At 49.4% G+C, this 116647-nt stretch overlaps 6 protein-coding genes and 1 non-coding gene across 12 annotated transcripts; 4 read left to right on the top strand and 3 right to left on the bottom strand.

The window, feature by feature from the left end:
• The first annotated feature begins 15496 nt into the window (after positions 1–15496).
• Positions 15497–35748, top strand: CWC25 (CWC25 spliceosome associated protein homolog). The gene is made up of 10 exons (XM_043904372.1): positions 15497–15688; positions 18569–18741; positions 24119–24355; positions 26516–26585; positions 27441–27568; positions 28368–28431; positions 29503–29714; positions 30107–30205; positions 33626–33787; positions 34270–35748. Exons 1-10 carry the CDS (start codon positions 15671–15673, stop codon positions 34382–34384), a joined length of 1278 nt encoding a protein of 425 aa, XP_043760307.1. The 5' UTR covers positions 15497–15670; the 3' UTR covers positions 34385–35748.
• An 889-nt stretch (positions 35749–36637) lies between these two features.
• Positions 36638–63078, top strand: PIP4K2B (phosphatidylinositol-5-phosphate 4-kinase type 2 beta). Of its 2 annotated transcripts, none has more exons than XM_043904364.1 (10): positions 36638–36960; positions 46557–46654; positions 49666–49762; positions 51826–51978; positions 53081–53227; positions 54267–54305; positions 54857–54970; positions 57595–57853; positions 58348–58451; positions 58969–63078. In XM_043904364.1, exons 1-10 carry the CDS (start codon positions 36802–36804, stop codon positions 59047–59049), a joined length of 1251 nt encoding a protein of 416 aa, XP_043760299.1. In that variant the 5' UTR covers positions 36638–36801; the 3' UTR covers positions 59050–63078. The 2 variants fall into 2 exon arrangements, with proteins under 2 accessions (XP_043760299.1, XP_043760300.1); XM_043904365.1 differs by lacking the exon at positions 36638–36960 and adding an exon at positions 43362–46469.
• Positions 63079–64387: 1309 nt separating this feature from the next.
• PSMB3 (proteasome 20S subunit beta 3) lies at positions 64388–73297 on the bottom strand. Its single transcript, XM_043904371.1, has 6 exons — positions 73138–73297; positions 72623–72807; positions 70052–70159; positions 67137–67314; positions 65389–65483; positions 64388–64483 (listed from the first exon to the last, which is right to left on the bottom strand). The coding sequence occupies exons 1-6, from the start codon at positions 73138–73140 to the stop codon at positions 64435–64437; spliced, it is 618 nt and encodes a 205-aa protein (XP_043760306.1). The 5' UTR covers positions 73141–73297; the 3' UTR covers positions 64388–64434.
• Positions 73298–74070: 773 nt separating this feature from the next.
• Positions 74071–74144, top strand: TRNAN-GUU. Its single transcript has one exon. It is a non-coding gene; the product is annotated as a tRNA-Asn (tRNA).
• A 3507-nt stretch (positions 74145–77651) lies between these two features.
• PCGF2 (polycomb group ring finger 2) lies at positions 77652–88927 on the top strand. 5 transcript variants are annotated; one of them, XM_043904366.1, is made up of 10 exons: positions 77652–77804; positions 83823–83957; positions 84523–84619; positions 84913–84968; positions 85050–85100; positions 85280–85418; positions 85593–85647; positions 85735–85833; positions 86715–86795; positions 87233–88927. In XM_043904366.1, exons 2-10 carry the CDS (start codon positions 83846–83848, stop codon positions 87608–87610), a joined length of 1068 nt encoding a protein of 355 aa, XP_043760301.1. In that variant the 5' UTR covers positions 77652–77804; positions 83823–83845; the 3' UTR covers positions 87611–88927. The 5 variants fall into 5 exon arrangements, with proteins under 5 accessions (XP_043760301.1, XP_043760304.1, XP_043760303.1 ...); XM_043904369.1 differs by having other exon boundaries at positions 77656–77804; positions 85310–85418; XM_043904368.1 differs by having other exon boundaries at positions 77658–77804; positions 85738–85833.
• A 486-nt stretch (positions 88928–89413) lies between these two features.
• CISD3 (CDGSH iron sulfur domain 3) lies at positions 89414–92519 on the bottom strand. Its single transcript, XM_043904363.1, has 4 exons — positions 92292–92519; positions 91926–91961; positions 91221–91340; positions 89414–89747 (listed from the first exon to the last, which is right to left on the bottom strand). The coding sequence occupies exons 1-4, from the start codon at positions 92337–92339 to the stop codon at positions 89568–89570; spliced, it is 384 nt and encodes a 127-aa protein (XP_043760298.1). The 5' UTR covers positions 92340–92519; the 3' UTR covers positions 89414–89567.
• Positions 92520–95256: 2737 nt separating this feature from the next.
• MLLT6 (MLLT6, PHD finger containing) lies at positions 95257–115682 on the bottom strand. The gene is made up of 20 exons (XM_043904362.1): positions 115317–115682; positions 114016–114095; positions 113478–113532; positions 113115–113224; positions 112061–112164; positions 111711–111804; positions 109100–109276; positions 108094–108189; positions 105406–105625; positions 104250–104864; positions 103614–103795; positions 103272–103380; positions 102021–102087; positions 101662–101807; positions 100984–101181; positions 100792–100880; positions 99313–99662; positions 98844–98934; positions 97325–97681; positions 95257–96911 (listed from the first exon to the last, which is right to left on the bottom strand). The coding sequence occupies exons 1-20, from the start codon at positions 115423–115425 to the stop codon at positions 96870–96872; spliced, it is 3291 nt and encodes a 1096-aa protein (XP_043760297.1). The 5' UTR covers positions 115426–115682; the 3' UTR covers positions 95257–96869.
• Positions 115683–116647: the final 965 nt, after the last annotated feature.

Below are 116647 nucleotides of genomic sequence, written 5' to 3'. Positions count from 1 at the left end.
AGTAGTTGTGGCTCATGGGCTTAGCTGATTTGCAGCACATGGGATCTTCCTGGATCAGGGATCGAATCCTGCATTGGCAGGTGGATTCTTTAACACTGAGCCACCAGGGAAGCCCTATATTGATTTTTAACTGTGTATAAATGTGGCCCGTGTCTTGAGCTGGAATTTCTTGGGAGCAACAGCTTTACTGTGCTTGCTCTCTGTAATGGCCAGGAGTCCTCTCTATTCTCACAGTCACTCATTTGCTAGTGTAATCACAATAGAGAATGCCTATTACATGCTAGATGCACACTGGATGCTCCTTATAGGATGGCAATTGTTGGGCAAACAACAGACTTTGCGACCCTATGGACTGTCCATGGGATTCCAAGAGTCAGACACAGCGACTAAACAACCACCACCATGGACTGTAGCCCACCAGGCTCCTCTGCCCATCGGATTCTCCAGGCAAGAATACTGGAATGTGTTGACATGCCCTCCTCCAGGCTCTTCTGCCCAGTAGAGGTCAAAGCACAGTTATATATGGTTTTGAGACTGAGGGATGTTAACATTATTGACAGTTTACACAATCCAGATCTACAGGTACAATGCAAGCAGTGGGTGAGTCATAGGATTAAGAAGGAAGGTTATCTCCTGAGGAGTTATGACCCTTGATGAGATTAAGAAGGAATGTTATCTCTCTAAGGAGGTCTAGTTAATGCAGATGCACAATACCCACTAAAGGGGAGGCAACAGGACCAAATAGACAAAGAAAATTTTTATGTTTAAATTTTTCTTGTCTTCTTGTTTTGTTGTTTGTTGGCCATGCTGCATGCAGCATGTATTTATGGGATCTTAGTTCCCCAACTAAGGATCAAATCCGTACCTCCTGCTGTGGAAGCAGAGTCTTAACCACTGGACTGCCAGAGAAATCCCCCAATTTTTCTTGTCTTGTTATAAAATATGAGTTTTATTTCATCACCATGAATATTCATATATAACTTTTTGTATGGATATATGTTTTCATTAAACCTCTGTGTATATATTGAAGAGTGGAATGCTGTGTCATATGGTAACTATGTTTAACCTTTTGAGTAACTGCTAGACTGTTTTCCAAAAGGTTGATTTTCCTTTACAGCTATGAGAACTAATAAGTGAATTTAGCAAGGTTGTAAAATATAAGGTTAATATACAAAAATTATGTTTTTATATATGAAAAAAAAGTTTCTCTTACTCACAGACTCAGTTCTAACCACCAAATGTGTGAGAGTTTTTCTCACATCAAGTAACTCTCTGGGTCTCTGTAGATATCAACTGGGTGTCCAACATTCAATTTTTTTCCCTTTTTTTTTTTTCACTGTAACCATTCTAGTGGGGCTGACATGGTTTCTCCCTGTATTTTATTTTATTTTTTTATTTCACCACACAGCATGTGGGACGTTAGTTTTGTAGCCAGGGATTGAACCCACATCCCCTGCATTGGAAGCATGGAGTCTTAACCACTGGACCACCAGGGAAGTCCCCAGGATTCAATTTAATTCAGTTCTGATACTTTCTATCTAGAGTCAGCATCCAATCCACAGGATGAAGGACTCAGTCTCATTAGAGTGTCGCCCCACCCCCGAAACTTCAGATATCAAATGCAAGTCCAGGTTGTCACCTGTACTTCTGACCAACCAGCCATATATCATTCTTTCCCATACTACTTCTTCAGCACCAACCACCGTTTGCTGGAACAGCTCACAGAACTCAGGAAAACAGTTTACTTACTAAGTGTTAGTTGCTTACTTATGTCCAATTCCTTGCGACCCCATCGACTGTAGCCCACCAGGCTCCTCTGTCCATGGGATTCTCCAGGCAAGAATACTGGAGTGCGTAACCATTACCTTCTCCAGGGGATCTTCCCGACCCAGGGATCGAACCAGGGTCTCCTGCATTGCAGGCAGATTTTTTACCATTTAAACCAGCAGGGGAGCCTCTTACTAAATTACCAGTTTATTATTGGCTCAGATGGCAAAGAATACAACTGCAATGTGGGAGACCTGAGTTCAATCCCTAGGTTGGGAAGATTCCCTGGAGGAAGGCATGGCAACCCACTCCAGTATTCTTGCCTGGAGAATCCCCACGGACAGAGGAGCCTGGCAGACTAGAGTCCATGGTGTCACAAAGAGTCGGACATGACTGAGCAACTAAGCACATAAAAGGACACAACTGAGAAACAGCCAAATGGAAGAGAAGCATAAGGAAGGTATGTGGGAAGGAGCGCTAGGCTTCCATGACCTTTCTGGATGGGCTGCCCTCCCAGTATCTCCACGTGTTCACCAACCAGGAAGCTCTGGAATCCTTTCAGTTAATAGTTTATTTTAAATGGACACTTCATTATATAGGTCTGTACACTGCTGATTAACTCAAACTCCAGTCTTTTTCCTCTCCCCTGCAGTCAGCAGGTGGAGCTAAAATATCCAACCCTCTAGTCTCAAGGTCGTTTCCCCTGGCAACCAGCTGTCCTGTAGTAATAGGCGGGTTGAAAGAGGCTTGTTATGAATAACGGAAGATGCCCCTTTCATCTTTGTTGCTGTTATCCCTTAGGCAATTAGAAGTGGATTAAGAGTTCCTGCCAAGAGATGAATACCAAATATTTGTATTTCTTATTACATCACAATATCACAATTTTGTTGTTGTTCAGTCGCTCAATCTTGTCCGACTCTTTGTGACCCCATCCGTGGACTGTAGCGCTCCAGGCTTCCCTGCCCTTCACCATGTTCACCCTGCCCTTCACAAATGTATACCAATATTGGGCTTCCCAGGTGGCGCTAGTGGTAAAGAACTTGCCTGCCAAGGCAGGTTAGTAGTAAGAGACAAGGATTTTATCTCTGGGTCAGGAAGATACCCTGAAGGAGGGCACGGCAACCCACTCCAGTGTTCTTGCCTGGAGAACCCCATGGACAGAGGAGACTGGCGGGCTACAGTCCATAGGGTCACAAAGAGCTGGACGACTGCAGCGACTTAGCACACACCCACCCATTGAATCACTGTGTTGTGCACCAGCAACTTACATAGTGTTACAGGTCTATTATACTTCAAAAACAAACAAATGAACAGACTAGTAAAAAAGAGATCAAATTTGTGGTTACCGGAGGTAGCCTGTGGTGGGTAGGGTGGGAGAACTCGATGAAGGTAGTCAAAAGGTATGAACTCCCAGTTATAAAATAAACAAGTACCAGGGATGTACTGTGGTTGTTCAATCGCTTAGTCATGTCCGACTCTTTCCGACCCCATGGACTGCAGCACACCCGGCTCTTCTGTCCTTCACCATCGCCGGGAGTTTTTTCAAATTTATGTCCATTGAGTCGGTGATGCCATCTAAACATCTCATTGTCTGCTGCCCCACTCTCCTTTCCCTTCAGTCTCTCCCAGCATCAGGGTTCTTTTCCAGTGGGTTGGCTCTTTGCATCAAGTGGCCACTGTACTGGAGTTTCAGCCTCAGCATCAGCCCTTCCAATAAATATTCAGGGCTGATTTCCTTTAGAACTAGCTGGTTTGATCATCTTGCCATCCATGGGATTCTCAAGAGTCTTCTCCAGCACCACAATTCAAAAGCATCAATTCTTTGGTGCTCAGCCTTCTTTATGGTCCAACTCTTACATCCATACATGACTACTGGGAAAATCCTAGCTTTGACTATATGCACCTTTATCAGCTTCCCTGGTGGCTCAGATGGTCAAGAATCTGCCTGCAATGCAGGAGTTTGATCCCTGGGTCAGGAAGATCCCCTGGAAAAGGGGATGGCTGCCCACTCCAGCATTCTTGTCTGGGGAATGGACAGGGCAGCCTGGTGGGCTACAGTTCATGGGTTGCAAAGAGTTGGACATAACTGAGCGAACTTCACCTTTGTCGGCAAAGTGATGTCTCTACTTTTTAATATGCTGTCTAGTTTTGTCATAGCTTTCCTTCTCAGGAGCAGCATCTTTTAATTTCATGGCTGTAGTCACCATCTGCAGTAATTGTGGAGCCCAAGAAAATAAAATCTGTCCCTGATTCCACTTACTCCTCTTCTATTTGCCATAATGTGATGGGACTGGATGCCATGATCTTCGTTTTTTTAACGTTGCGTTTCAAGCCAGCTTTTTCACTCTCCTCTTTCACCTTCATCAAGAAGCTCTTTAGTCCCTCTTCACTTTCTGCCATTAGAGTGGTATCAGCTTTGTATTTGAAGTTGTTGAGATTTCTCCCCACAGTCTTGATTCCAGCTTGTGATTCATCCAGCCCAGCATTTTGCATGACGTATTCTGCATATAGGGCTTCCCTGCTGGCTCAGATGGTAAAGAATCTGCCTGCAATTCAGGAGACCCGGGTTCGACCCCTGGGTTGCGACGATCCCCTGGAGAAGAGAATGGCAACCCACTCCAGTATTCTTGCCTGGAGAATTCCATGGACAGAGAAGCCTGGCGAACTACAGCCCATGAGGTCATAAAGAATCAGACATGATTGAGTGACTAACACACACACATTCTGCATATAAGTTAAACAAGCAGGGTGACAATATACAGCCTTGTCATACTTCTTTCCAAATTTTGAACCGTGAGTTGTTCCCTGTTCATTTTTAACCATTGCTTCTTGATTGGCATACAGGTTTCTCAGGAGACAGGTAAGGTGGTCTGATACTCCCATCTCTTTAAGAATTTTCTGGAATTTGTTGTGATCCACTCAAAGGCTTTAGTATAGTCAATGAAACAGAAGTAGATGTTTTTCTGGAATTCCCTTGCTTTTTCCATGATCCAACAAATGTTAGCAATTTGATCTCTGGTTTCTCTGCCTTTTCTAAACTTAGTCTGTACATCTGGAAGTTCTGGGTTCACATATTGTTGAAGCCTAGCTTGAAGGATTTTGAGCATAATCTTGCTAGCATGTGAAATGAGCGTAACTGATGGTAGTTTAACATGATTAATATAATTAATACTGTCAGATGTTATCTATGAAACTTCTTAGGAGAGTAAATCCTTAGAGTTATCATCACAGGGAAAATTTTCCTTTTTCTTTTATTTTGCCTCTATATCAGACAATAGATGTTGGCAAAAAAAGAATAAAGGTGAAAAAATGCATTCATGAGAAAGGCAAATTGTGCTCAGTTAATGAAGGATATAGAGGTAAATACATCCTATAAATATTTGTTGTGAATTTACTATGTGCCAGCAGTGAGATCACACCTTAGTTGGGAAGACAGAAAATAAATAAATGCATAAATAATCCAACATCAGGTCATGATACAGGGCATAACCGGGGCAGAGGCGTCCCCAGGCCAACAACTTCATTTAGCACTCAGCGACGGCAGCAGGAATGTGCTCATTCAAGTTCTTTGCCAGGTTTGGGAAGCATGCTTGGACCTACAGCCCCAAACCTGCTTTTCCAGCACTTAGCAGGGACATCTTGCCTCACTGAGTGGGTATTGTGATGATTTCTTTTTGTGTGACAATCACTGAAGCACACATAGAGAAGAGAGCACATATTAAAAGTGTGCAGGTCAATGAACATCCCACCCTGAGCGCACCCGGGTAACTAGCATGCAGCATTCCTCCCCAGGTGCCCTTGTGGTCCCTCTGCTGCTAATGCTGACTAGTGTTCTGACACAAACACTATAGCTTTGTTGTGCATGTTTATGAACTTTATATATAATGGGAATATACAGCACATGAACAGTACATACATTCTGGTTCATTTACTCATTATCACATCTGTGAGATATACTCAAGTTGTTGTCTCCATCAGTATTGTGATTTTTTTTTTTTGGTCATCTTTTATTGTCTGACTATGTCACAAGTTTATTTACGCATTCTATTAATGGACAAATGAATCATTTCCACTATTCTTTTTTTTTTGCATACACTATTCTTTTTATAAAAATATTTATTGGAGTTTAGGGAGTGTAATTGACTTACAATATCGTGTTGATTTCAGGTGTATAGCAAAATGACTCAGACATATACAAATATTCATTCTTTTTTAGATTCTTTTCTCAATATAGGTTATCAGAATACTGAGTGGAGTCCCCTATGCAATAGAGTTGGTTGTCTGTCTTAAATATGCTAGTGTGTGTGTGTTCCTCCCAAGCTACTGATTTATCCCTCCCCCCACCCCATGTTTCCCCTTTGGTATCTGTTTTCAATATCTGTAAGTCTCCCACTATTCTTTTTTTTTTTTTTTAATAAATCAGTAATTTTTCTAGTTGCACTGGGTCTTTGTTGCTGTGCCTGGGCTTTCTCTAGTTGCAGAGAGCAGAACCACTCTCTACTTGTGATGTGTGGACTTCTCACTGCAGTGGCTTTTCTTGTATCGGAGCACAGGTTCCAGGGTGCATGAGCTTCAGCATTTGCAGCGTGAGGGCTCAATAGATGTGCCACATGGGCCCAGTTGCTCCAAGGCATGTGGAATCCTCCTGGACCAGGGATCGAACCCATGTCCCCTGCGTTAGCAGGTATATTCTCATCCACTGTACAGCAGGGAAGTCCAGCTCTCACACCTCACATTTGAGGCAGTAAAGTGAAAAATTTCATGTTCATATTATACATTCAGATAAAAGGAATTCTTTTTTTTGTTTGTTTGTTTGTCCAGCCATGTCAAGTCATAACCTCTGGGCTCCCAGGAAATTCCTTCATTATTCTTTTAATATTTTTTTTTCTAAAAAAAGAGAATATGAGTGAAATACAAACATCCCAGACAACCAAAAAAATAAAAAAGTAAAATAGCATCACAAAAAATAAAAACTTAGGAATAATTTAACAAAAGATATGTAAGATCTCTATTCTGAAAATTACAAAGTACTGCTGAAATTAAAGAACACTCAAATAAATAAAAGAATATACCATGTTAAAAAAAACACATATTGAAGACTCAGTAGGGATAGGGGATGTCAATTCTCCAAATCCATAGATTCAGCACAATCTCACTCAAATCGCAGCACTTTTAAGTTGTCAAGCTGATTCTAAAATTTATAAGGAAACATAAAAGTCCTAGAATAGCCAAAGCTATCTTCAAAGAAAGGAGCAAAATTGAATGACTTAACATGGCCTGCTTCCCATACTCTATAAAAAGCATGGTAATCAAGACAGATGGTACTGGCATAAGGATTGACAAATAGATCAGTGGTGGAGAATCGAGAGTGTAGAAATAGATTCCACTTATTTGATCATTTGATTTTAACCAAGGCACCAAAATAATCCAATGGGGAGAAAAAGTCTTTTCACAAATAGGTGCCAGAATAACTGGATATCCATATGGAAGAAGATGAATCTCATACCATACACAAAAATAAATTCCAGAGATGGCTCATTACTACCTAGGGTAGACCCAAAATGGAGTGATGTGAGCTAGTTAAGACTAGAGTTGACTATGATTTCAGTGATATCCAGTAGTGTGTACTATTCAAGTCTCTCTAGAATACAGGAAGACTCCTTCTTAATAACCACAGAACCAGCCAAATGCGATTGGCCAATGGCCCAGCACAGAAAATGCAGATTGGTGAACTGGAGACTATTATTGTGTTCTGTGCTGCTGCCGCTGCTTAGTCACTCGGTTGTGTCCAACTCTTTGTGACCCTTTGGACTGTAGCCTATCAGGCCCCTCTATCCATGGAATGGAATTTTCCAGGCAAGAATACTGGACCGGGTATTTCCTACTCCAGGGGATCTTCCCAACTCAGAAATAGCATCCACATCTTCTGTATCTCCTGCATTACAGGTGGATACTTTACCTGCCAAGTTATCAGTGAAGGCCTTTATGCTCTGTGATTCCTGTTAAAAAACAAAATTCAGAACTTCTCTAGTGGTCCAGTGGTTAAGAATCTACCTGCCAATGCAGGGGACACACATTGAATCCCTGCTCCAGGAAGATTCCACATGCTGTGGGGCACCTAAGACTGTGACCATAACTACTGAAGCTGGCATGCCCGATAGCCTGTGCTCTGCAATGAGAAGCCACTGCAGTGAGAAGCCTGAACATCACAACTAAAGAGTAGACCCCACTTATCACAACTAGAGAAAGCGCTAGAAAGTCCTGCAACTAGAGTACAGCAACGAAGACCCAGTGCAGCCAAATGTAAATAAATTTATTAAAAATAAATGTGTGGATCACAACAAACTGTGGAAAATTCTTAAAGAGATGGGAATACCAGACCACCTGACCTGCCTCCTGAGAAATCTGTATACAGATCAAGAAGCAACAGTTAGAACTGGACATGGAACAACAGATTGTTTCCAAATCGGGAAAGGGGTACATCGGGAAAGGCTGTATACTGTTACCCTGCTTATTTAATTTATATGCAGAATACATCAAGCGAAATGCTGGATGAAGCACAAGCACAAGCTGAAATCAAGATTGTGGGAAAAAATATCAATAACTTCAGATATACAGAAGACAACACACTAATGGTAGAAAGCAAAGAAAAACTAAAGAGCCTCTTGATAAAAGTGAAAGAGGAGAGTGAAAAAGTTGACTTAAAACTCAACATTCAGAAAACTAAGATCATGGCATCTGGTTCCATCACTTCATAGCAAATAGATGGGGAAACAATGGGAACAGTGACAGACTTTATTTTCTTGGGCTTCAGTATCACTGCAGATGGTGACTGCAGCCATGAAATTAAAAGACACTTGCTCCTTGAAAGAAAAGCTATGATCAACCTAGACAGCATATTCAAAAGCGTAGACATTAGTTTGCCAACAAAGGTCCATCTAGTCAAGGCTATGGTTTTTCCAGTAATGATGTATGGATGTGAGAGTTGGACTATAAAGAAAGCTGAGCACCTAAGAATTGATGCTTATGAACTGTGGTGCCAGAGGAGACTCTTGAGAGTCCCTTGGACTGCACGGAGATCCAACCAGTCCATCCTAAAGGAGATCAGTCCTGAATATTCATTGGAAGGACTGATATTGAAGCTGAAACTCTAATACTTTGGCCACCTGATGCGAAGAACTGACTCATTGGAAAAGACCCTGATGCTGGGAAAGATTGAAGGTGGGAGGAGAAGGGAATGACAGAGGATGAGATGGTTGGATGGCATCACCGACTCGATGGACATGAGTTTGAGTAAGCTCCAGGAGTTGGTGATGGACAGGGAAGCCTGGTGTGCTGTAGTCCGTGGGGTTGCAAAGAGTTGGACATGACTGAGCGACTGAACTGAACTGAACTAGCCCATAGTAATCTTCCCTTAAGTTGCTGAATGGAGGAAGTAAGGAAGGAAGAAAGGAATGTTTCCTAATTTGGATGAAACTTTTTGACTTAACCCCACCTCAATAGATCCTTCTTCTACCACTTTCTGCAAAAATTAATGTTTAAGCAGACCATTTGATCAGGGCCTATACTTGTTAACCTGATTTAGTAGCTGTGGGGCTATTTGTGGTTATTTGACTGTAGGACTGACTGGCACAAGATCCAAAGGAGCATCATTTGGGCATTCATCTCTGGAGTAGCTGAGGAGTAGCAAAGATCTGACTCTACCTTGGGAAGAGCATTTATCAGTTTGCAGACTATGGCTATAGTACAATTTGTCCAGTGTCTGACATCCAGTGAATGGAAAAATGAACAAATTCATAAATAATGAGTAACTAGATGAAAGGCAACACAGATTGGTCGTGGCAATTAACTTCTTAATTCACCTCTGCTATCTCCCCTCTGCTCACTGAGAAAACAGCTGTATTACAGCGTTTGTGCATAACCTTTATGTTTCTTGGCTTAAGACCACTTCATTTATTTATTTATCCTTGAAAAATAACTGTATTCTAAAGCAGTGGTTTTCTAACTCTAGTGTGCACATGAATCACATGAAGAACTTTCTAGAATCTGAGAATCTCATCCCTGGAAAGTCTGATTCAATGGTTCAAGGGTAAAGTCCAGGAATCTGTCATGTTTAAGAGCACCTTCCATGTATTCTATTATAGTCTCAGGTCACACTTTGAGAAACACTGGAGAAAAGAAATTGGCTCATGCAGTTTCTGCAATTTCAGTTATTTCTACCTCAAAAATAGCCCTGTCTTGTTTTCAAGTACTTTCCACCACAAAACTGTGGCACTGTGGTCTTTTAGAATCATTTTCTTCCTGCTAACATTTGTTATCAATCAGCCCTAGAAGATAAGTTACTATGGATATTGGTAACTTTGTCGGTAGAATTGTTATTTATTAAACACCTACTATCTAACAGATACCATGCAATATGTTTTACAAATTTTATTGCTTCTAATTCTTACAACTTTGCCGGGTAGGTGGTATCGCTCTTATTTTACAGATGAGGAAAAATCCTCAGAGAAGTTGTGTAACTTGTCCAAGGTTATGTAACATACCTGACAGACTTGAGATTGAAATTCAAGTCAAAGCCATAGTTTTTATTTATTTATTTTTTCACCAATGCAAAAGAATTTAATGAAAAATTTGAAATTCAGGTGAGAAGGTGGAGACTTGAGGCAGTCCTGGAAGCAACGGGAAACAAGTTTTTAGTCTTAGTCATGGCCTTGGTGTCAAGGCAAATAAAGCCATAGTTTTTAAAAGCATGTTTTTGTTCAGTTGCTCAGCCATGTCCAACTCTTGGCGACCCCATGCAGCACGCCAGTCTTCCCTGTTCTTCACCAACTCCCGAGTTTGCTCAAACTCATGTCCATTGAGTTGGTGATGCCCTCCAACCATTTCATCCTCTGTTGTACCCTGCTCCTGCCTTCTATCTTTCCCAGCATCAGGGTCTTTTCCAATGAGTCAGCTCTTCGCATCAGGTGGCCAAAGTGTTGGAGCTTCAGTTTCAGCATCAGCCCCTCCAATGAATATTCAGGATTGACTGGTTTGATCTCCTTGCAGCCCAAGGGACTCTCAAGTGTCTTCTCCAACACCACAGTTGAAAAGCATCAATTCTTCAGCACTCATCCTTCTTTATGGTCCAACTCTTACATCCATACATGACTATGGAAAAGCCATAGCTTTGACTAGACAAAATTTTGTTGGCAAAGTAATGTCTCTGCTTTTTAATATGCTGTCTAGGTTGATCACAGCTTTTCTTCCAAGGAGCTGCAGTCACTTAAATGCAGTCTTTTAATTGGCTGCAGTCACTGTCCACCGTGATTTTGAAGCCCAAGAAAATAAAGTCTGTCACTGTTTCCATTGTTTTCCCACCTATTTGCCATGAAGTGATGGGACTGGATGCCATGATCTTAGTTTTTTAAATGTTGAGTTTTAAGTCAGTTTTTTCACTCTCTTCTTTCACTTTCATCAAGAGCCTCTTTAGCTTTTCTTTGCTTTCTGCCATTAGTGTGGTGTCATCTGCATATCTGAAGTTATTGATTTTTCTCCCCGCCCATCCAGCCCAGCATTTCGCATGATGTACTCTGCATATAAGTAAAATAAGCAGGGTGACAATATACAGCCTTGACGTACTCTTTTCCCGATTTGGAACCAGTCCGTTGTTCCGTGTCCGGTTCTAGTTATTGCTTCTTGACCTGCACACAGGTTTTTCAGGAGGGAGGTAAACATATAACCCCATCATTTTTTAACTTTTAAAGCATATAACTCCCTTATTATTATGTGAAATTGTTAATATTAACAATTATTTCTATGAATTCATGCCCTATGCAAAACACCTTAGTCTATGGTGATTTCTGAACACAGGGCCTTTAAGGATCATCCATCCATTCATGTATTCACTTAACAATATTAAACAGGACTTCCCAGGTGGTGCAGTCTAAAGAATCTGCCTGCCAGTGTAGAAGATGCAAGAGACTTGGGTTCGATCCCTGAGTTGAGAAGATCCCCTGGAGCAGGAAATGGCAACCCACTTCATTATTCTTGCCTGGAAAATTCCATGGACAGTGGAGCCTGGTGGGCTACAGTCTAGGGATGTGCAAAGAGTTGGACACGACTGGGCACACACACACACACACACACACACACACACGTGCGCAACTACTATGTGCCAGAAAGTGTGTCATGCATAAGGGATACAAAGTGAAGGTCTTTAGCATTATGGAACTTGCATGGATGCAGACATATATATAGGCAATTTTAATACAGAGTCAGTGATCTATGAATTTAATATATTTCTCAATAATAACATTAAAAACATCATTTCTGGAACTGGACAAGTTGACTAGAAAATTAAAATTGTAAGAAGAACCATGAAACTCTAGGAAAAGAAGAGTAGCGAGGGTGCAGTGGGCCTGTATCATTAAAACAAAGCTCTCAGGGCAGTTTGATAAGAACACATGAATAAATGGATTAATGGAGTGGAGTGGAGAATTCAGAAACAGACTCAGATAAAAATGGGAATATGGTATATGTGCATACGCATGTATTTCTCACCAGTGGGGAAAATATAAGATTACTCTGTAGAGATGTTGAGATGAATGTGTAGCCAACCAGAAAGACAATTAAAAAAATTCCAAATGGGTTGAAGGCTAAAAACATTATTTAGTATAAAACTATAATGATACATAAAGGAAACTTGAGATAAATGAAATGCTGATTGAGGAGGATATAAGGATGGTGGGAGACTTTTATTGCATTGATTTTTTTTTTTTTTTGACAGCACCATATGGTATGTGGTATCTTAGTTTCCTCACAAGGGATAGAACCCATGCCCCTGGAATGGGAGCACAGATTCTTAGCCACTGGACCACCAGGGAAGTCTGTACCATGCTGAATTTTCTATCTTTTAAAACATATTTACAGGGCCTCCTTGGTGGCTCAGTGGTAAAGACTCTTCCTACCAATGCAGGAGACATGGGTTCGATCCCTGGGCCAAGAAGATCCCACATGCCTTGGAGCAACTAAGCCCATGGGCCAGAACTACTCTGCTCTAGAGCCTGGAGTCGTAACTACTGAGCCTATGTGCCACAACTATTGAAGCCCATGTACTTTAGAGCTGTGCTCCACAACAAGAGAAGCTGTTGTAATGAAAAGTCTGCACACCACAATGAGAGAATAGCCCAGCACAGCCAAAAGTAAGTAAATAAATAAATCTTAAAAAAAATATTTACAATTTAAAAATGTTTTTGTTTAGAGTATTTGGCTAGGGAAATAAAAATTTAGCTGTAGTGTAGTGAGTGAGAGGTAGGAAGTCTTATGAAGCTGGAGGAGTCAGAAGAGTCAAGTCATGAAAGAACTGCTCATTGTGGCTTGTGAGATCTTAGTTCCCCAACCAGGGACTGAACCTAGGATCTTGGCAGTGAAAGTGTGGAGTCCTAACCACCAGACAACCAGGGAATTCCCAGGACTTGACATTTTTAAAATGTGGGTTTTATAGTATGAATAATGGGGAGCTGTGAAACTTTTTAAAGCAGTGGGTTGATAAAATCATATGTTTTAGAGAGACACAGCCTGCACCCACATAGAAAGCAAGATATCTCTAAATCTTGACCTGTCCAGGTGGAAATGCCTAATAGCCAGGCTTAAAACCCTGGAGCTTGAAAGGGAGCTATGACTGGAGATAATGAATTTGGGATCATTAGCATATTTTAATAGATGAGGTCACAAAAGGAGAACACTGTGAAAAGGCCTAAGACAGAACTTAAGAGGCGGAATGAGGAAGAAAAAAAAATGTTCCCTGAGAAGGATCTAGAGAATGAAAATTTGGACAGTAATGGGAAGAAATTAAGTAAAAAGTATTTCAGTAAGGAGAGAGTAGTCCTAAATACCAAATGTTAAAGGTAGTCCAGATGAGGGTGAAATGTGGTTTTTGATTTAAATACGAGGAGGGGCGTATTATTGAAGGTCATGGGAAGAATAGTTGACTGGAGAGTTCAGGTTAAGCCAAAGTTGAAGCGGAAGCATCTTGCCTCCACAGTGGAGGCAACTTGTTTTAAGTTTGCTAAAGACAAGAGAGGAGATTGGAGCAGCTGAGGGAAAGACATGAACTTTTTTCTTTTTAAAGGATCAACTAAGGATATCTAAAATGGTGATGACAATAAGCCAATACTTAGGGAGTTAGAGGAGAGAGTGAGAAATTGAGTAATACTTAAAATGTTTGGTGTCACTTTCAGGGGCTCCAAAGAGCTCCTAACCATAGTCCTTTATGTCTCAGCACAGAAAGAATGCAGCCAGAGGCAAACTGATACACAAGAAGTGATTTATTAGAATAGGATGCTTGTGAGGCTTACAAGCAGGAGGGCAAGGTGGTGTTGTGTCCAGGCTACAGTTTTATAAGGAAAGGAAAAGTGGGGAGGGGGAGAAGACCTTTGTCTTTCTTCAGTAGACATCATGCTTCTACTATCAGTTCCTACTCCAGGTTGGGCAGGGGAGTTTTCTTGTTCCTACGTGATCAAGCTAGGTCCACAAATTATTGTTTTTTATGTGAGCAGAGAGTCGTGACCTAGCAACTGGGCAGGATATGGATCTCATGCCATTATTCATTGTTTTATGGGCATGTGTCCTGCTTCTGTTGCATGGTTTATTGCTAAGCAAGCCTGCTTTCTTCAAGTCGCTCAGTCATTCTCCAACTCTTCGCGACCCCGTGGACTATACACTCCATGGAATTCTCCAGGCCAGAATACTTAAGTGGGTAGCCTTTCCCATCTCCAGGGGTTCTTCCCAACCCAGGTATGGAACCCAGGTCTCCCACATTGCAGGCGGATTCTTTACCAGCTGAGCCACAAGGGAAGCCTGCTTTTTTTTTTTTTTAGTAAGCATTAACTTAGAAGGGTCTCCCATCGTTTTTCTACTTACAATCCCCTAGTGGCATTAACTATTTAATCAAGTACTTTATCAATACCAGATGTGAGGGGTGGGATCTCAGCAGATGAACCTCCATGCCTTAGATTAGGAGGGATGCCTCTTCCACCATAAACGAAGGGAAAGGAAAGGGTGATGCAGGGAAGCTGATGGAATTTCGGTTGGCTGGTTTCTGTTTAACTCCGTAAAATAAGCCTGGGGAAAGGGGGGAAAGGGAGGTGGCTGTTAGTCGAGGTTTGAGGAGAGTGCTGATTTAAAAAGACGTTTTACAAACTCCGGGTGGCCTAGGCTGGTCCACGCTGGGGCTCGGGAGTGAGATCCAGAAGGGAGCTCCCAAGGATGCCACAGTGCACTGCCATGGCAACAGAACCGCCAGGTGAGGCCCAGGCTCAATTAGAACACCCAAACAGCGCGTGCGTGCGAAGTCGCTTCAGTAGCCGGGGCTCCTCTGCCTACGGGATTCTACAGGAAAGAATACTGGAGTGGGTTGCCATGCCCTCTTCCAGGGGGATCTTCCTGGCTCAGAGATGGAATCTGCCTCTCCATGTCTCCTTCACTGGCCAGTTGGGTTCTTTACTACTAGCGCCACCTTGGAAGCACGACCCCACAGAGCTTCCTCTTATTAACACACCATTTGGAAAGCCACGGGGAAGAGCCAACTCGAGCTGACCGAAAGTAAACCACAAATCCCGCGATATCATGGGCCGTATCCCGTGAGACTGCTCGCGAAGCTACCGCCACGTAACGCGACAGCTAGGTGTTTTTTTTTTTTTTTTTTTTGCGACAGCTAGTATTAAACGTCACTGTCCTGCGACGCTGTCTCTGTAATAGGACGTCCTCCCGGAAGTGGGCTCTGGATCGGGCAGTGAAAGTGGTAGCCGGTTGCCCCCGGGACCGGATCTCGGGAGGTCGTTGTTGAACTATTTCTCCAAGTTTCTCTCCTATCCTTCCTGCGTCTTCTAGATCCGCGGAGTGAGGAAACATCTCCACCATCATGGGAGGCGGAGACCTGGTAAGTGAGGGAGCCAAGGGCTGGGGGAGGACCGAGGCCCGAGACCAAGTGGGGCTGGGGACGGCTGTGGCGGTGAGTATTCTTGATAACGCAGCTGTGCTTTCGGTGAGAGGGAGCTGTAGCCCTGGACAGGGGGCGGATCACGGAGGCCTTGGAGGGACGGGGCGGAGACTTGGAAAGGTGTGTGAGGTGGGTCGCCAAGGATGGCAGGTGGTGTTTGTTGGCAGGAAACCCTTCTGGCTGGAAATTCTGGGGAGCTTTGGGACGGTTGGAACCGTGGCTAGGAAAGGAGGCAGGTATGGAGGACGTGTCACGCAGATTTTGTTTTGTGTATTTTGTCTTGGGGTACCTCGCCTTTCCTGAACTAGGAATTCAGTCTTGTCCTGCGCTGTAGTTGTGATGACTTGTGCCCCATTCTCCTCATCCCTGAGCCGTGTTCTGGGATCACAGATCTTCCTCATGTTGACCTTTCTGACTTTCAGTCCTTTGGTGCAGCATTCTGATCTGTAGTGGCAGAGCTTTCTTCTGCGTTCATTGTCGTTCAGTCGCTCAGTTCAGTTCAGTCGCTCAGTCGTGTCCAATTCTTTGTGACCCCATGGACTGCAGGACGCCAGGCTTGCTGTCCTTCACTGTCTCCAGAGTTTGCTCAAACTCATGTCCATTGAGTCAGTGATGCCGTCCAACCATCTCATCCTCTGTAATCCTCTTCTGCTTTCAGTCTTTCCCAGCATCAGGGTCTTTCCCAGTGAGTCGGCTCTTTGCATCAGGTGACCAAAGTATTGGAGCTTCAGCTTCAACATCAGTCCTTCCAATGAGTATTCAGGATTGATTTCCTTTAGGATTGACTGGTTTGATCACTTTGCAGTCCAAGTGACTCTCAAGAGTCTTCTCCAACACCGCAGTTCGAAAGCATCAGTTCTTTGATGTTCAACCTACTTTATAGTTCAACTCTCACATCCATATATGATTAGTGGAAAAACCATAGCTTTGACTATATGGACCTTTGTCAGCAAAGTGATGTCTCTGTTTTTTAATATGCTGTCTATGTTTGTCATGGCTTTTCTTCCAAAGAGCAAGTGTCTTTTAATTTCATGGCTTCAGTCACTGTCCGCAGTGATTATAAGTTATGTGGCTAGTTCTCATAACCTGTATAGCCACCAAATGGGAAAATATACCCATAAGAATGTGGTTCAATATCAGAAAAATGCTAATCTCCTGAAAGTGTAGCTAATTGAATCAGCAAATAGATCCGTTTAGCCATTTGTCTAGTAGCTATATTAGAGTTTGTCAGATGTTATCAATTAGAATGACTTCCAAGATACCATCAAGGTTCGTCAGATTTAGTGTCTTCAAGTAGCTGCATTTAGGGACAGGAAAGCTCGAATCCAAAGTTTCTCAGCCTCACCACTATTGACATTTCGGGCTGGATAATTGTTGTGTGTGTAGTCCTGTGCATGTAGGATGTTTAGCAACATCCCTGGCCTCTGGCTAGTGGCACCTTTCTCCCCGAGTTGTGACAACCAAAAGTGTCTACAGACATTCCCGAATGATCCTTGAGACGCAGTCACCTGTATTGAAGGCAAGTGAGAAAGGACCATTAGGACAAGGTGGAGGGTGGGGGAGGAAGGGTTGAATAATCTGATGAGGGGAAAGTGAAAGGTTGCTGCTGTGAGCCATGTGTTATGCCGGAATTTGTGACCTCCGGAGGAGAGGATTTTGAACTGGGATCAGAGATGGGGCTTGAGTACTTGGAGCTTTTTGTGTACCAAAGTTTTATTAAAGTATAACAGAGATAGGGAAAGCTTCTGACATAGATGTCAGAAGGGGACAGAGTGCCCCCTTGCTAGTTTTTAACAAGGTGTTTTATGTCTGTTAGAAAGCTTTTAATCAGATAAGAGAGATACCTCAAGATTGAGGAAATTTCACCAGGCCTTTCCAATCCTGATCCTCTCCAATTCATTCTTTACGTGCTAAGCTGGTCATGCATTTTAGCTGCATATGAATGTTTAATATTTTCTACTGCCAACAGGATAATTCAGTCCCTTAACATGGTTAATAAGGCCCTTAACCTGTTACTTTCTTTATTGGCTTCATCTTGAGTCCCCTTCCCATCAGGTTACTCTCCTATCTCCAGCCATGCTGAATTATTTGTATTCTGTTCTTTTTCACCTCTGGGCCTGCAGCTGTGTGTGCTGTTACCTCTCTTTGGAAATCTACTCCTCTCATCCCTGCTTCCTACATCACTGGGATAATTTATAATTGTCCTTAGATGTCACTTCCTCCAGAAAACCTTCCCTGGTTGGGAAGCTGAACCAATGCAGTGACTCATGGGGAGGAAGGCAGAAGTGAAGCACTCCTTGAGGGTGAAAGGGAAGATCAGAGTCAGGGGGAGACTCTTGGGAAGGAAGGTTGAAAGAGGTACTAGGTGTGGTTGTAAACCATGCAAGTTCAAGGCAAGTTCAGTGGACTCAAGGAAAAGAAGGTTGTATTCTTAAGAATGTGTCCAATGCCAAAGACACTTGAGTTCTTTCACCTTTCAGAGTCTATATCTTCCCACCTCTCTGCCTCATTCCTGTATTGTCATCGCCAACCCTCACTTCAGGCATGGCCTGTGGAAGTTAGACTCATACATTTCAGGATAGAAGTAGTTGAAGGGAATCTCGGAGGGGCCTGTTCTATTCTGAAATTTTATATACTTGAACAACCTCTCCTCCGCCTGCCACATGTGAGAGATTGTTGGGTGCCAACCTCGCCGTTGTTAGAGACATCTTGCCCTTACATGGCTGCCTTGGCATGAACAGGGTGGGGTGAGGCAGGCCAGTTATACTCACCACACACCTACTCCCTGTCTTGTTTTCTCCCTCCTTTCATTTGCCACAGAATCTGAAGAAGAGCTGGCACCCTCAGACCCTCCGCAATGTGGAGAAAGTGTGGAAGGCTGAGCAGAAGCATGAGGCTGAGCGGAAGAAGATTGAGGAGCTTCAGCGTGAGCTGCGGGAGGAGAGGGCCCGGGAGGAGATGCAGCGCTATGCGGAGGATGTCGGGGCTGTCAAGTAAGCAAGGCGCTGGGGCCATTTGGGCTGGGGGTGTCTTGGTGTGTGGGGAATTGCAGGCCTGTGGGTGCATCGTCCAGTTGTTGCATAATAGCTGCATAAGAGAATGAGTTTGGAGTCAGTCTGAACTGGGTTCTAAGGCTGACTTTGTATGGACTAGCCCAGCTATGTATCTGGGAGCAAGTTTGGGAGCCTCAGTGACCTCAATAGAACCAGGGGGGAGGTGAGAGTACCCAACTCCTAAGGCTTTTAGAGGATCAGATGAGATGACATGTAAAGGCCTTAGTGTAGGCCAAGTTCATGGTACACAATTGACAAGTAACTGTGACTGAGGATGACTGCCTCTGCCCTGCTTACTATGTTGAGGCCACATTCCTGCTTTTGTTAATGTGTGTACTGCAGGCTCATTTTAGGGAGGCAGTGAGGTCCCATGGAAGGAGATAGATGTTGTGTCTGTCAGTGAAAGCTTTGTGACTGTGGACAGTCTCATTCAGCTTCCTCTTGTATAATATCCGATAGAAGTAACAGATGATGTACCCTACCAGCCTCCAAAAGAGGTGATAGGAGTAAATGTGTTCTGAGAAAAATAAAAAGCATAAAATATGCAGTGCATTCCTAAATCAGAATTGAGTAAAAACTCTACAATAAAATTGAGTAGTCTGTACTGTTCCTTGTTCGTATCCTGTGGACAAGTCTCCAGGGTGACATGTGACATACTTTACACTATATTGGATATATAAGACTTTTCCTTAGTAATTTCATGACAGGAGGATTAATGACATTTGAGTGTGTGTGTGTGTGTGTGAGAGAGAGAGAGAGAAGAGACACAGACCAAGAGAGAGACTTAGTTTCAGTTCATGGAAATGGTATTACGGAATTTAGGCAGGATAACAATTACATTCTTTCAGGAAAATGGATTGGGAGAATGCCATTCTGACTTAAGTATGAGTTTAAAATATTTGGAATATTTTAAAATAAAAGGAGTTTTGGAATTTTTAAAGTACAACACAATATATTTAGGCCATTAATATATAAAATGAGCTAAGAGAATAAAATTCTGTACTTTTTTTTTTAACCATAGGCACACATTAAATTATTTTACCTTTCATACTTTTTATAAATTACATCCTTTATAATTTAAACTAAATCAGTTTCACACATTTGGACTAGTTCCTGGGCAGCTTATAAGACATTCTTATATGTGACCTTTTAGATTTTGTGAACCCTTGATTTTAAAACAAATGTCAACTTTAGACAGAATATCTGTTAGTCAGAAGAGTTTACTTCCCAACTAACCAAAAGTAAAACATTATTTTGAAATTTTTATTCAGACAAATGTTACAGATTATGCACCTGATATGTCAGAAATTTTGGGCTTTGCAGAGTCTGATGAGGTCAGAGTATAGATGAGCAGCTTCAGATTGGGAGTCCAGTGTTTACCATGTTGCTGACCCTCACGCCCTCTTATCTGCTGTGAACGGGAGGAAGGTGTTTTATATTCTTTTGATTTTTTGCCCCACCCCCATCACCCATATCCTCCAATATCATGAAACTCAAAGGTCAACATGTAGGTCCCTTTTCTCCGTTTTTCCTTGCAGACGTAGCTAGACGATCTGCTTGTCCAGCGGGCTGGCTTATGTGGTTCTTTGCAGTGCAGTGCCATTCATGTATCCAGTAAAAACCGTTTCCTGTTTAACAGCTCACGTCTATGGTTCAGATGATCTTTTTTATGTTTACTATGCTTCTCTCCTAGAACAAAGGAAAAAACCTTAATATCTACATTATCCTTGACCTTCATCCAGATTCCTCTTTGCAGTGGAGTGTTGCTTTAGTTTTCTCTGATATTATTAGAAAACTGTGTTTTCCATGCACGGTCTACACCAGCATTTCTCAGCCCTTGCACTTCGGTGTGTCCTTGGGAGATTAGATAAATGAAGATGGGAGTGATTCCCACTCAGCCAATTTCCTAAGAATAGCAGGGGTTGTCTGGGGCAAGGGCATCTGTAGATTTTAAGAGTTCCCTGGGAATTCCCTGGCCGCCCAGTGGTTAGGACACCTCTCACTTCTCGGCTTTCACTGCCGAGGGCTCAGGTTTGGTCTCTGGTTAGGGAACTAAAATCTCACAAGCCACTTGCATGGCAAAAACAAAAAATCTCCCTGGGTGAGCCTTGTGGGCAGCCTCAAGAACCTGTTCTATATCGTTAATGATAGCAACAGCAAAAATCTGTAGATTATTTCATTTTTATATGACTTTTACTCTATATCTTTTCTTATTTAAAAACTCAGAGAGAGGATCTCATTTAAAAGCAATGAGCATTGGCAGTTACTAGCTCCATTTTATTTAAACATTTTATTTACCTGTTTATTTTTGGTTAGGTCTTCATTGCTGCCCAAGGGCTTTCTGTCATTGCCGTGTGTGGGCTTCCCATTGCAGTGGCTTCTGTTGTTGGGGAGCACAGGCTGAGGCACGTGGACTCAGCAGTAGTGTACACGGGCTAGTTGCCCCGTGACGTGTGGGGTCTCAGTGTCCGGACCAGGGATCTAACTCATGTCCCCTGTATTGGGAAACTAGGTCCATTTTAGACGTGAGGATGTGGAAGTGTGAAGAAATAACTTGCATGGTTACCGGGCTGTTTAGTGGTGGAACCAGGCCAAGTCCAGTGGCACTGGATTTCTGTGATTACAACATGGTTTCTTACCAGAGGGCCTGAGGAGGACTCATATTAGTTGAGTCCTTTTTTAAAAAAAAATTTTTAATTAATGAATTGATTTATTGTTGGCTGTGCTGGGTCATTGTGGCTCCATGGACTTCTCTCTGGTTGTGGGGAGCGGGGGCTACTCTCGAGCTGTGCTGCTTGGGCTTCTCACTGTGGTGGCTTCTCATTGCTGAGCATGGTCTCCAGAGCTCAGGCTCCAGGAGTTGCAGCGGGAGGGCTCAGTGATTACCGCCCCCTGCCTCTAGAGCACAGCTTCAACAGCTGCGGCACATGGGCTTAGTGGCTCCGTGGCATGCGGAATCTTCCCAGATCAGGGATTGAACCTATGCCTGCTGCATTGGCAGGTGGATTCTTTACCACTGAGCCAACCAGGGAAGCCCTAGTTGAGTCCTTTTAAAAGCTGGAGCCCTGAAAATACTACTTCATAGAAGTATCTGTCTTCATTTTTCCTTATTTCTTCTGGACAGGTTTTGCTGTTTTGCCTTCAGGCTCCCAGCCCTCCTACCTTTTCATATCATCTCTTCTCTTTCTGTCACTTAGCTTCTTTTCCCTCATCTCATAACTGCTCCTGCTCCCCAAGGCGCAATGCTCTTCTCCCTTTATTCTCTAAAGGTGCCTCCAGGGACTTCCCTGGTGGTCCAGTGGTGGAGAACCTGCCTCCCAGTGTGGGGGACGTGGGTTCAGGCCCTGGTCAGGGAACTAAGATCACACATGCCACTGGGCAACTAAGCCCGTGCGTCACAAGATAGAAGCCCTCAAGCCACAATGAAGGCTCAGCACAGCCAATAAATGAAAACATAAAATAAAATTGTTTTTTTAAAAAAGAGTGCCTTCATTCCTCTGGTACCAGTGTCAGCTTCATGCTGATGACTCCCACGTGTATCTCTGCATATTCAGGTGTTTCTGCTTCACGTGCCCCACAGTCACCTCGTCACAATAGCTCTCAGCAGCACCGTTTGGTAATTTGTCGACCTCTGTGCCTTATTGGGTACCCTGTGAGCAGCTCAGCTGCCTGAATCTTTGTCATCTGTCCAGTGTTACTCCTCTGCCTGGCACACAGGAAGTATGCTGAGTCAGTGTTTACAAATGAATAAAAATGAGCCTTTAGTCCCCGCTTCCCAGTCCATGTTCATGTCAGGCATGTATAGGCATGATCCTTTCAGTCATCTTTGACATGTCCTTTCATTTTATTTATTTATTTTAAGATATGTTTATTTGTTTCATTTGGTTGCATCAGGTCTTAGTTGTGGCACATGGGCTCTTTCGCTGCGGGCACACAGGCTTCCCTCTGGTTATGCTGCAAGGCACTCCAGAGCTCACGGGCTCAGTAGTTGTGGCACAAGGGCTTCGTTGCTCTGAGGATATGGGATCTTAGTTCCCCAGGGATCAAATCTGCGTTCCCCCTGCATTGCATGGGTGATTCTTAACCACTGGACCACCAGGGAAGTCCATCAAACCAAACCAATAATTTTAATAAGAGAAGAGGTATCTAAAAGGTTAGACCCTCTATTATTGGTTTAAATTATTTTTATTAAAATGTGCAAACATGGGACTGCTCTGGTGGTTCAGTGGCTAAGATTCCAAACTCTCTATGCAGGGGGCCCAGGTTCATCCCCTGGTCAGGGAACTAGATCCCACGTGTGGCAACTAAGACCTGGTGCAGCGAAATAAATAAAAGTAAATATTTGAAACATTTTTTTTAAATGTGCAAAGATATAGCTAGAAAGATATTATTTATGCTTATAGTTACATAATCTTAAAAATCAATATACAAAAAATGTCATATTCAAAAATCATTGAAACTAATGTTATAGATAGTACTATTTTGATGAAACTACTTTGCTGCTTGCAATGTGAATGTGATATTGGTTGTCCCAATACATACTCTTATGAGTTCAGCACACCTTTATTGTTTGTTGCATGGAGACCCAATTTTCTCACCACTTTTTCTTTTAGAACCGCAGGGAAATATTTGGCATGATACTGTGACATAATTTGGCTTCCCTCTTTTGGCTTGAAAACGTAACTTGTTATGGCTGATCTTTTCTCATTATCTTCTTGAATGTGGTATTACCACTGGTGCCAGTGTGCCAGTAAGTTCCAAAACGTGATAAACACCACTGCGTGTGTGGTCACTGGAATTGTTCTTGGTGATGAGCTGATCCAGAATGTGCACATTAGCTGTTTCAGATGATCCTCGACATGAAGGCACTACACAAAGACTTCGTAAAGGAGACTTGAGAAGCCCTGAGCGAAGATCCACGCCCCAGGTTGAGGAACGTTCTGTCCTCACAGGTTGCTTTAGTTGTGTGGAAATGATCTCTCCTATAAAATGTAAACTCCATGACAGCAAGTACCATTTCTTCCCAAGTGCCTCATGGACTGTGGTGTTTAGCCTTTGCTGAAGAGCCTGTAGAATGAGTCCTATTCTGACCAGCCACACTTTTTTTTTTCTTTAATGTTTGGTCATGCCTTGCAACCTGTGGGATCCTAATTCCCTGACTAGGGATCGAACCCACGACGTAGACAGTAAGAGCATGGAGTCCCAACCACTGAACCGCCAGGGAATTCCCCTAGCTGTGCTTATCTATCGCTTGTGTTCAGGTTTGCAGGAGTCTACATTTTCTTTGACTATTTCTTTTTTTTTTCCCTTGAACTAGGAAAAAGGAGGAAAAATTGGACTGGATGTACCAGGGTCCTGGTGGGATGGTGAACCGTGATGAGTACTTGCTGGGGCGTCCTATTGACAAATATGTTTTTGAAAAGATGGAGGAGAAGGAGGCAGGCTGTTCTTCGGAGACAGGACTCCTCCCAGGCTCTATCTTTGCCCCGTCAGGTGCCAATTCCCTTCTGGACATGGCCAGCAAAATCCGAGAGGACCCGCTTTTCATCATCAGGTACTGATGAGGGTCTGGGAAGGGGGTTTTGTAGAGATGCTCAGCCTAGATGTTATCTTGCCTCTTGCTTTATAGTTGGGAAGAGATTGGTAAATGTACCAGACCAGACCAGATTTATCCATTTACCCTTAGTCATTAAATAATAAGAGGTAGAAGCAAGGTTAGAAAGACTGGCAGCTTCTTAGAAATTTGGGGGTATGTATAGAGTTCTTTTCCCCTCCCCTCTCCCCCTCCCTTTGTTTATTTGTTTTCATAGCAGAACCCTTTAAAAAGAAACTTTATAATCTTACTTGAAATCTTAATACAGAACAGATCAAAGTAAAGCTGCCTTTTGGGTGTTAAATAAAATCATGTAGTGTGTGTTTTTTTTTTTTTAATTTGCATAAATTTTATTTCAAGGATATGAGATTGAACATTGAAAATGTTTATTTCTTATTTATATATCTTTATATGTACATATTTTCTCCCATTTTGTAGTAAAATATGCATAACATAAAATTTACCATCTTAACTCTTTTAAAGTGTACAGTTCAGTGGCAGTAGGTACATTCACATTGTTGTGCAATCATTACCCCCACTCATCCTTCTCCAGAGCTTTTTCATCTTTGCAGCTGAAACCTTATATTCATTAAATAATAAGTCCCCATTCCCTCCTCTTCCCAGTTCCTGGCAACCACTTCTACTTTCTGTCTTTATGAGAATACTCTAATTGCTTGTATAAGTGGAATCATATGGTATTTATTTTTTTGTTGACTGGCCTATTTCACTGAGCATGTCATCAAGGTTTATCCATGTTAGCATGTGTCAGAATTTCTGTTTTAAAAATTGTGGTAAAATGCACATGATGTACAATTTCCCATTTAAACCATTTTATGTATACAATTCAGTAGTAGGGCATTTGAATTATTATTCAGTCAATCTCCAGAAGTTTTTCATCTCTTTGTTTTTTGGTTTTTGGTGAGGCTTACTGGATCTTCCCCAACCAGGGGTTGAGCCCAGGCCACTGAAGTGAAAGCCCGGAATCTTAACCTCTAGGCCACCAGGAAAATCCTCATCTTACAAAACTGAAAATCTATACCCATTAAACAACTTTCCATTTCCCCTCCCCCACAGTCCCTGGGAACCACTATTGTGCTTTCCATTCCTATTGTTGGACTAGTCTCAGCCTCATAGAAGTGAAATCGTTCAGTATTTGCTTTTTTGTGAGTGGCTTATTTCACTTCGTACAATGTCTTCAAGGTTCACCCAGGTTGTATCAGAATTTCCTTCTTTCCTAAGACTGAATGATAGTTGCATGTTTATACCACATTTTTTAATCCATTCATCTCTCATGCCCATTTGGATTATTTCCCCCTTTTAGCTATTATGAATAATACTGCTATGAACATTGGTGTATAAATATGCATATTATTTTATAAACTCCTTTTTTCCACCTAATCATACATGTGGGGCATATTTTTTTATTGCTGACCACGCTTTTATAACATCAGTTTTAATATCTATATTGTATGGATATACCATAATTTATTTTATTACTATTCTCCTATTGAATCCCTAACTTGTTTCCAGGCTTTCATTGTTCTAATATGAACAACTTTTTAGTGACCTTCTTTGATTATATCCCTTCAATAATAAATTCTTGAGGAAGCATTTGTAAGATTAAAGAGTTTGTGAGTAGGTACAGGCTGTGATAAATGTTGCCAAATTGTCCTCCAGGAAAATTGACCTGTTTATCCTCCTATGAATATATGAGAATAAGACTTCTTGAAAGACGAATCCATTCTCTTTACTTTTCAGTGTGTTATCATGCTAAACAGTGGAGGTAGTATTGAAATGCTGCATACGTTTGATACACAAGATGACATACATTTACTTGACCAGTTAGGAAGCCTTGAGCATGAAGCTTAACAAGCAACAGACCAAACTTACTTTCTTGCACAACAGGGAGCCAGTATGGACTTTACCCATAATATGCAATCCCTCATGCAGACTTGGGGAAGATTTCTGGCTTTCACACCGTCATGCAGATTGCAGCATAGGGCTTGTCTGCCTGCATTTAGAAAAAAATTGCTGCATAGAGTTACGGAGAGTAGAATGAATGACTTAATTCCCTTTCTGAAGAAATAATCATAATTTTTATAACTTCTTCTCTTTCTTTAGGAAGAAAGAGGAGGAGAAAAAAAGAGAAGTATTGAATAATCCTGTGAAAATGAAGAAAATCAAAGAATTGGTAAGTAGTGCATTATGTAAGCATTAAGAACTACTTAACATGAGAACTCCTCTCCATTTATTCTTTTTTTTTTCCTTCTCTCCATTTATTCTTATGAGAGGGAAAACAGAATGGCTTTAAATGTCTTTGTCTTTTAGAGACTGTCTCCTGGTGATTTTATGCAATCTTATATCAAGCTTAGTTATGCTTGATTTTCTCTTTTATGTCTTTTGGTTGGAAATGCAGCATGTGATGTCATTCTTCCAGAAAAAGAAGGGTTTTGGGATATGCCTGTGGAAAGCATGATTGTACACTGTGTTTAGGAGATCAGGTGTTATCCCATTCATCATTAGGGCCCATTCATCATTCACATATTATGTGGCTGTTTCTTTTTTCTTTTTTAACTTTTTATTTATATTGGAGTGTAGCTGACTGTTGTGATAGTGTCAGGTTGACCACAAAGGACTCAGACTTATATACACATGTATCCATTCTCCCCTAAACTCCCTTTATGTGCATGTTTCTTGGATCAGTTGGTAAGAAAAGTTTAAAAATTGATCTTGCAGTCCCTAATTACTTTTAGTGCAGTTGGATTCTTTTGACAGAAAAGAAATTCCTAGGCAGTGGTTCTGGGGACTGTTTCAAAACACAGATTCCCAGCCCCACCCACCAGAAAGTCCATTCTGTAGTCTAGTGGGTGTTTCTGCACAACCAGGGTCAAGACCCTCCACTGTTGTCAACAGAGGGCAGCTGATTGATCATGTCCCCGAATCCCTGTAGACCCAGCGACCTGGAGTCAGGCAGTTTGCGCATGACCCTCAGAGAGACTGATAGGTCTGGATAATCTTGCGCTGTTATGTTCTGGGTATTTTCTAGTTGCAAATGAGTCTGGAAAAAAAGGAGAAGAAGAAGAAGAAGGAGAAGAAAAAGAAGCACAAGAAACATAAGCACAGAAGCTCAGGCAGCGATCGTTGCAGCAGCGAGGATGAGCGCAGCCGGGGGAGGTGAGAGCACTGCGCGGCCTCCTGCACCACTGAGTCGCTCACTCTCATTCCTTCCACAGAAGTGGACGAGCGCCTGCTCTGGGCCGAGAACCGCTAGGTTCTGGGGGCTCGGTGGAGGGCACTTGCACACTCTGGCTCTCTGCCCATGGAGTTGCCAGATAGCATTAGAGTTCCTAGAGGTGCTGGCAAGATCCCCAGCAGGACTGGCTGCAGCCGTGTCAGTCCTAAATCAGATGTCCTGGATGCGACTTTCAGCTCTTTTTATTTTTATTTATTTATTTACTTTTTGGCCGCACCGCATGGCATATGGGATCTTAGTTCCTCGATGAGGGATGGGACCTGCGCTTCTTGCATTGGAAGCTCGTAATCTCAACCGCTGAACTGCCAGAGCAGTCCCTCATTTCAGCTCTTGATTCCACCAAGACTGAAGTGGGTTCTATGGAGGCTTTTTCTTTTTTTTTTTTAAATGCATTAATGGGCCCATCTGGGCCTGTTCTGTGTCTTCTCTGAGGGAGCCGCCAGCGCTGTCGCTGCTGACTCAGAGTCCCTAGAATAGCAGCACGAGGTGAGAGGAGAATGTGCTCGGGCGCTGGGGCTGAAAAGTGAGGCCCACGGTTTTTCACAGGAAAAACATGACTGTGCTGATGCATCTTCCAGCAAAGATAGAGAAACATACTCCCACATGAGAGCCGGGAGGTGGGAGAGGTCACATTTGAAACAGGAAGCACATTTCAGCACAGAGCTGTAAACTGGACCTTTAGGCGTCTTCTTTTTCAATAGTATGTGTTTAATCTCTTAGATCTCAAAAGAAGATGGCAAATTCTTCCCCTGTTTTGTCCAAAGTCCCTGGATATGGCTTACAGGTAAGGATATGGCTTCTCAAAGGGAGTGACTGTGGGACCATGGAACGTGCCAACCTGGCAGCCTTTTTGGATATAGAGCATTTTTTTTTAAACTTTTTATTTCATTTTGGAGTATAGCTGATGTCATGATAGTTTCAGGTGTATAGCAGAGGGACTCAGCCATATATATACATGTGTCCATTCTCCTCCAAACTCCCCTCCCATCCAAGCTGCCACATAACATTGAGCAGAGTTCCCAATGCTATATACAGTAGGCCCTTACTGGTTATCCATTTTAAATGTAGCAGTGTGTACCTGTCCATCCCAAACTCCCTAACTATTCCTTCCCCCAATCTTTCCCCCTGGCAACCATAAGTTCATTCTCTAAGTCTGTGAGTCTGTTTCTGTTTTGTAAACAGTTTCATTTCTATCATTTTTAGATTCTGCATATCAGGGATGTCATACATATTTCTCCTTTGACTGACTTTTATTTCACTCAGTATGACAGTCTCTAAGTCCATTCATGTTGCTGCAAGGACATAGAGCATTTTTAGCAGCCAGTCAGACACACAGAAAGAAGGGACTTTGGGCAGCAGAGACTGGGATTGCTGGGGAACAGGCCTCTTCCCTACTCCTGAGCCTTTCACTAAGCTGAAGTCCCTCTGAGTAGAGGGGCTAAACCACCAATGGGCATTTAGGCATCCCCCCTTCCTTCTGCAGGTAATTTACATGAAATGCATACATTTTAAGTGTACGGATTGACGATTTTTTGATAAATGTACATCCCTCTGGACTCCTTTTTTCCCCTCAGGTCCTGTCCTCCATGTTCTGCGTCCTACTCCCCCTCAGGCTATAGAGAAGAGCCAGGCCAATTTAATATATCGCTTGGGCGATATATCCTTTTAGGTCATTCTGAGGATGACTTTCCTTAGTGTATGTAGCTCTCAGTGATAACCGTATGATGGGATTGGTGTACCCAGTGGGCCCCTTATTGGACCTCAGTGTTTATTCTTTTTCTTGTTTCACTGCATCTTCTCCTGAGCTGCTGGATCTTCCTACATACAGCTTTCCTTCCTTTCCTTGATGATACAGGTCAGGAACTCCGACCATAGTCAGGGACTGCAGGGTTCTCTGATGGCTGAACGAAAGGGAGCGCATGGATTAAAGAATTATTCCAGGTCCAGGAGCTCCTCTTCCTCACCTCCCAGACATACCAGCAAGAAGAGCACCAGGGAAGCAGGGTCCCGGGATAGGAGGTCCCGATCCCCTGGCAGAAGGTCTCGATCCCCAAGGCCAAGCAAACCGTGAGTGTGGGAATTCAGTGGGCAATAACCTGTGAATGTGGGGGGCCTGGTCACAGCTGGGGTTTGCTTTTGGCCATATCTGTTCATCAACTCTTCCAAATGTCTTTGCTTTGTTACTATTGTTCCTTTTTTTTTTTTTCAATGTAAAGCTCAAATTTATAGAACTACATACACATATACTATTTGTATGTGTGGAATCTCTGGAGTGAGAGTAATACCAAATCTTACGTATCCTTATGCCTTTGTTTTTCTTCCAGTTCTTCCCTCTATTTTCTTCAATTTGGCTTATGATTCTGAAGCTGTTAGCTTTTCTTCCATCTTTTGAAGGACATGATAGAAGCCCCTATATTGAAAAAGCTTTTCTCCTCTCTGCCCTCTGTATCTTGTTACAGGCACAACTCTAAGGTAAATAGGAAAGACAGAGGCCGAAGTAAGAGCCCATCTCCTAAAAAGGAGGTTTACCAAAGGCGGCATGCTCCTGGGTACACCAGGTGAGTCCAGAGCCCAGGAGGTCCACTTCAGACTCCCAGGCCTGAGTCTAGGAGTGGCTCAGACCAGGGCAAGAGGATAATCTGTATCACCTTTTTTGTCTACCCCTTTCTTATTCCACTTGTTAACTTTTAACCATCCACCCCCACCCCTTACTCCATGTGAGTCACATTGAAAGGACAAAGTAAATAGTTTTGAACTATTGAACTGATGACCAATTCATTAAGTGATTCTCTGTCAACATCTGTAAACCACGGTTATTCTCACAGAGATTTCCACAGGAAGCTTTTCTTAAGAGTGCTCCTTTCTTGAGGCATCAGCTGAAAGGGAAGCAGGGTGGTCTTGAGAGCAAATGCCCTAAGATCAACTCTGCATTTGAGTTAGGTATGGCTTGGGTCTGACAGACAATGGATGTACAGTCTTGGGACCTGAGTGGAGTTGGCTGTGCCCTTGAGAGGCTGTCCCAAAGGGTCTCAATTGCTCTTAGAAGTTATTAGATGAGGGAATTCCCTAGTGGTCCAGTGGTTAGGACTCTGCACTTTCACTGCTGAGGGCTTGGGTTCAATTCCTGGTGAAGGAACTAAGATTTGGCAAAAAAAAAAAAAGAGTTGGGCAACTTTTGTGTACTTCCTTTAACTGCCTCCCCAGTTGGCTGCATATTCGAATCACCTGAAAAGCTTAAAGAAAACCCAAAATCCCATTCCCTGGTGGCTGCTATGATATAATTTCTGGGAGGATGAGATGGTTAGTTAGGATCAGCGACTCAATGGACATGAATTACCTCAGTAATTCCAGTACACAACCAGCACTGAAAAATCACTGAGTTCATAACAACCTCTTTCAATCACTATGGTATTAGAAGAGATGCAGACCCTAAGGTCCCTTTTAACTCTTAATTGCCTGATTCCCTAAGTTTAAGGTTTAATTTTGACTGGCAACTTTCCAAAATATTACATACTTCCCTGCCTTCCAGAGAAGGAGGGTATACTGCATGGTATTTAATCTATTGTTGGTATCGCTGGGTCAGTTCTTCAGCTGTGCTCTAATCCATGCTCTTCTTAGGGGTACATGCTCATGACTATGTGTTGGTTTTTTTTTTTTTTAATATATTTTTAAGACTCTTGGTCAGTGCCAGGTCTGCTTTTTCAGATCCTGCTTTGTTTTTCTCTCTCTTTTGCCATCTGCCATCACTTGAATTTGTCTCATTTTGTCAACCTTTTCTTAGTGCTGTTAGAATTTTTGTTGAATTTTGTGATTTAGAATGAGTTAGAATAAACAGGTTCCTACTGTATAGGACCAATAGACCGATATTTCAATAAAATTTAAATAAAAAAGTGAGTTAGAGCCCTCAAGATCTCAGTCTTCCAGGAATGGAAACACAGAAACTTCAAAGGATGGATTTTGTGATCTCCTCTTTTTCGTTTGGTGTTCCACGTAGTTGAACACCAAAGATGTAACCAAGATTTGGGTACTGAAAAACGAAAGAAAGATTACAACTGTAAAACCTTTCTTAGCACTATTTATATTGTTTCTCAGATTCTGAGTCATTGGATATTTCCTCAAGGGTCTGAGGGTTCTGCAAGAATTTAAAATTTTTTGAGTTCTCTTTTGAATGTTTTGTTTTAATTAGTGATCTGAAACACCTTTCTTGTCAATTGAAAAGATGAAGCTTCTCCCTTTTCTCCACATCTTTACCAACCTTTATTTGTGGTCCTTTTGATGCTAGCCATTCTTCAGGTGTGAGGTGATATCACGTTGTGGTTTTGATCTGTTTTTCTCTGATGTTTAGCAGTGCTGAGCATCTTTTCATGTGCATGTTAACCATCTGTATATCTTCTTTGGAAAAATGTCTCTGCAGGTCTTCTACTCATTTTTTAGTTGGGTTGTGTGTTCTGCTATTGAGTTGTTTGAGCGTTTATTTAATTTGGATATTAACTCTTTGTCAGTCATGTTATTTGCAAATATATTTTTTCCCATTCAGTAAATTTTTTTGTTTTGTTGATAGTTTCTTTTGCTGTTCAAAAGCTTTCAGGTTTGATCTGGTCCCATTTGTTTATTTTTGCTTTTGTTTCCTTTGCCTGAGCAGACAGATTAAAAAAAAAAATTGCTATGACTTATATGTCAAAGAATGTTCTACCTGTTTCTTCTAGGAGTTTTATGGTTTCTGGTTTTATATTTGGGTCTTTAATCCATTTTGAGTTTATTTTTATATGTGGTGTGATAAAATGTTCTGATTTTATTCTTTTACATGTAGCTGTCTGGTGTGGTTCTCCTGTGTGGTTCAGTTTCTCTAGAAACTACCAGAGTCTACCCTCTAGAGGGTCTCCTGTAGATGTTTGGGAGAGCAGGCCCTGACTTCCCCTGAGTCAGGCATAAGGATCCCGGGATGTCTTAATTGTTCCTTATATAGACTTTAAATTAGCCCCTTTGTTTTCATCCTCGTGCACCACACTCCAAAGTATTAAAGCCTACAGTACCTGAAGCTCTCCTGGGTTTTACAATGTGAATTGCCTCTGATCAGTATCAGGCACTTATGATTCAGTTTCCTCTAATTTGTTAAAGTGGTTACCACTCCTTCATCCTCTTGTATCTTCTGACAGTTTGTTCACATATGTCTTATCTAGAGTTATTTCCTCTTCCATTTTCTTTTTAGTTAGTGGGGTTTTTGAAGGGGAGTCTTCCTTTCGATAGATAACTTAATGTCAGATTTTTAGTATCTTAAGTTTATTTCTCAAAATTGGGCTCCCACTCCCTTATGGGACTCTGAAATTATTTTTCCTTTTAAAGGGGGATCTGTATATCACACCAATTTGAGAAACAATAGATTTGGATGTCTTATATTGGTAAATAGTGATTGAGCTGGTTCATCACCTCCTCTTCTTGCTCTTCATTTGCAGTGAGTGCTAGGAAGGAAGACCTATCTATTACTGTCTAAGACTAAGTTAAATTCTTCAGGCAACTTGCTTCTAGCTTAGTCCTGAATGATATACTCATGAGCTATGTCCATGAATTTCTAAGCATCTCCAGTGGGTAGGTGGTAGATGTCATCCATCACATGGATAAACTTGGTTCCCTGTTCTTCTATAAGTTGTTAAACAAACAATTGGAATATAATTGCCATAGATGGAGGCTCCTGATTAGTTCTTATTATGTATTTATTGTTTCAGAATAATTACTCTAGAGATTATTGAATGAGAGTATGGATTCCTTCACTAAAAGTTGTTGAAATTTGAATGAAACCACCTGATGAAGTTGTTAGGAAGGAAGGAAACTTGCTGAGTGTGGCACTGGGCTGGGCATTTCCAAGGGAAGAGAGCTATGGGCTGGAGAACCTGGGTCCTACCTGGTTTCTCTTCCTGTGGTATTTCTATTTTTTTGTCTGGGAGAGAAGTAGGCCCTAGGGTGATTTTTGTGTTCAACAGAAAGCTCTCATCAGAGGAGCTGGAGCGAAAAAGGCAAGAGATGATGGAAAACGCCAAGTGGCGGGAGGAAGAGAGGCTGAACATCCTCAAGAGGCATGCCAAGGATGACGAGCGGGAGCAGAGGCTGGAGAAGCTAGACTCCCGGGATGGGAGGTTTATCCAGTGAGTGCATCTTTTCCCTGCCTAACAGCTTTCATGGCAGTGGTCCCAAGGAGGCAATCAGAAAACTGCTTCATTCACTGTGTTCCCAGTGTTTCTGTGTCTGTGTGGAGCTCAGCCCCCAGACACCTTTGTTGCGCTTCTCAACTTCTGGCCAGACAGTGGGATGTTTTTGATTTGAGGGGAGGAGAAATGAATTGGTATTTTACTGAATCTTCTTGGCCTTCTAAGAATTCATGGCTCAGGAAGCCTTTTTCAAATGAGGCTTGGACTTATTTTCCAGAACAGATAAATTTTCCCTTACAAATTTGTAAAAAAATTGAGTTCCAGATGGAGCTACTCAAAAGTTATCTATGTAGACTTAAAGAGAGCTTGTATTTCTACAGCTGCTTTATGGCTAACAACCTGTTTCTTCTAAGTCTGCCAGGTAGTTGACCAGTTAACAAATGCTTGTTACTTAACTTTCCCCTGTCTTCTCTTTCCAGCCGCATGAAGCTAGAGAGCGCATCTACCTCCTCTCTGGAAGATCGGGTGAAGCGGAATATTTACTCTCTCCAGAGAACCTCAGTAGCTCTGGAGAAGAACTTTATGAAAAGATGAAAGCCATCCCCTCTCTTGCTGGTTTTCCTGAAATTTCCAGGGAGGCTGCTGATCCCTTAAAAATTCTCTTTATAAGAGTTCAAATGGCTTCTTTCACAGATGTCAAACCACCACTGTTCAAAGTGACTTTCCTCCACGGATTCCAGAAACAGCTCAGTTCTTTTGAGAACCAGTGTGACTTGCTCTGTGGGACCCTTGGTAACTTTTGCTGGGTGCAGAGTAGGTTTTTCAATGGGTAGGCACTGGGACATTTAGGTGTGAGCACTCATCTTGCTCTGGAGGGAGCCTCCCTATGCCTCTTCCCTCCACCTGTGTGAACAGACTTAACCCTACCACCTCAGAATAGACTGGACCTTTCAGAAACCTCTCTCCTCTGAATCACCCAGAAAGATTGTTCTTACCAAGGTAAATGAATACTTAACTTGATTTAGTAGATGATGTGACAGAATGATGTCAGATTAGGGCAGAGCCAAGGCGTCGACAAAGAATCTGGGAGGGAAAACAATGCAAAAAAAAAAAACCCTAAATGAACTGTTAAACTATTTGGACTATCAAACTGTAAAATATAGTGTGTGTATATGTATAAATTATAATTTTTACATGCTTTTGGAAAAAAAGAAGTTAGCTTTGTGAGACTATCTTGTTTGGTAAGTGACTTTACTATGTAATAGAACCTCATTGTATCTTGTTATCCAGTAACACAGTAAGGCAGGTCAGCTTTTCTTTCCTCTGCAAATCTGGCAAATTTTGGAAGGGCCCAGGATTTGTTGATAGGATCTAGGTTATCTGTCCTTTTTACACTGCTTATAGTCTCTGATGTGGGCAGTGCAGAAATGAAGTCAAATCATTTTAGGAGTCAGGACCAAACTCTCAGTATGCACCCTGGCTCTTAAAAGAAAGTATAGTGGAAGCTGTTTATTTCATGCCTTCCCTTTTATCATGTAGTAATCTTATTTCAAAGTCTAGGTTTACAGGAGTTGTTTGGTATTATTTTTTAGTCAGGTATTAAAAAAAAACAAAAAAATCCAAACTCATAGGCTCAATCTCCTGTCTTCACCCCTTTCCTGTCTCCTACCAGAAGCCCTCATTTGACTCAGGAGTCCTAGGTACTCTTGATCCACACATTAGTTGGGCTAGTTCCTTGTTCTGCTAATTCCTAATTCTTAAACGAATTTGGATTTATATTTTTTGAGCACTTATGCTGCCAGACACTGTTATGCTTAAAACCCAGCCTTTCCCCAGAGAGAAAGTAACATACACTTGTTACTCAATTTAACACCTTATCCCGCTTCCCTATACTAGGGTTAATTATGTCTTTTATTACTTGGTAATAAAAACTACATTTATTTTTGTAACTGTGTAAAGAGCCACCTGTGCTGAGTACCGAATTCCCATACAGAACTATGTTGATCCACGATTTGTGTCCAACATAAAACGGAGAGCCTTAGTCCGAGAGGAATTATGAAGAAAGCGTGGGCAGCTTACTCAAAGATTTCACCGAGTGAGCCAGAGAGTAAGACGATTATAATTCCCTGCCGTATGATAGGTGTCTTAAGGTGCCAGCCTGCCCCTGAACCGGACGCTTTGGCGGGAGGCCGGCCGCCGGTGGGTGAGAGCGGGACCCATTCATAAAACCCGAGGCTTCCGGCTGGCTCCTCTCATTGGCCCTGGGGGGAGAGGGCGTGTCCCGCGGGTGGACCGCGCCCCCGGTCCCAGGGGAGTGGGAAAGATCCACGCAGGGGTGGGGCGAGGGGGCGTTTCTTGCTTTTCCCGGCAGGACTTCCTTTTGCCCTCGCTGTGTTCCTCCTCTCTCCCCCGGGGTGGGGATGGTACGTCCCACCCTCCTCGCATTCCCGCCCCTCCTCCCCTCCGGACCCGCGGTGCCGCCGCCATCTTGGCACGTCAGGTTGAGGAAAGACCCAAACCCTAGCTTTGGGGGGCCTGATCAGGGAGATGCTCCCGCAGTAGTCTGCGAGACCTACCGAGCCCTCCTCCCCTCCCTGCTAGGGCGCGGGGCTCTGAGGCGCGCGGAGGCCGGCTTGGCTCCTGTCAGGCCCGGGGAGGAGGAGCAGGCTGGGCGGCCCGCTACCTCCCCGGGACGGGCGGTACCACCCAGGCAGGGAGGAAAGGGCCTGGTGACGGCGGGGCAGCAGCACAGCCCGGGGCGGGGTGCAGAGCGGGCCGGCCGGCTCCCTGGGGCGGGGCGGGGCGGGGCGGGCCGGGGCGGGCCGGGAAGGGCGGAGCGTGGGGCGGACGGAACCACCGGGGCGGGGTGGGGAGGTAACGGGACGGGCGCGACCATGGCGCGGTGAGGGAGCGGGGGGTGGGGATCGGTCCGGGGGAGGCCTGGGACCGCTGGCTCGTGCGCCGTCTCGGCCGCCCCCCCTTTCACTGCCGCCGCCGCCGCCGCCCCGGGCATGTCGTCCAACTGCACCAGCACCACGGCGGTGGCGGTGGCGCCACTCAGCGCCAGCAAGACCAAGACCAAGAAGAAGCATTTCGTGTGCCAGAAAGTGAAGCTATTCCGGGCCAGCGAGCCGATCCTCAGCGTCCTGATGTGGGGGGTGAACCACACGGTAACCAGCCCCTCCGAGCGCGGCCCCGCGCGTGCTCACGCCCCCCGCAGCCCCAGGGCCCTCGCTCGGCAGGCCCAGCCAGTGACGCCTGCCACCCCTAGCCAAGCCAGTTGCACGCCCACCCCACCCTTGCACGCTGTCCCGGCCGGGTGTGCCTCCCCACGCGCCACGCGAGGCCTGGTGTCACCGACGGTGGCGTGCCGTCGCGTCCTCCCCTTCCCTCCAGCCTCTCAAGCTTCATGCATCTGGCTTCGGGCAGCCCCCGGAGCGCAGAGAGAAGGCCTGGGTGGGATGAAAGGGCTTTCATCCCCACTTCCTTTCCTCTCACCTCATCCCGTTAGTTGCATTTGTTTTCCTCCTTGTTCCTTGTAATGGGCTGCCTAGCTCGCTGTCCAGTTGAGAGGCAAGTGGCATTAGTCTGCTGAGTATTCCTCTGTGGTCGTTTGGTTGATGTGGCTGCTCAGAGTTTCCCCATCCTCCAGACCTCCTTACCACCGACTGGAAATCTTCCCTGTGTTTCCTCTTTTTCTTCTTGAAGATGTATCCACGGAGAAGCACAGGCTTCCTTGGACCATGGACACTTCACTGGGGTCTTCCTGGGTTAGGGGGAAGGGAGAGTGTAACCATCTGAGAGGAATGAGGCCTGCTTATGAGGACCGTTCATAGTGGAGGACCTGGATGCTGTGGGGTTCATGTCAAAGGTGTTGACTTCCTAGGTGGTGTGCTTTCTGTTGTATGTAACGATGATTAGGATAAGAGGTTCCCTGGATCCTTGGGTAGCTTTGGGATTGTCCAGTAGCTCCTGTTAGGAAGTTGGAACCCTGCACAGTGTTTGAGCTGGAGGACTTTGTGTCCTGTTTGTTTGGGAGTCTTTCTTTCTCTTCCAACTACTTGCTTCTTGCATTCTGACCATTTCATTGAGTCCCTACACCAGAAATGAGGAGAAGGAAGTAGAAAGACTTGAAATGCCACTTCACCAGCTAAAAGTTTGGAATGAGCAGAATGAAGCTAATGGCTTGAGTTTTCTGTGGATATCCATCCGTTCTTTAGGCTCCCTGACTTCTCGGAGCACTTGAAATTGCCCACAAGACCAAGTGATGACAAAGGGATGCAGGGCTAGCAGGACTTTTTGCTTTGCTTTACTGGAAGAGCCTCAGGTTGGAGTTTGATGAACCACAGCCCCGGCCAGGGTTTTACCTCTAATACTGAAATGCATGAGTATGTTGAGGTCTAATGAAGACAACCAACAGGTTTCCTGGTGTTGGCCAAGTTACTGTTTTCAGAGACCTCACTGAGGTGAAGGTCCTGGCTAGGGTGGGGAGAACCCTGGGTCTCTGTGGTCTAGCTTTATGCCTAGACCTCTGGGAGCTGTTGTTGTTAAGTGGTCGCTAAGTGTTAAGTCGCTAAGTGGTGTCCAACTCTGCGATCTCACAGACTGTAGCCCGCCAGGCTCCTCTGTCCTCCACTGTCTCCCAGAGTTTGCTCAAATTCATGTCCATTGAGTCAGTGATGCTATCTAATCACCTTATCGTCTGCTGCCCCCTTCTCCTTTTGCCTTCAGCCTTTCCTAGCGTCAGGGTCTTTTCCAATGAGTCAACTCTTCACATGGAGCTTCAGCATCAGTCCTTGCAATGAATATTCAGGGTTGATTTATTTCCTTTAGAATTGACCAATTTGATCTTCTCTGGGAGCTGCTTTGATCCAATAGTCCAGCAGAGTTTGTTCTGTCTGCTTCCTGCTGCCTTAGGGGTCATCTGACAATATTGCAAGGGAAAGTGGGTCATTAAAATGTGAACCCTATGTCCTTGCCTGGAAATCAATCTTTGGTTTTGTTGTGGAGCTTGCTTCTCACTAGAAGGCATCCTGTCTCTGTGGAGAACTGGTAGTGGTCTGAGAGTCAGGAATATTACTGCTAGTTGGAAGGGATTTGAGTCCCTTATTTTATACATCAAGAAATGAAAGCCCTGAGTGGAGAATTAGTTCACCTGTGGTCTTTTGCAGAGCAAAAAAATGCAGCTCATTGTCCACACCATGGGCTGTGTTGGCTGATGATGTGCTTGAATGAGAGGTCTTGTTTGATTTGCCTCCTGTTCCTTGTCCTGCCTCTCAGCCAAGTTCCAGGACAGATGAGAATCATGGTCTCGTTAGAGAACCTGAATGTATGCTCAGATGTGTGTGCCTGTATCTGCCAGTTCCCCGAGTGTGTGTGGTACTTGGTTTCCCAGAGGCAGGCAGTGAAACTCTGCTAATGAAGAGGTATCTATGGTTCTCTTTGACTAGGCAGTCACCCTCTTTCTTTGCTAACTTTTAAGAAAGTTTGTTTGAGAGCTATCTGGGAAGGCATTGACTTTAAGCAAGACCCAAGCCTCTGGATATACTGAGCAAGCACCTCAGGGGAAATGTACTGGGCACCACTGTCCTTGACAGGCCCAGCTTTGAAGATCAGTTAGTCAAGAGTTTTATTGCTTCCTTTTGACCTGCAATAAGGTGTAGGATTTCGTGGGTCCCCATGTGAAATGGAGCATCTCCCCAAAAGACTATAAAATCTTGCAGTTCTCAAGGGAGTCAGGACCACTTTCTTTTGGTGGATTGATAACCTTTCTTGGAGTTTACCTTCCTTCAGAGCCCACTGCTGCAACTTTTTGCAATCTAAGTTTTTAGAAAAAAAATATCACCTTTTGTTTGTTTCTTTAGTTTCTCACCCATTTACGCATTTAGGCATTGATGGTCTCTGGCTGATGGTGTATGGTAGATGAAGGATGTATATGTCTTTATCTATAGCACAAGTCAGTTACATATTCTCCCTGAGGTGGTTGATTTACTTCTGGGTAGAAAAAGAGGCCTTTGAACTCAGTATTGAAACAGGACCTCCTGTCATGCACAAGAGATGCAGCCCCTAGACTTTATGGAGGAAACAGGAAGAAAAGATCGGAAGACTTTGGATCTGTTAGAGGAGAACTAGTAAAGAGAGAGAAACCAGTGTTTTAGTGGATGAAATACAGTTCAGGGAGCCTGGAGTTAGGGACAAGATGGCCTGAGAGAAGTATGTAGAGACCAGAGGAGGCAGACATGGCTTGATAACCTTTTGGCCGTTTTAGGAACTGGGTCTGTATGAAGCCTCACCCCAGTGATCAGAAGGAATAGGAGGGGTTGATGGTAATTATCTTTAACCATTTGGGAAACTGCCAGACTGATTCTTCAAAGTGACTGTACCATTTTACATTTCTGCCAGTAGTGTATGTGAGTTCTAATTTCTCCAAATCCTGTCAACCCTTGTTATTGTCTTTTTTACTACAGCCATCTTAGTAGATTTGAAGTAGTATCTCGTTGTGATTTCGTTTTCCTTTCCTAGATAGTTAATGATGTTGAATATCTTTTCATGTGCTTATTGGCCAGTTGTATATTTTCACTGGAGACATATCTGTTAAGATCCTTTGCCAATTACTTTTTTGCCCATTTTAAAATTGGGCTATTTATTTTTTTATAATTAACTTGTAAGAGTTCTTTACATATTATAGATTCAAGTCCCTTGTCAGATACATGATTTGCAAATGTTTTATCCCATGCTTTGGATTATCTTTTTTACTTTTTTGATGGTATCTTTTGAAGCTCAAGTTAATTTTGATGAAGTCCAATTTATCTGTTTTTCCTTGGTTTTGATGAAGTCCAATTTATTTTTCTTTGCTTACTTGTACTTTTGGTGTCTTATCTAAGAATGCTTTGGCTAACCCAAGATCATGAACATTTACTCCTATATTTTTTTCTGAGAAAAACTCAGTCTTCTAAGAAAAACTCTTTTAGTTCTAACTCTTACGTTTAGATCTCTAATCCATTTTAAGTTAATTTTTGTGAATGGTGTGAGGAGCAGATTTATTCTTAAGTTTGCTCAGTTCTCCCCCACATTCTTCCCCCATTCTGTCCACACATTTTCTTTGCTTAATGCAGACCTAGAACCTCCTTTCCTTGCCTTTTTCTTTTCTCCTGCTACTTTAAAAATCTTCAGTAAATATTTCTCCTCTATAAAGCCTTTGGATGGATTTGTCCTTCAGCACACCTTCCCACCTCACAGAGAGCACTGAGACTCAGAAACAGGAGCAGGAAAACCGAGGTGTAAAAAGGAGACATAAACCCAGGGATGGATTTGTTGGCCCTTGTGGCTCTCTGTTCTTTTTTTTTCCTGGAGTTTTGGTCTCACGTGGACGTCCTTGGTCTCGGGAATGCGTTTCCCAGCATGTCAGGTTTTCTGATGGTGACAGGTAACAAATGATTGCCAGCGGTGGCCAGCCCACTGCCGAGCCACCCACAGAACCCTGGCACATGTCAGGAAGCTTCCTGGGTAGCAATTCCTATGAAGGTCAAACAGGGAAGTTGGAGGCTTCTGGAATCAGAAGTTTACCAGATTAGAACTAGCGACTGAATTTTCATGTCCAGTCGGATCAGCATAGAGTGAACTCACTGCTCCTAAGTTGTTTCTCACACAGCTTGTTTTAGCCTCCTCATTGTTTATGCTGATGGCTCATGGAGTTGATCATGTGGATAATCCCAGAACCGCTTACATGGTGTGAGATACAACAGATTTACCACCCTAATATATTCTGTTTATCATACTACTCAAATGAGTTTGCATTCCGCAAGCGCACTTCTGCTGGAGGTGAAGGAGGTTGACCCAGAAGTGTGCTAGATAGTAAAGAAAGGCCGATCTTCCTGAAACAGTGCTTTAGTCATAGCCTTTCACACTTCAAAGCTTTTTGTCATTCTCCTTTGTCTACCAAGTGAAGTTTATTCTTCCCTCCTGGGCTTTTAAGACTCTTTACATTCTGGTCATAGCCTCAGTAGCTAACCTTAATCTTCTTTTCCATCCTCCAGACCATGAACCTTTGGCGTGGTCACACCAGCTTTGCCATCTCTTTTTCCTAGTGTTAGTCATCTTCCAGTCCCCTTTTCTCTAGCCATCTGTCCTTCCATCCAGCATTTACTGTGTAACTGCTATGTGCCAGCCATTGTGCTAGGGACATAAAAATGAGTAACATAGTCTCTTCTTTCTCAGGGCTCAGAGTCTAGTGGAGAAATCAAACATGTAAACAAGTAATTCCCCAAGTGAATGTGATAGGATATAAAGATGAACAGAGGAACAAGTGAGTAGTTCAACCTGGGAAAGACAGGGAAGCTTTCACAGAAGTGTTATTTAGCCATATCTTGGATGATTCTCTTAGCTTTCTTCCTTCTTCTGTTTTTGCTGGTATAGTCTATTACCTGAACTATTATGTGTGTGTGTGTGTATGTGTTCAGTCATGTCCAACTCTGCAACCCTATGGATTGTAGCCCACCAGGCTCCTCTGTCCGTGGGGTTTTCCAGGCAAGATTACTGGAGTGGGTTGCCATTTCCTATTCCAGGGGACCTTCTCGTCCCAGGGATCAAACCTGTGTCTCTTGTGTTTCCTGTGTTTGCAGGCAGATTCACTAGCGTCACCTGGTAACTAGTCTAATAGCTTTATAAATGGTCTTGCTGTTTCTTACCTTTGCATTTTCCAAGCCTTACTTGATTCCAGAATTACCTTTCTATATCACCCATCTGATCATGTGAATTCCTGGACTTATGAGAGGTCTTCCCATTGCCTACACAGTTAAGTTCAAGTTACTATATAGTGGACAAACTAAGTTCAAATTCAGGCTGTGTGCCTTAGTATAGCTTTGGAGTAGTAATTCTCTCTCTGAGCATCATTTTCCTTTTCTATAAAATGAGCATAACACTTCCCTTGAAGATGATTAGGACAGAGGAAAGGGATGGAAAACACTACCTTAGTCCAGGTAGCTGCCCATAGAAAGGATTGCACAGCATAGTGTCAACGCCCAGGTTTTGGCACCAGCAGGCCTAGGAGCAAATCCTGACTCTGCACATACTGTCTGTGTGACCTTGAACGAGGTACCGTGAATCTTTTGCAAAAGGCAACATCAGATTAATAATATTTCATGTGACTATTAAGTATTAGAAATACAGAATAGAATATATGTATGTGAGATATATGATACGTAATAATATAGAGAACTGACCATTTATAGACATGCCATAAATAGAAGCAGCTGTTATTTACTAATTGATAATACCGAGGCTGTTCACCTGTCTTTCCTGTACTATTTCTCTACTTCTTAGTACCTGTTCTATCCTGCCACTCTTCCCCTTGCCCTCCCCCGTACCAAAAATGAGCGATATACTTTTATACCACTGAGGCTTATAGTTCCCACAGCTGGGATTCCCTTCCTTGGGTTTTGTGTTTTCTTCTTTTTTTTTGGCGAACTACCTCTTAGGCCTTTCTCATTTGCATTTCGCTATAGCTTCTAGCAACCAGCTCTTCCATTCCCAGGCAGACTCAGTCTTTTTTTTTTTTTTTATTGGCCATGCTGTACTGCTTGCAGGACCTCAGTTCCCTGACCAGGAATTGAACCTGGGCCATGGCAGTGAAAGCCTGGAATTCCAACCACTGGGCCACCAGGGAACTCCCAGAATCACTCTTTTCTTAGTCTGCTGTTTCGTCTCCTTTTACCCATAACTCTATAGCACTCGTCACATTTTATTTGTTATTTGTTGTCTGTCTTCCCAGCTAAGCAGAGACCATATCTTTTCGTTTTTGTATCTGCAGCTTCTGGGACAGTACTGGCACATAGTAAGGCTACATTGAGAGAAGTAAACTGAATACAGTTTAGCCGAGTCTGAGCCAGATCCGGAAAGACCTTAAGTGCCAGGCTAAGGAGTTAAAACTTTACCCTGAGGTTGGTGAGGAGCCATGGAAGATTTTTAAGCAGGGTGTAACGTGATCTTGTTGTAGGTTCTTCCAGTGTCAAGTGCTCTTGGCAATACCAGGAGGGGCATTAGGTTCCGTTCTAGCCTGATGTGTGAGGGCTGGGACTGACCGTATTTTCACCCTCCTCTGAAACTCTGCTGCTGTGTTTGCCATCCCTGTGTTCTGACTTACTTAAATGCTCCTTGACTTCAAGTTTTACTGTATCGTGGGTTTGTCTCATCTCCCCAGTGAGAGGAGAAGCCTCCCACTTTTCTGTGCGCAGTGCTCACAATGCTCCCTTGCTTCACACACTCTTCTCCCTAACATGAAGTGAAGCATGTAGTAGGTATTTCAGCAAGTGCTTGTTCAATTGAAATTGAATAGAACTCTCTGGGGATATAAAATTTAGCACAACTAAAAAAAAAAAAATAGTACAGCTAATCCCTAGAGTGAATCATCTATCTACATGTGGCCCAATGGAAATGAGGGTGAGTCTACATAGTTCAGCTGTATAGATTATTCAGCAATATATTATCTGTTAGAAATTTCCTGCTGTTGGGTTGTATAATGGAGAATAGAGATGAACTGAGAACTAAAAACTGACCAACTTACAACTGTTCAAACTATGCCACACTTTTGAGTTACACAGAAAATTAATAGTGAACAGCTCTTGTTAGAATAATTCATCATGGCTAAGAGGCAGTTGACCCCTCGAAAGTGGGTGTTTTAGTCTTTCCTAGTTCTCCCAGTAACAAGCTCTGACCATGGCATAGAGTCTGGATTTTAGCCTAACCCAGATTCAATCAGTAGCAGATACTGGAACCTTTTAGTATAAAATCATACTCTTCGGGCCAGTGGTAAGTTTTTTCTAGGATGAAGGTATAAGCTAGAAAAGGAAGAATTGCATAAGAGCCATGAACTTCTTTAAATCTCAGAGCCAGACTTAATATGCCAGGAAAAAGGAAGTGGCACAGCTACCATGAATTGTTTCTGTTGGCAGGGAGACAAGAAGTGGAATGGTTGCCTCTGTAGGCATCCACTTAACAATCAGGTTGTCTTGTGAGCACTCCCTGGAAAGGTAACTGCAGGGTTGTTTTGTGTATGTCTGTGGTGGTTTAGCCAGTGCTGGGCATCTCAGACCTGGATGCTGGAAATTTTAAGCATACGATTTGATCAATTTTGACAAATGTATGTACTGATGGAATCATCACCCTAAACAACACATAGAACATTTCTAACACCCTGGAATTTGCAGCTTATCTGTCCCTTTACAGTCAACCACACGACTGCCCAACCCAGGCTATGTTTTACTGGATTCTCTCACTATAGATTCTAGAATTTCGTATAAATGGAATCATATAAGATGTACTTTTATATCTGTGCCAGTCAGTTTTGCCAGCAGTTTATTGAGGCTCTTGCACCACTGCCAACTTAACACTACCACCCTACGGCCCCTCCCCATACACATATTCTTCGTTTCCCCAGGAGTAAATTGGGTTTTTCACCAGCTCTAGGAAGGAATGGTTTCCCCCGCCCAGTTGCTGCATTAATGTGAACTTCCTCCATCCTCTGACATTTCTAAATAAAAAAGCTTTGGAACATGAAAGGGGCAGCAAATTAAATGGTATTTCCCCCCATTTATGCTCCTGGAGGAGTCCTAATGACTAGGTTATTCCCTCACTGCCGCATGGGGCCTCATTGAGATAATAGGATTTGCAAGGAAAGTATCCGGGAGACCCAAGATTGTACTCCCCCTGCCCCCTATCCATTAAGTCAGGACTAAGGTTTCCTCTCTAAATCCTGAATGCATTAGTGCAACTGGGTTGAGGGTCAAATGTCAAATACTCTGCTGTGATGGGAGAGGACATCTGTGGCTAATTAGGCCACTAATTGGCTAAACGGGTGGGGAAGGGCAGGAGCTGCCTTCTCAGCTCTGCACCAGTGGGAGGCCAGTTCCCTGTGCAGCCTGCGGCTCTCTGAAGGGAATGAAAGACAATGAGAAGGTTTGTTTGCAGTGGGGGCAAGGCACCCCTCCCATGTCGCCCCCAGTTCTGCCCAAGGCAGGACGTGGCTTTAGGAACTGGCCTGATGAAAGCAGTTAATTAGAAGAGTAAGAGTGAGCCAGTAGCCAGATGTCTACCTCTTCTGCTCACTTTAAATTTAATTCTTTACTTTGGAGGTAAGACTTATACACCCATGTAAACCCACCCAGCCTTTTTCTTGCCCCAGGCTGCTGTCTTGAGTGACCTTTAATTTGTATGAAGATGTTCAAAGGCCTCAGTGAACACTCAACGTATGTTGGGTGATATTTATTCACTGATCCATTTTTTTTCCATTTGATAAATACTTACATAGTACCCACTATATGCAAATCATGGTGCCAAGTAGCTTGTGTGGAGCCTCCAAGGGTCAGGTGGATGATCTTTGCGTAAAAGGATCAGTGATATGATCTTGCCTACTTATAGTCAAATAGGCTTGTGAGGTTTATGAGCATTAAATACAATGTGAGGGAGGCTGTGAGATGGCCAGAAGAGGGATACAAACAAAGCTTCAGGAATTCTGAGATGGGAAAGAACTTTTATAGTCTGGAGAATCATGAAAAGCTTCATAGAGGAGGTGGGCCTTATCAGGTAGGGAGAGTTACAATAGATAGAGATGAAGTTGGGAACATATTAAATATTTGAAGAGAAGAACAGAAAGACAAGAAGGGAATCCGCGGACATGTCTTTGGTGAGATGGTGGCATCCATGGTGTAGCATGTTATCTTTCTGAGGCAGGTGGCCTGGCTGAGAACCTCATTTTCCTCTTGCTTTGCAGATCAATGAGCTGAGCAATGTTCCTGTCCCTGTCATGCTAATGCCAGATGACTTCAAAGCCTACAGCAAGATCAAGGTGGACAATCATCTCTTCAATAAGTAAGTGGCCTACTGAGTGGGTCTTGCAGGCAGTTCTTTCCCTCAAGGCAGAGAGGTTCCCAAAACCTCACCATCATGGGGCAAGCAAGCACCTAGCATGGTGTGAAAGCAACACCTGGATCACAGAGCTGAAAAACTGGCTGGGAAAACGTGTTCATTATGTGCCTCTCCCCCTTGTGCTGTCCTGTCATCTCAGTCCTCCATCAGCCTACCTTCAGTGTCCCTCAGGACTTGTGGCTCGGCGCAGGGTGATTCATCTAGAGCCAGTTTAGGTAACAGTGAGCTGCTCAGGAGCTGAGGTGTCTAGTACGAGGCCGACAGCAGTGGCCCTATCTTAATCTTAGTCTGAGGCAAGAAACTGCCAGGCATGTTCCTGACCTGGGATGCAGCCAAGCTCCTTTCTTTCCAACTAGTGTGTGAACAACAGGCTGAGCATGGTGCCCAGGGGTGCTATCTAAAATGGTTCTTCCCAATTTTGCTCATTGTGGCTTCTTGGATTAACACTGGTGTCTCAGACTTTGGTGGAGCAGCCATTTCCCTTGGCACAGTTTGGGACCTCCTCTAAGCCTTGTAGAGGCACTTTCATCTTCTGTGGGTCACCCAAGAAATATGTGTTATTCACACTCTCTTCCTTTCTGCATTTGAATCTTGGTTCCACTCTCCATTGTCCCACAGTCCCCACCACCTGAATTCTGTCACCCCACCATTCCCAGACTGTTAGCCCAGAAGAGAAGCTTGATTTGAAAACATCTATTAGTGGCTTCTCTCTGCCATAGTAAGTAATAACATCATATTCCAGAAGCTGTCTGTCTTCATAGCTGCTACTTGCTAAGTGGCCACCTGTATAGAAGAAAAAACCATGTTTCTCCTCTATTTTCACACAACTGCTTGTTTCTAACACCAGATGTGCGGGTTTCCCCCACAACAAGCAGTTCTGTAGGACACTAACAAGGTGTCCTGCAATTCAGTTCAGTTCTGACTCTTATCGACCTGAAGTTAGCATCAGGTCTCACAGGTTAAGGACCGAGTCCTGGAAACTACCCCCCGACCCCCCTTCAGATGCCAGTCTCAAGTCCAGGTTGTCACTTGTACTCTGACCTATTTGCTATATAGGTTGGAGGTTCCCGCGACCCTCCCCACTGGGTTAGATTACTTTGCTTGAGTGGCTAAGGGAACTTGAGAAAACAGTTTACATACTAGGTTACTGGCTTATTATAAAAGGATGCAACTCTGTAACAGTCGGGGGAAGAGAGGCATGGGGCAAGGTATGTGGGAAGGGGCAGGGAGCCTCCAGGCCCTCTCCAGGCGCACCACCTGCCCCAAACCTTGATGTGTTCACCAACCTGGAAGCTCTCCAGCCCTGTCCTTTTGGATTTTTATGGAGACTTTTTTATAACAGCATGATTGAGGAAGTCATTGGCCATTGGCAGTTGATTCTGCCTGCAGCACCTCTCCGCTTCCTAGAAGTAGGATGCTTGGGACTGAAAGTTCAAACCCTCTAGTCCTGGTTGGTTCCCCTGGCTATGAGCACCCATCCTTAGAGTTGTAACAGAAGTCACCTCATCAACATAAATTCAGGTGTGATTGAAGGGGGTTTGTTACAAAGAACAAAATACACCTTTATTGCTTACCGCTTAGGAAATTCCAAAGATTTTAGGAACTCTGTGCCAGAAACAGGGACAAAGACTAAATATGTATTTGTTATATTCGGTATCACACCACATAAGGAAGGAGAGACAGCCCTAACCTCTGAGGCAGGGAAAGGGGTTGTTCTGTGCCAGAGGTCAGGGCTCAGGTGTGGACTGTGTACCACATTGTAACAGGGGTCCGTGGTGTCTACCGCCACATTGACATTTTGGCCTAAAGTAAACTTCCAATATCTTTGTTTTTTTTCTTTCTTTTCACTGATTCCTTTTGTCTTTTCAACAACTGTTTATGTGCTAGTTATTAGACTGTAGTGCTGTTTACTATGAGACAAGGACCCTCCTTCATGAGAAGCCACTACTTTTTATTTCCTTGAAGTCTCCCATCCTGGAGTAAATCAGAGGGACATATTTCCCCCCCCTCAATTTTATTGAGATATATTTGATATAGAGCACTGTCTTAAGTTTGAGGTGTCCAGCATGATAATTTGACTTATATAATTCATGAAGTGATTGTCACAGTAAATTTAGTGAATATCCATCATGTCATATAGAAATAAAGAAAAAGAAAAAAATTTTTTTCCTTGTGATGAGAATAGCGGGACACATTTCTGAAATGGAGTTCCCAAGCAGGGTGACTATTGTCACGATGGAGGGTTTGGAGGAGGCATCACTTCAGGTAATTCTCTTCCCTCCTGAAAGTCTATGGATTGACTGAGGAGTGGGGAGGATGTAGATTGGTGCCTGCAGCCAGCAAACAAGGCTTCCTAAAAAGAGGGGATCCCAGTCAGTCGACTTAGGAAAGCACCCACCCCTTCCATCCCAGTGGAAGCCAAGGGCAGGACCTCCTGGGTGTAACTGTTTTCAGGATGCGTTGATAGGAGCCTCCCCAGAGGAGACGGGTCCTTTCCCTTTAGCAGTCAGACTGACGTTTACCTCACAGCAGCTGTTCACGTGCAGCCACCTTTCTGTGGCAAGTTCGGCACTTAGGAAGGAGGGCCCACACTCAGTCTCACTTCTCTGCAGGTAAGGTTTTTTTCTGCTTCAATGTAAGTTTTATGGAAAGATAGCATATACTCAGAAAAAGTACACAGACCATAAAAATACAGCTAGATTAATTTTTACAAGGAATTAAGGAATGTGCACAAGGAATGTGAAGTTTTTTTAAACTTTCACATGCTCAGAATCACCTGGAGAGTGTGTTAAAAATGCAGCTTTCCAGACTTAGCTCTGGAATGTTGGGAGCTACATTTTAAGCACTGCAGATTGTTCTGATTCAGGTGACGTGTGGACCACAGCTTGAGAAGCCCTGATGTATGAATTAGAGGAGCAAGGAGTTCACAGAAACATGTCTCTGCTTTTCCCCAGAGAGAACCTCCCCAGCCGCTTCAAGTTTAAGGAGTACTGCCCCATGGTGTTCCGAAATCTCCGGGAGAGGTTTGGGATTGACGATCAGGATTACCAGGTATGGAGTGCCTTTGCCAAATCAGGAGGGTAGGGAGTAGGGGTGGGTGGGTCAGGAAGCCACAGGACAAGTAGAGGAAAAAAATGTGTCTGTGTCTTCCTGTCAGGTCTCACTCCACCCAGGCAGTCTTTGTTCAGTGCTGGTGGGCTCCTGGAGGGATGAGGGCCTTAGAAGTACTTCTGATGGTGCCTCCTAGGTTCAGGCTCCTCTCCCTCGGAGGGAGCACGGGGAGGGAGAGGAGTCTGTGGAAGCTGCTTCATTTTAGTCTGGCATTCTCAGTCTAGGCTGAAGAACTCTTTTCCTTCGTAGTTTGACTTAAAAGAGAGACAATTGTTGCCAGTGGGAGATGAGGCCTCTTAAAGCAGATAAGACAGATTAGAAAAGGAAGACTTCAAGCGTAGTGTAACTTCTTGCCAGGTATGAGTGCCACCTCCTGAACTTGTCCCCTGTCCTGACTTTGGGAGGGAGCTAGGCATGCAGGAAGCTGCCCCCTTCAGGGGGTGATCATGTCACAGAGGCCTTTGACCTATTGGGAGGAATCAGTCCCCATATCAGGGACATTCTGGTGTGACTCACCATCTGTGGCTTCTGTTACTTCTCCACCTAGCACCTTCCTTGGACTTCTTCCCTTGGCAGACAGCCTGGTGATGAAGGTGGGAGAATTTTCCACTTCACTTGTTTCAGTTGTCTGTTGGGAGGAAAGAGAAATGCACAGCCTAGTGAACTATAAAATGGATGCCCGCATCTTGTACAGTAAGGTCATCCCTCCTGAGAAGTCTTTCACAGAGTAGATCACAGGAAGCAGAGTCTCCTCCCCTCTTTACCAGTTCCAGGGGGCCTCCTGAGGAGGAGGGTGAGGGGACGTGAGAGGAGGAAGGGATGCCAGGGCCTTGAGCAATCAGGGATGGTCATGTCCAAGAGGTGGTGGGCCGCCCTCCAGCCCCTCCCATTGGGACCAAACCCTGAACTGTGATGCCCTGATCAGAGCATGAGGTTTTCTGAGAACTTCTTGTCATTAGCACAACCCTCGGTTGTTGGGGTATCTCCTTCCACGGTGGCTCTTTCCCTTCCCCTTGGCCATCTAGCCACACCCCGTTTATTTCTCTAATAGTCTTGTGGGCAAACAATTGTGCTCAAGGCTGGAAGAGGGCCAGGGAGGATGGTGTTCAGGGAGGGGACTCTGCTCTGGGACTGCCAGTGACTGAGAGAGGCAGGAGGTGCCACCTGGAGATGAGGCGGGGTCAAACTGCTCTTGTCCATCCTCTGTCTTCTGACCTCCCAGAGGCATCTGGTTGGTGAACACATTCCTTTGGTTGACGCACACCTTTCCCTACACCCTCCCTGCTTGAGGGATCTCCTGCCTTCGGATTCTGATAGGAATGGGGCCCTGGGAGGAGCAGGGACAAAGCCAGAAAAGCTCCCCAGATCTGCCTCCCAGCTCTGCCCAGACAAGCAGGAGTTTGAGTTGAGGGGAGAGGTGTTGGGCAGAGCAGTGAGGACCAGCTTCCTGACTTAGGAAGAGACTTCCAGCATGAGGGTACATAACAGGAAATAAAGACAACTCTATCCACTCCTTCTTTATGCTTGACTTCTTGAATATTTCCTAAGCTTTGTCTTTGTCACCCCCAAGAGACTGGGAAAATCATCTCAGTCTGCTTCCTCGTGTTCCAGATGAGGAAACCCAGGAGTGGAGGAAGTGCAGAGGCTCACCCACGGTCACGGTACATGTGAGCGTCAGGATTAGAACCCAGGCCTCTAACACATGAGGCTGTTTTAGGTTCTACAGCAGCTCTCTAAGATCAGAATGAAAAGAAATATTTCACAGTCGGTCCTCTTCTCATCACAGTCAAGGATTAGGAGCAGGTGGTGAGGAACAACTCATGTCTCTTTTAAGGAAGACTTGGGAGAGATGTGAATTTCCCAAGAGAAAGGGGGTCAGGTAAGGTCTCATCTACCTCAGTGCTGTTGGCTTCAGAGCAGTCTAGCCCATGAGAGAAGACTCAGAATAAAAGTCAGAGTCCCTATTTCCCCTCCCAAGACCAGCTTTTGTCTTGGTCCATCAGAATTCAGTGACACGCAGCGCCCCCATCAACAGTGACAGCCAGGGCCGGTGTGGCACACGTTTCCTCACTACCTATGACCGGCGCTTTGTGATCAAGACTGTTTCAAGTGAGGATGTGGCTGAGATGCACAACATCTTAAAGAAATACCACCAGGTATGGTGAGTCGTGAACTTCAACAGCAGAGGATGGGTTGGAAGAGGGAGAGAAGTCTCCGGTAGAGCTTCCGGAGAGGGCTGGGTCCTCTCTGGTAATGGTGGGTGCTTCCTGATAACCAGGCACTTGCCCTCCCCTGGGGCCGTGTTTCTGTGAGGTGAAATGCCCACTTGAGAAAAAGAAAAGAAATGAAGGTGTGTTATGGATGCAGTTCCAGTTGATCAGCTGTTTCTCGTCGGAGTTGGGGAGTTTTCACACTCTGACATCTGCCTCATTTCTTCTGAAAGAGGCCCTGTCGGCCCAGCCTGGCCGCTGCTTTTCCCGTTCCCTCTAGCCTCTCTTCTGGAACCTGTCCGTGGGAAAAGCAGGGGGTGCCTGTCTGAAGCCTGCCTGGGTCTTCAGGGAAAACTGGCTTCTCTGTGGGCACCTGAGAGGTGGTGCACAGGCCCTCTGGTGTTTTGGGAGTTAGAGCAGAAAACCCTGGGGTCTGGCACAAGTGAGAGTGGTGAGTATGAAGCTATTCTGTTTTCCCAGGTGGCCGCATCATAGCCCTACCTCTGCACCCTCTCTCTCCCCTCTGGCTTCCCATATCAGGCTGGTAGAGAGGATGCAAGGCCTGGATCAGTGATTTTCCTGCAGAATCCCAACCATATGAAACCAAAGGGGCTCTGCACAGCCTGCTCAGCCTCTCAGTCTGCCTTGCTAATCGGGGGCAGGGGTGACTGTTGCCTTTTGCAGGTCTGAGGCACCCCATGACTTCACAGAATCTGGTTTGGGAGCCACTAGTCTAGAGGCTGGACTTCCCCTGTAGTTCAGTCGGTAAAGAATCTGTCTGTAATGCAGGAGACCTGGGTTTGATTCCTGGGTTGGGAAGATTCCCTGGAGAAGGAAATGGCAACCCACTCCAGTATTCTTGCCTGGAGAATCCCATGGCCAGAGGAGCCCGGCAGGCTACAGTCCATGGGGTCGCAAGAGTCGGACATGACTTAGCTACTAAACCACCACCAGTCTAGAGGCTAGAATCCCAGGGGGCATGTTAGCCTGGGAAGAGCCCTGTCTGTCCTGGCACCTTCAGCTGTTCCTTTCCTCCCTTCCTTTCTAGTTTATAGTGGAGTGTCACGGCAATACCCTTTTGCCACAGTTCCTGGGCATGTACCGCCTGACCGTGGATGGTGTGGAAACCTACATGGTGGTCACCAGGAACGTGTTCAGCCATCGGCTCACTGTACATCGCAAGTACGACCTCAAGGTAAGGGCTCTGTGTTCCCAGCTCAGTGGCCGTCACTCCCTGAGGCTTGGAGGGGCTGCAACTCCAACTTCCACATGTTGGGAAAGCCGGGGCATAGATTTTGGTGTGGCCAAGTGGCTCTAGAGTTGATACTCCTAACTCACTTGAGCTGTCTCATGTCCAGCTGACAGTGACAGGAGGTTAGTCAAGCCCCAAATGTCCCATATTCATGTACAATGAACGTTCTTCAGTTCCTGTTGGGGGGTGTGCACACCGAGGGCAGCAGTGAGGGGACAGGCTGTGCTGACGCTCACACCCTGGCAGCTGTCCAGGCCTCATGGACTGACAGCACAGGCACATTTCTAGACACAGGAAAAAACACACTTGTGCCTGTGAACCGCAGTGCTCCGTTGTTCCCGAACCTGTCTCCCTGACCCCGGTCCCTCATGTCCCTCTCCCTGTCTCTGCTACAGCTGCACTGGCCTCCTTTCTGCTCCCATGGTGCCCATGCTCTCCACACCCTCAGCATCTCACAGAGGCTGCCTGCCATTGTTTCCCTCCCTGCCCTCTTCTCCACCTCCACCTTCCTCCACCTAATCACTTCCTACTTAGCCTTTCAAGCTCAGCTCAAATATCACTAATTCCAGGAAGCAGGTTTTGGCCAAACCCCTATCCAGTCTGGACCCTGCTCCTGTACTACATGCTCTCAGAGTCCTGCCTTCTACCTGTACCACTTCGCACTAGTGTAATTAATGGATTAATTAACTGTGTAACTCCTGCATACTCCGTCTCCCCTGTTAGAAGGAGAGCTCCTTAAGGGCAGGGACTGAGTCTCTCAGTTCAGCCCTATTTGCTGAGCATGGGTCTGGTTATAGTCAGAGCTCTGTACACAGTCTGTGACAGAGGAAGTGAACAAGTTGCTGCCTCCTGGCCCCTCTAGGAGTCTAACCAGTCTACTTGAGTTCACCTGCTGCCTCTCCCTAAAGACTGGTACATGTTTTTTTCGCTCAACGGAATTTGCCTCAGCTTGGACTTCTCCTGACAGCTCTTGTCCTTTCAGGGTTCTACTGTTGCCAGAGAAGCAAGTGACAAGGAGAAGGTATGCTGGGGTCTGTGCTGATCACTTGTGGAATGGGTCACTTGGAATCAGAAACACCTTCTCCCAGCTGTGCTGTCCCTTCCTCCGCTGCCGTCCAGCCTATTCTTAGACATGCAGTCTGTGGATGTGAAATACTGTGTCACTAAGCTCCTGCCTGCCCTCATCCTTGGCCTAGGCCTTGGTCACCAGCCTTTCACCTTTGCCCTTGCTGGGTTCTTTATAGTCCTAGAGGGCTGGCAGCTTCCATCTCAATCCAGCCTGAATCAGTGAGTGGCTGCTTGAGCCCTGAGCTCAAGGTAGCTCAAGCCTGGTAGTCCAGGCTCGGAAGGAAGTCCTTTGATCAGTCCTCATTGTCTGACTCCTGCCACATACTTGCCATCTCTGCCTGTCCAAAGCTGGGACTGTAGACTCCTGGACAGAGCTGTTGATGAGCAGGTTGGCCATCTTTGTGCCGAGGACCCTTTCCTCTCCTGTGTCATTACCCACAGCAGAGGACTCCTTGGAGGTGAACAAAGCAGGCCACCAGCCTAACACTGCTATTGCTCTCTCAGGCCAAGGACTTGCCAACCTTCAAAGACAATGACTTCCTGAACGAAGGGCAGAAGCTGCACGTAGGAGAAGAGAGTAAAAAGAATTTCCTGGAAAAACTGAAACGGGACGTAGAGGTATGTACTTACCCTTGATTTTACTTTGGTTGAACTCTTGTCCCCAGAACAGAAGCCTCCTTAACCTTAAGGAAAATTGAATTTACCACTTCCAGGAGTGTGGACAAGAAGAAGGTGGTGATTTGAGCCATGTGGATAGTTACTTGCATCTAAAGCTAGTGCAAGTATACATTCCATTTGGGAGGACACAGTTTGTGCTGGTCAAACCTGAGTAACTCAGTTTGAAGTGCTTTCCCTCATTTCTTCTCTTGTCTGTTATAAGCCCCTTTTCAGACTCCTCTTCAAGCTTCCTTTCTAGTGTTATCCCCCTAGTGGAGGAGGCATCCAGGTGTCAGAGTGACAGGAAACCAACTGTTAAGACCCACCAACCGTGCCTTTCTCTGACTCAGATTCTCCACTTGCCTTGCAACTTTCTGGTTGGCAGGGAACTTCCTGTGGAGAAGTTCTTTGGCGAGGACACGTGCTAAATAACGAATGTGATATCTGCACCGCTTGATAACATGGTACCTCCTATTTTAATAAATCGGGAGCCTGTTCATTACATCCAAACCGTATAAACTTTAGAAAATGTTTTTTTTATTGTGGTAAAATATGCATAACATGAAATTTACTCTCTTAAACTGTTTTTGAGTGGCATTCAGTACATTCACGTGGTTGTACAACCATTGCCACCATCCATCTCCAGAACTTTTTCATCTTCCCAAGTGAAAATTCTGTACCCATTCCCTCTTCTTCCTTGCCCCTGGCAGCCCCCATTCTACTCTGTGTTTATGAAGTTGACCACTCTGGGAATCTCTTATAAGTGGATCATACAGTGTTTGTCCTTTGTGTCTGGCTTATTTCACTTGTCATACTGTCTTCAAAGATCATCCATTTTGTGCTTTTGTCAGAATGTCCTTCCTTTTTTCTGAGGCTGAACAATATCCCATTGAATGTATGTACCACATTTTGTTTACCCATTCATCCATTGATGGACACTTGGTCTCTAGTTAAGGTTAACTAGTTAATCTAGTTAGACATCGCCAGAGAAGCAGAAGAGGATGTAAATAGATAGATATTTACTATAAGGAATTGGCTCACAGGATTATGGAGCCTGACAAATGTCCCAAGATCTGTCTGCGGTTGGCCAGCTGGAGACCCAAGAGAGCTGATGGTGTAGTTTTAGTCCAGAGGCCAACAGGCTCGAGGCACAGGAAGAACTGATGTTTCTTCAGTCTGTGTCTGAAGGTGGGAAAAAAACTGATGGCCCAGCTCAGAGGCAGTTGGGCAGGAGGAGTTCCTTTTTACTCATAGGAGGGTCAGCCTTTTTGTTCTTTTCGCTCTTCAGCTGACAGAATGAGGCCCACCTACTTTAGGGAGAGCAATCTGCTTTATCAGTTTACCATTTCAGATGTTAATCTCGTCCATGAGCACCGTCCCAGACACATCCAGAATAACATTTGACCACATTTCTGGGCACCCAGTAGTGTAGTCAAATTGACACGTAAAGTTAACCTTCACTTCATCACTGTGAATAATACTGCTGTGAACATGGGTTTTACAAACTTCTTTTTGTTAGGAAGCTTTCTCTTAACCATCACCTACTGTGTTTGTACCTTTATTCTGACATTGTTTGTCTAGAGTCTTTCTCCTCCTTTTCCTACTTTTCTCCCTACTCTGCCTCCAAGGAGGATTTAAGGCAGTTGACACATTCATTTGTTTTCACTGGCATGTTGCTGTATAAATGTTTGCAGGTGGATAGGAGAGGGTGCGGCTCACAGTCTCTCTCTTCTGGGACCCTGGCCACTTCTCCCTTGGCCTTGAGCGGGCTTTGTCCAGAGGTTCTTGCAGTGGTGCCCTTCACCTTTCTCAGAGGATTCTGCTGATCTACCATCAGGGCTTCTTGTGCTTTTAGTTACTTTGCGGGCCTCTAGATAGAGCCACTCTGGTCCTGTTGTGATTCTCCATCTAGTTCTCTAGTCATGTGGTCATTTGGACAGTTTCCTGCTGTGTGACCACAGCAGAACGCCTGGCACATGGCTGATGGTGGCTGCTGGCTAGTTCACAGAGGATTTGGAGCAATGACTGGCCTCACGTTAGTTAAACTGGAATGCCAGCTGACGATTTCCATCCTTGTCGTCCCCACGCTCTTTGTTCTTCTCCAGGTTATAGAGTCCTAGCTCAGGAGACTTAAGCACAGTGCTGCTCCCAACACTTGTATGGATGAGGAATGCGCAGTGCAGCATTCCATTGTTTCTTTCCTCCAACTCACCGTGGCCTCTCCGTCCCAGATGGAATTGACGCTTCCCTCTTCGTGCAGGGCTCCTTCTGCTTTTACTCCCGCAGCCTCTACCCTGCCTGACTTCTCTTCATTCACTAGGATCAGCCTCAACTCCTTTCCTCAGGGAGGCCATCTTCCTACTGCTGGACTCACACAGCTCCTCGCCCCGGTGGAGTGACTGTCTTCACCATTAGACATCGAACTTGTCCAGGGCAGAGACTCTGATGTCTTATTCTCTGCTGTTTCAGAGTGGGAGAATTAAGTTGAAAGAATGCCTTTTCTCCCCTTTCCAGATGCCAGTCTGCAACGCCAGATGTCCCATGTTAACCTCTGCCTTCCGCCTTTCCTTTCCCCACCTCCCTAGTTCCTGGCCCAGCTGAAGATCATGGACTACAGCCTGCTGGTGGGCATCCACGACGTGGACCGGGCAGAGCAGGAGGAGATGGAAGTGGAGGAGCGGGCCGAGGATGAGGAGTGTGAGAACGATGGGATGGGCGGCGGCCTGCTCTGCTCCTACGGCACGCCTCCAGACAGCCCGGGCAACCTCCTCAGCTTTCCCCGGTTCTTTGGACCTGGGGAATTTGACCCCTCTGTTGACGTCTATGCCATGAAGAGCCATGAAAGTAAGTAGGAGCCTGTGCCTGCCAGGCCCCTCCAGCCCTCATCCCACCCCCCGCTTCAGGCCTGCTGTTCAGATGTGCTGTGGGTGCCTGGGCCTCCACCTTATTAACTGCTGACTCTGGCCTCTTTTTGCCTTCGGCTGCCATCCAGGGTCACCACCAATAACTCTGTCTTCTGGGGCCCTAGGGTCCTTCTCTGTCAGGCCTTTCTTCACCTCTTTGCGTGTCATGGATAGCTGAGGCCTGGTTTGGCTCAGGTTCATGGGAGGGACAGAACCTCCTAAGTAGTGTCACATCAACCCCCCAAGGTAGCTGTGAAGATCAAATAAGATAAGAGCTATGAAAGCTTCTAAGAAGAACTCCATGGATCATTTCTTTTCTCAGATTCAAAATGACAGGGATGAATCTGTATGTCGTATCTGAAGGGTTAAGGACCCAGCTGCTTTTTGCCCTCGTCCCTGCCTCTTCCTCCTTCCCTGCTTCCTCTCCCCCTTCAGGTGCCCCCAAGAAGGAGGTGTATTTCATGGCCATCATTGATATCCTCACGCCATATGACGCTAAGAAGAAAGCTGCACACGCTGCCAAAACAGTGAAACATGGGGTGAGTTCTCCCTGTCGCCATCGAGGCCCAGGTGCTGGGCCCTCAGGCCCCCAGGGGGGCTCGTGCTCAGAGGAGACACTCTGCTGCCCCCTTGTCCCTGCCCAGTTGCCTTGTGTTCCCTCTTTGCCATCTGCACCCTGTCCCCACACTGCTGCTGGCTAAAATGCCCAACTTGTTTTTCCCCAAGTTCTCTGGCTCCTTTCCCCAGGGCTGCTGGGCATGTCGTGCATCTTGTTGACTGCCAGTAATAGCTTTGTTTACATGCCATGCTGCTCCCCAGCGGCCTGTTTCCCCATGGGTTTCAAACTACTGTTCTCCAGACAGGCCCCCACAGAGCTCTGGAGCCTCTCTGCCGCCTCCCCACTGCCTTGTTCCTGCTCCAGTGGGTGCAGCCCTGGGATTGTGAATCAGCAAAGCAGGGCCAAGGCACTTCTGAGACGTGGGAATGGTTTCTCCAGGTGGCCCAGCTGGGGGCGGGGCAGTGCCACCTCCTGACTAGGGCCTCTGTGTATTACAGGCGGGGGCCGAGATCTCGACTGTGAACCCTGAGCAGTACTCCAAGCGCTTCAATGAGTTCATGTCCAACATCCTGACGTAGTTATCTTCTACCTTCAGCCAGAGCCAGAGTGCTGGATGTGGGGTCGGGGACTGGAAGAGAGAGAAGGTGTTATCTGGGCTAGATGGGAGGGCGGGGAGCAGAGTGGGGGTCGGGGAGGGCTTTAGCAACGTGACTGCAGCCTGTGACTGAGAGAGACTCTAGCAGGAGGGGAGGGGATGTACCATGCATGCGTGTGCTCACAGGATGTAGCCTCATCTGCTTACCCTTGATTTCCCCCCATTTGACCTAGGTTAAAAAGGTGTTTCCTTTTTGTTACCTTGTAACGTTTTAGGATACCTTGGGGCTAGAGATGATTTTCTGGGTTTCTTTGGGTTTTGTTTCTGAAATTTCATTGCTTCAGATTTGCTATTTATAATGATTTATGTCATCACCCTACCCACCATCCCCGTCCCCGCTCTGCTCTCAGTTCCCTCAATTAAAGAAGCACCCACAGGCCCAGCGAAGGGTCCTCTCAGAGCAAAATGCTCTGGTGCCAGAGGAGAAGAGGTTAGACACCTCGGCCCTGCTGCATTTGATCTTGTCTGGTTAACTTTTAATTTCATGGAGTATTGTGCACAGCTTCCTCTACCTTTTTGGCCTCAGCTCCAAGTGAAATGTTACCTAGTTCCTCCATCTAAATGCTCTCCCTCCCAAAGGCATGCTCCAGGTCAACATCAGGCATCTTGGAGCAGAATCAAAGATCTCAGAGGGGAATGAGTTCATCCTCACGGGATGGTCAGGGGTGGGGGACCACTGGTTCTCAAGAACCCCATGATCATCATCCAAGCCCCGGGCTTTTCACAGCTCCTGGAGTGTAGACATCATCTCTATGAATGAAGCCTGTCTCCCACTGAGTCAAGAGGAACTAGAAAGCACCTCTGGATATAACAGGACCCTCATGCTTACATGGTTATTTCCCCTTGAGAAAACTCCAGAAAAGCTGATGAGTATCAAATGAGGTCTTGTGCCCTCCATCCATTTACTTTCTTCCTTCAGATCTTCTCCCAGGCATTCTTATTTGTAGGTGAGCTTTTAGCTGGGGACAGGTCTCCATGTGCCTAGGGCGCTCCTTACAGAGATACCTCTTCAAGCCCCAGGGCTTCCATGCAGTAATGTGTCACCTGGATGGTTGTGGCCAGCAGGAATGGTGTACCCCACCCTCCCCTTTGGAGTGTGCCACGCAAGCCTGAGGTTGCTTCTGAGTCACTTGAGGATCTGGCCTGGGAAATACAATTTGGAGGCCTGATGTGCAATTCAACCTGGCCCAACCTTGGAACTGTGTTTCCTTGATGCACCCTCTAGACTTTTTGCATATCTGCCACCACAGGCCTCCTCAGGAGTGGCATCTGGCTGCTTCCTTCAGGATCTCTACCACCTTCTGAGCCTGCTACTGAGGCCTCAGAACTGCGTCCTTCTGTGAGGCCATCAGAGCAGTCTGGCCTGGTCAGGAGAGAAAACAACCCTGTGCTGGGGGAGGAACATTCCTGAGTCTTCTCACCTCCTCACCAGGAACTGGGGACTTGGGATGAGATGTGTTAAAACTTGTAGATAACTCTGCAAATGGAAAGAAAGTTTGTGGAACCATTTTGAATGGATGGATTGGTTTCTTTGGCTTTCTTCAACCTGGCCAAGCTCAGCTTCTAAAGCAGGAACCAGCAACATCTCTGTGCCCGATGCAGAGCATTTAGGTCAGGGGGGAATAGAGACCACATTCTTGGACTACTGGGCTATCAGAACCCTTCCAGAGAGGCAAACGAGCCAGACAACTGCCCTGGCCCCCCGAAAGGGGCTGTAGGTATCTCTGGATGTCAGCGGCAAGACTGCAAAGTGACTTGGGGAAGAACTTGTACCAAGTGGCTCATGGAGAAAACAGGTTTGACTTAGGGAGAGATTAGTAGGAATAATGTTTGGACTTGATTTCCCCACCTTCTAATCAAGAATGAAAATTTGAATCTGCTCCGGGTCGGGCCCAGCAACTCCTGAGCTTGGCAGGCTGTCCTCTCGGGGCCTCCACAGCCCTGGGCTGTCTCCAGCTTCCTGCCATTTGGTCTGCTGATCATGTCCCCGGTAATGTGTATGAAAAGTGTAACCAATTGTTCCCAGTTAAAGGTGAGCTACGAGATATCTGACTTCTTTAACATTGAGTTTTTGTGGGGTGTGTGGTTTTTGTTTTTTTTTTGTATATTGTTTACATTTTGAGAGGTAGCATTCTGTTTTAAATGCTCTTTTTGTTTTTCTGACAGTATTGTTGACTGGGTCAAAACATTTAAGCTGTGGTTTGGTGGATTTTAAATTTTTTTTAAAGGTCATTCTCTGTGCTATCTTCAGAACCTTGGGTTTGGTCCTTTAATTCCTTTGGCATTCAAATGTTTAAAAGCTATTTATCTTGGTTTATACAAGGTTTTTCTCTTCTTTTTGTAAGGATGAAGATGTTAAATTTGGTTTGCAGTTTGAATGTAGAGAAAGTGAAGTGATCCCCAAATTTTTGTCTGCCCCCGCTTTTTTCCCAGTCCTACCATGCCTTGTCTGGGCAGTAGAAGGCGTCCAGGGGCAAGTGACTACCCTCATCATCACTCTGGAGCCAAGAAGAAAAGCTGAATGGTCTTATGGCATCCCAGAATAATTTGGGGTCTCCCAGGAACAAAGGCATAAGAATAGGACACAGCTGACTGGATGAGGCCTGGATGGGGATAAGGGAGGATTCCCCTCCATTCTCTCCCTCTACCACTTAACCAGTCACAGCTTCTCCCATCCTGCCCCTCTTCTTCTGAAAGTCTGTGCTGAGAAAACTCTCATCTCCCAGGTCTCCCCACCAAAGCGAGAGTTCCCCTGAAAACTCCACCTCAACCACTAGAAGAAGGCCTCTGGCCCTTGTTCCTGTTAATGAACCACTGAGTCTTCATCCCCCAGTACGAGCTCCTTCCCTGTGCCTTCCAGCGTGGGGGCTGCGGGGCAGGCTAGGAAGCCAGCAGTTCCAGGGGCACAGCCCGAGGCAGTGCTCGATGTCTCATTATTTAGCTCAGGGGTAACTGGTCTGTGGCACGTGCTACAAGTCGCCCCTGTGGCTGAGTGGCACTCCCTAGGTCCCCACTACAGGCAGCTTATCCTCCCTGCTCCCTCTCCTGTTTCTCTTGCCTGTGTTTTAGGCCTCACACAGGTTCCCTGGTAGTGCTCAGGGCTTGGGACTATGCTCCTGCCCTGCTTTCTCTTCACAGTCTGCCAGGGTCTGCCCAGAGAGGTGGACCAAAGACCCAGGACTTTTTCTCAGTAGCCAATCCCACCCTCCTCTGTCTTTTTATCAAGTTGAAGAGAGAAAATTTCAGCAATCCCCAGCATTTGAGCTACTCAAATGTTAGGGTCTAGAAGGGACGGTGTGTTTAAAACCACCCTCAGAAGGCTCTGGCCTTAGACCTGTGGCTCCCCCAGTTCCAGGGACCCCACTTCTTTCTGGCAGAAATGTGGGGAGGGGGCTCCAACCTGAGCACAGGAATCAAAGGGAAAACACATTCAAACTGCCCCCAAATCTACCAGCCATCTGCAGGGGCTCTGTGACACAGCCCTGGCACCTTCTGAAACGTGACACTTACGAAGAGTGTCTCCAAAGGGAAGAGGAGACTTGGCTGTCCCTGGCGATCGTTTGGAGGCTGGGGGAGGAAACTTCAGAGGAGTCCCTTCTCCTTGCTCAGAGCCATTTTGGGAGGAAGTGGGGAACCAACAGCTTTTGGGGGTAAGGCCTGGTGCCACTCAGCACACCCAAGCATCAGGTCAGGTCATTGTAGTAAAAAAAATGTGAAGTTTAGATACAGCTTTTGGGGGAGCAGGATAAACTACCACCCTACCACATGTGTGTGACTTCTCAATTTCCCATTGCAGTTTCCATTTTTTTAAATAGGAATTTTCAAACCCCTGTGCTTGTCTAATGTCTGCTCGGAACAATTCGAGACCCTGTTACTGTTTTAAGATGCATGCATGTTAAAAGATGAATCTCCAACCCGAGGAAAAAAATAAAACTCAAAAAAGCTTTGTGTACACATCTGTCATATATGAGTCCTTTGGAAATAAGCCTTTTATCTTTTTCCTAATTAGAAGGTTTTGGTCTCAGTTTCAGGGACTGCTTGGGCTAAATCTGGGCTTGAGTTTGAGTAAGAGTCAGGACCTTTGGTCACTCAATTTCAGATACCGTTAATAAGCAATGACTAAGGTGGTGCTTAAGAGATGTGGGTTCAGTCCATGGGTTTGGAAGATCCCCTGGAGGTGGCAATGGCAACCACTTCAGTATCCTTGCCTGGAGAATCCCAAGGACAGAGCTTCCAGGTGGGCTACAGTCCATAGGGTCACAGAATCAGACATGACTGAAGCGACTTAGCATGTACACATGCAGGGGCACAGACCCCGGAGGGTCCACCTGTCCGCTACCTTTACCGTCACCCCTGCCCTCTCAGAGGAATGGACAAACCGCCCACACTTCCCCAGTGCGCAGAACCAGCACTGATGGAAGCCACACATCTGTCCCAGCTCTCCCTTGACTAGCTATGTTGTTGACTTTTAACAAGTCACTTCTACGTGCCTCCAGTTCTCCACCTAGAGTTTTAGCTTATAATCTAGTGGTTCTCAAGAGTGTGGTCCAGGACCACACCTAGGAACTTACAAATCCTCAGGACCCTCTGCAGCTTGGGACTAGAAACTGCTTTATCAAGCCCTCCTGATGATTATAATGGAGGCTAGAGTTTAGGAACTACTTGCTTATTAGGGGATCTGCAACAGGTTGCAAGCTGGAATCATTTGGGGAACTTTTGGGGGAAAGAGGTGTCCAGGCCCCTTTAAAAGGCCAAATAAATCAGGGATCAAAATACCTTGTGTTTTGGAAGCACCCTAGGTGACTTAACATGTAGCCAAGATTAAGAAACACTAATGTGTAAGGATATTACTTACGGATACATGGCCAAATTTCTACCTGAAACAAAGAATATTTAAGGGTTTTCCAAGAGTTGAGTATAAAGGATTCTAGGCTTCGGAGTCAAATGGAACATTGGCTTACACCTTTGCTCTACCACAATGTGGCCTTGAGCAAGGTACTTAACTGTCATTAAACAAGGAAAAAAACTATTACCTTGTCAATATGACGATTAAATTCTAGAACATACAAAGCACCTTGTGCAGGGTCCAGCACATAGCAGGTGCCCCAAAAGGGATCTGTAGATACCATTCCCACTGGTGGACCAGTGGAGCACGCTGCAAGTCAAGAAAACCTGAGGGCTGAGCTGTGCCCCAGGTAGCTGTTTGTAACTGCCCAGCTGGGGGACAGAGATCTGTGGTAAAATACTCAGAGAAGCAGGAGTGAAAGAAAATCTTTTATTAAAAAAAAAAAGTGGGCTCTGAGAAGAGTTAGTCCATGCGGGCCTTCAGTGTCCTCGTGGTAATTTTGTCCTTCTCACTGCAGGGGGAGAAAGTCACAGAACATCTAAATCCATGAGACTGCAGAACAAACTACAGCAAACAGCTGTCCTAACTCTGGGGTTAACTGTTGCCCATGTTACACTAACGTCAGCTTGTCTCCCTGGCCTGTGGTGAGGAAGGGGAAAATGGAGACATTTCTGGAGGTGAAGCCATCAGAGGCTGGGATGACTCAGGCTGGAGTGTGAAGCACTCCGGAGCAGGGCGAGAGCTCCCCAGGCCGAGAACAAGCAATTGAGGAAGCAGGTGGGAGGTGTTTCACTCCAGTGACTAAATTCTCAGTATCAGCCCCAATCTGTTTTTCACAGTAATTAAGCAGGTCATCCCGTAACAAAAGGGTCCAAATGGGACCCTTATTCTGGGACAGTTTCCAAGGAAAGCTGTCGGAAGGGTACCTTTGACTTTAGCCAGTCAGATTCCCGGTGACAGCCCCAAACAAGAGGGAAAGGGTGGCAGTTAGGAATCTGGCTAGGGGGTTGGAAGGTGTTCACAGAGCTCAGTACGCCACACAGGTGTGGCTTCCATGCTGGTGTGACCTGGGAGAGGAGAGGAGGGACCCAGGATTTATTCTGATCAATCTGCAGGAGCTCTGCACCAGTCCCTGAGATTCTGGGAACATTGTTTAGGAAGGAAAGAAATGTCTACTGTGAGCAAGAGGAGGTGACTCGGGGCCAGGGAGCCTCACTGGGCAGAGGTTGGGGAAATCCAGGTAGGCTCCCAGCTACCACCCTTAGGAAGAATGGATTATTTCTGCTATCTGGTGCCTACTGCAAGAACCTTTCTTATTTCACACCTGACTCGGGGGCTGGGAAGATGGGCTATTTGTGCAGGAGGGGAGAGGCACGTGTCTGCAAAGCTCCTAGACTTCTCCCAACGCATACTCACATGATGTGGACAATGACTCCCATGCCTGACACTGCATCCCTGTCCACAGCATTCAGCATGGCTTGTGAGATGGTTTCAAACAGGTGTTCTGGATCCTGCCAACAGAGCAGCAGCCTTTCAATCCCCAGAACCTCAGACCTTCACTTGGTCTGGCTCCTTAATTCTTTTCTTTAGGCTCAAGGTACCCAGCTCTGACACCTCCTGTGTCTGGAGGGATAGTTTCCTGGGTGCGAGAAACCCCCTCAGCTCCTTCTCAGAAGGAAGCAGGGTTATGTAAAATAAAGTTGAGGCCCTGAACCTCCTCCGTTAATCAGCAGCGTGACTTTGAGCAAGTCAGTGTCCCTTCACAAAGCCTCAGTCCCTCTTCTGTGAAATGGGGAGAACAGTCCGCACCGCTTCTCTGTGCCTCACCAGCTGTCTGATGATCTCTCCTCCCACATGGCTCAGAAGTGCTGCAGAACCTAGCCTGTCCAACCGTGGAACCATTTCCCGCCAAACCTCTTCCGTCCTCTACATCCTTTATCTTGGTTGGCTTAGCTAGGAAAGTCAAGTATCCTCAGCATCTCCACCATTCTCATTTCTGTTTTAAGGAACCAAGTCCTCTAGACTCTGGCTGCCCTGCTCCCTCAATGCCACTTTCTTGCTCAGGACCTCAGCACCTCCTGCAGCTGACAACAGCCCACCGCACCAACCTGCAGGCCTCCGGTTCCTAGGGTCTCTTACTATCTTAGACACCATGTCAAAGGAAAAAAGTGCCAGTTCCTTGACATGGCATCCAAGGCATTTGCAAGTCTCATTCTGACCCCAGGCTCCACCTTTCTCTAGCCCACATTCTGCCCACACTCCAGCAACCACAGCAAGCTCTCTCCAGTCACTCAACTCCCCAGGCCCCTCCTGAACCTCTGACCTTTGTACAGGCTGTTCCTTCTACCAACCAGGCCCTTTCTTTCCTCCTCTTTCCAGTCAACTTCATTTTAACAGATAACTGGGTGTCTGTCTGCCTTCACTGGCTACAGTGGGCCCTTGAGGATGGACTACCTGGTCTCCCTGGAGCCTGGCAGAACTGGCACACCAGTTAACCCTGCCTGTCAGGCACTGTTCCTGTCTTTCCAGGCCATTTCCTCACGCCACCACTCGTAAGACAGGTTCTACTATCATCCCTGCTTCACCGCTGAGGAAGTGGAGGCACAGAGGAGTAAAGGGACTTACCGAAGAACATAACTAATTGAGACGGGAGGTGGATCTGGGTTCCCAGCCCAGACAACCTGGCTCCACAGCCCATTCTGCTGAGCTGCCCCTAAATAATCCTACACCCTGTTAAATGTTTATTCAACGAATGGATGTGAGAACCCCATAAACCCCACATGAGCAATTATTTGTCACTGTAGCAAATATCTGACTGAGGTCTCCTCACAGAAGGTGCTCTATCTAGGAGCCAAGGCTCTGGCAGATGAAGTTCCTGGACACCCTTCCAAGGCTCAACAGCTGTGGCTTTCTCTCCTACCCACACCATTCTCCCCATTATTGTTGCTTGCTTGCTAAGTCGTGTCCGACTCTTTTGCGACCCCATGGACTGTAGCCCGTCAGGCTGATCTGTCCACGGGATTTCAAAGGCAAGAATGCTGGAGTGGGTTACCATTTCCTTCTCCAGGGATTCTCCTCATTACCAGTCAGGTAAACACATTTTCCCCTGATGGTCATGGAGTGGGCACCTCAGAACTCAGCCCCGCTCCATGCCAACAACTCACCATGTTGGGCTCCCAGAGGGACTCGCACATCCCGTACATTTGTTCAGTGCAGGTACCACTGACTACAAAGTCATCGGTCACCATGGGGCAGCCAATAAGGTCTAGAGAGCAAATGAAAGGCTTAAAGGTCTTCGGGTCCAATCCGGCAATGACCGGCTCCGTGTAGTAGGGCCCAAACCTGTGGGACCAGAAGCAGAGAGAGAAAATGGCACTCAAAAACATTTCCTTTCCTGTTTAGTCTATCCAGACAAGGCCCTGGCCCAGATCCAAATCCCCTTTCCCCTCCTCTCCTGGCATCTATAAATGCCCTAAGACTTTTTCTTCTTTTCTCTGACTCTTACCTTCATATTCCCTCACCACTGACCCTCTCTTCCTCTTTCTTTCTTTGGGAATTCTGTCTGTTTTTTTTTTTTTTACCTACTCTTCCCTGTCCTCATCCAGGTCCTGTCACCATTCAGTCTTCTATTTATACAGCTATACCTTTATTCCTTTCAAAAAAGATTTCAAGCAGTTTGTAGAAAAACACTGAAAATAAAACTGAGCCACTAAAACATAAGCCATTTGCAATAACATGGATGGACCTAGAGATTATCATACTAAGTGAAGTAAGAAATACCATATGGTATCACTTATGTGGAACCTAAAATATGACACAAACTTATTTATGAGACAGAACCAGACTCATACACAGAAAATAAACTTAGAGTTACCAAAGGGGAGAGGGAGTGGAGAGGGATAAATTAAGAGTTCGGGATTAGCAGATACAAACTACTATATATGAAATAGTTAAACACGGTCCTACTCTACAGCATTATGTTCAATATCTTGTAATTATAATGGTTACTCAATATCCTGTAAAAGAAAAAAACACGTGAAGTGAAGTGAAAGTTGCTCAGTCATGTCTGACTCTTTGCGATCCCACGGACTACACAGCCCATGGAATTCTCCAGGCCAGAATACTGGAGTGGGTAGCCTTTCCCTTCTCCAGGGGATTTTCCCAACCCAGGGATCGAACCCAGGTCTCCTGCATTGCAGGCGGATTCTTTACCAGCTGAGCCACAAGGGAAGCCGAAGAATACTGGAGTGGGTAGCCTATCCCTTCTCCAGCAGATCTTTCTGACCCAGGAATCAAACCGGGGTCTCCTGCATTGCAGACGGATTCTTTACCAACTGAGCTATCAGGGAAGCCCTTGTGAAAAAACCATAATGGAAAAGAATATGCATATATATATATATAAAACTAAATCACTTTGTGCTACTAGAAACCAGCAAAACATTGTAAATCAGTTCATTTAAAAAACGTCTTCCTATGCACCACCACCAACAAAAAAGACCCCTCCGAACAGAATACAAGACACAAACTAAACACAAAGTTTTGTTCTGAGTCTCCCAGCAGGCAAAGCAAAAAAACATACTCAGTGAGGTGGGTTATTGTCATTGTCTGCCATCAGGAAATAACAGCTCATCAGAAACTTGTTCTAGACCTTGAGATCTGAGAAGAATCTATCTTAAGAGATCTTCATTTATTTCTTTATTTTGAGAGGAAAATACAGTTGATTAGGCAGGAGACGCTATTAGAACACCGGGCCAGCTCAAGGGAGAGCTGACCCCTTTTGTGGGCTAGTAGCCAATCTTTATAGTCTCAAAGACAAAGAAACTTCCTGCCGGAAGGGTGGCATTAGGTGATTGGTTAGGGTGCTATACAGTGGGTATTTTACCTAATATGGAGTCAGGGAGTTGGCTGGTTTAGGTCAGGGGGTCTCAAGGCAACAGCTGTTACGAGGATTAGTCAGTTCCAGAGATGCCCTTGGTACACGGCTCCACATCTGTGACCTTGATTATAGGGCTCCATAATCCCCACTCTTTTTATTTATGGGTCAAATCTTTGGCCCCTTAACGCCCTGCTTGTGACTAACTGACTATCTACCCCATCTCAGGCCATGGGGACTCAGGTCACTGAGGAAAGGGGTAATGACTGCTCCGACTTCTTTAGGCTGAACAGGGATGTCATAGGGTCCTGGGTCATCATAGGGACCTTTATATAGAAAATACTTTATATATATAAATACTTTATATAGGAAATTTAATTTAACATCTCAATTAAATTTAAAAAACAAAACAAAAGAAACACCTCTCCCTGCCTGCCCCCATAAAATAGTTTTAAAAAATCTTTTGTTAAGCCTTTCTCAATTTGGGATTTTGATAAACATGGTTATTACATATGTCAGATAATTCATAGCTAAGACTATTAACATAAACCAAAAAACAGTAACTCTATTTTTCAATAGTAAAAAGGCAACAATATTGCTCCACATATGGAAATGGCAAAAATTTAGTTTTAAAGCTAAAGAGTACTTTTTAACTTTTCTACAGAGTCAAAAATTATTTCAAAATAAAAAGTTTAAAAAAATAAATAAGGAAAGAAAAAAAGAGCTCAACTTGTCTTCTTACCACCCAGTTTTGCCCAGAGATGGATGGGGAAAGTATCTACAGGCTTCTCCCTTCAATTTCATCACAAGTTCTGGACTGAATTCTACAATTAGGGGCCCTTTCTTGTCTCACCATAAAGTTCTCCAATATCAAAAATTAACATACCCAATTCCTAGATTCCATGTATTCCAGAGAATCTAATGATCATGACAGAATGAACTCTGGGGTAAGGGTGGCTCCTGGCTGGGAGACTCCTGGGCACACTTTGGTAGCATTAATTTTGTTGCCTGGGAGCAAGTTTATTTGCTGTTTGCATTCCTTGCCTTCTTCTGAAGTAGCCCTTTTTCTTTCTTAATTGATTGTTAGGCCCAGAGAAAATATACCCCCAAAATAAGGATACTGTCCTACAAATAAGACATGCATCAGCTAGGGGGAATCTCCTTCCTAGGTACGTCCCCTAAGTCCCAGGCTACACTTCTACTCACCGTTTCTCGTACAAGAGGTTAGCCACCATGCTCATGAGGGTGTAAGGTTTGATCTGCCGGCCTTCCTTCAGCTCATACAGGTTCAACCGGAACTTGAGGCGCTGGGCACTGTGGTAGAAGGAGAAAGTGTGTTAGCAAGTAATTGCTGAATGTCCCCTGGTGTCCACCTCATGGAGGTCAGGAGGTGTCTAAGGAGACACACAATCCCAAACCTGCCAAGAGACTCCTCCCCATCTCCCAGTGATTTTCTTACCAGAAGTCCAGCCTCATGCCCACTTTGAGGTTTTGTCCAACACTTCTACCTGTAAACATGCCACTCTGCTAACCTTTTTCCTCATACTTTTTTTGAGGTGAGAAAAGGGGAGTAAAGAAGTGGATTCCCACTCCACCCGCTCCCACCCCCACACACACTTTTTTGAGGAAGAGTTTATATAGCACACTCTGGACAGGAGCCTGAAGGCAGACATACTGATGCCAGCTTACAGTAGAAAGAGCAATAAACTGAGAGAGCCGACTTGGGCTAAGTCTTCCTCTTACCGCTTAATTTTTCCATTCCTAAGATGGGGACAAAATAAATCATTTGGCAGTGAGATAATGTATGAGTGTTAATAAACGGCAGCAGCGGCACTAATGGACTGAAAGACACCTAAAAAAATAGGCCACGCCCCTTCCAGGGCAGTCTGAGCCCAGGGGTAGGCCCTGCAGGGAGCAGGCCAGTGACAAGACTGTTGCAAGCAGAGCACTGAGTCACAGGACACCAGAGGAGACACAACCCTGAGCTTTCATCATATAGTGAGGAAAATGAGGCCTGGCAAAATTAGCAATGACAGCCCACAAACATGCAAACTTGGTGAGAGAAGCCTCCTGAAGAAAAGAAAATAGTGTGAGGGGAACAGCTGTGATTGGAGACAGGAAGACTAATGGGGGCCTTCACAGTGACAGGAACACTAAGCCATCATTCTCTGATTCCACCAGCACTGGGATAAAAGGGCTGGTTGGTTCAGATCTCAGGAAGAATATTCACGTTATATACATTCTTGAGACTTTAGGAAGATTTGAAGGAAATGAGAGAAAAAAATTCCTAACAAGCTCCCATCCACATGTTTTTGTTGTTCAGTCGCTAAGTTGTGTCCAACTCTTTGCGACCCCATGGACTGCAGCACGCCAGGCTTCCCTGTCCTTCACTATCCCCTGGAGTTTGCTCAAATTCATGTCCATAGAGTCAGTGATGCTAGCTAACCATCTCATCCTCTGTTGTCCCCTTCTCCTCCTGCCCTCAATCTTTCCCAGCATCAGAGTCTTTTCTAATGAGTCAGCCCTTCGCATCAGGTGGCCAAAGTATTGGAGTTTCAGCTTTAGCATCAGTCCTTCCAATGAATATTCAGGGTTGACTTCCTTTAGGATCAACTGGTTTGATCTCCTTGAAGTCCAAGGGACTCTAAGGAGTCTTCTCTAGCACCACAGTTCAAAAATATCACATCAGGAACTATCAATCTTCTAAGAACTATGTCCAAGAAGTGCTGCTTCTTAGGCCACCCGTAACCACACCTCCCCTCTTGAAACTTTGACCCTGACTCTTTTCCTCTTGTCTCTCTTCTTATCCCACTACTGAATATACAGTTCAGCTCTTGAGTTGTCACTTATTTTTTTCCCTCTATACACTTTGTCTCTCTGTAATCTGTTCCCATAGATTAAACAGATCACCAATGCCTATCCAGCCCTGAGATATAATCTCAAAACCTCAACTGCTCACATAATGTTTCTACTTGGCTCGCCTTGTCACTTCAAAATTGGTATCAAAATCAAAGTCATCCCCTTTCCCCTACAACTAGTCTTCTCAATTTCAGTCAACATGCTCAAAACAAAAATCATCTTTGAAACATTTCTGAATTGCCTACATGTCAAATACCAAACTAGACACTTAACAGATAAAAAAGACATGAATCCCAACCTCAATATCCAAGTAGCCACTGAGGTAAGTCAGCAACAACTCTCAGAAATGCCTTCTTTTCCTTTCCCACCACACCACCCCATTATGACCACAACCCTCACACCTCACAGAATCACTTATTTCATCTCCCCAATTCTCCCTTCTCTCACAAAATCACTGTCAACTAAGTAGCTACTCTAGCAGTTAATATGCACCAGCTCATTATGGATTAGTTATCTTTCTATATGCCTGCCTTGTCTCCCAACTAGACCACTTGTAGTTCTTTAGGGACTGAGCATGAGTTTTGGCCTCAGAAATTGGGATCCTGGGAGTCATTCATTAGCTTACAACTTGAGCAGTAAGACTCTCTGATACCTTGTTTCCTCATCTGCAAAATGGGAGAGTAACATGATGATGCATGTCCTTAAGAGGATTAAAGTCCATGAAGATAAGGTGCTTTCCACAGTATCTGGCTCAGAGTAAATGCTAAGCTGGTTAGGATCCACTCTATCGTTTAGACCGTTCGACAGTCTCAGAATCACTGGTGTTGTTCCGTAGAAGACTGACACCCAGGCCACTCATCCCGCTAGGCAAGGCTAGTCCAAGAAGCGTGGGTGTGTGTGGTAACCCCCGACACTTACACTGTCTGGACGTCGGTGGCAAGACCCGCCAGGCCGATGTACAGTCGGTCGCCCATGGGAAAGATCTTCTGGAAGTCCGTGGTCACCATCTGGGCCTGGATCCCGAAGCGCCTGTCAGCAGCGATGGCCACACAGTTCTTCCCCTTCATGGCCATGACGGCCCCTCCGTTATAGGACATAATAGACTGAAGCAAACAGAGCGGAGAGGCTCAGCGCGAGGGGAAAACGAGGCCATAGCACCCGGCGCAGCCCCTGATTCGCAGGCTCCTGTACGCACCGTCCTCCACTCTGGAGGCGCCTGGATACCCTGAACTCCAGCTCTGAGATTAGCGCTGTGAGGCTGCGAGGAGCCCCATTCCCCGCCGCGGTCCTCACCGAGGTTCGCTCCCCCTTCAAACTGAAGTGACTTCCTTCAATCGACCACCAGGCCTCTCGACCTCCCAAACTTCCCATGACCTCCCCTTCCCATTCCTCTATCCCTACCCCATGTCCCTTTTCTTTGCTCCCTGTCTCACCATGATTGCGGTGTGTTAAGACCTCCAATCGCCACAATTCCAGCAAACCTGCTAAGGGCCTGACTACGCAACCACCCTCGCTGCTTTCTCTCTATTGGCTGAGAGGCCGACCCTTCCGGAACACTTTGATTTTCTATTGGCTGTGCATCTTTGTCAGTCATCAGTACAGGAGTTTGGTTGAGAAGCCAAAACCTAGGTAAGGAAAGCGCAAAGTGAAAAGTCACCGTGAGTGCGGAAGAGCTCGGCGTCGCGGTGCACGCTGGGATAGTGGTGGACCCAGTCTCTGGAATCCAGAGACGCCGGCCGGAACCTCCGTCCACGTGGGCTGGTGAAACCCGAAATAAAGGGCTTTGGCTCCAGTGAAGGGCCACCGGGTTGGTTAAGGGCACGCTGTGCGGTCGGGGATACTACTCATGAAGCTTGTTTCATTTATTCATTCCAGAAATCCTTACATCTGTTGTATGCCAGGCACCATGCTAGGCTCTGGACATGCACTGAACTAGAACAGTGTCCGGTATTTGGGAGGCGCCCGTAAAGTGCCTATTTATCGTTAAGAGGGAGAGGGGCGCTGGGAGGGCGTCGCAGATATTCTGCGGCTGCAGGGGTCGGGCTGCAAAGGGGGCATTTGGAAGCTGCAGGTCGACTTCACGTAGACTCAGTATCACATCACCCTAAAGAAGAACGTTCCGGACTTCCCCAAGTCCAAGATCCAGAGGAAGCAGGCGACAATTTCGCCAGCCCCAGCCACACCCGAGCCAATGCAGGGGAGGCTTGCACGTCCCGGACGCCTGCTCCCATCCCTTGATCGAGACCCTTCCCTTTCTCCCTTGGGTCTGACTTCTTTGGTCCCGCTATGGAATTTGTTCTGAGTCTTCCGCTGTCGCAGGCTCACTCCCATTGACTCGGCTCGCCGCCACCGCAGTAGTTATCACAGTCTCTGTGGCGCAATCGGTTAGCGCGTTCGGCTGTTAACCGAAAGGTTGGTGGTTCGAGCCCACCCAGGGACGTTCACTTTTTTCCACCATAAAAGAAAATCTAAAGGCATTATTCACTCAACCGCTGTAAAGCCAAATTTTGTATTGAAATAGCAGAGACAACGCATTTTCTATAGGTAATCAGAGGGTCATTGTGATTGAAAATTCTTTGTTGTTCAGTTAATGACAGGATTTCTCCAGCACTTCCCTCCGCCACCTACCTCCAACCCCGCCCCCAAATTGGATTGCCGGAAAAGCAAAGACAGGTTTTTGTCTCACCGTGCAATGCGTTTCAGGTTGCTTTTTCCGTAAGATTAAGAATGAGTTTGCAGTGGAGATCGGTCAGTTTTCCACTGTCTGTCTCTATTGATGTTACAATCTCGAAATGTTACATTTGGAAAGGAAGAAAATAGCGCGAGAGACAAAGGCAGTGACAAATTGAGGGATGAAGAGAAAGGTGAGAAAAGGAGAACACAGTTGTGATATACGGAGAGAGAAAGACATGACAAACAGGCGTAGTGGAAGGAAGACCTGGAGAAAATGGAAAGAGGGAAAAGAGACTCTTAATATGGGAAGCATGAGAAAAAGGAGTTGGACAACCACAAAACAGGTTGTTTTTCTAGAAATAAAGAGATGTGGGGAAGAAGATGGGGAAATAGAAGCAGAATCTAAGGACATTGTTTTGGGGAGAGAGGAGTCAAAGAGCACAGAGGTAAAGGTAGTCATAAAATGTCTAGAGGAGCTGCTCTCTCCTAACATTGTCATCCTCTTCCAGGAGATCTTACCACCACAGTATCTCTTAGTATATGTGCTGGAAATAATTACCTAGATTCCCCGAGTTCCTGCCCTCTGGAAGCTTTTGGTCTAGGACAGACAGTGACTCTTCTAATGAAGAGTCTGTCAGCTAGGTGACCTCCTGAGATACTACAACTAACACAATCGAGGAGAAGCTTTGGCACCTCATGTCTGCCAGAGACGCATCCCTGGGCTGGGAGTGGCAGACTCAGCTTGCTTTTAGGAGACGCTCTCTCAAGCAGTTCCCTTCCACATTTGATATCTCCTCCAAGGCTGGGCTCAGAGGAGGCCTCTTCTGAAAGCCTTCTTCAGTGCTCATCCACCCTTACAGGGGGAGGGAAGGAATGGCAGTGGTAGGTGGTAGCAGCAAACCCGAGGGATACACAGTGCCCATAGGAGCTAACGGGACAGGCTATGTAACCCTCCAGCTTGCCCCCACTGGTCTGTGAGTGCCCTGTGGGCATAAGCCCAGCTCATCAGCTTTACGTCCCCTGTGTTTAGTGCAATATTTGACAGTGGCATGTGACAGATGCTTCTTGGTTGGGAAACCAGAGAACTTCAGAATTGAGAAGGGTTTGGTCAGAAGGTTCCCCCGATAAGCCAGAGAGGCCAGGGATGTGGGGACTGGAAAGTGACTGAAATGATTAAGATGAAGTTGCAGTAGTAGTGGGGGCTTCAGCATGCTCCCCTGCTTTGTGGTTTGTTTGTGACTGATGCTTAAATAACTATCTGAGGAACCAGTGAAGGGATTTCCAGTGAGCACAGTGGCACCCTCTGGCAGCACTCCAGGATTAAAGGACCGCAGTGGGGACTCAGAGAGACATCAGCCTACTTCCCCTTAGCTGATAGCCTCCCACCCTCATCCAGGCAGCCCCTGAGTGCCCCCTGTGGATCATGGATGAGACCCAGACCTTCGCGAAGCCCCTACAGGTTTCTCTCGCGGGGATCTTCTAGCTTGAAAGGAGTCGCAGATCAGGAGTCCCAGCTGCTCTCCCCTCCGGCAGGGTGACTGGGGGACCGAAGAGGATTCCCGAGTCTTCCCGGGCAGAATCCACGATGCCCGCAACACACCTGCCCAGGGACAGTGGGCGTGTCCACGCCAAGAGCCCCCTTTCAGTGAAGGGCGGGAACTCTTGGTCTCCCTGCACAAGGAGGGAGAGCACAGCAGGTGATCGAGTCCCCTGGCCCTGCTCCCAAGGGTTCTCATACCACCCCCCTGGGCGGAAATCTCTCCAGCCCTTCCTCTTCCCCCCGCCCCCGCCCCCACTCGTGGGTGTGGGCCAAAGGCTAAAGCTGGGGTCACTTGGAGGCCAGTGTCCACAGGTCTCCTGGGCACTAGCCAAAGGGTGGAAGCATTCAGTCCGGGGGCCTCAGCTTCCGATCTGCCAGGACTGCCAAAGAGGAGGGAAGGAGGAAGAGGCAGGCGGATCCGATCCTTGATGAAGATTTCGTTTCCTAATTTCCTAACTTGAGCCACCCACCGCCAGTGCGCTTAATGGCGCTTCTGGCCGAGTAACTGAGCTCTTTGGAGCGACTGACATAATGACCATCCCTAATAAATCCTGAATAACGAATACGCAAATCGACCGTCCTAATGAGGAGGGCCCACCGTAGTCTCCATAATGTAATATCGATCGGCTTCCCCGGCTCCGGCCTCAGCGGCTGCTCCAAGCTAGTTCTCTCCTCCCGGCAGGAGCCACTGGAGACCGAAGCCCGGAACGATGGTCGGAGTTGGCGGGCACCAGCGGCCTTTGCGCTCGTCAGGGCGAGCGAAGCGCACCAACAGTGCAGAGCTCAGAGCGCGATCGGCGTGCGGGGGAAAAATGCGGGAATCAGTGCCCCGCAGAGAAAAAGCGCGGGCCCACTTCCGAGCCCCGGCGCCCCGTTTTCGAATGCATTCGGGTCTCTCGCCTTCAGCCAGATTATTGTGTCCCGGCCCGGAGTCTGAGCTGCTGTCCTCAGTTTGCCTCCCGGCCCAGGCTGCGCCCCGTTCTTCGCCCAGGCACACCTAGGCGCCAGCCTGCACCACAGCAAACGAGCCCCGGCCGCGAGACGTCCCCCCAGGCCTCTGCCTTCGTCCTCCCGGCAGTTGGCGCCCCCGAAGCGGCCGGGTTGGGTCCCGGACGCAGCGTTTTAGAACTGGTGATCGGGTGGCTGAGGGTGTCAGGGGGTGGGAAGGAGTCGCTCGTTCTCACTCATGCAGTTATTAATTTCAAGGGAGTGTCACTTAGAGTGAATGAAAATAACCCGGACGCGTGGCCAGAGGCGTCGCGTCCCCCGCCCGAGCACAGCGCCCTTTGGTCGAGGCCGAGACGTGGAGGATTGCAGAGCGAGTCACATTTCAGCCGAGTCCTCATCTCACCAGTTTCCAAGAGCCCCAGCTAGGGGCGAGGACCGCAGGGTCTGGGGGAAAGGGGGGCGCACACATATTTTGGGGGCAGAGGTTACTTGAGGAGGGTTAACAGGGAAGAGGATTCATCCTCCAGGGTCAGGGGCTGGTGGGAAGAGTGAGATCGTAGTCTAGTTTTGGGGGGCCCGGCACCGCGCTGGGGGGCAGCCGCGTTAGCCTCTCCCCCACCTCCTCTTCCCCTCTCCGCAAACACCCTGAAGGAATGAGGTCACGTGGGTGAGTAGTGGGCGGGACCTACTCTTGTCTGGAGGAAAAAAGCCATTTTGTCCCCCCCCCCTCCGAGTCCCGGTCCCTCCCCTCCCCCCCTCCGTCCCCTCCCCTCCCCTCTCTCCCTCCCACCCCAAACCGCTTTCACAAACTCCTTTCTTACCATAGGTTTCTCCCCTCCCGCCGCCCGAGCGAGCGACACGGCTGCGGCCCCCCTCCCCTCCCTTCCCTCCCTCCCTCCCATCCCCCCCTCCCCGAGACCCACCGGACCCCGAACCCAGGTAAGCGGACGCAGTCTCCTCTCCTTCTCCAACCCTGTAACCATCTGGGGACTGGGACGCGGGCCGGCACATCCTTCTTTACAAACCCCTGCCCGGGGAGGCTCTGAGCCCGGCCTGGTCTCGCGTCGCCGCCCCACCCCCGCCGGCCCTTCTCCTAGCTCGCCCCGTCCGCCTTTCTTTCTCCCTTTTTTCTCTCCCCTTTTCCTTTTCCTCCCTTCCAAGATGGCCGAAGTGGGTTCCCCCTTTTAACGGTTTGGCGTCTCCTCGACCACCACCTCTTTGTGCTGCAGCCCCCCTAGACCCTGCTCCCGAGGTAGCGAGGGGGAGGGTCCGAGGCCACCGCAGGGCTTTGGGGCTCCGCGCTGGGGCGGATCTCTGCCCCCCTAGCCCTCCCCACGAGCCAGAGCTGCCCCTGGCTCTCCCCCCGTACTCCTTTCGGTCGGGGGGGGGGGTCGCTCTCGGTTTCTTCCGTGGGCACCGAGGCGTCGTGGACGCGCGAGGACTCGAAGCCGGGAGGAAGGGGACCAGCTTTTCGATCGCTGCGGGGCCGGAGGAGGGCGCTCTTCCCTGCCGGGCCCCGTCGTCTCGGGCACCTCCCCCCGTCGCTCCCTTTTCCCCCCCATCCCGGGACTGGGCGCCCCGCCCCCTCCCCGAACCACCTCAGCGGAGCCTCTTTCTCCGGAACACCCCTCCTTGGGGCCCCGCCGAAAGTTTGGCTCCAGGGAAGGTAGGAGCGGCCACCCGTAACTGGGGCCTCTGATCGTCTGACCCAGGCTCCTGGCGAAGCCGGGGTGGAGGGGGTAGAAGGAAAAGGGGGAAGATTTATCGCGATATTTCCTGTCGCCCGCAGAGGCAGGAGGGGTTTGGCCGACTGGCCCCACTTGCACTGGGTAGCCCGGCTGCCCCTCCCTCCCTAGGTCCTCTTGCTTCTAGTTCTAAGGGGGTGGGACCCCTCAACTAGTAGACAGCCCTGCCCCCCGCCCCCGTCTCCACGGGGGGCCCAGGCTTGCCTCTCTCCCTCCCCCACTGCCCCCATCTGCCCAGAATTGCTCCGGATGGCTTGAGGTAGGGGAGGAGGCCTGGGGGTGGCGAATTTTTCTGTAAATATTGTGGAGGCGTTGCCCCGCGCTTCCCCCTGGTCTTTGTCTCTGAGACCCCCCGCATCTCCCGCCGCGCTGCCTTAGTCTCCAGGGCTCCCTGAGGCTGGGGTGGGGTGGGGTGGTGGTCTCCTGGTTGTCCTTCACTCTGTTCTTAAGCCTCCTTCTCTGGGCCTCTTGCAGTTTGTTCCTGAAACTCTCGTTTCTCTTCTCCCCCCCCCCCCCCATCCCCACTCTGTTCCAAGGTGTTAGTACTTGGAGAAGGAGCATAAAGAAAGCTCTGTTATAGCTTTCTGGTGGGGAGGTTTTCCCAGGGGTTTCTTGGCTTGGAGTTGGGGGTTGAGGTCTTGGAGCTGTCTTTGGAATAATGCAGGGAACAGGCCCGAGGTAAGACTCAAGACTTGGGATCCAGAGAGAGTGTAGCTGGGTGGGGTTCAAGTTGAAGTCTTTTGAGGGGGGGTGCTCTCTGCTGCTCCTGGTCTTCCCTGGAAGATCTTGGTTAATGGAGCTGTTGCCATGGGAATGGAGAGTGCCTGAACACGAAAAGGTGACATCTTTGTGCAGGTTGGATGCCCACCCCACTCCTCCAGCCTCTGGCCCCCCGAGTGGAGGTTGGGAGCTGTACTGCCTTTGTTGCCGGAAGAGTTATGTTATAATTTACCCTGGGTAGACCAGGGATGCACAAAAGGTTAGTGTGTGTTTGCAGCTCTGGTTTCAGGCAGGGATGTCAGACTGTGTGCTTCTTGGGGTGGGTGGGAGTGGTTTGTACATCTGGCAAGCGTGGGCCTGGCTCTGGTCTGGCTCTATGTGTGATGGGGTGTGTCTGTATGTATGTCTGGCCAAGTGTCTGGCCGTGTGTGTTGTAAGTGGGAGAGAAAAATGGAGGGGGTGTGTCTGGCTGTGTGTGCATATGTGTGTGTGTGTCTGGCAGTGTGTAACTGTATATATTTTGGATATTTGTCTTTGTTTGATCTTAGGATGCTGAGAGGTGGGAAGGGGAGGGAGGGTAGAGTGAGCCCGGCTTCAGAGACTAGAGGACTCTTTCGATGCTTCTGGCAGGAGGAGCACTCAGGGTCAGGGATCAGGGAACACTGAGAGTGTCCCAGGCAGACCTCCACCCCCGGCTCGCTCTGCACACACGCAAATCCGCAGGCTTCCAAAGCTGAACCTGCACAGCTGGGAGAGGGATGGACTTCTGGAATCCAGTACATTCTGGCTCTCTGAGCTTCCATAGAGCCTGTTTCACTACCTATATGAGGGAAGTTGGGTGAGGCCATTAGCCTCTGCCTGCTCTTCCTACTTCAAAGAGAGACTATGTCCGCATGGTTATGTTTTGAACCCTGACGGCTCACTGAATGGTCTTCTGATGGAACCTGGAGTCCTTCTGCCTTCTGCCTGCCTGGATGGAGTCAGACCAGGCTTATTGACTCCTTAAATGAGTGGGAAGCCTAGCATGGGTGCCAGTCTGTAAAGAGCACTGGAATAGGAGTCAGGCTGTGTCTAGTCCTAGGACTGCCACTGGGTGACCACTTGACCTGAGACAAGTCACCTCTTTCTGAGCTTCTTCGTCTGTAAAGTGAAGGGGCTGGACAAGATGCTTTCTAAGTTCCCTTCCACTTCTGTGATTTTAGATGTCTGGATGTGACCTCGAGTGACTCTTCCCAAGACTTGGAGATTTTCTAGTAAGGGAGTTGGGTGGATTTCATATGGGGGGAAAGCAGAGCAAAGAATCCTATAGCTGAGAATATGAAGGAGCAGAAGGCGATCTCTGGGTTATCAAAGATTGGCTATTTCTCAGGGGGAAAAGAAAAAAAAAATGACAAAGAAGGCTGAATTAGGGGGGAGCTTCCAGAAAAAGCCTAGTTAGATATGGGGGGTTGGTTCAGTGAGTAGGAGGCTTTGAGAAAGGGTAAAGACTCATGCCAGACTTGGATGACACGGAGGAGTTGGGGTTGAGTCCTGGGTGCTGATCAAGCTCCTTTGCTGCCACTGTAGCTGAAACCCGGGGGCCAGGAGCAAGGACTGTTCCATCATCATGGGGACAGACGGTATTGAAGGACTTGGCCCCCAGTTGAGGATGGGAGACGGTGCTCAGGTTCACTGTGGGGATGTGGTTGGAACTGGCCCCCAAAGCTCCACAGGGCCACTTCCAAATGGCGCGGTCTCCCTTTTCTGCTTCCTGGGACTTGTCTCTTCCTCTCTTTCTCCCTTAGGCTCTGCCCTAAGCTGATGGGAGCCGGAGGTCCAGCCAGTTGTAGCTGGGGAGGAGCTAGGTGTCAGGTGTGAGGCCCTGAGGCCTCATGGGGGGAGAAAGACAAGGAGGATGAGGGAACTGAGCTCCTGTTTACTGTTGTTCTTGGCACCTGCTGCCAGGGCCCTGCAGGTAACCATGGCAATCAGGTGAGGAGCCAATCAGTGCTTCTCCCCACCCCCAGCCCCAGAGGTAACAGTCTGAGGCCCCTGGAGATGGGAGAGGGGAACCGGGAGTGTGGCAAGGGGGCTCATTTCTTAAAGCGAGAGGGAGGAACATTTCATTCAATAAGCACCACAGCTCTTGCCTTCACCCATGCATCCCAAACAGAGCTCGACGGGTCGTCTTGGTCTGAATTCTCACGAGCGCTTGCAGAAATAAAGAGGGTGAGCGTCACCGAGCTCCTGCATGTTGAGGCCACAGTTGGCCTGGCAGGACCTGGATGAATGGGAGGATGGGAACTCTTTTTGTTTTGGCTGTGCCTTGCAGCAGGCGAGTAGTTCCCCCATCAGAGATGGAGCTCACGCCCCCTGCAGTAGAAGCGCAGTCTTAACCACTGGACCACCAGGGAAGTCCCTGGAAGGAAGTTCTTAAGCGCCAAGTGTCTGTTTGGAAACACAATGAATATGTGAATGAGGTGGCTAAGGCAATGTGAAGTGCCCACATGTGTGTGTGTGAAAGAGGGAGAGAGAAGAGGGCATGAGATTTGCCAGTAGCAGTCTAGACCCTTGGGCTTCCCTGGTGGCTGAGACGGTAAAGAATCCGCCTGCAATGCAGAAGACCTGGGTTTAATTCCTGGGTTGGGAAGATCCCCTGGAGGAGGGCATGGCAATCCACTCTAGTATTCTTGCTTGGAGAATCTCCATGGACAGAGGAGCCTGGTGGGCTATAGTCCATGGGGTCACAAAGAGTCAGACACAACTGAGCGACTAAGTACACACAGTCTGGACCCTCAGCATTAGCAGATCCCCAAAGTTTTCTTCCTGGCTGTGTACACACACACACACACACACACACACACACACACACACGTAGTCACATGAAGTACCTTTGGAGGCCCAGCAGCATGTACACACCGCATGGATATTATACACACTGAGCGAGTTAGCCGCTTGGAGTCTGTTCCTTCCTCTGGATGGTTGTAATAATATTTGGGCATCTTGCCAGGGGTTACTATGGGAACAACCAAACAGTATAGTAGCCAGCAAGGTTTCTACATAATTATGAAGGGGGGACCCATGCAGGGAGGGCTGGCTGAGGGGGCGGAGACCCCTTTCCTTCCTCAGGCAGGTCTGGGCCGCTGCATGCATGCCGGCTCTGGGCTTGCGTGTTCCCTTCTGTCTGCCCTGCAGCTTGGTGTCTCTCCCACATGTGGTCTTTGTGTCTCTCCCTCTCTTTTGGTCTCTGGACAGCCTCTGTTGGCTGTTTGGGTCCTGGCCAAACTCATCCTGGGGTCTCTATAGTAACTGCTGATTCCCAGCTGTGAATTTCGGGTCCTAGAAAACCCAATGTGTTGGCTTTAGAAATCTTTCTGGAAAGGAGAGAAGGATGTATGTTGTAAAAGAGCTCTGGGGGGTTGGCTGCCCTCCCAGGCCCCGCCCCATGGGCTTTTCTCTGGGAAAGAGGAGGGAGGTACCGTGGCTGCTGGGTACAGGTTGGATTTCTAAACTAAGAAGCAAGCACATCAGTCCAGACCTGGGCTTTCCCTGTCCTCCCTGGACCCAGGGCCTGGCTGGGCGCTTGGTGGGCTGTGGACAGAACTTTCTGCCCGGCTTCGGCAGGCCTCTTTGAGAGCCTGTGGCCTATCACTGGGCAGCTTGTGGCCAGGTCGTGGATGGGAGAAGATGGGCGGGTGGCAGTGCCCACATGCGGAGATTCCCGAGTGTGCCTGGGAGGGGCGCCATGCAGCAGGCCATCCATCGGGGCACGTGGTGGCCTCCCTATAGAAGCCGCAGTAGCAGTCGTTTTGCCCAGACTCTTTGCAGTTACCTGCAGAGTCCAGGGCTGGGCCAGGGGTCAGGCTGGAGCTGTGTGTTCTCAACTTTGGGAGCCTAAGGACCATCCTCAGTATTTCCTGCTTGAGCTCCAGGCCTAGAACCTGTGTGGTCAGCATGTGGTGTGTTTCAAAGGAGCTGCTCTGGGGCCGGGCCGGAGCCCACGGACAGTTGGTGGGATGCCCCCTTCAGACTTAGGGTGTTCATTCCCCCAGTGTTTCCACGGAAGGAGGCTTCCTGGAGCAGTGATGGGAGGAAGGACGGTAGGATGGAGAAGAAAGACCCAATCAGGAGGCTGAGTTTCCTCATAGCTCCCAGGGAGTTCACTTGTATGTATATGGATTGGGATTGGGGAGATTTTTAAAAACTCTGTTCTCTTCCATTTTCCCGAATCCCCACACCGTCTGGAGAGTTGAGTGGTACTTCCTGTGGTCTAACTTCAGTCTTTCTGCTGCTCCTGAGATAGAACCTGAGCTTGTTGCTCAAGGTCATAGGAACCTCTAGAGCCCTCAGTGAACATGCAGAGGGGGTCAGAAAGAACCACCCCAGTCTGGCTTTGGAGGGTGAGGAGGGGGCCATGGGCCCAGGGAGAGATGTCACCTGTGGGGCAGGTAGAGTACAGTGTGGGAGGAGCTCTTGGATCCCGGGGGTCCTGATTCCATGTTTTATTTCCCAGGGTGACTCCCCTACCCCAGCATCATGCATCGGACCACACGGATCAAAATTACCGAGCTGAACCCTCACCTCATGTGCGCCCTCTGTGGGGGGTACTTCATAGATGCCACTACCATCGTGGAGTGCTTGCATTCCTGTGAGTTGGGGTCAAGGGCTGCTCCTGGGGTAGGTGGCCTCTGCCTTGAAGAGCAAACGTGTCCATGTGTCTGGTGAGGGTCCCAGGTCAAAGAGAGACTGCCTGGGAGGAGACGGCAGGGTTCAGCCCATGAGTTCGTTTGGGAGACTTTTACTTGAAATCTCCATTCCCTCCTTGAGTCTCTGTGGATGGGACTGCACCCCATGAATACAAGGTGCCCTGGTGTGTACCACGGGCTTGCGACTAGCAGTCAGGGAACTGGGAGGTATCTAGTAGGTTAGCTGTTGATTTGTTCTACAAGGGGGTTTGGAACTTGGGACTCATCTTCTGCGTGGTACTCGACACTGGCTTCATGCACACACACACATCTTTTCTCCCCCAAGGATGGATAAGGGGCAGTTGCCATCTGCAGAGCAGGGCTGCATTGGGTCCTTTTTGAAAGAGCCTGAGCTGCGGGAACATGGTGGAGAAGAGGGGATACCTGAACCTGAGCAGGGAGTGTGGGGGCTGATCCTGGGTTACAGAGGGGACTCTGACTCTTCCTCCTCTCTCCACACCCCCCAAGTCTGCAAAACCTGCATCGTGCGCTACCTGGAGACCAACAAGTACTGCCCCATGTGCGATGTGCAGGTCCATAAAACCCGGCCGCTGCTGAGCATCAGGTGGGCCCAGCACTTCCTCCTGCTCCCGCCCATCCTCTGGGGCAGCTGCCCTCTGTCCCCTCCCTCCTTGCTTCCTGAAGTAAGGGTGGCAGGTGGGGGAGGAGCATTCAGGCATGGACTGTCCCTTGGGGATGATGTATCCAGCTGAGAAATTCTAGAGAGGTAGAGACGGGGCCTACAGGGACCCTCATGCCTGGGCCCTGGATCTCAGAAAGAGAGGTGGGAAGAAGGGGCCTAGGCTGGAGAGTCAGGGTGAGATGGTTGCCGACCGGCTCCTATGTGCTTTTTTTCAGATCTGACAAAACCCTTCAAGACATTGTCTACAAATTGGTCCCTGGGCTTTTTAAAGGTACCTCACCCTTTGTCCCCCTGCCACCAGCCCTCACGGCCCAGCCTGTTGCTTCCTCTGAGCCAGCTCCCTCTCTTCCAGATGAGATGAAACGGCGGCGGGATTTCTATGCAGCTTACCCCCTGACAGAAGGTGAGTGTGTTCACGTGTGTGTGCACACGTGGCCCTCCCCTGGCACCAGGGCCAGAGGCATGGAAGGCCAGTGGGCAGCACTGCGCTGCCTCCCAGCCCAGGGTTGGGGGAGGCTGGGCTCACTGCACTGAGCTCTGAGATCCCTGGGCTGATGGAGGGTTCCTCTCCCTGCTCCTAAGCTAAGCCTTCCCAGCTCCCTCCTTCCGCAGTCCCCAACGGCTCCAACGAGGACCGTGGTGAGGTTCTGGAGCAGGAGAAGGGAGCTCTGAGCGATGACGAGATCGTCAGCCTCTCCATCGAGTTCTACGAAGGTGTCAGGCAAGTCTGGCCCACACCTGGCCCTTTCAGGGTCCTAGGCAGGTCTCTTCTCCCATGCCGTCCCCATTCCCTGGGAGGAAAGGGCACTTCCGGGAGGGCCTTCCAGATGTTTGTGTGCCGTTAGGTCCTGCCTGCTGCAGGCTTTCCCTTGCTTCATTCCTTCTCCTTCTGCAGAGACCGGGAAGAGAAGAAAGGCCCCCTGGAGAATGGGGATGGCGACAAGGAGAAGGTGAGTACTCGGGTCTGCCCGGGCGCAGAGTGTGGGCTGGGAGAGAGTGCCTGGGGGGACCCCAGCCCTTGAGTGCCTCTTCCCCAGCAGACAGGCGTGCGCTTCCTGCGATGCCCAGCAGCCATGACTGTCATGCATCTTGCCAAGTTTCTCCGTAACAAGATGGACGTGCCCAGTAAGTACAAGGTGAGTCCCTGGCCCCTTTGAAACATGTGTCTTGTTTGTGGATGTGTCTGACAGTCTCTGCATCCTAGTCATGGTTCATGGCTGGTTTGGTGTCACCAAGGGCTTGCATATTGTGTAACGGCCTGTGTAGAATGATCACTGAAAACAAGATTGAGGTGGGACAGTCTGCTTCTGCTGAGACCAGTGTGCAGAGGTGCATGGGACCAAGATAAGTGTGTGTGTGTACCTGCTTGCATGCTTAGAACTATGGTAGAGCTGTGTGTGTAAAAATTTAGGGCCATATCTAGGGCCAGCTGGCTAGTCTGAAATTTCCAAGGAGCTTTAGATATAGCTTCTCAAATCTGAACGTGTGTATGATCCCCTAGAGGTCTTGTTAAAATGTAATTCTGACTGAGTAGACATTGCATTTCCAGCAAGCTCCCAGGTGCTTCTGGTGCTGCTGGTCCATGGACTATTGAGGCCCTAGGACAGTAGATCCCAAACTTTGCCACATGTCAGAATCACACGAGGAGTAACTTCTCAGGATTAAAACTCAATTCACATCATACCAGTGAAAACAATCTGTGGAGCAGGATCCAGGCACTGGTGTGATTCCACCTTGTGCCTTCTCCCTGGGGCCGTTTTTGTGCCTGTTAGCTCCTCTGGAGAACATGCCAGAGATAGACATGGACCCAGAGCACTGTGTGGATGGCCGGGGATGGCTTGATGATGTGGGCATCTTCTCTGGATCCCTTCCCACCTGCTGGTCAGGAGTTAGGTTGAGACAACTCTGAGAGGAAGTCAGATGCACCAGGTGACCTCAGAGGGATGAGGGATCACCCGCCCAGAGCCTCTTTGCCAAACAGCTGGAGCCTTGAGCCGTCTGCCCTTTCCTCCTCCAGGTTGAGGTTCTCTATGAGGATGAGCCGCTGAAGGAATACTACACCCTCATGGACATCGCCTACATCTACCCCTGGCGGCGGGTGAGTGGGTGGGGTGGTACAAGACAGGGGACAGGGCTGGAGGGACCCTGGGCCATCACGTGGGCCACCCTGCTGTAATCAGAGAAAGTTCATCCCTCGTCTCATGGGCTGGGCATGTCCAGGGTGGCCCTCCAGACCATCTCTCACTGATGACCTTCCATACTCAGGAGGAAAAATGGATCCTTGGGCAGACTGCATGTGCCGGTTTGGGTGGCCGTGGGGAGTAAACTTTGCCTTCTGCTCTCTGGCCTCCCTCTTGCCTTTTTTCTCTGTCTCTGGCCTGACACTCTCCTCCTCTCCCGCCTTGGTTGGTCAGTCCCACCTGTGTGTCTCGTCCTCCCTTTCTCCCTGTTTGGGCGCTATGGGGTGAAGGTGGGTGGGTGGCTGCCCCATTAGCCTCTCTCTCCTGACACCCTTCCCTCCCCTTCTCCCTGCAGAACGGCCCTCTCCCCCTCAAGTATCGCGTCCAGCCAGCCTGCAAGCGACTCACCTTGCCCACAGCACCCACCCCCTCTGAGGGCACCAATACCAGCGGGGCATCCGAGTGTGAGTCAGTCAGTGACAAGGCTCCCAGCCCTGCCACCCTGCCGGCCACCTCCTCTTCCCTGCCCAGCCCAGCCACCCCCTCCCATGGCTCTCCCAGCTCCCATGGCCCCTCAGCCCCCCACCCCACCTCCCCCACTCCCCCTGTGACAGCCGGTGGGGCCACTGCAGCTGCCAACGGGGGCACCTCAAACTGCCTGCAGACACCATCCTCCACCAGCAGGGGGCGCAAGATGACTGTCAATGGAGCTCCTGTGCCCCCCTTAACTTGAGGAAAGGGACCCTCGCCCTCCTTTTCCAGCCATGCCTCTCCACCCCTCCACTTTTTCTGGGCCCCCTTTTCCACCTCTTCTATTTTCCCCAGCTCCTCCCACCTTAGGGGTGGGGGATGGGTTTTATAAATAAATCTATATATATATGTACATAGGAAAAACCAAATATACATACTTATTTTTTATGGACCAACCAGATTAATTTAAATGCCACAGGAAACAAACTTTATGTGTGTGTGTATGTGTGGGGGGTGGGGTGTTCATTTTTAGGGGGTCTTGTGGAATTCTCCCTGCTCTTTTTGGGGGTGCCTAGAGGTGGAATTGTAGGGGCCACTTGAGGCCCAGTATCACTCTGCCCCATCCTCCTCCTGTTTCCCAAGACATATGGGGTGCTGAGAGGCCCCCACCAACCCCCAAAGCTTTAGGCACAACTCTATCTGGCTGTGTATGGGGTCCTCTCTGTTTCTTGCCCCCTCTTGGCTGCTGTCCTACCGGTACCCTGACCAGTGCCCTTCCCCACCATTGTTGAATGTTCAGAGAATTGCAAAGACAGTGCCTTTTACAAATGCAGCCTATCCCCTGGTTTTGAGGAGCAAGTGGGCAGTGGAGAGGGCGTCTCCCTTACCTCCTCCTCTTGCAGTGGAAACTTTGTATAAAGAATAGAATAGTTTTGCCTCCCCCCTCCCCTCGCCCCCAGTGCCCCCATGTGTGTGGCCTTTGCATCATTTATCTTGTGGAAAAGAAGATTCAGGCCACAGGAGGCCTCGGCCCTTGAACTTCCCCTGTGGTGTTAACATTGTGAACTGCTTCCCTCCTTCTCCCCCACCCCCACCCAGGAGCTCGCACTACCAAGGCTGGTGGGGCAGTCTCGCTGGGGGCTGGCATGGAGAGGTGGAGGCAGGGTGACCTCAGATAAGCACAGACCCCAGATTTGGCCAAAGGCAAACAGTCCTCTAGTCCCCTCCCCACCCGCAGCTGAGGCCAAGTCAGAAAAGAGCAACAGAGACATTTAAAAGCACAAGAAGACAGAAACCTGTAGGTCTGACCTCAGCTCCATCCTGAGAAGTCAAGTGGTCCACCCCCATGAGGGGTAGGTCCCAAGAGACCCCTGTCCACCTGTCTTTCCTCCAATGTACATAGATCGGATTGGGAGGGGAGGAGGCAGTACTCTATCACAACTGCGTGTTTGGGGCCGGGCATCCCCCAATGGGTTTGTCTGTGTTCACACCCTGTCCTATGTCTGAGGTGCTGTGGCTGTACCCTTCTGCCCTGGGATGTTTGTATCTCCTGGCTTTGTAATAAATGCTGCATACTCTCCGGAGCCTGTAGTTCTTTGGGACACAAGGGACAGGAAGGGTGGGCGGGGTCCTCTGGCCTCCTCTAGTCTCTGGGCTCATCCTGCTTTGCTGCTGCTGCTGCTAAGTCGCTTCAGTCGTGTCCAACTCTGTGCAACCCCATAGATGGCAGCCCACCGGGCTCCGTCGTCCCTGGGATTCTCCAGGCAAGAACACTGGAGTGGATTGCCATTTCCTTCTCCAATGCATGAAAGTGAAAAGTGAAAGTGAAGTCGCTCAGTCGTGTCCGACTCTTCCCGACCCCATGGACTGCAGCTTACCAGGCTCCTCCATCCATGGGATTTTCCAGGCAAGAGTACTGGAGTGGGTCATCCTGCTTTGGGGGACCCCGTATGGAATGAACCTGAATTGTTTCCTCCCTGCAGCCAGTCTGGTATCCCCAGCCCAGGTTAAGATCCTAAAGGGGGATAGGTCCTGTCCCTCACACCTGTGACCACAGGAACATCACTCTGGGCTAGCACGTCTATTTAATGCCATCTTCACCAGCAGGCATCAAAGCCAGGGCCTGTTCCCATCTGCCCCAGATTGGAGACCTTGGGTTATCGGAGCAAGCCCTTCACCAACCAGCTATGGGTGCTGGGATCCCTGGGGTGAGCCACCCCTCAGAGTGGGGAGCCCAGTTCCGCCTTCTGCACCTGCTCACTCTTGTGGGTACCATCGCAGTATGGGGGCTTCTGGGTTGCCTTGCAGGTACAGAGCGCCACCATGCGGGTCTCCTGGGCCTTGAACTTCAGTGGGGACAGGCCAGTGCGTTTGAAGAAGTGGGAGCCATCACAGAAGGGCTAGTGAGGAAAAGAAAGAAGTCAGAGAGACCCAACCCCACCTGCTGGGGCAGGACAGCACTGGTAGGGGACAGGTATCTGAGTGACACTGACCAACTTTTTTCATCTGTAATGTGACAGTAATCAGAGTAATCGCAAGGAATAAAATGCATAAAGATTTATCATGCACTCTGCCAGTAGAAAAGTGTTCAGTAAGTATGTCCTTACAGGAATAGTTTCTGGGGGACCCAAGAAGAGAATTTTCAAAGCAAAATGGGCCCTTAAGAATCAGCAACTTTTATACTGATAATGGCTTTTGGGGTTTTTTTAATGGCTCTGAGTCTCCATTGGTTCATGACATTCATTTCCTTTCCCATGTTCTTAAGGTACAAACTTCTCTGAGTGGGCTTTAAGACTGGGGTATCAATTTTGTTTGGCTCCAAGAAACAACTGGGCGTATTCTGGGGAGTGGATGTTGCAGGGAGGGGAGTGGAAGGAAGGGGAGACGGTGAGGTCCTACAGCAAACTGGCTGCCTGGTGTGAGCATCTATGCCCTTTCACCCCAGAAGGTGTTCCTACACAGCCTGAGTAATGGAAACAGGCCCAGACAGGTGGTTTGCTACTGAGTGGCAGAGCTGAAGCCAAGGCCTCTTGCCCTTCCAGTGAGGGTAGGGTAGGAGGGTGGATGGGAGAAGTGTGCAGATGAAAGTCAGCAAACTGGTACCAGAGGGCAAGAGGCAGAGAGACACAAAGGGCCAGTCGGTGCCAGGCCTCACGGGCAGGCAGCAGAGCGCCATGTTCATGAGGACCTGCTCAAAGTCCACAGCAAATCGGTGGCAAAGCAGGACTTCGGACCCTGGGCTGCTGGCACCACATCATGCAGTTTGGAGGAACACAGTTCTGAGCCAGCTCAGAAAGGAAAGGGGCCCAGAGGCTAAGAATGTGGGACAGGTTCCTGAGGGATGGAAGGCTCCTGGGGCAGGAGAGAGGGGAGCGGGCAGCCAGGATGACAAGACAGCAAGAAACCAGGGAAGTCACAGAAACTGAAAAAGGGAGAGTTTTCGGGAGCAGACGCCAGGAAGGGCACACTCGGGACAGAGAAGCTGCTCAGACTCTTCCTAATGTTGGGGGCTGAGGCCTGGGAACCCAGATGTTTCCCAGGAAGAAGAAGGAAAGGGGAGAGAGAGAGACAGGCAAGCCTTTCTGGGCAGAGCCTGCAGCCTCTGAAGAGTAAGGAGCACCAGAAGACGACAGAACTCTAGTTCCACCGGCCTGGCCCTAGGACTGTTTCTATGTCTGTCTCCATCTTGAAGGGTGGATGCAGAGAACTGGGAGCTGAGGGCTGGCCTGAGGATATCCCCACCCCCACCCTCATGGTCCCTCAGGTATATGTGGGAAAAAGGAATGTCTTGAATGGGAGTTCCTGGGCCACACATGGTGTCCCCAAACCACAGGTGTGATATATCGACGGGGAGGGGGATACAGGTCTCTCACCTGCTTTTTGCTGTGGCCACACACACACCACCTGTAGGTTTTCCCAGCCACCAGCTCCACCCTGATGGGTGTTTTTAGGGCCACCACGGACTTGGCTGGGGTTTTGGGGAACCATCGGGCCTGTGGCAGGGAAGATGAAAGGTCAGCTCATGCCTTGGAAGCACTTTCTCGCCTGTGGCCATGTCCAGCTTTCCCAGGGCCCTGGCTGGTGACAGGCATTCTTTGCATGAGGCTGATCTGACTCCACCCTGCAAGGACCCCCACCCCCCACCCCCGCCCCGCCACTCCCCACCTTGAGGCCCTCCGAGCTCAGGATAGAGAAGAGATTTCAATACCATGAAACCACATAGGTTTCAGGGTCCAGGCTTTCCCTTCAAGCCCTGGCTCTCACCCTGGTGCCAGGGCTGGAGGGCCAGGATCCTGCCAGCCTTGGCGGAGCCAACGGCACCTGGGACTCGGTTTATCAGGCACCGGGGTTGCTCATGCAGAAGCCTGCTCCCCGTCCTCTGCCGTCCGCCCTCACCCCATTTCCCCGGAGCCAGGGCGAGGTGGCTATAGACAAGGGAGTCTCAGGCTGGAGTTTACAAAGAAGGGCTGATTCATTCCGGTTTCCTCCTCCGGTCTCTACCTCGGTGGTCTCTCTGGGCCTGGGGGACTCGGGTAGAGGGAAGGGGAAACAGGGTGAAGTTGGGGGGTAGGGCTTACCAGCCAGGAGGTGATGTCCCGTCTCTGGTTCAGCGTCTGCAAGGCAAGCAGGCATCCGCGGGGCGGTGATTTGGAAACAGAAAAATAAAATCAATGGAAAGCGGAAGACTTCAGAGGGAGGGAAGAGACCGCAGGGCTTAGGCGCGCGTTAGAAACACGAAGGTAATAAGCGCTCCCGAGAGAGGAACGGGAGTTGCTGGGGGAGGTGCTGGCACCCAACGGGCGCTCAGGGACGGCTGCAAAGCACCAGGCGACGCAGGGGTTTGGGGGAAGCTCAACCGAGGGACAGGCTCGGAGAGGCGGGGCGATGAGCGGAGGATGGTGGAGCGGAGGACAGGGGAGGGCCCCAGCCGCGCGGGTGCTCACCCAGGCCGCCGGCCGCACGAGCGTCCCCACGCCGCGCACCGAGCCCATGGCAGCCCCGCTGCCACCACCGCGCCGCGCCGGCTCCGCCTCGCGCCCCGGTCACCTTCCCGCTTCCCCGCCTCTCTCCGGCCCAGCCCCGCCTCGGCCCGGAAGACGCCGCGGGGTTCGCGCGGTGCGGGCCGCGGGCCTGCGCGGGCCGTCCAGCCCCAGCTGCCGGAAGTCGGCCGGAGGAGCCGGCCCGGCAGCCCCCTCGGGGCCCCCAGGGTGTGGAGGGCCCTCCGGCGCCCCGTTTGGTACTCGCGTGACTGCGAAGGACCTGCGCGGAGCATCGCCGCTCGTTTCATTGCCTCCCGGCGACCCCCTCCCGGCTTGTGGGCAGGGATCCTGCCCGGACCGGGACCGTTTTCTCTTGCCGAGCCTTAAGGCAGTGCTTCTAGAAGTGCGGTGTGGGTGTATCTCATCACTTATGGGGTTCTGTGTTTTTGTTTTGTTTTTTTTTTTTTAAATCAGATTCTGCCTGGCCCAGACCTACACATTACATTCTTACGCGTGGAGCAAAGGTATCTGATTTTCAATATGCAACCTGGGTATTTTGTGCATTTTGGTCTGTGAAGTACTATTCCAAGTACTTAAAGAAATGTTAGTAGACCATCTGCCCACCCCCACCTCCATCCCCTCCCAAGGCTCCCACAGTTGACCCTCCACCTCTCTTTCCCTTCAGTAAAGCCAGACAAACCAAGGTCTCTTTGGTTTTTTTTTTTTTTTTTTTTTTTTTGTAAAACATTCTTTTATTAAAAGAACAAGTGCTGTTTACGAACTGCCCTTCGTACAAATAACATCCGTTATACAAAGATACAAGATCCGGGTTATGCACAATTCCAGGCTTGGAGGTGGCAGGGGAGGGGCATTGCCTTTTGGGTTGAGGATATAAAGGAGGCTTTACAAAGAATGTAAAAAGAGCTCCTGGGTTTGCAAACTGTGGCTTCCCCTCCCTGCTCCCCTAGGAAGGGTCTGCTACATTGAGAAAGGCTGGGGTGCAAAGAGGGGGACAGGCTGGGAGCCAGGGTTTGGGGTCTCTAGTCCCGCCACCTAAGTCCCAAGTTGGGCTGGAGGACGTGAACAAAGGGCGATGAAGGCACCCCTCAGTCACCAGCTTTTCAGTAGATCAAGTCAAAGGGACTGGGAGCCAGACACACTTTTAATCTGGACTGATGTGATTGGAGGAAGCCAGGGTACTGCGCCCCATTTTCCTACAGATTCCCAATTGAAGTGACCACAAGCCCTCCAGGAAACTGGGCTAAGGAGAGCTGGGAGCAAGCTGCCTACCCTTAACTCTGCTGACCACACACCAAGGAAGATGCTGGCAGGCAGAGCCCGTGTCTTTGAAAACTCTGCATTTCCAGTTTGGGAAAAGGCAGCGTGGAGGTCACCCTTTCTCAGAGCTGGCGCTCTCTCTTTCCCAGACTCTGGCTCCCCTCACTGTCGAGGCCCTTCCTAGGAGTACTTCCCTAGAACTCAGGACAGGAATGGGCAGGCGTGCTGTCATCAGCCTCAAGGTAAGGGCACCTGGAGGCAGCAATAGACCTAGGAATCTGAAGGGAAAACACACACACATCGGAAAAACTTAGACAAGAAAAGGCAACCTTTAAAGTGTCATTGTCTCTGGAGAGGATCCATCAGCTCTGAGCTAAGACAGTCAGTGCTTCACAGATACCCCCCACCCTGGGCACAGCCCTGCACTCACACTGCACACCACACACACAGGGACAGACGGACAGCCACACGGAGGCAGTGCAGTGGGGCAGGAGAGCCAGGACCAGGAGGCCAGGGTCCTGAGGACTGGTCGCGGCTCTGCCCCTGAGCCCTTGCCCCCCCTTCCTAGGCTTGGAGCTATCACCTCCCGTGGGGCAAGGAGCTGGCTCGCAGGATCCTAGACAGGTCCCTTCCAGCTCTAACATTCATGCACTCATTGTGAGGCCAGACAGCAGCTCTGCACGCACACCGCACTCACACCTCCACACTGAAGGGGATGACATACTGAGCCCCACTCTGCAGTTTCAAACTCCACTTCCGCCCTGCAAACCACATCCTTCCCTTCCCCTAGACAGAGCCACCTATAAATCTGCATCCTTTCCTACTCCCCATCCAAATTCATCCTAGAAAAAGGGACTGAGGCTGGGAGCAGACAGCTCGAGAGCCATGCCCTTTGCACTGGGAGCCTGCTCTGTCCAGAAGCCCTCCAGACCTTTCTTATTATAAAGCCTGCTCCCCCCCACCCCGAAAGAGGAGACACACCACCTCTCTCTTGTCCCCCTGCCCCAAATTGAGGGACAGTACTAATCCATACGCAGCCTGGGGCCTTTCTTCAAATCTAACCTGCCTACCCACCACTGCACCCCAGCCTGGGGAAAATCAGAAAACAGAGACTCTTGGAGATGAGAACCCCAGACTTTAGGGTGCTGGAGGGAAGAGGAGGTCTTGGTTCCAGGACCTCTCACTCTCTGCCATGGCAGCCTTGGGGTAAATCGACTTCCTTCACTGTCCAGAACAGAAGCTGACTTTGGTTCTAAGTGGGTCGGCCTTGGGCAAGAGCGTGGGTGTGAATGAGCAACTCTTCTAAGAATCTCTGAAGGTTATTTTTCTTTTCAGTGGTTTGGGGGCAGGGAGTTAGAGAGCTTAATAGATGAAGATGAATAAAATGCTGACTTCTATCATTCCTTTCTAACTGATATTTAGCATTAATAAAAAGTGAGTATTTCTGAGGTCATCACAACTGCCTCCCCCCTCCCCCCAAGCCCTTGCAAGTGCCTAAGAAATTGCCTCTGAAGGATTCCCACCCACCCCCTCCATTATCAGCTCCCTAACATCTTACAAAGTCTTATCAACAGGAATATTAATATTATTTTCAGTATCAGAAAAAAACCAGTTGAGCAGCACAGGCAAAAATATATCTGCACTACATTTCTGTCATTGCCAAAAATATACACATCTTTTCTTTATTAAAAAAAAAAAAACAAAAAGAAACAAAACCAACAACAACAGAAACCCAAACAGAAACCCACACACGCACACGAATCCACACATGCAAAGAGACTGATTAACGCGGGCATCAGGAAGCTGGCCACGCTCCGCCCGGCTCCGAGCCCAGGGCACCGACACAGACACGCGCTTCAACCTTGCCCCTCTCCTGGCTGCCCCCGCAGCCCTTAGCCTCAGCCACCAGAGGCTCTGGGCAGGTGGGGACTCTAAGGTGAGACTTGCCCACTGCACCCCGGGGAAATAGCTGGTGGGTGAAGGGACAGTTGTTAGGTCAATTTAAGCTTAAGTTTCCCCTGGTTGGTGGGGGTGAGGAGGGGTAGGGTGCAGGGAGGCAGGCTGGCTGATTCTGGGAGGCAGTTTTCACTATAAGAAGTGGTACTTTACCCCCCTCGCCTTGTCCCCTGGTCCCTAGAGGACCCCTTGTGCCAGAGAAGCAGGACCAACTATCGGTGGAAGGGGAGCGCTGGGTGGGGCACGGAGACCATGTGGAGTCTGGGGGAGGAAAGGCAGGATATTACCCTGATTTAAAGCCCCCCAGCCCCCAGTTACTCTCCAATATTGGAGTACGGTTCTGGTTTTTGTTAACCATTCGGGCCCCAGAAAGGGACCAAAGTTGGTGAGGTGAGAGGGTGCAAACAAGAGCTAACAGCGCCCCTCTGGTACTGCCTCATCAGAGCACTACTCCTGTCCCTGCCTTCGGCTGCCTGGGGGCCAGGGGGAGACAGACAGACAGAAAGACACACACACACACACACACACACACAGTGCACAGGCACACCCACACAAGCTCTCTGAGTCAGGCAGCTCTATCTCCCCACCCTCGGCACTCCGAAATCCAATAGTGCAAACAAGGGGCAGGATGCCAGGGGGCTGGGCCGCCCACCCCTGCCCTCCCCCAGCCCATCACAGGGACCCACCCCCCGGGAGGCAGGGAGGCCTGGGCCAAGTTTGATGCCATCCTGCCCCTTCTTCGGCCCCCCCAGTCTGTGGGCTTTTACAAGCACAGCTTGTGACCCTTGTGGGGGGCAGGGGAAGGAGCCCAGCAAGAAACAGTCCAAGGGAGCCCTCCTACCATCTGCCCAAGTTGGGTAGAAACTGGTCAAGTGGGGTCACCCCTTCTTCCATAAAAGACTTCCATGCAGGGGCAGGCCCAGGGCCTAGTCCCCACTTCTCCCACTCAAGTGCTGATCCATTTTATGTGGGGGGTTTAACCAACCCCCCACTTATGCCATGGCCCACTTTGCTCTCTAGGGAACCCTGAAACATTCGCTGAGAGTGGGGGCTCCTAGGCGGGCTTGGAGCCTGTCCTCCTGAGCCCCTCACAAAGGGGCCAGTGCAGAGGCGGGGTGGGGGGGCCAGATGGAAAGGGCTCCCCTCTGGGTCTCAGTCCGCGGCATTGGGAGCACCCCCCACTCCCCAGGCCTCAGCACGTGCTCTGGGGCTCTCCAGTGTTGGGGTGCAGGTGCCCGCTGTAGGCTGGGACCCCTCAGACCAGGATCTGCCCCTCCGCTTGTGGGGTCTAAAGGAGTGTGGGTGGATTTAGCCTTTTTCCTGGTTGGCTGAGGCTCCTTTGTCAGCAGTCTGGAAAAAGAGGAAGGGAGACTGGGGATTGGGGAGGTATCTGGTCCGATCACCCAGTTGAGAATAGCTTCCTGGGTCAAGAAAGCTGATGTTGGGTGCAATAAGGGGCTGGGCTTTGACGGCTGCACACCAGGGTCAACTTCCGTGTATGTATGTGTCTGTTGGGAGAGTTGCCCTGCATAAGGCGCCCAGTTAAGCAGGCATGTGCCGGCCAAGGGCCCCCCAGGCTCTGGCTCTTTGCTCTCAGAAGGAGGGATGCCTTTCTTGAAGTGGCTCACCCAGAGCATCATCTTTTTCTAAATGGTCCAATCAGAGAGGAAACAGCCTTTTCTAATGAGTCTCCAGGAGAAAGGAGACAGGACATCCCTCTGCCCCACTCCCAGCCCCTCCCCTAAGCCAGACCCCTTACTCACCCCTCCTTTGGGGCCACTGGCACTGCCGTCTGCCCCTGACAGGCTGAGGAAAGGGTTAGTTTGGGCAGTGAGGACTGGAGGCCCGCCTGCTGCTGCTACTGCTGCGGCTGCAGCTGCTGCGGCCATGAGACTTGTGTTGTTGCCGAGCGAGGGCGCCACCAGGGCTCCGGCGGGCAGCAGAGGTGGGGCAGATGCTGTGGGCAGCAGGCCAGGGGTGCCCGCGGACAACAGCGGGGTGGAGCTTCCGGCCAGCAGGCTGGCCATGGGCAGCTGGGAGCCCCCGGCCATCTGCAGCCGCTGCAGCTCCCGCTTCTGCTGGATCTGCTGGATCATCTGGTAGACAACAGTCTGGTGTTCCTGCGAGGGGGCCAGATGGCTTACTGGCCAGTGGTCCCCAGGGTCATCCTACCCTGATTGGCCTGGGCCCCATCCCGTCTCACTAGTACCATGAGGCAAGAGACCCAGGAGACAGTCAAGGTCCCATCTCTAACTCCCCACTCTGGGCCTCAGTCTCCCCATCTGGACAAGAAAGTGGTTGCACACCATCAGTGTTTGTCAGCTGGGGTACAACCAGTCAAGTGCAGGAGGCTTATCATTCCTCCCCCACCCCCACTAAGTCAATTCCTCAGTCGTTATGACAAACACAAATGTCCCCAGGGGTGGCATGACCCCAAGTTGAGGAACACTGAATGAGGTTAATAGTTTTCAACTTCTCTATTTTTTTCCCACTCATTTATTTTTGCTTTGAATAGACAAAGCGTTCTCAGTGTTCCAAAACCCAAAACAATCTCAAGGCTTAAGAAATCTTGCTATCTTATTCCTGCTATCATCTGGCCTCTGTAGGTAACCAGTCGAGCGAGTTTACTGTATATCTTTCTCATGTTCCTCTATATAAAAATGAGTGCTTTTCTATTTTTCTTCACCTCTCTCCTTTTTATTTTTATGTTTTTATCTTTTGGCTGCATCGCATGGCATGTGGGATCTTAGTTCCCTGACCAGGAATTGAACCTGCACCTTCTGCATTGGCAGCAAAGAGTCTTAACCACTGGACCACCAGCGAAGTCCCAACAACTGTCTTCTTTCTAGAAGGAAGAATTCCTTTTCTCCTAGGAACTCAGTAGAACTCAACAAACAAGAAAGACCTAAAGGGGCTGCTCTGGTTGAGGACGTGTCTGTCACCTGCTCAGCCACCTCTCTGTGCAGACCCTGAAGTTCCCCACTGAAGAGCCTTGGGGCTGCGACTGGAAATGCTCAGTAACTGAGGGCTCACCTCCCTCCAGATCCTCTTGCTGGGATGTGATCTAGGGCCACTATAGCATTCCTTCCCCAGCGCCCAGGGGCCCCCAAGAGGAGCCCTTATGCCCTCTGTCCTCACATGATCCACAGGGTCCCGGCCCCACTCCCACAGGGGCAGTCTCACCTTCCCAGCCTGGGGCTCCCTTCCCAGCTGGGGGCTGCCCTCCCCGGGCGGCCCAGACCCTCTGAGACCTTTCAGGCAGAGCTGGGGGAGGGGCATTACCGGGGTCAGCTGTGGGGAGGCCAGGAGCTGCTGGAGCTGCTGCAGCTGCTGTTCCTGCTGCTGCAGGAGGTGTCGCTGCTGCTCGGTGAGGCTGAGGCAGGGGGACAAACGCAGACCATGGGAAGGGCCAGGGCAGCACTCCTCCCTGCCCCTGACGTTCCCACTCCCCCTCAGGCCCAGGTGGAGAGAGAACAGACTGAGCTCAGAGAGGATGGCGGGAGGAGACGCATGAGCTGGGAAAACGTCCCCAGAGGGAAAACGTCAGCTAGGGCACAAGGAGTAAACAGACGACTTTTGTCCCTGAAGAGCTGCCATCCAGAGGGCTCTCACGTCTGCGTCCAAGGAGAAGCTGGGGCTGAGCCCGTAAGACAGGAGGACAGCTCCCTTCTGAGGGACTGTGGGTGTTGGTGGGGGAGTCCCTCCCAGAGCCAGCCTCCCCATCCCCTTCCCCAGCTGTGCTCTCCCTCACCTGTTGAGACAACCTGGCAGCTGTAGCGTGGGGGCGCCGCCAGCCTGGCTCAGGCCTGCAGGGTTGGGGGCGGCAGCCCCATTCAACCCCCCCAGGAGCCCATTGAGCGGCAGGGCCCCGCTGCCCGCCAGCCCCCCAAGCAGCCCCTCAGCCATGGGCATGGCCCCCAGCCCCGCTGCCCCAGGTGCCCGGCCTAGCCCATTCTGTGGCTGAGGCGGGAGCGGGGCAGGGCCCCCAGGCAGGGCCAGGGGCAGAGTAGCAGGGCTCTGCTGGAGCAGGGGCAGCGGTGGGGGCGTGCTGTGGAAGGACAGCGACGAGCTGCTGCGGCTCGGGCAGCCTGAGTGTGGGTCCTGGGGAGGGAGGGGGAAGGGAGGGGTCAGAAGGGCAGGGGGCCAGCGTGACCTTTCTGGCCCCCGGCCCAGCACCCACCAGCATTCTCACATGGTCACCCCCACTTTACTCCCAAGCAAAGCCACCCAGGAGGAAGAAGTAATGCCCAGGGATAAAGGCTAAGAATCCAAACAGTCTTCACAAATCACTTCCTGGGGCCCCAGCACCCACCATGATGCCCGTTTAACACTGAAGAGTGAAGTTGGCATAGTGACCACCTAGTGAATCAGACCCAAGGTTCAGTGCTTGACCTGTACTAACTTGCTACTGCTGTTTATGGGTCAAACCACTGGGTCTTAGACAGGCTCAGTAACTCTGCAGGCAGTTGAACTGAAAGATGGGCTCAAATCCCATGCCCACAATTTAATGGTTTTGGTGGCTCTTCTGTTTCAGTTTCCTTATTCATAACACGGGGCTAATAGGAGAACCTATTCCATAAACGTCTTGGGAGGACTAAACACACCAACGCTTGAAAAGTCTCAGGCCAGGACATGACAAAGGGCAAGGATGCAATTAATGTTTGCTGTTATTATGATTATTATTGCCCAAGTCACACAGTAAGTGGTAGGGAGAACAAGAACCCACTTTGTTTAATTTCAATAATAACCACAGCATAATAATAGCAACTGCTTCCCCAACCACCACCAATTACACAGGGATTGTTTTCTGTGTGGCTAAAATAAATTGTAATAAACTCTTCACAAACACTTTTCAGAGCTGCCTTTCCTAACCACCTTACATCCAGAGAAAAATCCCACCTTCCATTCTTTCTCATACCCCTCAAATGATTTCCATCTTAGCACTTATCTCATTTGTAATTATTGATTTTCTTGAATTGAGCCTGTCTCCAAGAGCAGGACTCTGTTCAATTTGCTCACTGCTTGCTTAGCCAATGACTGGACTTAAGTAGGCACCTCCTAATTATCACTTACTTAGTAAAGGAATGAATGGGTCAGTCGACCAAATTACTCGGCCAATCACTTCACTGCCCAGCCTCCAACAGCCCAGCAAGGTGGAAATGCGACTAGGAGGCCCTCGAACCTCCCCGCTCCAGCCCCCGCGCCCCGTGCCCCTCCCCATGGCGCTCACCTCGGAAGACGTGGACAGCGAGTTGTCCAGGCCCAGACTGTTCTTCCCCGGAGGGCTTTTGCTGGTGCTCAAGGAATCGCTGCTGCCGGCTGAGGAAGGGGGATCAGAGAAGGAGCTCAGCGGCGGGAGTCCGGGCCAGTTCCGACTGCAGAGCGGAGGCCCCCATTCCCGGCCTGGGTGGGGGCCCCCTACCTTGGGGAGGCAGGCCATAGGGCCCAGGGACAGGGCCGTTGGTGGCAGGCAGAGCGGCAGGCAGGGCGGCGAAGGGCACAGAGAGTTGCACGTTGAGAATCTGCAGTCGCTCCTTCTTGGCCGTAAGGCTCAGGATCTGCTCCTGAAGCCGCTGGTTTTCCTTCTGCAGCGCGTGCAGCGCCTTCAGCATCTCCACGACTGCAGAGGGCGAGAGCGCCTGAGCCCCGCGGGCCTGAGAAGGAGGGGCGAAGGCTGGGGCGGGGCCAGGTGACCAGGGGCGGGGCCTGGCAAAGGAACCAGGACCGAGACCTAGCAGAGAAGGCCCCGGCTAGCCAGGGACTCAGGTGAGTCCTGGGGAGCCAGAGGTGTGAGGACCACAGGTGGGGCCTAAGGCTTGGGGTGGAAGCCCAGTGCTTGGAGGGAAGGGGCGGTCGGAAGTTGAGGCTTAAGTTAGATCAGGGCCACGAGGTCGTGAGGGCCAACTGCCGGGCGTAGAGGGGGCGGGGCCTGGAGCAGGTCCCAGCGAGGGTTAAAGGCTAGGCCTGGGGTGGGTCACAGTTAAGGCAAGGGCGTGGCCGCAGGAGGAACCTTAAAAGACCTCTGGGGGCCTCGGGGAGAAAGGTGACCGAGTTTGGGGGTCCTAGGACAGTCACCCGGCCCGCTGTCACCCCTTCTCACTGTTGACGCCGGCCTCGCCGTCGCCCTGCTTCTCCAGCAGCTGCTCCATGTTAGTCGTTCCGGGGGCCGCTGGGTCTAACTGGCCGCCCCCGCAGGGTGCGGACGCCGTCTGGTCGAAGAGTGCCGGGAGGCTGCTGATGGGGGACCTGGGGTCAGAAGGGAAAACGGGCTCAGACTAACCTCACTCCCCCACTCCCGTCTCCCTGCCCTTCTCCCGCCTCGCGGGTTTCAGTTATCCGCTCAGGATCCCACCCTCTCCGCGCGCCTGCCTCTTCGCACCGACCCCCCCCCCCCCCCGGATTCCTCCGCCCGGCTCCCAGCTCCCCCTCTGCCCCCCAAGCTGCCCCCCTCTCCCTCACATGGAAGACAGACTCTCCTGGGGTGAGGTCCCCCGACATCGGAAGCTGCAGTCCTCCAGGTCTGGCTCTTGGAAGGAGAAGGGAGGCAGGGATCAGCGAGGAAGAAGTGCAGTCGGCCCCAAAGTCCCCGCCTGGGAAGTGGGTGCAGATCTGGGACCTTACCGCCGACCTCTTTCCCCAGGATCTCCCAACCCCCAGACAGGCAGTTCTAGTTCTTTGGAGCCCTGGTTTGAAAACCCAGCCCCTGGGGAGGCAAAATCATGAAATCTCTTCCTCCTCCTCTCGGCATAAAGGCTCCTGCGTCCTTGCTACTTTCAGCTTCTCCTCCCAACTTTTTTTTCCTGGAAAATTTATAACTTCATAGTCATAGGAACTTGGGGCCAAGACAGTCCTGAGTTGAACTTGGATACTTGCTATGTGACCGCGGGCTTAAAACTAACTTCTCCAAAGTGACTGTTATGAAGTAATAAGGTAATAAATGTGAAGTGTTAAGCTGAACGGTTTAGCTGCCAGGTAGCAAGCCCTTAATTACTGTAGCTATTATAATCAGTTTTATGACTTTTATATTAATAAACTCACAATTAGACCGCAAAACCCTATGTTGAGCCACAAAATTCCAATTTGGGTTTTGGAAAATAGTCATCTACTCTGTACGTTCTTAATTTTGGAGTCAGATTCGCCCCCTTTAAGGCTTACCTGAAGTGATAAGCCCCGCCCCTCAACCAGCCAGGTGGTACTTCTGCACCAATCAGCTCTCTAGGGCTGTGTTCACTCTACTTGGAGAGGGAGGAGTGCTTGCGATCCGCCCCCTTAACTCCTGAATACCCAGAGAGCCGGTTGCCAAACTAGTGGGATCTCTACAATCGCCATTCCCAAGAACTCACTAAGCGGCCAGCAGGGAGCTTTGCTACAGTGGTAGGAGAACTAGTCTTGGAGCCAGGGAGTCAGAATTACAGCTGCTGCTCTGCCTTTGCCTACTTCAACTGCCTTGAGCAAGTCATTCATCTCTCTTGCCTTTTGCTTTTGTGAGATGGAGTAGTACTAATTCTTCCAGGTCATGCCCCAACGCCTAAGGGGGTTTTGATGTGAAAGTGATGTACCCTGGTTTGTTGTATGTGGAATGTTTTTTTGCAGGGTCAGCAATGGCCAGAGGATGGGGGATAGCCAGAAAGCCCTCTAGTCCTTTCTGGGTTGACAAGCCAGTGACGGGTGCCCCTTTGGGAAGGGGAACAGGGTCAGAGACTCACGTACCTGTGTGGCTGCTTTCGGCTTGGGTGAGGAGGGGGTTAACGGCACCCATGGGGGTTCCAAAGATGTGGGTAGAAGGGAGGCTAAAGGTAGAGCCAGCCAGAGAAAACACCTGAGGGAAAGGAGGTAGAGTCCAGCCTGGTGGTTATTCCTGGATCTAGAGCACAACTGTGGGCACCGGGGTGGAGGGGACCAGGTGTGCTGGGGAGGAGAGAGGACCAGAAAGAGGGAGAAGTTCTGGTGGTGATCAGGCCCAATCTCTCAAGTTCCCATGGAAAGCTGGGGTCCTCGGCAGGCTGTCCCCCACCTGCCCAGGGATGGAGGAGCCCAGGAATAAGGCCTCACCTGAGTGGTGGAGATAGAAGCAGAGGAGGAAGGGAGGGTGCTGGTGAATGGGGAGCGACTGAGGCGGGGCAGGGCCGAGGTCCCTGGGGGCCCCAGGAGGCTGGAGGAGAGGGGGGTGCTGCAGACAGCCCGCAGCATTCCACCACCGTGAGAGATGGGGTCCTTATTACTGGTGTAGATGCCTACAGGCACAAGAAGGACACAGAGGGAAGCTTAGAGTCACCTCTCCCCTGCCCCCTCCTCAGTCAGTTCTGGAGCAGCCAGTCCCCAAGGCCAACACTCCCCTGGATCTTGCCACACACCAGTCTCACCCTCCTGCTGCAAAGATGTCACTTCTTGCCTGAGTGACATCTGCTTGCCAAGCCTGCTTATTCTACTTCCCTGCTCAAGCCTGAAGAATTCCCAGTTTTTCTAATTCCCCAACCCAAACTTGGTTAAGTCCTGTTGGCAGTGTCTCCCACCACAACCATGCAGGAGATGGGTATGGGGGAGTGTCTCAAAGGTGACTGTCACCTCCATCCTTTGTCTTCTGGAGCAGTTTCTGTCACATTTCCTTCTAACTGCATGTTTATGCCTCTGTCCCCTCACTAGACTGGCTGGGCCCTAAGACACCCTTGGTCCCCAAGGGTCACTAACCTGCCCCCAGCAGGGGGGACTCCAGGCTCAGGCTGGGCAGGCTCCCGGAAGGCCCAAAGGTACGGGAAGCCAGACCACCCAGACCAGAGCTGACAAGGGAACCTCCGGAGAAGGGTGAGGCAGCAGTGGCGGTGAAGCCAGCCAGCTGGGCACCGGGCAGGGAGGGAAGGGCTGGGCCCCCAGTGCCCTCCTTGTTGCGGCTGCCCTTGGGACGGCCTGGCCCGTGTCGGCTCCTCTTGCTGGCTTTGTGCTTCTTCTCCTTCAGGCCTGTCTCAGGGGTCTCCTCAGCAGGCACAGGGGTGGCACTCAGTGTGGGCATCCGCTTGTGGGTGCCTGCAGAGGCCCCGGACCCCGAGACATGGGGAGACTTATAGTCCCCAGGGGATGGGGCCCGGGCCCGGCCTGAGCTGGAAGTGGTGGTGGAGAAGCGCATGATGGGCCCGAAGCCAGAGAAGACCACTTTCTGTTCAAAGAGGTCAGCCTTGGGGGGCTCGGGGGCTGAGGGAGAGGGAGGGGCTGAAGGGGGGGGTGCAGTGGGCTTGGAGTACTTGTCTTCTTCTGGCTGTTCCAGCTTGGGGAATGCGGAGAAGTCAGGGGAGCTCTGCAGGGACGAAACTGCAGAGAGGGACACGGAATTACAGCTGGACCCCAGAGCCCCGGCCTCCCTCCTGCGCCCAGTGTATACTAGAGGAGAGAGCTTTGGTCGGGGGTGGGGAAGCTGGGTTTCCTGTCCCAGCTCTGCCACTGTCTCTGTGTCCTGGGACCAGTGTATCCCCGCCTTCCAGCTTTTCCCACCTGTGACAAAGTAGAAGAATAGCTCCCACCCTACTGACCTCACTGGATGACTACAGAGATTACAGGAGATTAGTGTCAGTGCTTTAAAAATGGTACTTGACAGCATCAGCCAGGGAATAATGAATACATTATAGGGGTTGGAGAGGTGGGCCCTGAGGGAGATGGGAGGGGAGTTCCACCCTGAGAGAGGAGGGAGTGTTGAGGAGTCACTGGCTGGGGATTCCTGCCCCACCAGGCAATTTAAGAAGCAAATGAGATGCAAACCAATATGCAAAGGGCCTTGCTAGAAAAGCTCACGGCCAAAGACTGTCCCATTCCCACCTCCTCCCCGGCTCCCACATCCTGGGGTGCCCATACTCACCTGCAGGCTGGAAGGGTCCCCCAGACGAGGAGGAAGAGGAAGAGGAAGAAGAGGAGGAAGCAGAGGTGAAGCAGCTCACACCTTTCCCACTGCTCAGCTTCTTCCCCTTGTGACTCAGGCTATGGCTGGAAGACTTTTTCCCCTTGGAGTCCCTGCTGCCTTCAGAAGTCTCTTGAGTGCTGGCCTCGTGGTGGGAGGAGGAGGAAGCCGAGGAGGAGACCTGAGGGAGGGAGGAGGGGAAGGCTGGAGCCAGTTCTGGGGGTCTGGGCTCACCCTTGACTTGGGAGTGGAGCCCCGAGGACACAGGACCTAGGGATCTATTGGGAGAGCTCAGAGTTAGCTTCAGGAAGGACTGTGGGGCAAGGAGATAGATGGTGGTGGGAGCTCCTAGACCAGGGAGATGGAGAGGCAGCTCTGTAACTTCTAGAGGTGAAGAGTTGGGAGCTCTGAGCCCAAGAAGCTGTCTGTCCTTCGTCTCATGCAAAGGAGAGATGAAAACAGTCCCAGAGTCTGTTCACAAGTATGCATCTGCTCAGTCATTCAGTGTAGAAACACTCAGGCCTAAGAGGGCTGGACTTGTGCTGGGAAGTGGTGCGTGCAGGGAAGAGGGACTCCAGGGAGAATGGGCCACCCTGGCCCCATTCTTGGGCCCTCCAGTCCCCGCCATGCCCTCCCTGCTCACCCCCCAGCTGCAGCCACCTGGCTAACACTCTGCTCCCTGGCTACTCCCTGGCCTTTCCAGACAACCTAGCCTCCATGCCAAGCCCTCTGCCCAGACAACCTAGCCTCTCTCTTCCTGGGAAACATCTCCTTCTTCAAAATCTGGCTCAAAAGCCCCCTCTTCCGTGAAGTCACCCGATAGCTACCTGTGGTGGAACAAATCATTCTGTCCTCTATTTCCTGGGTGCCCTGTAGCCACCCACATCAGCCATGTCAATAGTTGCCACATTGTATTGAGAGATTGTCCCCCATGTCTGTGGCTGGAAGAGTAGGGGCTCTGGGGTCTGTGAACCTGGTGTTTCCCACCATGTATGTATGTTCTCCACCTCACCGAGCTTCAGTGTCCTTCTGGGACTAATTATCCCTCTCTGGAGAGTTATGAGGAACATAATGGCAGATACATAGTATGGGGTTGACAATGATGGTTCTGATGGTGCGGCTCTAGCAATACACTGCAGAGAGTGTCCTGTGGTAGCTGAGAACAGGTCTTCAAGCCAGACTGCCTGGGTGCAACTCTTGACTCCACCATTCCCTAACAGTTTGCTTTTAGGCAAATTATTTAACTTCTCTGTGCCTCAGTGTCTTTATTTATTAAATGGGGTTAATAAAATACCTACTTCATTGGATTATTTTGAGGCTTAAATGAGCAAATCCACACACATCCCCTCCATCCCCCTGTTCCAGAAGGGAACCTGGCATGTGGTGAGTGAGTCAGGGCTTTGTAGTAACAGTCAGGGACGGCTTTTCCTCCTGGTGGAGACCAGGTATTCAGTACATGAACAAATGCCAGAGGGAGGATGGAGAGGAGGATGAGCCACCCTGTGCTGCCCCTTCCTGGGCGGAGCCCTCGCTCTGTCTTTTTCTTTGTTCTTTTCAACAGCTGGAGTTCTGAAGGGAGCCAGATGTGGTTCTGAGAGCAAAGGAGGAGAGGGCCCGGGGGAGGAGTGGCTGAAATGCTGGGGTGGGTGGAGGGGGATGGGCAGAAGGCTCCAACATGTCCAAAGGGAAGTCCAACCACTGGGGTCACTCCTAGATCTCTGGCCCACTCCTTCCCCATGCCTGCAGACCCCAGGGAGAGATCAGAGGGCAAGGACAAGCTTTTCCAGGTGAGCCCTGGGCAGCAGGGAAGGGAGAGGGTTACTGGGACAGTTGCCACAGCAACATCACCCTGGAAACCTGATACCTGAGTCTCCTGCTAAGATGCCCAGAGCCCTGGCAACCTCCTGAGGCTGGTGGAGGTGAACGGGCAATAATGGCGACAGGAGGAAGCCGTGTCTCCAGGCCCCTGTTCTTCCGGGGGTGAGGGGAGAACTGGCTGGAAGGAGGGGCAGGGAGGGCTGCTGTGGCTTGGATTAGCAACTCCCTGGCCTCGGGTAAGGCCTGCCAGTTGTTTATCCAGATGGTGCCCATTTCTGGAGTCAGGCCTGCCATGCCATGCCCCTGCTGGGAAGGTGGGATGCCCAGGGGTCTCAGGGTATGGTCCATGGGTCTGCCCTGCAAGCCGCCATGGGCCACACTTTCAGTCCCTCCAACCTGCACGGAGTGGGCTTTTGGTTAGGTGACCAGGCTCTGAGCAGCCTCCTGATGTGTGTGCGGGGGTGGAGAGTGAGGGGGTCCTCTGCCTCTCTCTGGAGAAATGGGCCCCAGAAACTCGGAGAACCGCCGTTAAGCACTGCATCTGCAGACAGGAACCCAGAGCCGAGGCCCTCTGTCTGGACAGAGGCAGATGTGAACATCTGGCAGCCTGCAGGAAGGCTGGTGCCCCCCACCCCCACCCCTCCTGGTTGGTCAGTGACTAGCGGGGCTGAGGGGCAGAGGCCCCTCCTGGTCTAGAACAGGAGTAGTGTGGGGTGTGCAGCAATCATGAATGTGAAATTGCAAGAGTTGCCAGGGCTGCACGCCCCAACCCCTCACACGGCGCCTCCCTCCCGCTGCCGTGGCTGCCCCTCCTGGGTGTAAGCAGGGTACCTTGTCAGCAGTGGGGACCACAGGTGGGGTGAGGATGCTGGGTGACTCAGGCCGCTTCTTGTGCTTCTGTTTAAGGCGTTCTTTGTCCTTTCGGCTCTGGGGAGGAAGAAGGGACCAGACGCTGATGCTGGGAAACAGTCTTGGTGAGGATAAACATGACACATGCATGACGGGAGTGGGGTCCTCTCAGGGACAAGGCTCTGTGGATGCCATCTCCCCTCCATGGAGGGACTGGGGGACTTTGGCTGGACAGGAGTGGCCCCGGCAGGTTCCTCTGAGAGCTGACAGCCCCTCTCTACCCCCATCCTCCGGTGTGTTGTGCTGTGGTAAGCTCAGGTCGTGTCTGACTCTATGCGACCCCATGGATTGTAGCCTGCCAGGCTCCTCTGTCTTTGGGGATTCCCCAGGCAAGAATACTGGAGTGGGTTGCCATGCCCTCCTCCAGGGGATCTTCCCAATCCAGGGATCGAACCCAGGTCTCCCGCATTGCGGGCGGATTCTTTACCAGCTGAGCCACCAGGGAAGCCCATCCTCACTGCTTGCTAAAAAGAGCCTATCCCATTATCATGCCAGTGACACAGGACACCTCACACGGGGGCACACACCTGTAAGGGTGTCCCCTTGGGACACGGAGCCGTGCAGAGGGACAGAAGCCAGGCACACTGTGACGTGCAGCCCCTGGGGATGCAGGCATGTGCACCACAAACTGACACACGGCTAGATGTGTGCAAATGTACAGGGCCATGTGTTGGGGTCTCTGGGGAGACTGTCACGTCGTAGGAACAACAGAGGAACCACACAGATGCAAACAGCCCCAGGGAAGCCAGGCCTTCTCCTCACCCTCTGTGACCCTCATAGGTCACTTCCTCAGCACCCCCTTGGCCCTCAATGGCCTCAGGAAGGAAGGGGGCAGGCACTATCGCCTCTGGGATACCTGTGGTGGCTTCACACAAGAAGCAGGTGTTTGTGAACGTGGGCAGGAGGGGCAGGGGGAGAAGATGCTTACCTTCTTCTGGCCCCTCTCATGGTGGGAAGGGTGCTTCTCCTGCTGGGTGGATGGGGAGGCCGACCTGCTCCTCCGGCCAGCAATAAAGCTGCTGCTGCTGCCTCCCCCTGCGCCACCCCCTCCTCCTCCTGCTCCTCCGCTGCTGCCCCCGCCCCCGCTGGAGTGCCGGGATGTCTTCTGCAGAGAGAATTGAGAGGAACTGCCACACCCTCTTCTCTGTAGCTCAGAGAAAGGTTCTTGAAGATTAGGTGATCCTGGGGGTCAGTAGCACCCACCCCTACCCTGCCCGTCACAAGAGGACCCTGTGTCCTTAATGATACTCTGCTCAACAGAGTGCATTCCCTGGCCTGAAATCCTAGAGTCTGTCTGCCCAGCTGGCTTACCCAGGGCACAGATTCAGCAACTGAGGCCCCGAAGAGGTGGGGAATCTCGGCCCCAGCCAGGTACCAGGCATAGATGGAGGTGGGCGTCGGGCCCGTGTCTCTCTCTCCACCACCTCTTTCCATGGTGCCCTCTTGGCCCCTCTCAGGTGCTCGACCTCGGCCCACCTCAACCTCCTTCCCTGGGGTGGAGGATGTGCAGTGTGGCCCTCACGGGAGCCCCTGCTCCCCATACCCCATCCTTCCCTCCAGACACTATGCTCCAGCCATCACCCCTTCTCTTCTTTTCCTGGCCCTCCACCAAACAGTGGTTCCTTTTGTCCCAAAGGATCTGCTGCCCTTAAAAACAGGGCAAGGAAATATCCATAAGGAACACCCAAACAACCCCTGTGCTATCATTCCTCCCAGCCAGGGCCTTGGACTCCCCAATGCCTGGTCTGATGGCTTTACCTGTCCTAGACTTAGAGCTGTTCTAAGATCACCCACAAACTCCCAACTCTCAAATTCAAGGACTAGTTTCAGGCCTCACCTGACCCAGTGGCTCCCCAGCAGTGGGCATCACTCCTACTCTGCTAAGCTCTCAACTCCCCATTTCATGGTTCTCTTCATACCTGAGCCCCCAACCCCTAGCCTTATACACCTGGGGCTGCCACACCAATGGGGGCCTGAAATCTGAACACAGCCACCAAATCTAAACACCTCCACTTCGACACCTGCTATATTCCAAACCAAGCTCGCTGCCTTGTCTTAATGTCCTGTGAGTCGTCCAGTCGTGTCCGACTCTTTGCAACCCCACGGACTTTAGCCTGCCAGACTCCTCTGTCCATGGAATTCTCCAGGCAAGAATAATGGAGTGGGTTGCCATTCCCTTCTCCAGGGGATCTTCTTGACCCAGGGATCGAACCTGGATCTCCTGCATTGCAATGGGATTCTTTACCACCTGAGCCACGAGGGAAGCCCCCAAGTTGATGTCAAACCCTGAACCAAGGTGACCTTATGACTTATCCAAACCAGGACACTTTTGAAAATGAAAGGAGGAGCTATTAATAATTACACCAAGGCAACAGGCACAAACTGGGACTCTCTGGGGCAGACCAGGACGTATTCTGGAAGTCCACTCCACTGCCTGAGGAGCTTAAGCCCCATCTATCCAACATCAAGAGCCAGTATCCTATGTGCCACCCTCAACTCCTCCTTCTCAGCCACCCCCACATGTAGGCAAGTCTATCTAGAAATAATTCTAGAATCCAGCCTCATCCCTCCATCCCCCCTCTCTTGCAGCTGTCTCCCAGTCACCAGCCTCAGCCCTTTGGATCTGGCTTCACAGTGGCTGCCAGGGTAATCTTCCTAAAAAACAAATCTGATCATGTTACCCTCTTGCTTACAAGCAGCCTCACAAGCCTGTGGCCTGGGGGTGAGGTCCAAGCTGCTGTCCCAGTCAGGCCACAGCATACCTAGCCAGGACACCCAACCGCTTCTGAGACATGCAGGTCTCTCCACCAATACGGGTTAGCACTCCTTCTCCCACCTCTCCATTGGCCCCTGAACTGAAGCAGAAGCAAGTCCAGCTCTGGCCCTGCCTGAGCTTTTTCACCTCATCTCTTGCCTTGTGCCTACCAAACATCCTGTTCTGTTGCTTATGAATGGTCTTTCCTATCTTGGGACTTTGTCCATGCCAATCCCTCTGCCTGGGATTCCTGTCTTTCTTGGCAGGCTCCTGAGGACCTTCAGACTGTTTTTTCTAAATCCCACACACCAACTGTGAGACAAGTCACATAACCTTAGTGGGTCTTAGCTTACTCATCCGTAAAATGGGTAAATGCAGTACACCTAGTTCTTAGGGAGGACTGCAAGAGCATGCATACCCACGTGCACACGCACACACACAAACACACACACGTAAAGAGATTAGTACAGAGGCTGGGGCACGGTAAGCCCCACAAATGTTGGCTCTAATTGTTGGCTCAGCTTAAATGCTGCCTCTTTCTTGAAGCCTCCTGGACTCTGATAGGCAGGGTCTGAGCTCTGTCTTCTGGGATGGACTGCTTGGCTCAACTCTGATTCACACCCCTCAGGCTGTACTTAAATTTATTCCTCATCCAATGGTGAGCTGCTCAAGGGCAGGGACACAGTTCCTTCCTCCCATGTCTTTCTTCCCAGCACCAGGCACCCTAGAGTCCACACCCTCTAAACCACGACTGACCAACCACTCACACCCAGATGAAACTCACCATCTTGCTGAAGTGGTATTTGCAATAGCCACAGTACTTGACATTGTCAACCTCCAGCACTTCTTCCTCACACAGCAGGCCTGCCATTTGGGCACTAATCGAGAGAGGTCAGCCTGAGAAGGATGTGGTCCCAAACCAGACCAGCCACCTCCCTTGCACCCTCCAAGACCCCTCCTGGGGCAAAGCCAAGACCACCCAAGGAAAGTACTGCCATCATCTACAAAGAGACAGCAGTTAGGATGAACCCATTTGGCAGCCATCCATGGCAAATCTCAGGAGAAGGCTGGGACAGCTGGCCAGGGATCCCAGAGAACCCTAAGGAGTGGACGCAGGGAAGGCAGGGGTCTCACCAGGTGACATGGAAAGCTTGTCGACATCCATGGCGGTTACAGGTCATGCAGGCTCCTGAAGCCGCCTTGCTCTCCCGGCCCTGCTCTTCACAGATGTAACATGTCTGCAGGACACAGGGCAATCGTCCCCTCCTCCCTTCTACTTGAGGGATCCTTTGGCCTCCCTGCTCAATTCCATCCTCTCCCCACGATCCTACATCAGACTATCCAATAGCACTTTCTGTGATGATGGAAATGTTCGAGACTGCATGGTCCGATACAGGACCCATGAACTACATGGGTTATTGAGCCCTGAAAAAGTGGCTAGTGTGACGGAGGAACTGAATTTTAAGTTGTATTTAACTAACTTACATAGCCATATGTGGCAAGTAGCTGCTACACTGGTTAGTGCAGTCCTTGGATGTCTGCCTTCCTCCCCAGGGGGCTCAGCCCCGCCTCTGGGCCTTTGCACATACTATTCTTTCCACCTAGAACCTGGTCCTCTCCCCACTTCTCAAGGCTGGCTCCTTCTCATCCCCCAGGTCTCAACCAAAATGTCTTTCCGTGACTGCTTTATCTAAAATAAACTCCCCCCCACCCTCTGCCACCCCCGTGCCGGTATTCTTTATTTTAGTACCTTCTTGTTTTCTTCACCGCACTTACCACACACTGCATTTACTTTGCCTGTTTACTGATATCTATAGTCGTCCCACACAGGAGTGGGAGTTCTGTGGGGCAGGGAACACATCTGTCTTGATCAATACTAAACACTGTGTGTCCAGCACCTTGCCCCAGTTTTTGCACATAGTAGACCCTCAGTAAAATGCGCTCAGTGAATGCATAAGTGAACTGCTCGCTCAGATCTCCCCTCAGGCAGGACTACAAAAGAGCCTGCTATTTCACCTGAGCATGAGCGTGAGTCTGTCAATGGAAGGTGCCTAGCCACCTCCTGAGTTCCCTGAGAGTGTAGGTTGGAGAGAATCAAATTACGCTGGGTGAAGAGAGGGCTGGAGAGGGACCCAAGAATGGTTGGGGAGGAAGGAGCCTGGCATGGGGCACAGCAGGGGCCGCTGACCTTGTTGAAGCGATCATGAGGCACGTACTGCAGCACGATGGGTTCCATGGTGAGCACGTTAGCAAACTGCACCTCAGGGATGTAGAGGGCACACACCACGTGGGCCCAGCCTGGGGCGGTGTGGGGCCGGCCTCAGCTGCGATGGCCAGTCAGAGACCCTGACCCCTCACAACCCCATAATGCAGACGATCCCCTCCTCCATGGCCTTCCCATGAGACTCTCCACTGCCAGCCAGGGAAGGGAAGGGAAACCCAGCCTCTGCATTCCACCCCTGCCCACAGACTGCTCCTGCCTTCCCAGACCCTGCTCAGGGGGTCTGTCTGACCTCAACAGATGAGCCCTAGGGCTCAGCAACCCCCTCACCTCCATTGTCCGTCCTCTTCAATGCCCCGTCTTTGTGTGGGCACAGCTCACACCTCTGCCAATACAAGGGGGCACAGGGATTTGGGGGATGGGCTTTTCCAAAAGGGGGGGGGGGGTCTGCTGGGCTGAGCCCTCCCTGAATACATTCAGAGGGCCCCAGGATGTAATGATTAGATGTCTAAGGGGGAACTGGTGGGGGAAGAGAGAAAACAGGTTGACCATGAGTGATAGTTGTCAAAGATGGGGGAGCCTCATCACCAGGAGATGAATTACAGTATTCCCTCTACTTCTGTATAGGTTGGAAACTTTCCATGATAAAAAGCTCAAACAAATAAGAAAACAAAAACAAAAATGCCTGTGGTGGGGCAGAGTGAGGGTTAAGCAGAGGGAGAGATGGGGTTGGTGATAGAGGTGCGCAGGAAACAGGAAGTCCTGTGTGACACTCCCACCCCAGCCTCAGCCTCAGAGCCCCCTAGCTCATTGGGGAGGGAGGGGATGCTCAGGTGTATATGAGAGGAGAGGGAAGTTTCAAACTCACCACCCTGGCTGCTCGCTCCTGAGATTCACATTTCCGGCAGAACCACGGTCCTGTTGGCACCTGGACGATGCCATAGCAAGCTGGGGGTGAGGGAGGAGAATCACCAAGCAAATCTGTCACCAGTGGTTTTTCCCGGAGTAACTGGGGTAGGGGGTGACTCTTACAAACCAGAGCCAGTTCCAGCCAGGGGGCTGCTCCCTGCCTGGGGGTCACTCACAGACAGCAGGACCACAAGGAATGCCCAACAGCACACGCCCAGCTTTCAACCACATAACCAAGCACTCCACGCAGAGGTGGGAAGTCTGAGACCTTGACTTTAAACTTCTAGAAGATCCCACCCCGCCCCAGTGCCCTTTCTGTACCCAGCTTTCTGGTTCCCAGCTCTTGCCAGGACCAGTCCTTATCATCAGTAACGGAGAATATTAGAGGAACAACATTTAGGATAGTCAAACACGTTTTGTTGTTATGGGGGGGGGGCATTTCTTAAAGGGCCAGTAATAGAAGAGGCGGGTAAGTGGAGGGTCTAAGGGACCTCATCTTCTGCTTCTAATAGGAATAGGTCAAAAGTCAAGGCCGAGGGCAGGTGCACTGCAGGTAACCAATAGGAGAGTGGCGGGAAGAGCCAACAGCGACAGGATTAAGGGCTGTCCCAGGAAGGGGGGGGGCCCAGCTGGCTGAGCCAGACAGGCGGGAGATGCCAGCCTGCGCCCTCGGCAAGATTCCTCAAGGAGTTAACTCCCGAACCATGTGCTGCTGGGGGAAACTCCAAACCTCCCTCTTCTCGATTCCCGGCCCCCTGCGCAACCTCTCTCTATCCGCAGCTCTTCCCGGGAGGATTTTAGGAGTCCCCTCTCCCCTGGGACCCTTCTCTTCCCTTCCCAATTCCGCTCCTCCCAGTATCCGGAAGCAAGAGGGGAGGATGACCCCCCCCTTGACCTCTCCCTCCCAGAGCCGGGACCAAAATAACCGGGCGGGAGGGGACACCTCGCAGGTAAACATTCTCCTGGCAGCCCCGACACCGGCGGTGTGGGGCGCGGAGAGTGCACTCATTGCCCTCTAGACTGTCCCCAAACTCCCTCAACTTGGGGTGGGGGGCGCGGGACTGGAACAATAGGCAAGAAAACAATGCCTGACCCGGTCCTCCAGGACTGGGCGGGGGGAGCCCCCCGACGCCTCCCTTCTCTTCAGGTGGGGTGGGGGAGGGGCGCCCGAGCCCCAGGAGGTCTCGGGAGGGCGCGGCCGGGGGCGCCCTGCGCACGCCGCCCCCAGGGTCCCGCCGCCCCCCACGGCCACCCCCGTACCTTGGTGGACAGCCACGCTGCACGCGTGCCCATCACAGTAGACCAGCGGGTTCTCGGCCCAGCCCCTCTCGTCCGAACATACGCAGCAGCCTCCTACCATCTCCTTCATACTCCCATGAGCTCCCTCCGGGGCTGGGGTGGGGGCCCGGCCGGCGGGGGTCGGGGGTCAGGGGGGGAGGGAGGGAGCGGGGGGCCGCGCGCCTCCTCGCTCCCTCCTCCTCCTCCGCCGCCGCCGCCGCTTCTTTTCTTTGCCTCCTCCTTCCTCCTCCTCGGCGTCCTCCTCCTCCTCCTCCTCGCTCGCTCTGTCTGGCCGCCCCCCCCGCCGTGCTCTCGCCCTCATGCCCCGACGGGCCCCCCCCGCCCCGCAACAATGAGACCCGCGCGCCGGGCTCGCCCCCTCCGCGCCGCGCGCCCAGCTACCAGGGCCGCCCGGCCTCCGCGCAGCCCGGGCCCGGCGGGGGAGGCGCCGAGTGGCACATCGCGGGCGCTCGCCCGCCCCGCGCCGCCCGCTCACGCGCCGCCCCCCCGGCCCCCCTGCCCGGCCGCGGCAGCCATGGCCGCGCGCCTCCGCTCGCTCGCTCCCGGCCCGCCCGCCGCCCGCCGCCGGGTAAAGTCTTAGGTTCAGGGAACAAAAGCCTGGCTTGGTAGGGAGCTTTTCGCTCGCTTGCTCCGCGCTCATTTTCCCTCTTTCTTTTTCTTCCTCTGGCTCTCGGCTGGCGCTCCTGAGCCCTCCATCTGCCTGCCCTTCGGTCTCGGCCCCGGGTCTCCGATTCGCCAGCCCCTTCTGCCCAGGTCTTCCTCTCTGCGACTGTTCAACCCCAAGGAAACTTGGAGATCAGGGGAAGGGGCGCTAGAAAGAGCGCGAGCGAAGTCGGCTCCTCACCCCATGGTGTCCGGGGTAGGGGGGCTTTTTGGATGATCGTTCAATGGCTGTTTTATCGAAAGCCTGTCTGGAGGGCAGACACTTACAGGCAGACATCTGTTCATTTCATTCTACAAATTTTTACTGAATGCCTACTATGCGCAGTCGTTGGGACAGAGCAATGAACAAACGGGTATGCCTGCCCTCGGGGAGCTTCCGGTTCAGCTCACACACACACACACACACACACGCCCTCGGAAGCACGGCGAGGCACCCGCAAATACACACACTCACTCAGCCTCATACAGCCACACTACCTGACCCTTCCAGAGGGGCACAGACCCCAGGTCCAACCCCTCCGGCGCGCTTAGAGACCCAAGCGAGTTAGGGAGCCACTGCTGCGGAAGTGCTCGCGAACAACCCAGTTACACTTGAACTCCATGCGTGTACCAAAGACACAACATAAAGT

Source organism: Cervus elaphus, chromosome 5 (assembly GCF_910594005.1).
Source record: "Cervus elaphus chromosome 5, mCerEla1.1, whole genome shotgun sequence".
Lineage (NCBI taxonomy): Eukaryota > Metazoa > Chordata > Mammalia > Artiodactyla > Cervidae > Cervus > Cervus elaphus.
The sequence above is the reverse complement of the archived record's forward strand: the minus strand, read 5'-3'. Positions and strand labels throughout refer to the sequence as shown.

Coding starts and splice junctions, on each gene's coding strand:
- CWC25 (XM_043904372.1), top strand. Junction 28,432..29,502: donor TCCCTGGATATGGCTTACAG/GTAAGGATATGG, acceptor TTGATGATACAG/GTCAGGAACTCCGACCATAG. Junction 29,715..30,106: donor TCCCCAAGGCCAAGCAAACC/GTGAGTGTGGGA, acceptor ATCTTGTTACAG/GCACAACTCTAAGGTAAATA.
- PIP4K2B (XM_043904364.1), top strand. CDS start 36,802: ATGTCGTCCAACTGCACCAGCACCACGGCGGTGGCGGTGGCGCCACTC. Junction 53,228..54,266: donor ATCGCAAGTACGACCTCAAG/GTAAGGGCTCTG, acceptor TTGTCCTTTCAG/GGTTCTACTGTTGCCAGAGA. Junction 57,854..58,347: donor TGCCATGAAGAGCCATGAAA/GTAAGTAGGAGC, acceptor CTCCCCCTTCAG/GTGCCCCCAAGAAGGAGGTG.
- PSMB3 (XM_043904371.1), bottom strand. Junction 70,160..72,622: donor GCCACCGACGTCCAGACAGT/GTAAGTGTCGGG, acceptor CTTCTACCACAG/TGCCCAGCGCCTCAAGTTCC. Junction 67,315..70,051: donor AACCTCTTGTACGAGAAACG/GTGAGTAGAAGT, acceptor CTGGTCCCACAG/GTTTGGGCCCTACTACACGG.
- PCGF2 (XM_043904366.1), top strand. CDS start 83,846: ATGCATCGGACCACACGGATCAAAATTACCGAGCTGAACCCTCACCTC. Junction 83,958..84,522: donor CGTGGAGTGCTTGCATTCCT/GTGAGTTGGGGT, acceptor ACACCCCCCAAG/TCTGCAAAACCTGCATCGTG. Junction 85,101..85,279: donor AGCTTACCCCCTGACAGAAG/GTGAGTGTGTTC, acceptor CCTGCTCCTAAG/CTAAGCCTTCCCAGCTCCCT.
- CISD3 (XM_043904363.1), bottom strand. CDS start 92,339: ATGGGCTCGGTGCGCGGCGTGGGGACGCTCGTGCGGCCGGCGGCCTGG. Junction 91,341..91,925: donor GGGACATCACCTCCTGGCTG/GTAAGCCCTACC, acceptor TCCCTGCCACAG/GCCCGATGGTTCCCCAAAAC. Junction 89,748..91,220: donor GTGGCCACAGCAAAAAGCAG/GTGAGAGACCTG, acceptor TTTCCTCACTAG/CCCTTCTGTGATGGCTCCCA.
- MLLT6 (XM_043904362.1), bottom strand. CDS start 115,425: ATGAAGGAGATGGTAGGAGGCTGCTGCGTATGTTCGGACGAGAGGGGC. Junction 114,096..115,316: donor CAGCGTGGCTGTCCACCAAG/GTACGGGGGTGG, acceptor CCTCACCCCCAG/CTTGCTATGGCATCGTCCAG. Junction 108,190..109,099: donor ATGAGAGGGGCCAGAAGAAG/GTAAGCATCTTC, acceptor CTTCCTCCCCAG/AGCCGAAAGGACAAAGAACG.